General features: G+C 39.0%; 3 protein-coding genes and 2 pseudogenes across 5 annotated transcripts in view; 2 read left to right on the top strand and 3 right to left on the bottom strand.

Annotated features, from left to right (window-relative positions):
- HGD (homogentisate 1,2-dioxygenase) overlaps positions 1-7,005 on the bottom strand; it is a 92,477-nt gene extending 85,472 nt beyond the window's left edge. The window contains exon 1 of the mRNA XM_036744591.1: positions 6,815-7,005. Coding sequence (XP_036600486.1) covers positions 6,815-6,832 — 18 coding nt within the window. The 5' untranslated portion in view covers positions 6,833-7,005. The remainder of the gene's footprint in view (positions 1-6,814) is intronic.
- A 12,716-nt stretch (positions 7,006-19,721) lies between these two features.
- Positions 19,722-77,724, bottom strand: RABL3 (RAB, member of RAS oncogene family like 3). Its single transcript, XM_036745108.1, has 8 exons — positions 77,343-77,724; positions 62,248-62,339; positions 50,980-51,109; positions 45,314-45,428; positions 33,890-34,040; positions 26,118-26,189; positions 22,201-22,239; positions 19,722-21,549 (listed from the first exon to the last, which is right to left on the bottom strand). Exons 1-8 carry the CDS (start codon positions 77,386-77,388, stop codon positions 21,484-21,486), a joined length of 711 nt encoding a protein of 236 aa, XP_036601003.1. The 5' UTR covers positions 77,389-77,724; the 3' UTR covers positions 19,722-21,483.
- GTF2E1 (general transcription factor IIE subunit 1) lies at positions 77,675-105,114 on the top strand. Of its 3 annotated transcripts, none has more exons than XM_036745107.1 (5): positions 77,675-77,820; positions 81,698-82,177; positions 96,343-96,544; positions 101,205-101,446; positions 103,956-105,114. In XM_036745107.1, the coding sequence occupies exons 2-5, from the start codon at positions 81,703-81,705 to the stop codon at positions 104,378-104,380; spliced, it is 1,344 nt and encodes a 447-aa protein (XP_036601002.1). In that variant the 5' UTR covers positions 77,675-77,820; positions 81,698-81,702; the 3' UTR covers positions 104,381-105,114. The 3 variants fall into 3 exon arrangements, with proteins under 3 accessions (XP_036601002.1, XP_036601001.1, XP_036601000.1); XM_036745106.1 differs by lacking the exon at positions 77,675-77,820 and adding an exon at positions 77,842-77,889; XM_036745105.1 differs by lacking the exon at positions 77,675-77,820 and adding an exon at positions 79,315-79,363.
- LOC118837947 lies at positions 95,559-95,785 on the top strand (annotated as a pseudogene).
- A 16,724-nt stretch (positions 105,115-121,838) lies between the features above and the next one.
- On the bottom strand, positions 121,839-122,352 carry LOC118837133 (annotated as a pseudogene).
- Positions 122,353-139,009: the final 16,657 nt, after the last annotated feature.

Raw genomic sequence — 139,009 nt, 5'->3', positions numbered from 1 at the left:
GGAAGAAATGGATTTTGTTTTTCATCGAGTGAGGGCCAACAACCTCAAAGAAGTAAAGTTATTTGAGGGCTGTGTCCCCAACCCAAATCTCCAAAAAGGACTTTTAAATTTGGAGTAGGGAATGTTTTTAAAAAATGGGGGGGGGGAGTTTAAAAAAAGGAATTGAGAAAAGAAGAGAACATTAGTAGAATAAGGGAAGAGAAGCAAGAGAATATAAGGAGAGAGAAATAGAAGAGAGTAATAAATATAATTAGACTTATTGATTTTAAAAGGGGTATGGGAGAATCAAAATAAGACCTACTGGTAGACAGAGACTTGCATTTATAAAATTTGACAGACTTTTGTTAAAATGAAGACAAAAGCCAGGAATGGTCTGCATGCTTGAGATTCCCCACCCCTGAAGTAGGGGGGGAAAAAAGGACAATTTAAAAGATAGATAAATGGTAGAAATAATATGATAAGAAAAAAAGAAATATGTGATAGATAAATGATTGAAATATATGAACAATTTTCAGAAAATTGTAAACTCTTAACAGCCATCAGACACACACACATATATACATATACATATATGCATATGTATGTGTGTATATATTCCAAATTACTAAAAAAGAAATGCAAATTGAAACAACTTTGAGATTTCAACACATACCCAGCAAACTGGCTTTTGATACAGATACTTTTTGATATCAAAATATTCAATATTTCAATATTGATATTGAAATAGTCGCTGGGAAGATGGCAGAGTAGGTCAGAAAATTTCAAACTCTCCAGATTCCCCCCCACCCCAAGCAAGACAAAATAACTCCTCAGAGCAAAAGTTGAGCAGCAAAAATAAACAAGAGTTGGGGACAGAATAGTAGTCCTACCAAAAAGAAAATCCCAGGACTGAGGTTTTGTCCTTGTGAAGTATAAACACCTCCAGGCTAATTCCATAGGAACAGCAAGCAGTGAGTCTGTTGGGTTGGGGGGTAGCCTTGGCCTCTGGCACAGGATTCTCACCTCCCAGACAGTGTGGGGAGTTGGGTGTCTGAGGAGCGGAAGATTGAGGGAACCTCTGCTGATAAGGGATGCCAGGCCCAGCTGTGCTGCTAATACATAATCCGGAGGTGGGGGGAGGGCACACGGTATGGGAGAGACTGGTGGCTGTGGACACTTACAACAGGGTGAAGTTCTTGGTTCTGGTTCCAGGCCACAGGGAATAACTGAAGAAGAACCTGAGGCCAGAGGCACCATCCCCCATGCCGCAGGACTAGAGGTGATTAGAACAAATTGCTATAAATATTTTTTAAAATGTGCAGGCAAAGGAGAAAGAATCCATCCATAGAAAGTTACTGTGGGAATAGAGAAGACCAGGGTTTGTCTTCAGAGGAGGATACTGAAGCAAAAAAAGCCTTTCCTACCCCAGAGTCATGTCAAATGGTCACTTGCCCAAAAAGAATTCATAGAAGAACTTAAAAACTTAAAAATGAAATGAGAGAGATTGAGGAATTTCTTTTAAAAGAACAATCCAAGAAAAACAAGAAGGTTGTAAAAAGAAAGTTAACCAACTAGAAAAGGAGATCCAGAATCTTAAGGAAGTAAATGACCACTTGAAGATGAAAATTGGGCATGGAGAAGCCAGCAAAGTTATAAGAGACCAAGAAATGATAAAATATAAAGAAGGAAAAAATAGAAGAGAATGTGAAACATCTCATAAGAAAAACAACTGATCTGGAGAATAGATCAAGGAGAAAAAAGCATAGAAATAATTGGTCTACCTGAAAGCTACAATCAAAAAAAGAATGTTGATACAATAACACAAGAAATAATTAAAGAAAATTGTCCTGTGTTAGAAGTGTTAGAATAAGAGGAGAAAGTTAAAATAGAAAAAAAAAATGCACCAATCACCACTTGAAAGAGATCCTACAAGGAAAACCTACAGGAATATCATAGTCAAATTCCCAAACCCCAACTCAAGGAGAAAATATGAGAAACAAGGAGAAAACAATTCAAATATGGTGGATCCACTATTAGAATCACACAAGACCTAGCAGCAGCAACGTTAAAAGACCTCAGGTCTTGGAACACTATATATTTAAGAGCAAAAGAACTGGGGTTATGGCCAAAAATATCATAGCCAGCAAAGTTAAACATAATCCTGAACCCCCCCCAAAATGGATATTCGATGAATTGCCAGACTTTCAGGATTTTATTGCAAAAATGACCTGAACTTAATAGAAAATTGGACACACAAGATCCAAGAGAAATATAAGGTAAACATCAAAGGCTAATTACAAGGGATTCAATAAGGACAGACTGTTTATTTTTACACGAGGAAATGTAAACCGTATCTCTGAGACTGTAATTAGTCATTGGGTAGTTTGAAAGAAACACTGGGGTAGAACTGAGTAGGATGTGATTCTAAAAAGTAATACCATCTAGGAAAAAGTTAAAAGAGTAATTATCTTATACAAATGAGGTGTGAGAGGAAGAACTGACACAGAGGAATTAGATGGGGAAGAGGGTTGGTAATTCTGGAACTCTGCTGTCATCAGGAATGGGTTAAAGAGGAAACAATGCATATATATCTAGAAGGGTATAAAAAATCTAAATTCAGAAAGAAATAAAAGGCTAGGGTGATAGGGATGGGGGAGGGATTTTTAGAGGGAACTCTACTCACATCAGATCTGGGTTAAAGAGACAACAATATACACATTTAGAAAGGAATAAAAGTCTTCTAAATTTGTAAAGAAATAAGAGGGTGAGGAAAGAGGATAAGAGGGGCATTAGAAGGGGGTCGGGAATAGGATAAAGAGGGAACAACATATATACATATATATGCATATACATATATATATATATGTATTTGGAAGGCTATAAAAGTCTTCTAGATAGAAACAAGAAGGCAAGGGAAAAGGGTGGGGGTGGGGGGACAGGATAAGGGAGGGATCCTTGGAGAGGCGTTAGGCTAAGTAGTGGGAGGGCAAGGTAGCACGTAGAAATAGAGAAGTCAGGAAGGATAGGAAATAAGAGATAAACACAAACATAAAATAAAGATCATGAGTAGAATTTATTAGGGAAAAAAAGCAGGGGTAGTAATCATGATCTCAGACAAAGTTAAGCTAAAATAGATTTAATCAAAAGAGAAAAATAGGGAAACTACATGTCAACCATATTAATCAATATTGTTTTAGACTAATTAAAATAACTGTACAGTATAAGGTTGGAATATTGCTGTGGTGTAGGAAATGATGAGTTAGTAGATTTAGAAAAATATGAGAAAAAATATGAGAAAGACTTGGACTTATGAAGGAAGATGTTATCCACCTTCGGAGAAACAGAGCACAAACAAGTATAGGATGGTCTTACATAGATGCATAGGCACATATATATATATATATATGTGTATGATTACAGATATCTATGTATATGTATGCATAGTAAGTATATGTATGTATACGTGCGTATATATGAATGCGTGTATATACATACATTCATATATACACATAATATATATTATTTATATATGTATATGTGTGCATGTATGTATATATATATATCCATATTTAATTATATTTGGGGGAGGGAGGAAGGAAAGGGAGAAAAAAGAACAAAGTAAAAAGTGCATAGCAGAAAACAAAATAAAACCTACAAGAAAGTAAAGAAAAGATGGACAGCTCTAAACGCAATGTCTGGTATTTATTACATAGGTTTTCTTGAAATGGAAATTTATTGCTTTATATTTTGAATCCTCTCTTAATGTCCTGCTGTGCACATGGCAATGTTTTTTTCTTTTCTTATTTTGTATTTAAGTGTTAGTATGCATTTGTTTCTTCTTTCTTTTCCTATTTTGTATTTAAGTTTAAAAATTAAAAAAAGAACTGTGAATTGGCCCATTTTTTTCTAGAAAACAATTTGGAACTATTTGAGAAGTCATTAAAATTTGCGTTTGTTCCCCCGATCCATCTACTGGGCACATATCTCTAGAAAAGTAAGTTCACATTTGCCACAATATTCATAGTGATACTTTTGAACAGCCAAAAATTAGAAACAAATTTGCGGATGATTGGAAAAATTATTCCATTTGAATCTAACAATGCTATTGTGGCATGTTATTGTTGTTCAGTTACGCAGGACTCTTTGTGACCCTGTGGACCATAGCATACCAATACTGTCCATGGGGTTTTCTTGGCAAAGATACTGGAGTAGCTTGCTATATCTTTCTCCAGCTCATTTTACAGATGAGAAAACTGAGGCAAACAGTATGAAGTGACTTGACCAGGGTCACCCAGCTAGTTGCAGTCAAGTCTCCCTGACTCCAGGACCAGCACTCCATCCACTGACCCACCTACCTTCTTCCTATTGTACCATAAGAAATCATAAATAGAAGTAATTCAGAGAAACATAGTATACTTGTAGGAACCGATGCAAAGGGAAGTAAGCAGAAACAAGAGAACAATATAAAATAATGTAAATGAAAAATCTCTAAATGGTATCCAAAGTCTAATTAACTGAAACGACCAAGCTAGCTCTTAAAGAAGAGGAAATGAAATACATTTAGGGTCGGGGCCTATGGGTGCAGAATACTATATTTGCCATCAGGTTCATCTCACCTTTCTCCTTCCTTTGACTTGTGCTCCAGTATGCTAAAAACTTAATTTCATCCTTCTACTGCACCATCATCTATTGCTACTGTACCTAGATCTGAGGAGAGTGTTTTGTAAAATAGATATGTAGTCAAGGGATAGTTTTGGTACTATTCCTGATCAGGTGGGTACATCCAGGAAAGCCTTTTACATCTGTTTTCCCATATCTAAAATAAATATAAAGAAATGGGTTAAAGCAGTAGAAAGAGCACTGGAATTGGGAGCCAAGAGACCTGGGTTCAAGTTCCAACTGACTAGCAATTATTAATGATAAGACTTATTAGGTGTATTAACTTGGACAAATAATTTTGTCTCTTCTAATCTTTGTAAAATGGGAATGGGAGGCATCAGATTAGGTGTCACAAAGAATGAATTGATTTATTTTTTCTTTGAAAGAAGTTTTACTGACGACTTTGGCCTCTGATGACTTTGTCCCTATACCAAGGGCAGCTATGTGGTGCAGTGGATAGAGCAGTGGGCTGGAACCAAGAAGACTCATTTTCCTGAGGTCAAATCTAGTCTCAGACACTTACTAGCCTAGTGACCCTGGGCAAATCACTTAACCCTGTTTGCCTCAGTTTCCTCATCTGTACGATAAGTTGGAGAAGGAAGTGGCAAACTATTCTAATATCTTTTCCAAGAAAATTCCAAATGGGGTTATGAAGAGTCAGACATGACTGAAAATGACTGAACAAACTGTCCCTATACCACAGTCATCTCCAAAATGTCCACCCCCATCCCCCACCCCTACAAATCTAACGGCCTTGAAACTAAGGAAAACAGGAAAGAAAAACCAACTGACAAAATGACCTTGGCTGATAGCTTATGCAATACTTTGTACCTGTAGTCCTCACTCCCTATGAAGGGGATCCTATGTCATCCTTTGATACTGGAGAGGATCAAGATTGGTCACTGCAATTAATCTGAATTCATTTCCATATATTTGAAAAGTAGTCACTATCTTATCATGATAGGATAATGATGTCCAGTCATCCTATCTTATTATCCAGGAGAGATCATACAGTCTGTCATTCTGAGGTCTAATGGCAGGCATTAAAATAACATTATTTTCTTTTTCCCCTGTAAGTATACACCTTCTCCTTTAAGTACACAGAAAACATTATCCCTTAGGGGAAAGGCTGGAGTCCTTGTTAGCCACAATTTCATTTTGAGTTTAATAATAATCTGGACAGCATAAACAGCTCAATCTGATTGGAGGATTGGGGAACATCCCCTACCACTCCCCTCTCCTCCCCAGTCAGCTCCAGCAGCAGGAGAAGGGGTGTGAAGTCTGGAGAGGGAAGCTGTGAGCAATGTCAGCCAGTGTCAGCAGAGTAGTGGTCTTACTGCTGCAAGACAGTGCAGGAGGCAGCAGCAAACAAATCTGTCACCTAGAAGGGAAACCTTTCAGTATGGTTGACAGTCACAGAGTCCCTGGTTGGCAGGTGTGGTGTATAAGTGAGGGGGGAAGGGGGGCAGAGGGGGGAGCAGGAAAGGGGCGGGTTATAGGATGAGGTCCGGAGGGGATGGGGGTGGGGAGGAGGTGGATGGGAAGTGGGAGAGGTACGACTGACATTTCAAGGTTTCTAAACCCCAAGGCCTCTATGAGATAGTGGGAGGCACAGTGTTCTGGGAGGGAGGAAATACATGTTCTTGTCCCATCTCTGCCACTGTGTGACTTCAGGTAAGTCACTTCTCCTCTTGGTGTCCTGTTTCCTCATCTGTAAAATGAAACATATGGTCCTAAATGATCTCTGAAGACCCTTCTAGTTCTAACATTCTGAGGTTCTGTGTCTTTATATAGCGTCAGAAATAATTCCTAAAAAGCAGACAGCCAGAATTCCTTGCTATATTAGTGGCATCCGACTCTTCATGATCCCATTTGGAGTCTTCTTGGCAAAGATACTGGAGTTTTTTGCCATTTCCTTCTCCAGCTCATTTTACAGATGAGGAAACTAAGGCAAACACGTTTAAGTAACTTGCCCAGGGTCACACAGCTAGTAAGTGTCTGAGGCCAGATTTGAACTGCAGGAAATAAGTAAGTCTTCCTGACTCCAGGCCTGGAACTCTATCCACTATGCCGCCTAGCTGTCCCCTTGCTATATAACCTGTTAAATAATTTCTATGAAGTTCTATAGAAATCTATGCAGCTTCTAGCTACAGAAACCTTCCAGATCATGTCTTACCTTCAAGTCTGCCAGCATTCTCCTCTCGCAGCCTTTGGGGTCTTCACCAAACCCAAACACAAAGAAAGTATTTGGCTGAAGTGCTGCTCTTTATAGGCAATAGTTCTTAATCCAGTCTCTCTCTCTTTCTGTCTTCTTACCTATCTGCTATTTATTAGTCAACTGCTAAGAGGAATTTCTAAACTGCTTGGTGTGCAAGTGATAAAGTCCAACGTACCTGCCGGAGGTTATTGACATTACTTTGTAAGGTTTGTTTGTAGTGTGTTTAAAATCAGATCCAGAACTCTTTCTGACTGGTTGCAGGAAGGATTTCTCTTCCTTTTGCATTATTGACTGAGGGGAAAGGAGATAGACTAAAGAACAGTCCAATGAAGTGAAGATTTTAAAAAGGGGTGGTAAAGTGACCTTTAGATGGAGAGGATTAGCAAGAGATAGAAAGAGAAATTCCATTTAAAATTACTGTGGACGTTATAAAGTATTTGGGACTCTACCTGCCAAAACAAACCCAGGAACTATATAAACACAATTACGAAACGCTTTTCACACAAATAAAGTCAGATCTAAATAATTGGAAAAACATCAGTTGCTTGTGGTTGGGCCGAGCTAATATAATAAAAATGACAATTATGTCTAAATTAATTTACTTGTTTAGTGCCATGCCAATTGAACTACCAAAAAATTATAGAGCTATAAAAATACCAACCAAAATCATCTGGGAGAACAATAGGTCCAAAATATCAAGAAAATTAATGAAAAGAAATGCAAGGGAAGGTGTCCTAGCCATACCAGATCTTAAACTGTATTATAAAGTAGCAGCCATTAAAACTACTTGGTACTGGCTAAGAAATAGAGTGGTGGATCAGTGGAATAGGTTAGGTACACAAGACACAGAAGTCAATGACTATAGTAGTCTACTGTTTGATAAACCCAAAGACTCCAGCTTCTGGGATAAAAACTCACTATTTAACAAAAACTGCTGGGAAAACTGGAAAACAGTATGGCAGAAACTGGGCACAGACCAATATCTCACACCATATACCAAAATAAAGTCAAAATGGTTCACAATGTAGATATAAAGGCTGATACTATAAGCAATCTGGAGGAGCAAGGAATAATTTACCTGTCAGATTTATGGAGAAGGGAAGAATTTATGACCAAACAAGAGCTAGAGAGTGTTATGAAATGCAAAATGGCTAATTTTGATTACATTAAATTGAAAAGTTTTTGTACAAACAAAGCCAATGCAACCAAGATTAGGTGGGAAACAGAAAATTGGGAAAGAATTTTTACAACCAGTGTCTCTGATAAAGGCCTCATTTCTAAAAGATACAGAAAACTGAGTCAAATTTATAAGAATATAAGTCATTCCCTAAATGATAAATGGTCAAAGGATGTGAACAGTCAGTTTTCAGAGGAAGAAATTAAAGATATCTATAGTCAAATGAAAAAATGCTCTAAATCAATATTGATTAGAGAAATGCAAATCAAAACAACTCTTAGGCACTACATCTCACCTTTCAGATTGGCTAACATGACAGAACAGGAAAATGATAAATGCTGAAGAGGATGTGGGAAAATTGGAACATGAATGCATTGTTGGTGGAGTTGTGAACTGATCCAACCTTTCTGGAGAGCAATTTGGAACTTTTCTCAAAGGGCTATAAAAATGTGCATACCCTTTGGCCCAGCAATACCACTTCTAGGGCAGTATCCCAAAGAAATCATGCAAGGGGGAGAAGGACCTGTATGTGCAAAAATACTTATAGCAGCTCTTTTTGGGGTGGCAAAGAACTGGAAATCAAGGGGATACCCATCAATTGGGAAATGGTCTAAACAAGCTGTGGTATATGAACGTAATGGAATACTGTTGCGTTATGAGAAATGAGGAGTAGCTGGACTTCACAATAACCTGGAAAGACTTACATGATCTGATGCTGAGTGAGGGGAGCAGAACCAGAAGAACATTATACACGATTACAGACACATGGTATCTCTGATGACTAATTTTGATAGACTTGGCTCTTCTCAGCAATGCAAGGTTCTAAGACAACTCCAAAAGATTCATGATGGAAAAAGCAATTCACATCCAGAGAAAGAATTACAGAGTCTGAATACAGATTGAAGCAAACTATTTGCCGTCTTTTTTTTTGTTTGTTTTTGTTTCTGTTTTGCTTCTTCTTTCTTATGGTTCATTCCATTGGTTATAGTTCTTCTTTACAATTTGACTATCGTGAAAGTATGTTTAGTGTGAAGGTATACGTAGAACTTATATCAGATTGCATGCCGTCTTGGCTGGGGCGGGGAGAGGGGGAAGGGGAGAAAATTTGAAACTCAAAAACTTGAGGAACTGAATGTTGTAAACTGAAACTAAAAATAAATTAATTAATAAAAAACGTAAAAACAAAAAAATTGGAGAGGATTTTCAGGGCATTTGAATAAAGCAATTTCTCTTGCCAGGCTTATTTTTAATTTTTTTTTCAATGAACCAAAAAACATTTTCTTTTCCCTTTCCCACCTCTTCCCCACTCCACATGAAGGGAAAAAGGAAAAGAAAACCCTTGTAACAAATATGCATAGCCAAATAAGACAAATTTCTATATGGCCATGTTTTATAAAAATGTTTCATTCTATACTCTGAGTCCATTGCTTTTCTGTTAGAAGATGGGTAGCATGATTCATTATTTGTCCCCAAGAATTGTGACTGGTTACTGCATTGATCAGAATATTTCAAAGTTGTTTGTCTTTCCAATGTTGTTGTTATTGTATAAATTCTTCTCCAGTTCTATTCACTTCACTTTGCATCAGTTCACACGAATATTTCCAGGTTTCTCTGAAACCATTCCTTTCATCATTTCTCATAGCATAACACTATTCTATTACATTCAAATGCCATAATGTGTTCAGCTGTTCTCCACCTGTTTAGGTTTCAATTCTTTGCCACTACAAAGAGAGCCAACACAAACATATGAGTCCTTTTTCCTTCTTTGATCTCTTTGGGAGCAAAGGCCTAATAGTGGTGAAAGGGCATGCAGTTTACCTTTTGAAGCATAGTACCAAGTTGCTTTCCAGAGTGTCTGGACCAAGTCACAGTTTTACCAACAGTGCATTAAAGTGTCTGTTTTTTTCCATGCTGCTCCAACCTTTGTCATTTTCCCTTTCTGCTAACTTTACTAATCTGGTGTGTGTGAAGTGGAACCTCAGAGTTCTTTTGACTTGTGTTTCTCTAATTATTAATGATTTGAAGCATTTTTTTCGTATGGCTATTGATGGCTCTTCCTTAGAAAACTGCCTGTTCATATCATTTGACCATTGATCAGCTGGGGCATGGCTTTTATAAATTTGAATCATTTCCTTACATATCTTGGAAATGAAGGGGAAGGTAGGTGGCATGATGGACAGAGTACTGGGAATCAGGAGAACTGTAACCAGAATGGCCTTTGTTTTCTTTGAGTGACTCAAATTTATCTCAGTGAGCTTTACTAGGTGCTAAGCCCCAGGCCCAAACCCCATTCCATTAGGTGTTAACGTAATCCATGTGGGTGTGAACCTCCCAGGGTCCTAAGCGGGGAGGGGCAACTCAAGAACCAATCACCAGAGCCTGAGCTCTGGTGATTCAGATGATGTTTGATGTCTGAAGCTCTATAAGAAGGGAGGACAGAGCCATTTGTGGGGGGCTCTGGAGATGGTGTTGATGAGGAGACTCTGGGCAGCTGTAGCTAAGGAGCCCTCCAGCTTGTAAACCTGGATGCTGAGACTTTGTTGAACTCTGGTAACTATGTGTTGGGATTTGAATCAGACAAAGTCTGTCTGTTGATGTTGGTAATTTGTTTGCATTTTGTTTTGAAGTTCAGGGTGCTGGATTTTTCCCCTGAACTAACAGTAAGATTTGGCAACAGATTGAATAAGTGAGTGGACAAAGGATTTGAGGGTGATGCTGAGGTTTCAAGTCTGAGTGACTGGGAGGATGGTGGTACCCTTATGAGAGGGGAGGGGTTTGTTTTTGGGGGGTATAGAGATAATGAGTTCTGTTTTGTACATTTTGCATTTGAGCTCATCCTCATACATTCTAAACACTTATTCAACAGTTGCCTAAATTCCAGTATAGGTTTTATAATTGGGAAGGCGGTTATTATCATCCCAACTCCTATTCCCACTCATAGGTTGGTTCCCCCAAAGCAAGGCTACATCTCCCCTTGGTTGGGGAGGGGGGAACCTGAGGTGTTGGTATGTCTTTCTCTAATGCTATCAGGGCTGGAGCTCTGATTCTAGTGTTTTCCTCAATATTAATCTCATTATAGTTGATTGCTCCCTGTATCATCAATACCCTCCAGTGGATTAATGCCCTAGTACCATTTAACTAATCAGTATTGTATAAATTAATTAATTTTAAACAAAAATTTGTAAAATATTTGTAAACTTCCTGAGAAGAGAGCAAGAATAGGCACCACAAAACACTTCCCTCCCAGTACCGTGGGGCACACCTTCCCCTGTACCACCTCAGTCCTTAGAGAGATTAAGCTCATATTGAAAGCAGTTTCTGCATAGAATTTGCTCTACCAAGTTCACTTCTAAATGCATAGCTAGATAGAGGAGCTGTTTACACCCAGTTTTGGCTGCCTTCTATCCACTTAGTCACTTGAGACCTAAATCCTCATTAGGCTTGGCTGTCTGCAAAACCTGGCATGGATTCAAACTCCTAGACTTCTAAGGGCTCACTTTCCTGACCTGAATTTCGCAAGGTCACAGCCTTCATCTAAGAGCAGGAAAAAACAAAACAAAACAAAACAACAAACCAACCCATAAAGAGGTAAAGAACAGTAATGTACTCGTACCTTCCAGCTGACTGTACTAGTAATACTAAGTCAAGATGCTGAATTCTACTTAAATCATCCTGCTAATGTATGGATGGTTCCCGTGTTTCCCAGCATTCTATGTAGTAATAAATGGCCTGTCCTATTCCTGATTCATATTGTGCATTGGGCTCCTTCTTTACTTCTTTCTTTCTCTTTCTTTCTCTTTCTTTCTCTTTCTTTCTCTTTCTTTCTCTTTCTTTCTCTTTCCTTCCTTCCTTCCTTCCTTCCTTCCTTCCTTCCTTCCTTCCTTCCTTCCTTCCTTCCTTCCTTCCTTCCTTCCTTCCTTCCTCTTTCTGTCTCTCTCTCTTTCTCTCTTTTTGCGAAAAACACTGCATTAGAGGCAAAAAGTAAATGTCCTTGAGTAGCCTGAGCAAGGGTGATGAGCCAATGAATGTGAGAATGGGGAGCCTACTTCCCCTAGTCAGGTGTTAGGCTTCCCTAAGAGATGAATCCAGGCAAACCACAATGGGTAGGGAAAGGCTAGAAACTGCTGCTGCTGCTCAACAGCTCCCTGTGGCCTTAGTTAAGCATTATCTTTGGCCTCTATGCTGGAATTTATACACACACACATACACTTTAAGATTTATGAAGCCTCTAATACATTTTTATCCAAGTCTCAAAATTGTTATGTGTGGACTATAGGGTATAGGATCATAGAATCATATTTTTATCTCCTTCCAATGGGGAGGTTGAAGGGAATAAGCATTTCTACAGCACCTACTATGTGCTAGGCACTGTGCTAAATGTTTTACAAATTTGATGTTTACAACAATCCTCTCAGATTACATGCTATTATTAACCCTCATTTTACAATTGAGGAAACTGAAGCAAACAGAGGTTAAATGATTGCCCAGAGTCATACAGCTGAAGCTTCTGACGCCAGATTTGAACTCAAGCCTACCACTCTATCAGCTGTGGCACCTAGATAAAACTGCTGTTGTTGAGTCATTTCAGTCATCTCTGACTCTTTGTGACCCCATTTGGGGTTTTCTTGGCAAAGATACTGGAGTGGTTTGCCATTTCCTTCTCCAGCCCATTTGACAGATGAAACTGAGGCAAACAGGGTTAAGTGACTAGCCCAGGGTCACACAGCTAGTAAGTGTCTTGAGGCCAGATTTGAACTCAGGAAGATGAGTCTTCCTGACTCCAGGCCTGGCACACTACCTACTGCACCACCTAGCTGTCCTCAGATAAAATTGAGGCTCTAATAAAATAAGTGACTAGGAAGCTACAGAATTAGAACCCAGCTCTTCCTGACTTTCAGTACTTTATCCATTATTCCATGCTATTCCATTTAATATTAAATTAAATATCATTATGGCATGCAGTTCTAGAATAATAAGCCTATTTCCTCCCTCTTTTGGTCAACAGTCCATAGAAGTGTGATTTTGCTAATATGAACACAATGTTCTGTTTGAATAAGACTTGAGGCAAGTATTTTAATGAATCCCTTTCAATTGAGCAGCTAGTTTGTTTGGCAATGATCAGAAGCCATACGAGGACACTCTCAAGGTCTCCCTCAAGAACTTTGGAATTGATTGTGTGCCACGGAAGACACTGGCACAGGACTGTTCAGCATGACGTTCCCACATCAGAGAAGGTGCTGTGCTCTATGAGCAAAGCAGAGCTGAGACAGCTCAAAGGAAATGCAGGATGCACAAATTTAGAATATCCACCCCAAATGTTCACACGGACTATTTGTGCCCAACCTGTGATCTGACTGGTCCGATCAGCCACAGTTAGACACATTGAAACTTGACTCTAGCATGTCACTTTGGTCTTCTTTGAGAACAAAGGACAACAACCAATCAACTTTGGGAACAAGACTGTGTATCAGCAAGGCAATAATCACAATATAGATGATAATTGTCAAAATGCCTATGTGGTTCTGTATCACAAAATATACGAGACTCTCCACATAGAAGGTAGAAGAAGTAAACCATTTATTCAGACACCAAAGAACCAGATCCTATAACCAATAAGTCCACAACATCCCAGCAGAGAACCACTCCATCCCACAGCCTTCCGCACCCTGCTGGGTCCTTGTCAAAAACTCACAGTCACCACACGTCTGCTCTCTCCCTCAATTCTATTGGTAGTAACTGCTTTCTCAGCATTTCCTGTGACACAATTTCCTTTTCCTCTCGGCAACCTCCTCCCACCACATGTGACTTAGGCTTCCTGTGCCATAAGCAGGTCACATGGCCTATTAATGGGGTGGGGGGAAGATCTTCAAATCTAAATTGCTATTACATCCCCCCTCCCCGCCCCAAGATCTTTCTTAGCCATTACATAGGGCAATGGGAGTTTTGGGATAATTGGTGTCAACAGGACTTTACACAACAATATAACGGGGATATCACAAGATAAGCATATAAAACAATGTCATCGTGGCCTCCTCAAATGAATGGGGCTCAAAATCTTGGGGTAAGGGGTTAAGGTCTCATCCTCCATAGCTTCTTCCTGCTGAAATTGGACATAGAGCTGTCCTTGCCCCAAGAGGTCAAAAGTCCCATTTGAGAGGTCAGTTCTTTAGCTGGCATATGAAGCTTGGTCCAGGGATGACATATCACAGTTGTGGACAGGTCCAGGGATGACATCCAGCTTAAGAAATCAAGCATCTGCAGCCGGATGGTACTAAGCCTGCAGGAAGGAAATCTCACAAACAAATTTAACAGAAAAAAGCCAAAAAGAAACAAGAAAACAATCATAGCCTCATTCATGATAGACTGCATGAGTCAAGGACACAGTTTCATAATAATTTTCTCCTGTGTAAACAATAGTTACAGTATTGTCTTTCCCATATGCTATAATTTCTGCACCCTTTGGAACATCTTCTGACTTCTGCTTTACCCATACTTTAGCTCCCAATTTTATTCTATCAGTAGAACCAAACCCTTCCTTTCCTCTGCTAGTTATTTTGGAAAGCGGGTCAGTTTTCACAAGGGGTATTGTTTCACAAACAATAATAATCAATTGAACTTCTACCATTTTTACAAAACTGTATGCATTCTTCACCCAAATTCTGGAATGTTACAATAGTTTCTCCTTGATAACTAGAATCTATCATTCCAGCCAATAAGTGTATTCCCTGAGCTGTTAATCCTAATTTAGGTAATATCTGTCCAAAATGATTCTTAGGGATTCTCATACATATCCCAGTAGAGATTTTTCTTATCTCTTTTCTATCCAACCAAAAGTCCTCCAGTTATGGTATTTGATCCATTTTTCCAATATATAGTCAGATTAATATGGGGTCTATAATCTTGTCTGCATGTTTCTTTAATCTGAGCTGGGCTTGGCCTATTTCCTAGTCTCCCTGAAGGTGTGACTCACTTGGATATAAGGGTTCAGGATGTGCAGGATTTGTAGGGGCAGTTCTTACTTCTCTATTCTGTCTGCTATTAAGCCCCTTATCTTAGTACATTTTGTATAGCTCATTCATTGGAATACCATCTATTCTGCTAAAATCCACCCCTGCTCTCAAAAGAGTAGTAAACATTTCTTTTCTTGTGATGTTGAATCCGCTGGCTATTCACTCTTCTCTCTCAAGGAAATTTATCTTTTCCCCAGTCTTCTAAGTCACTTAACTGTGAAGTCTTACCTAGAACCTCCAAAAAGGGTTCTCTACTTCTGCAATTAGCAGAGTCAGAATTAGGTGTTTATAAGTGGGGGGTTGGGGAGCATTTTAACTATCATATCCCTATGAGAGACTCCCAAGGGAGTATCATAATAAACTTTGGCATTCCCCAACATAATAGCAGTCTTCACTACCTCCTCCTTTAACTTTCTCATACAGTCTCTAAGTGAATACTAGGGTCTATCTGTAGTAGGTCACTTAGAATCAGCTGGATATTCTCTATGACAACCTGTTGCAGCTAAAGCTAACAGACTGGTTGTTTGGTTTCCTCCTTGCAAATGATAATCCCCCAAAACTTGCTGTGCAAAAGGATTCTGATACTTATGAATCTCATACAATCCATGGTATCTATAGATACCCCTGCAGCTCCTTCATCACCAATTCTCATCATCCAAGATATTAATGATTCTCCCATTTTCTGGGCGAACCTACTCAAAATATCCGTGATTTCCTGCTGTGTAAAATCCTCCAACATCTCTCTGAACACTGTATTATCATTTTGGGTTTCTTGCCTCCTTCGCTATATGGGGTGCACTGCTGTTTGAGGATCCTGGTCTGATACTATATCATTCTCTGGCTCCATAGCATCATACCACAAAGTAACATTTCATGCTTCAGCTTCTGATATTACATCATCCTCTCTAGACTCTCTCCCCCTGTCACCATGGCAACCAGACTGGCTGCTAGACTCGATCTGGGCTGAACTGAAATGCACTCTTGACCCCTTGGCTCTCTGTCTTCTTGCCAAATTAACAGCAAAATCAATAGATTCCTGAACAGTAATCTGTTCTTCTGCCACCTGAGATTCCCCATCTTGCTGTGGTATAGAAATATCCTCATTCAGGCAAACTGTTTTGGTAACTGTCTGAGTTTGATTTCTTTCTTGTAACAGTCTGTCCCTGCTTTCATATAAAATATGATATGCTGTGAGTAAAATCCAGCCTAGTCTAGAGATTGCTGTTAGCAATTCTCTACCTGGTTTAACTGTAATTTCTTGCAAACATCTTTCCAAATCTCTAGGTTCTCCCCTTGTAGCTTCTGTTTCCAGTCCTCACAGAAACCAGTGCCCTTAGACCATTCCCTTGCTAGGGAGGAATAAGTTACATCATGCCATCCTGGGATAACCATTTCTTCTTCTAAAGCCCTTCTACCTCCAAATAGAGATCTTATACCCTGCAATCCCATCTTAGTCGTCACCAAATATATCAGCAAGGCAACAATCACAATACAGATGATAATTGTTAAAATGCCTATCTGGTTCTGTATCGCAAAATACATGAGACTCTCCACACAGAAGGTAGAAGTAAACCATTTATTCAGACACCAAATAACCCAGTCAAGAACATCACAGCAGAGAACCACTCCACCCCACAACCTTCCGCCCCCTGCTGGGGCCTTGCCACCAACAAGAAAAACTTAGAGCTATTACACATCTGCTCTCTTTCCCTCAGCTCTAACTATAGTAACTGCTCTCTCAGCATTTCCTGTGATGCAACTTCCTTTTCCCCTCAGGAAACTCCTCCCACCACATGTGACTCAGGCTTCCTGTGACATAAGCAGGTCACACGGCCTATTAATGGATGGGAAAGATCTTCAGATCTGAATTGCTATTACAGACTGAGATACAGTAACTATAGTTGAACAAGGTAGCTAGGTGGCATAGTGGCTAGAGTGCTAGGCCTGGAGAAAGAAAGACTCATTTTCTTAAATTCAAATCTGGCCTCACACAACTTACTGCGTGACCCTGGGCAAATCATTCAACCCTGTTGTCACTGTTTTCTCATCTGTAAAATGAGCTGGACAAGGAAATGACGAACCACTCCAGTATTTTCGTCAAGAAAACCCCATGGACACTATTGGTGTGCTATGGACCACAGGGTTGCAGAGTCTGACATGACTGAACAACTGGTTTTTTTAAGCCAATCAACAGGCACCCATTTCTAATTTTTTGCTACTATGAAAAGCACATACAATATTTTATAGGATCCTGCCTTTGACCTCCCTAGTATTTACGCCCACTTAACCAGCAACTCAAAGGATACAAATGGTTTGGGTCATTTTTTTCTCATCTAATTCCAAACTGTTTCCCAGAAGTGATAGGCTAAACTTACAGCTCTCCCAGATGTCCTGGGAGGTAGGGGGGCATATCTTCCTACTCTCTCCATTCCCAATATGGTCCCTGTGTTGTATCACCTTGGCCATTGTGAGGCCACTCCTCTACTGTTATTTGCTACTATTCTGATGTGGAAGGCAAATGCTCTATCTCTGGACCCTATCCACTTTGGGTTCATAAGGTCTACGTTCTTTTATCCCCTTCATACAATCCATAGCTTCAGACATGAAAAGGCCCTTAGAGATCATACAGTTCAACACCTTTATTTTACAAATGAGGAATTTAAAGTCCACAAAGATTAAATGACTTGTCCAAGTTCACAACAGGAGGAAGTAGTAAAGTCAGGATTCAAGCTCAGGGTGTCTAGCTCCAAATTCAGCCAGTTTTGCATCTGTTTTCTACAGCCCCGGCCTCAAAGAGCTGGGGAACTATCAAAACCACCCAAGAACAACACAACTGACAAACCAAAAAAAAAAAATGGTCACACGAAAGGCAATGCATTGAATCTGCTTTCAACTTTGCCTCCAGAACACTTTTCTAAGCGCCTGGTGCACTCATGACTTCATCTCTCTCCCTAATATGAGACACTTAAAGACTTATTTTTATCTATTATATTAGATGCTTCTAGTTTAGTTTTTTTTTAATCTGTAAAAGGAGACTGGACTAGATGACTTTCAAGGTCCCTTCTGGTACCTCCCTTTTCAATAATGTTTATAAGATTGATGCTAGTGTTTGCAGTGTCTAAGTATAAAGACTCTACTACAGGGAAAGGGCTCACGTGTACAAAAATAATATAGCAGCTTTTTGTGGTGGCAAAGAATTGGAAATTGAAGGGATGCCCATCAATTGGGGAATGGCTGAATAAGTTGGGGTATATGAATGTAATGGAATACTATTGTGCTATAAGAAATGATGAGCAAATTTCTGAAAAACCTGTAAAGTCTAACATGAATTGACATTGAGTGAAGTGAGCAGAGCCAGGAGAATGTTGTGCACAGCAACAGCAACATTGTGCAATGATCATCTATGATGGACTTACCTCTTCTTAGCAATACAATGAACCAAGACAATTCCAAGAGACTCATGATAGAAAACGCTATCCACATCTAGAGAAAGAACTATGGAGTCTGAATGCAGATCAAAGCATGCTATTTTCACTTTCTTTTTTTTTTTTGGCGGTAGTGTTTTTTTCTTTTCTGTTTCTTCATTCACAACATGACTAATGTGGAAATATGTTTAACATGATTGCAGATGTATAATCTATATCAGACTGCTTACTGTCTTGGAGCGGGGGAAGGAAGGGAGGGAGAAAAATTTGGAACTCAAAATCTTACAAAAATGAATGCTAAAAATTATCTTTACATGTAATTGGAAAAAAATGAAATACTATTTACCAAAAAAGGAGAGGCTCTACTGCTTAATAGAGCTATCAAGTGAAAGAGGCAATTCTAAAAAAATACAGTGAATCAAGGACCAGGTTAAACAGGTGAGCTGTGGAGGTGTTAGCGAAATTTCAGAAGTAGCGTGCCAAATCTTGTCCCCTACTGAGAGGCAGTGGTAGTTGTTCTCCTCAAGCTAGGTGTGAAGATGGGAGCAGTGGTGGTGGGGAAGGTACTTGCTGCCAGCAGGTTACCCACTTAAATGCTGGAAACACGTCCTTGCAGTGTGAGGCACAATCTTAGCTGGAGACACAACAGGAGAATCCTCTGACAAGGATAGGGAACCTGACAATGGAGTAAATGGATAGAAAGAGGCATGCTTAGCTCTATGATCCCAGGCCTAGGGCTGACCTTTAACAACTAAGTAGAACAGGCAACTTCTGCCTAGAAATATCACCTTGCCATTTAACTGTTATAGCTTAATTCTTTTGGGTCCTGAAGGGTTTCTTGTTTTCAAAAGTCCCCAATGAACTCACCCCTTAGCAGGAATCAGCTGACAAGTGGCCAAAAGCGAGAATGGACATAGGATAGGTGCCTAGGGAAGCTTATGGGAGTTGGATGAAGCAGGAAGGAGGAAAAATGACATTGACAGGGGAGTTGGAAGGGATCCAAAGCCAAACTACCTTCTTCAATTATGTCTCAAGCCATTTGAAATCATCTAACATAAGCTCTCCTCTTGCAGGAAGCCTCCTACTGCCACTGCTTACACTTGACACACATTTCTTGGTGTAAAGGGAACAGAATATTTTGGGGTTTTTTTAGGTGGGGGGAACAGAATATTTTGAAAAAATGTAGTTGGAGTGGTGAGAAAGAATTATGTTCATTCATTTTATAAGAGAAAGATGATCAGCTCTGCCTCTGGGAAGGTATTTTTGTTTGTTTTATTGTGTTTTTTAGGGGGAATAAATGGGAATAGGCTTTCATTTAAAATGAAGAGACACAATGGTTAAAATCAATGACCAAGAGGAAGGAAAGAGAGACAAGGATGGTACTGAATTATTTTTTAACATGGGAAATGAGAGCCACAGCTGGAGAATTTTGCCCGGGTGTTGTTGAATCTATGGCAAACAATGCACAGTCCCAGGCACAACATTAACATGTGCCAAGATCCACATGTGGCATGGGTGTTAACGCAGTAGTGTCACCCCCTGCCTCCCACCACCAACCCCTATTCCAATGTGGCCACAACTATGCGAGAAAGTGGTGGTGACAAGTGGTCCCCAAACCCTCCAAAACCTTTCTCGTAAAACCTTGTTGTAAACTCTTCTCTTCTGATTCTGGACTGGCTAAATGTTGAAATGTAATTAAAATGGGAGAAAAAGATAGAGGAGAAACTGGAGTGTGAATGCCTTATTTTTACAATGAGGAAAAGAAGCTGTGAGGTGGGAACTTAATTAAAAAATCATGGAGAGAGATGGGGTGGGGGGAGGGAGGAGATAATTGAAGCTGAGATGAACACTGGAGGTGGGGAGCAGACAGAGGGTCAGTCAAGGAGATTCTGAGGAAGGCATCAAAAGCAGGATTCACTGTAACAAGTGAAAATGATGGGCAAAAATCAAAAAAGGAAGGCTGTGCAAAAAACTGACACAATCCTAAACCAATTATTGGGCCATCAAGAAAGCCAAGAATCCTGTTCCATAATTCATATCTCCTTCTAGTGAATGTGTGGCTGCAAAGCCTATTTTTACTCCTCTCACAGTGAATCCTCCATTGCTGGCACCAAGAATAACATTCCAAATTCACTGAGTACATGTGAGCGAACTAAGATTTACTCTTCCAGAGTTGAATTTTACTTCAAATAAATAAGTGAAGGGGCTGCAAGTCACTTGCTGCTGTTTTTTTTTTTTTTTTTTTTTTGCCGGCCTACAAATGTTCCTTGCTTATTCCCAAATAGGTTTCAGTGAGGACTGCAGTCAGGTAGAGCTCAATGATTTCAGGATTCAGGAAGCTGCCAACTTCTGACCAATTTGTCTATTTTTCTGCTACTGTTGCTGCTCATGTATTATTAATTTGTATTTATATTTAACTGCACCTCTTAATCTGCCTCTTCTAGTCACTGAGCCATCTGTGAAGAAGAGGAGGGGCAGCAGACAAGACTACTATCGTGAAGGGTATGTGACTGGGATAGAGACATAATGAATTCTGCTTTTCCTCTTTGAAAATGACAAAAAAATGAAAGCTAGCTACTAAAAACAATTTAAGGACTGGCTAATATAACCTCTCCTCCTGAGAGTCTAAAACAATAGGCACCCATTTTAAAATATACTTAAGTTTAGATGAGACACAAAAAAAACCTTTCTTTACTGGGCAAGAGTAAATTTTCACTGTCTTGCCAAGTCACTGGTGCTTGGTGCTTAAACCTAAAAGTATCCTTTATTTCCACATGGCTATACAATCCACAGAAGCTAGGGACAGAGAAGGAAGAAAGGCCTCCATACTCACAAATAACCCCTATTATAATTTCCCTTTATTTTTCCATTAGTGAGGGAGTATGAAGAAAAGATTTTTTTCAGACAGATGCATGAAAGGCTGGACATTCTAACAGCCAATACATTGCCCCTGGAGCCCATCAGGAAGAGAAAATCTGTTCCTTCCTGTTTATTCTTTAAAAATATGAGTATATTTCAGTCATAATGCAGGTTCTTCAGAAATCCTCCACCAAATCTTTTTCGGTCAGGAAAGCCAGGCATCTGTAGGCAGGAAGATAAAATGTTATGTCTAAAGCGGATGTAACACACTCATCTCCCTACAACATGTCTATCTTTCTCTCTTATTTCTCATTTTCTATAGTGAGATGACCCAGTGATATCATTCACACATTTCTATTTTGAAACTAGTTTATAGGAGAGGTTTTACTAAGAAATTCAAACTGTAAGAATAAGGTAAGGTAAAAACCCTGCCAAAGTGTAGGTACCAAACAGGTATAGGTAAGCTCCTTTAATAACAGTGTAACCTAAATTAAGAAAGGAGAAACTCCAGGTAAAGATTGAATATTATTTAATTAATGTACTAAAATTTAAAATGAATTGTTACCATTACAACAGCCTGTTCTTTAATGCCAGGAATAGAAGAAAACAGGACATATTTGGCCTTGTGGGCCAAGAAGAATCCCTGTCACTTTGTGTTTTTATAATTTCTCTAAAGAGCTTTGGAAATCAAACTATTTCAAATCTAAGGGTAAGGTTTAATGATACAGGTCTTTTGAGAATCATTATGGCCATTACCATTTAATACCTAAGATCTGGGAAAACATTTCTGGAGCCAATGTACATCATAAAAGATAAAACTTGGCACTTTAGCTACAGGCCTCACTTTACTGAAAGAAAAAGATGGTCACTGACCTGGTTACCATCTCGAATAAAATACCTCTTCTCTATGACCTGTTGGAAATGGAGAGATGATTTAGCAAATGTAGAATACACGTATCTGGAAAATGTGGTTAACTGTGATGGCTACTCAGGGGAGTAAAAGGCTTATCCACAATTAAGAGACCTTAATTAATCTATAATTAAGAGGCTTCCTACAATTTAAAGCGAAGTCTGTTGCCAGTTAGCTTAGAGCGCAGAGTTAATCAGGCCAAGGTTGTGAGTTTGATCTCCATTTATACAGTCAGTTATGCTCTTTTTCATGACCACAGATTGAACCCTTAATTAGGATGTTTCATTAACAGCTGTGTGTCCTTATCCTTAGTCACAAAGAAGGCCAGGTAAAGGAATGTGGATGGATCTGTGTAAAGCAATTATTAGTGAAAAAACTGAAAATAAGACATCCTATTATAATGTTAGTATTATTTTAATATGTGATGGAGAACATGTGAAAAATAATTAACATTGATCTTTGCTGTTGCAGTGGCTGGAGCCAGGATAAATTCCACTGTAACAAGGGCACTCAAGTAAGGGACAAATGTGTCTCCAGGGGAATGACAACATAAGTAATCATGGCACAAAAATCCTTCTGGGAAAAAAATCAAAAATTTCAAAATCTAAGGGCAGAAATTCTATACTATTCCTTAAATGGAACTGTATGGGTACTGCCTACATGGTGGTAAAGATCATACCCCATTCTATCCCTTTTGATTACATGTGATACTTGTCTGTGTTTCCCCATAACTCCTACTTGTTCTTTTAGTAACTCAAGGTTACCAATGTTACGACCTGGACCCACCCTTGGGTTATTTCTCACTCTTTCTATATGACCAGCCCACCTTCTTTTCTAGTGATACACTCTATGCAACTTCTCCTGCATGAGCCATTACTGGTAATATACTACAGTTTGTTTGCCCGTCATGCATCTTTTCATTTCCATCTGTCCTTTTAATTCTTCTGAGATAATTCATCAGTGAACACCATCACTCTGAGAATAATGGTGTTAACTGGTTTCATCTATTCAATTGTAATTCAATAGCATTTCAGTGGTGATCAATTTGAGACCACTGTGCAATTTCCCAAATACAATCCAGCCTGATAGCCCCCTCCAACTCAATTCTCAGCCCAGATCATTGACAGCACTTATCCAAACATATTTACGGGCTAAGTCAATAGGCTACCTGTCCAGCTAGATGTGTTTTTCATCCATTTTTGTCTTCCTAGAGAGGAAGATGAGACAGATTAATTGTGCATTGTTATGGATTTCTCTGAGGCAGTTTTGTAGTGCTCTATCACTGCAAAAATTGATATGTAGAAATTTCACTCGTTAGAGTAAAACTTTCTTCCATTTGGACTTTATATAGGACATTTTCCAAGACACCAGATGACATCTCTGTTGAACATCTATCAATCAGCCTGTTTTAATACCTTTTTTTGATGTAAGTAGTCAGTAGACTGCTGAACAAAGCTACCTCTGCGGTCACATCAGTCACGGATTTTTTGCATGATTCTGAGGTATATGTGAGAGGAACCTTGCCTGAGAAGAACTGTCAAAGCTATTCAAAGTCAAATGCTTTCTTTCTTAAAATTAGGAAACAAAACAAGAACTTACACATCCTCTATAACTTTCAGGCAGTTGTAGAGCTATAGCGATGTGATAATCTATAGAAAACCACCTTCGCAATCCTTGTTCCTTTCTCATGCATTCATCAAGGATATCCTTCATATGGGCATAGTTTGCTTTCAAAGATTTTATGAAGATGACAACATGGATCCATAATTACAATCGTCTTCTTAATTGCCTTTTTGTGTAAAACCACTATTTGTGGTTCTCATTCTCTTGCAATCTTCTCTTTTTTTGCGGTATCTTGAGAATTGGTGAAATACCTTTAAAATTCTTTTAATATCTTTAGGGTTAAAGTGTACCCTAGAATATAAATTTCTTCTGGGTATACTTGGTCAAGTCTAGCCTTCCTTTCCTGTATCTTCTGAAGTACCTTTACCAGTTTTCACCTGGCATCCTGGGTAATGTGCACTATATCTGTGGCACCATGTTGGTAGTTCCACTATGGGTGTCAATGAAAATAAAGAGAAATTCTAGCAGATCTGTTCGACTTTGTACCTGTCTGTTTTCCTCCTTCTGGTTTTGTTTCTAAATGCTCTGGGAACAATCATGTCATTTCTTCCTGAATTTCTTTTTGCTGTGACAAATATTGCTCATGATGTATCTAGCAATTTTCTTGTTTTGCTAATGAGTACTAGGTGAGATCAATTGAAAATCTAATCCATAGGACAATTCTTAAGTTCAATGAACAAAAATGTTTGCTAATATAATACTAAACCCTAAATTTTCTGGCGCTGAAAAAGCCTGGAAGCTCAGGCTCCTCCAATCTTTTTTCCTATATGCCAGAGAGCACATAGGCTGGAACTGCATCAAAGTCAGGTCCTAGGGAGTACTTTCTGATCACATGGGGAATGAGAAAGCAGTGGAATATTCCTACTCTGGAAATCTCTCTGCAGAGAAAATTGTGTGTGTTTGCCTCACCCACATATGTGATTACAGCAATTTCCAAACCAAACCAATCTAATCCTAATCTAATCCAATCCAATAGCTATTTGTTAAATGTCTGCTCTGTGCAAGACATAGAAGGTACTGGAGACACAAAGGCAAAGGGGTATCCTAAGAGAAGAAACTTTTAGGGAAGGAGAGATTCCTGTTCCTGACTCTCATAGCCACTGTTCTACCTCTTCTCCCACCCCAATCCCAGAACTGTTATTGACAACTCTTACTACAAAATAAAAGACAACAGTGATTCCTAACCCAGGCTCTGCTGGGCCTGCCTCCCTGAGCATGTGGGGAAGAAGGTACTATGGTGAGAAAGGGTAAAAACTAATTCAAGGAACAATGAAACATAAAACAAATTCAAGGAACACTAAGTACGTACTAAGAGCTGGGTGCTGGTGATACGAATATGAAAAAATGACAGTCCTTGCACTCTAGGAGCTTACAATCTAATAGGGAGATAAGACATGTACACAAATAAGTATGAGACCAGGGGCAAAGGAAAGATCCAGATAAACTGTCCCAATAAAGCTTGAGGAAGGAGAACCTCTTTTGCTGGTGAGGACAAGAGAAGTCCTGGTAAAAGAAATGTACCGAGGCTGAATTTTGAAAGAGGATGCCAATTCTGGAAAGTAAAGATGAAGAAAGAGTTCATTCTGCTCTCCGGTTTTTCTTAATGTGCAACATGAACACTGTGCACAAAGCACTCACTCGAGCAGCACTGCAGATATGTGACTTTGCCAAGGCAAAGACAAACGGTGTCCTAATTTATGAGCATGCTGAGTCATCTTCCATTTTTTATTCCATTTCAACACTCCAAGAATAGAGTAGTAACTGGAATTCAAAAGTCTTTGAAAGGGAATTATCAGGAGGTCAACTTCATATGTAGCAACTTTAGAAATTACATGTGTCTGGGATTAATAAGTACTTAGAATCAGCCTAGCAAATCAAACAATTCTTGGGATTTGTATTAGCATCAGGTGAGTACCCCCCCACACTGCCCCTTTTTTAAAAGGAAATATGTATACAAAGCTGGAAAATAAACCCTATTTAAAGCCAGAAGTGGGATCAGTTGCCCACTGATAAATAATAAAAATGAAAAATTTAAACTCTGGTAGTCTTTAGTTATTCTTTGTGGACAAAGTGATGCTGCTGATGGTACAAATACTTCAGAAGGCACTGAGCAATTATATTAACAGATAAGAAACAGCAAATGTTTCCTAGGTTGCTAAGTTCAGCCTGAAGGAATAAAGGGACAATACAAACTAGGTCCTTAACTCTCAAAATAGATAGGTTCCTAGTTATATTAGAAAAGAAAGTGAGAATTTACCTTATCAAAAAATCTACTCAGCTTGACAGCGTTAGAAGATCCTGCGGCAAGGTATCGGGGATTTGTGCAGTCCTAGAAAAGGGAACACAAAATCTATGATGAGCAGTAGTTTATATTTTTCAACAAAAGCTCTTTATTAGTTGTAATGATTATTGTTAGGTCCTTCTAGAGAGAAACAAAGTGCATTATACTTTTACAAATAGTTTCTATAGATGGTTTTTAAATTACAATTAATAACCTAGAAAGCAATGAATTAGGAGAGGTGTTACAGAAAGACAGAGTTGCCTATTTTTTGATGACCAATCAATCAATCAATTAGTTCTATGGTCCTCCTTGAGGTAGGTTTATAATGTTAGCATTTTTTGAATGAAGAATAAATCAGCCAACAAGTATTTATTAAAACCTACCACGTGCCAGGACTCTGTGCTGAAGGCACTAAGCACCTAATTAATTTAAGGCCACACTGGGAATTAGAAATAGAATCCTACCTAGATAAGAATTCTTCAGTTCCAGTCCTCTGCACTAATCCTCACAGAATATTTACTCATAACCAACTGTGACATGAAAGAAATCATTTGAAGTTCTCAGGTCAAATGCAACACCAGACACAAGCATAATTACTTCCTCCAAAGACTACAGATGCAATGCTTAGGTCTGATGGTACAAATGGCACAGGGACCCAGAGAACAGGTGTGTTGAAAGAAAAAAGAAAAGACTGAAGGCAGCAGGTTAAGAAATTACCTTGGGGCAGCTATGTCGCACAGTGAATAGGGCACTGGCCCTGGAGTCAGGAGGACCTGAATTCAAATATGACCTTAGACACTTGACACTTACTAGCTGTGTGACTTTGGGTAAGTCACTTAATCCCAAATGCCTTGCCTTCCCCCCTCAAAAAAAAAAAAAGAACTTACCTCTTGGTGTGTTAAATATTTAGTAGTCTATCTACTAAGATACACACAGAAACTCTATAAATATAACTATAGAATGCTGTTTGTAGAAATCAAGATGGATCTAAATAGAGAAATATTAATTGCTCATAAGTAGGCTGATCCAAAATGATGATAATGTCAATACTAGGCCTTACTATTTGATGAAATACACTGGAGAAACAAGACATTAGTCAGACAGAATTTAGGCCTATGCTCCAAAGAGATCAAAGAAAGAAGTTCCTAAATGTACAAAAACATTCATAGTAGTTCTTTAGGAGCGGCAATGAATTAGAAACTAAGGGGATACCCTTTAATTGGGAAATGGCTGAACAAATTAAGGCATGTGAATGTGATGGAATATTATTGTGCTGTAAGAAATTATGGAGATGGTTTCATGGAAACTTGGGAAGACCTGTTGCAAAGTAAAGTGAATAGAACCAAAAGCCCAATTTATTCAACAACAGCACTGCAAAGATGAACAAACTTAGAAAGACTTTGATTCCACCGATCCACAGAGGACTGGTGATGAAGCATGTTACCAACCTCTTGACAGAGAGGGCCTGCTTGACTATGCATATTTCTTATAAGAGCTTTAAAATTAAAAAAAAAATTTTTTTCGACTTCTGAATTCTCTCCTTCCCTTTGATGCCTTCCCCACCCACTGAGAAGGCAAGAAATGTGATATCAATAACACATGTGAAATCATGCAAAAATATTTCCATATTAGCTATATTACAAAAAAGAAAGTGAAAAATTATTCTTTAATGTGCATTAAGACTTCATCAGTTCTTTTTCTGGAGGCAGCATTTTTTCCAGAATTGTCTTTCTGAATTGTCCTAGATCACTGTATTGATCAGAGTAGCTAAGTCATTCACTAAGTTGATCAATGTAAGATACTGTAGTCACTGTGTACAATGTTCTCCTGGTTCTGCTCACTTCACTTTGTATCAGTTCATATAAGTCTTCCCAGATTTTCTAAAACCATCCTACTCAAAATTTCTTATAGCAATTTCTAACAGCCTTCCATAATAATCAGGTACCACAACTTAGTCAGGCATTCCCCAACTGACATGAGCAGCCTCTCAATTTTCAATTCTTTACCACCACAAAAAGACCCACTATAAATATTTTTGTATGTACAAGTCCTTTTCCTTTTATCTCTTTGGGACATAGACCTAGTAGTGGTATTGCTGGGCCAAAGGATATGCACACTTTTATAGCCCTTTCGACATAGTTCCAAATAGCTCTAAAGAATGGTTGGATAAGTTCATACCTATATCAACAGTGTATTATTGTCTTAGTTTTCCCACATCCCCTCCAACATTTGTCACTTTCCTTTTCCACTGTATTAGGCAATCTGATAGTTGTGAGGTAGTATCTCAGAGTTGTTTTAATTTGCATTTCTCTAATCAACAGTGAATCAGAGCATTTTTTCACATGACTATAGATAGTTTTGATTTCTTTGAAAACTCCCTATTCATATCCTTTGACCACTTATCAATTGGGGAATGACTCATAGTCTTAAAAATTAGACTCAGTTCTCTATATATTTGAGAAATGAGGCCTTTATCAGAGAAACTTGCTGTAAAATTTTTCCCCCAGTTTCCTACTTTCTAACCTTGGCTGCACTGGTTTTGTTTATGCAAAATTTTTAAAATTTAATGTAATCAAAATTATCCATCTCATTTCCTGTGATCCTCTCTCGTTAAGTCATAAATTCTTCCCTTGCCCATAGGTCTCACAGGTAAAATTTTCCATGCTGTCTTAATATAGTTATGATATCACCCTTTATGTCTAAATGATGTACCAATTTTGACCTTGTTCTGGTATACAGTGTGAGATGTTAGTTTATACCTAGTTCCTGTTGAACTGTTTTCCAGTTTTCTAAGCAATTTTTGTTAAATAGTGAGTTGTTGTGCTCTTTGGGTTTGTCAAACACTAGATTACTACGGTTATTTACAACTGCATATTGTATACCTAATCTATTCCACTGATCTACCACTCTATGTCTTAGCCAGTATCAGACTGCTTTGATGATTATTGCTTTGTAATACAGTTTGAGATCTGGTACTGTAAGGCCGGCCATCTTCTTTCACGTTTTTTTTTCATTGACTCCTTTGATATTCATGACCTTCTGTTCTTTCAGATGAATTGTTATTTTTTCCCAACTCTATAAAGTGGTAGTCTGATTGGTATGGCACTGAATAAGTAAGTTAATTTACACAGAATTGTCATTTTTATTATATTGGCTCAGCCTACCCATGAGCAAATAATGTTTCTCCAATCGGTAAGATTTGTTTGTACCTGTGTGAAGTGTTTTGTAATTGTGTTCATATAATTCCTGGGTTTGTCCTGGCAGGTAGACCCCAAGCATTTTATATTTTCTGTATTTATTGTAAATGGAATTTTTCTTTCTATCACTTCCTGCTGGACTTGGCTGGTAATATATAGAAATGCTGATGACTTATGTGGGTTTATTTTATATCCTGCAACTATGCTAAAGTGGTTAATTACTTCAAAAAGTTTTTTAGTTTATTCTCTAGGGTTCTCTAAATATACCATCTGCAAAGTGATAGTTTTGTTTCCTCATGGCCTATTCTAATTTCTTTTACTTGTTTTGTTGCTATAGCTAGCATGTCTAGGGCAATATTGAGTAACAATGGCAATAAAGAGCATCTTGCTTCACCCCTGATCTTATTGGGAAGGATTCTAGTTTATCACCATTACAGATAATGCTTGCCAATGGTTTTAGACAGATACTACTTACCATTTTAGGAAAGCTCCATTTATTCCTATGCTTTTTAGTGTTGTTAGGAATGAGTGTTATATTTAGTCAAAAGTATTTCTGCATCTATTTAGATAATAATGTTTTTTTATTGTTTTTGTTGCAATATGGTCAATTATGCTGATAGTTTTCCTAATATTGAACCAGCCCTGCATTCCTGGTCTAAATCCCACCTAGTGTATGATCTATGTTGTAATCTCCTTGCTAATATTTTGTTCAAAATTTTTGCATCAACATCCATTAGGGCAATTGGTCTGTAGTTTCCATTTCTGTTTTGTTTCTTCCTGGTTTAGGTATCAGCACTATATTTGTGTCATGAAAGGAATTTGGAAAAACTCTTCTTTACCTATTTGTTCCAAATAGTTTATTTAGTATTGGAATTAACTGTTCTTTAAATGTTTGGTTGAATCTACTTGGGAATCCATCTGGTCCTGGGAATTTTTCCTTAGGGAGCTCACTGATAGCTTGTTCAATTTTTTTTCCTAAAAAAGGGTAATTTAAGTACTCTATGCACAAAGTATCCAAAAATGAACTTTAAAATACTCATTTTAAAATATATGCAAGTCAGAATCATAACCCTAAGAATCTTCTAGAATAGTTCTGAATATATGTGTGTGTGTGTGTGTGTGTATGTACATACATATATGTACATATATATATATATGCATGCTTTCTAGTCAAGAATCTGTGATACAGCAGGATTTTGCAAACAGCTCGTAACACTCTTTTTTACATTTGAGAAAGGTAAGATTAGCTAGGTAAGTTGTCCAAACCAGATCCTGTTTGATAAGAGTATAAAATCTTATTTTGATGCCTCATTGTGGTACTCTTGAGAGTTATGCCAGGAGCATGTAAGCTCTGGCAGATACTTCAGCTGAGTGAGGCTTGGAGGTTGGACCTTAAAATATGCTATGTTTGTTGCCCCAAGAACAGGCCAGATCAGTGGATAACATTAGCTATATCTGTTGTCTGTGATCAACCTGGCTAAGTTTGAGAAAGTTCATCACAGGAGGTCTGTTAGCATGTAATGAATTTTTTGGCCATAGTAATTCACTAATCTATGGGGGCAGGTAGGGATTGAGTGCTCACAAATCTTTGATTACTGAAGGAAGTATTTTCAAGCTCTTTTATTAAAGACTACGTATAACTGCACTCTGATGTCTTTCATTGCTTACAATATAAACATAAGTTTTAAATAATATCTTCTGTTTAAACTACATAATTGCACTGTCAGGCTCTTTTTTTATTGCCAGGTTTAAGAATACTTGTCATTTAATAGATTTTTGATCAACAAAATTATAATGATATTCAAATGGTTAAGACTTTCCTCTTTTTGGTGACTCTGAACTTGCTTATGCACCTACATTTCTGTGACTTTTCTTTCTAATTGTGTTATTTTCTTGGTGTTAACTTCCCTCATTTTCATTTCCCTGGTGCTCAATGCTCTTTGATATTTACTGTTAAGAGTTAGCTTCAGAGGCTGGCCACTGTCAAAAGTCCAAAGTTCTTTATCAACTGAGTGAACTCTTTGGATGCACTCAAACTCTCTGAGAAGAGTATGTTTTCCGGATCCTAAAAACATGTAAAAGTGGCCCAGTCCTTGTTAGAGAATGATGAATGACATATTCTTTTTTTTTTTTTAAATTTTTATATCTTTAATAAATGTTTATTAACTGACATCCTTCATTTGCCTCCATTTCTTTTTTTTTTTTTTAAAGGTGTTTTATTTATTTTTAGTTTACCACACACGGTTCTACATAGTTTTGAGTTCCAGTTTTTCTCCCCTCCCTCCCCCCTCCCTCCCCAAGACGGCATGAAGTCTCATATAACTGTCATGTATAACTTCGCATTGAATTAATTTATGCTCTAGTCAAGTCGTGGAGAAGAATTTTGACCAATGGAATGAATCATGAGAAAGAATGATGAATGACATATTCTAGACTAATCAGGGAGACCTACAGGCACTATTAACACAAAAACATTTTGATTGAAATCAAAAGGAACCACAGGAATAAAATGAATTTGGATTGCAATTTAGTCCATTTTTCTTCTGTGCACTGTTTAAAATTGAGTAATCTCAGAACTGCTAGTACCAGGACCTGATATACTCTACGCAGAAGCTGCCCTCTAATATTTCAAAGTCCAGCGCTGATTCTTCAGGCATTTATAACAAATCCTCCACGGTGACAAATGAAGGAGATAGGAAGGCTAAGAGTCAGCTTTTGCTTGAGGCACTGCTATTCCTAAAGTCAAGAGCCCACACTCCACTGCAAAACAGAATATAAACAATTCAAAAGAATGGGCTGGGGGAAGGTGATGTAGTTGCAGACACTTGATAAAGGGTAGAAACTACTCATTCACCTATAGTGGGACATGAACTGGAGGTGAATGATTTGCAAAGAGCCGCCATTACCATTTCTGTCTAGCCTGCTAAAAAAGCATCTGCAACAGAAATGCTGGCCAAGGTTAAGGAGCAGCCTATGTGCATTCTTCCCCATTTGACAGTGCTTGGCTTACAAGGGAACAGTATCATGCAATATTGTTAGCAGTAAGCCCTAACTGTGCTAACTGGCTCAGAATGGGGCTCAGCAATCCACAGTATATTACCGCACGGGAAAAATTAATAACTTTCAGCTTGTCTAGTAATCCCACTGTGTGATATTCGGTCCTCAAAGCTTATGTAAGCATTCCAATGTTTATAGAGGAGTTTAAATGATTAGGATAGATTCATTTCCTTGATATGCCTGGCTGTCCTTCACTGTAGATTTTAAAGCTAAGGTAACTAATTGCCTCACTCAAGGCAAGAGCAACCGAGGCACAGAATTAGTGCTACTGTCCGTATCATTCAGTGGCATGAATCTCATCACCCCCTACTCTAAGCACCTAAACATTTTTACTTTGCTTTTCTCTTCATTATAGTAAGCCCATCATTTTCATCATGCACAAGTGAATTATCACAGCGGATACTGTTGGAATCTTTGCTATAGGTCACTTTACATCAGGTTAATTTGATAGAACCAATGCTTAAGTGCCTATTACACACAATGTACCTTGCTAGGTGCCAGAAAACAGGGTTAACTGTCTGATAAATTGGCACAAAGAGAATGAACTTACTCAGGTAAATGGCCATAGACCTGTAAGTGATCAAAGCGTCAAAACATATTGATGAAAGAAAAAGAGCCAGGAAGTTACTGACTAAACCTAAGGTACAGTCAGGTCTCCACGAATAACTCAGGTATGTGACACTGGGCACGTTACTTCCCTTTTTAGGGCCTCAGTTTCCTCATCTGTAAATTGAGGGAGGTGGATTAGACAATAATTTAAGGTTCAAGGAGTATTGTCTGCATCATACAGATGAGAAAGTTAGGAACCAATAAGAAACTTCAAAGGGTAGAAGATGCTATTAGGAAAGCGTATGACAAGAAAAAATGGACCGGCCATGAATCAAAGGTAAGGGAAGACAGGTGGACAGCCAGAGCACTCCACTAGTATCCATCCAATGTTAGAGAACTCAAGGAAGTCCTCCAGTATATTAGGGGGACCCTCTGTGACAAACTTAGGAGAGGACATAACTAAGAGTTGGACAGAGTGATCAGGCAGGGACACATTGTAATCTGTATCAATGAAGAGAGAATCCAAACTGACATTATCACTGATCCATCTGAGGACTTTTAAATATCCATTACATTAAATGACCTATAATATCTCAATGTCCCTTAACCTACCAAAGATAGGCTTTTCTGATAACACCAACATCTGCTGGTGAAATACCAGGGCAGATTGGTGCTGCAGTGGATAGAAGGCTGGGCCTGATGTCAGAAAACATCAGTTTAAATCAAAACCCAGACACTCACTAACTGTGTGGCTGGGCAATTCACTTAAACACTGTTGACCTCATCTTTCTAATCTGTAAAATGGATATAATAACAGCATCTACGTCCCAGGGGTGTTGTGAGGATCACATAAAATAATAACAACTGTAAAACTCTTAGCACAGTGCCTGGCACACAGCAAGCACTATATAAATGTTAGCTATTATTATTATTATTATCACTTACCAAATTAATCTCTTCTGCATTGAAATCTTCAGCTAAGAAAGCAATTCTAGTTAGAACTTCATTGCGCTTAGCTTCATGAATCTGGTCCAGTTTGGTTCCTATTACCAACAGGGGGATTTGGTTATCAGCAAATTGTTCTCGGTCATAATCCCTGTTACAAATAACAATGAAAAAGTGAAAATTACAGATTTTTAATAGAAAAATTCTGTGTTTATTTTACTGATAACACACACCCCATGATCATTTACCTACCAATCAACTCTTGCCACCATTCCATCTACCATATCATTTAAAAACATACTTTCGACTTCCATCAATAAATACAAATATTCAAATGCATAAAAAATAAAAATGAAGACCAACAAAATAAATCATATACATGTTGTAAATGTAACCACAAACTTTTATTTGTAGAATATAAGTAAAAAACAAGACTGTATATTAATTTTAATGAGGCAGTTACGAAGTCATCATCTTTCTGTGACCGTTTTTTTTTCCTTTTGGGTGTATTTGGCCAGGTTTTGATGGCATTATGCTGTCTGTTTCTACATATCCACCGATGTTTTCCACTACTTACCAAGTCTCATTTCTTTACCCATTAATTTTTTGAGCCACAACTACAAGTTTCTGGAGCTATTTCAATAACTGAGGGCCTAATAGAGATATTAAGTATCTTTATGTACAAATTAATAACTACTTCAGCGATTTTCAAAAATCTCTTTAGAGGAAGGACTCTTCACTTCAAATAAAACAGGGAGAGCTGTCCCAACAAAATATTTTAAAAATATATTTTAAACCCTACTACTAATAATACCAAATAACATAGGGATGAGTAAAACATACATTTTCAGGTAAGTTTAATTCTCAATCTGAACAAAACTAATAATATCACAACATAACTCAATTCAATGCAATTTAACTCAACAAGCACTTTTTAAGCACCTACTCTATGCCAGGCACTGGATTATAAAGACCAAGACTCAAACAGGCTGATCGACAGGCATCTTACTGTTTACTTATCATTAGGCAGCTAGGTGATGCAGTAGATAGAGTGCCCTGGGCCTGGAATCAGGAAGACCTGAGTTCAAATCCAGCCTCGATACGACCTATATGGCAAACTACTTAATCTCTATTGGCCTCCATTTCCTCATCTGTGAAATGGGGATGATAATAGCACCTACTTTCCAGGGCGGTTGTGAGGATCAAATGAGGCAATATTTTCAAAGTGCTTACACAGTGCCTGGCACATGCTTAGTACTATGCAACTGTTTATTGTTATTATTAGTATTACTCCTGGATGCTGACTCAGAAGATTTCATCCAGGAATTATGCCCAGAATTTTGGCTATGGAGTATTTTCACAGCTACTCGGAGACATCCTAGTATTTCAAAGTGTAAGCTAAGGGGTTTTGCAGTGTAGCATCAAGATGGGAAATTCACATTATGCTTCTGAGAATATCCAAGAATCTACTATGGCTACTCCACTTCTGTGCCACAGGGGAAAATGACAGGCTACCAGGTATTCATTTGGGAATGTACTATAGACAGATCACGGAGAGAGGATGTGTCTGCACATCACTGCGTATGTGCACCTACTGAAAATGGAAATTATACTAAGAAAACATCTAGAGAGAGATGACAAAGAATAGAAAATCAAATGTAAATGACCTGTGTCTGATCTTACAGTTGGGCAGGGAGAAAGAAATAGATTTAGCAAATGAGGAGGAAAAAGGGGGTGCAATGGAACTGGACTGGACTCAAAGTGCCAGCATTCAAGTTCTAGTTCTGCCACTTACTTGTTTGGTAGCTCTTGAAAAACTACTAAGCATCTTTGGGCCTCAGTCTCAGTTTCATTCATTTATAAAATGGAGGGAGATAGACTAGATTAAAAGGGGGTAATTTGTAACTAGAAAGCAAACCTGTATTGACATCCAAGCCTCAAGAAAATTATCAGAAAACATTAGTGTCCTTGAGGTCTGCAAAGGGATTATTTACTAAATTCATCCAAAGGCAAAGGCACGATATAAATGTTGTTTCATTTTGCTGGAAAGGAAGATGGAGCACCACATTATCTAAGTTCTTCCTATGTATGAAAGATAAGCCAGGTGTGGATTTTAAAAAATATGTTACAAGAAAAAACTAAGTCAGCAGAAATGGAGTTTCAAGACAACTCCGGCTGGCTTGTGTCAGTAAATCAATAAACCAGTCAATATAGCCGAATTGAGTACAGTTTCCCCTTTTCTTCAGTTCTTTCTTCCTTTCTTTCTCTCTCTTTTTTTCCTTTCTTTATCTCTCTCTCTCTTTCTTTCTTTCTTTTTCTTTCTTCTCTCTTCCTTCCTTTCTTCCTGTTTAAAAATATCTGAATGAGGGATAGCCAAACTTACTGAAACATTATACCAAACAGTAATTTTCACAAATTGAAAGCCTCATGACTGGCAAGCCTTCACACATGAATGAGTTCTACTGTTTGTAATCTACCTTCTAAAAACATTAACATCCTTCTTATCACATCATAACTAATTCCTGCTAGAGACCTTTGACTCTTACTTCCAACATAAGCACTGATTTGAGAGAAAAGGTGTGAAACTGTGATTTGCCTTATTCATCACTGAAATGCTGTGTTTGTCCTCAATTTCTCCCCTTTCCCTTTTTAGTCCATAACACATATTCCCCCCATATCACATATGCGTTCTCCTTATTTACTCCCTAACAAAAATTCCATCCATGACAAATCATCTCAGATAAGCCCATCTCCCTGTTATACTTTCACTGAAGTCTCCCAGACACTGACAACTAAGTAGGAATGCACTCACAGTGACTCAGCTACATTCCTTGACACCTGAAAAATTCCTACTAATCCTTTTGACAAAAATATTATCTCCTTCAAGAAGTCTTTCAAGTAATGCCCTCCCCTGCCTCCCTTCTCCTACCTCATGTCTCACTTTTTCAAAATACATTTTATTGATGTAATCTGTCACCCCATCAGCCACCTCTAGGAAAAAGACACCCCCCAAAAAACCCTTTCCCCAACTAGACTGAACCCCACTTTCTGACAAAGAAAAATATTTTATGCAGTGACTACATTTGACCACATATACAACGTTCTATCTCAACTGCCAACTTCTCTCAGCTGAGGAGGTATTTTTCACTATCTATTTTCCGGATCTTTGTCACTTATTTCAATTGTTCAGAGTTCAACTTCTTTTTAGTGATTTTTTTTCATTTATAATGTTACAATGTTATAATCAATGTGTATATGTAAGTATATCTTTCAGTTCTACTTATTTCTCCTCCCAGACAATTCTCTCACACAACTCCCCATTTCTCTGAATCCTTCATATTTATCATTGCTTTTAACTGCAGAAGAATATTCCATTACATTTATATAACAGATTTTTATCCATTCCCCAATCAATGAGAACCCACTTTGTTTCCACTTCTTTGTTACCACAAAGAATCTGGCTATGCATATATTAGATCTTTGTGTCTTTGACTTCCTTGGTGCATAAGCCCAATAGTGAGATTCGATCCCTTGGTTAAAAGGTATGAAGACCATTCAGTAACTTTACTTGCCTAATTCCAAATTTATGTGCAGAATGGCTGGAACAATTCACAGCTCCTCCAGCAATGTATTAGTGTGTCTGCTTTTCCATAACTCTTTCCAAAACAACAACTTCCACCCCCACACCCCCTACTTTTGGTCATCTTGTGCCAAGCTGCATGGTGCAAAGCAGTTGTTTTAATGTACATTTCTCACTATTATGCATTTGCAGTGTGTTTTTATATAGTCATTTCTAATTTGCAATTCTTTTGAAAACTGTTCATATGCATTGACCACTAATCATTAAGGAAATCTCACATACTTTGCTTGCAGATCTCATATGTACTTAAGACATACTGGAGGGTCCTATTCTCATGTCAGACTGTAGTTTCACAAAGACAGGAAGTCTATTTTATGTGAACTTATTAGAACTTAGCACAGTGAACCAGGTCACATTCTCTCTTCTTCTGCTGCTTTTTTTTTTCTGCCTCAATATTTCCCTAACATTCCATCTTACTCATTCTAATCTTTACCCCCTTTTCAAATCTCTCTAGCCCTCCTGATCATATCCTGACCCCACTTCCCTTTGGCTCTCACTTTCTGGCTTGGCCACACAGTCTGCATTAACAACATGCTAATAATGGCTGTTCCTATCTTCCCAGGTAAGGAAAAAGGAGGTGTGAAGGGGTTAGGAGCCATAGCCTATGTGACAATGGGTTGATACCAAACATATGCACTACAGAATCTCTTTTCTGAAGTCTGAGCCCCAACAATAGACAACAGTGAGGGGGGCTTTGTAAATTACACTTTCCTATAATAATTACTTTTGTCTTAAGAGCTATAACTTTAATATTCATGACCTAAATGAATCTTCATAGGGTTGTTTATGAGGATTAAATGAAATAATATCTGTAAAGTACTTAGCATGGTATGTCATAAAGTAAGCGATCCATAAATGCTTGTTCCCTTACCCCTAAATAAATCCTGGTGATAATAATCACAACAGTTGCTCACTGTTATAACAGTCCTTTATGGTTACATGGCACTTTTATATATTTATCTCACTAATAAAATTATTTCACTAATTCCTCATAATAACTCTGATTCAGGCAGTGTAGCTATTGTTACCCCCATTTTACAGATAAATAAACTAAGGCTCATTTAAATGACTATCCAAGATCATAATGCTAGTGTTGTATTCAACTAAGAGCTCCTTCCACATGCTAATATGACCACACAGTACATTTTGGTTGTTTAAAATAAGTTTTAGTGGATGTCTTTCTTAAAAATATGAACATAATTTTCCCAAGTACTTCTCTCTACCAGAGAATCAACCTGTATAAAAAATTGTATTTTTTAAAGAAAAAAAAATAAGAGCAGGAAAATCTGAAAATACATGCAATGTTGAGACCCTCCCAGCTGGGTAAAAGCATGGAGTGGGCTATCTTTTTAGATCTCTTCTCTCAAACTATGCTTGTGCTCCATGATTCTGCAATATTCACTTTCGGTTTTTTTGTGGTTGTTCCTTCTATTTAACGGTTATGATCACTGTTTTCATGGGTCTGCTTACTTCACTTAGTATCATTTCATACAGATCTACGCATACTCCTCTGTATTTATCCCATCTGTCATTTCTTGTAGAACAGCAATATCCCATTACATTCACGTACTACAATTTGCTTAGCCATTGCCCAATTGAAGGGGAATTTTTCCAATTTTTTGCTATCTTACAAATTGCAGCTTAAATATTTTGTTGTCTGTGAGGTCTTCTTACTGATGGCTTCCTTGGGGGTATAAGCCTATAATGGAATCTTTAAGTTAAAGGGTATGGACATTCTAGTCATGATATTTGCAAAATTCTGAGCTGCTTTCCAAAATCGTTGTATTAATTCATAGCTCCGCCAACAATGTGCCAGTGTGTCTGTCTTCCTACACCCCTGCAACATTGTCTGTTTCCACCATTTGTCACCCCTGCCACTTTTCAGAGTGTGAGGGGAAACCCCAGTACTGTTTGATACACATTTCTCTTATTGGTGATTTCAAGTATTCTTTCTTGTTAACAGTTCGCAATTCTTTTTTTTTCCCCTGAGAACTGTTTACATTTAACCACTTATTTATTTAGGAATGGCTTTTGGTCACATACACATGCATGTACATATGACTATTAGATATAATTTGTATATAACTTGGATACCAAACTTTTACCAGAGAAATTTGATAAGGATTTTTCCTTATTTCACTACTTCCCTTCTTGCCCTAGGTACATTAATTTTGTTTGTGCAGAAGCTTTCCAATTTCAAGTAATCAAAGTATTGAAGTTATTTGTTTCATCTTCTATGGCTGTTTCCATCCCTTGTTTGGTTATGAATACATCTCCTGCCAATAGTTGTGAGAAGTAAACATACTGCCTTTCTTTTAATTTTTTTATGGTACAATCTTTAATATTAAAGTCATGTATCCACTTAGAATGTATTATGGAATATGGTGTACACTCTTGGTCTAAGCCTAGTTTTCCCAGCAGTTCTTATCTGCTGGGAAGTTCTTTCCTAAATAAATTATGTTTTCTGGTTTATCAAACACTGAGTTATTGAATTCCTTTGTTACTGACTCTCCCTTGTATAATCTGGTTCACTGATCTACCTCTCTAGTTTTAAAACTAGAGATAGTTTTCATGATTGCTGCTTTATGACACAGTTTGAGATCTCCCATATCTCTTTCTTTCCTTCATTATCCTTGATATTCTAGATCTTTTATTTTTCCAAATGAATTTTGCTTTTAAAGTATCCCTTCTGTAATTTGAGTGGTAAAATGCTAAGACTAAATTTACTCTAGTAGTATGGTCATTTTTATTATTTTGGCACAGTCCTGCTAGAAGTACTGAATATTCCTTCAGCTGCTTAAATTGTTAATTATTTCTTTGCGGAGCACTTTGTAACTGAATCTATATATGTATTGTCTGCTCTGTTAAAATGATCCCTAGATACTTTATACATTTTGTAGCTATTTGGAATGGAATTTCCTTTTCTATTATTGCCTCTTAGGTTCTGTTATTATATAAAAATGCTGTTGATTTTTAAGGGTTTATTTTGTAGTCTGCAATGCTAACAAAATTTTTAACTGGCTCAGTATCTTTGCTGATTCCCTAGGATTTTTCAAGTAAACCATCATATCATCAACAAATCAAAATAGTTCTATCTCCTCTTTTATCTAGACTTTGTAGAGTTTTTAGCATAAAGGAGCATTGTACTTTGTCATTCTATTGAGATAATCGTATGGTTTTGGATTTTTGTTTTAATATGATTATAGATTATTTTCCCAGTGTTGAGTCTTCCCTGATATAAATCCAACTCAGTCATCATGAATGGTTTCTTAGATGATTCATTGTAAATTGTATGACCAGATTCTATTTAATTTTTTTGAATCAATATTAATTAGTGGCATTTATCTATAATTCTCTTGTGTATTGTTCTTCTCAGGTTTAGATATAGGACTATATTTTTCTCATAAAAGGAATTTCATATGGTGCTTTCTTTCTCTGTTTTTGAGAATAACTTGTGTAGTATTGGTACTAATTGCTCGTTAAAAGTTTGATAGAATTCTGCTGTGACTCTACCGGGACCAGGATTTTTTCCCTTTGCAGTTCCTTTACAGCCAGTTCTTACTTCCTTTCCTCAAAGGGGATTTTTATTTCTCTTTTTGGTTTTCTGTTAGGTTATGTATTTTACATTTTGAAAAATTCCACAATTTGTGTCAGTTTTATTACCATATAACTGTGCATAATAGATTTTGATTATGCTTTTCACTTTTTCGGGTTTTGTTGTGGTTTCACCTTGCTTATTTGCTACTTTGTTGATTTAATTTTCTGATCTCTATTTAATCAACTTGGCTTAAGTTTTATCAATTTTATTAGGGTTTTCAAAGAACTAGCTGTCAGTCTTATCATTTCCATGGGTAGTTTTTTTTTTTTTTGTTTCCAGTTCTTCAATTTCTCTTCTAATTTTAAAAATATCCTCTTATTATGCTTATTTTAAATTTATTTGTTGGCTTTATAATTTTTAAATGCACATGCAATTCATTAATCTTTTTCTATTTTGTTAATGTATTTTTAAAGGGATATGATTTTTTCCCCGAGGACTGTTTAAGCTGTGTCTCAGAAATTTTGGTATGTTGTTTCATCATTATAATTAATTATCGTTTCTAAGATTCGTTCTTTGATACACTTGTTTAGGATTTCAATGTTAAGTCTCCATTTGGGTGTCTGTCTTTTGTTTGTGGTCTGTAAAGGATGTTTACTATTTCTGCCTTTTCCCATTTTATTTGTATTATCTCTGTGCCCTAACACATGCTCAATTTTTGTTTAAACTCCAGGTGGTGCTGAAGATATGTATATTCCTTAGCAGACCCACTTAAAAGATGTCATTGGTCTTTTAGCTCTTATTTCTCCAGAAAATTTGTTCAATTTTGTATTTTCTCTTTATTCTTTTTTAGACGCATCCAAAACTGAGAACAGGACACTGAAGCCTCCAGTCACTACTGTATCACCATCCATGTCTTCTTGTAGTTCAGGTAATTTCGTTTTGTGAATTTAGTTAACTGGAGCATATTTAAGTTTAGTATTTGTTGACTATAGTTCCTTCCAGTATAATGTAGTTTATTTATCCCTTTTAAAGTTTTGAATACTTGTTTTTGCCTTGTCTGATAGAATGAGTACAACTTATGCTTTTTTGGATTCATCTTATGCATAGTAAATTTGTTTTTTATCCTTTCATTTTTATTCTGTGTCTTTGTTTTTAAGATGTGTTTCTTGTAAGAAAGCAACAGATTGTGGGATTTTATTTTCTTATATAAACTGTCACTTTCATTTTATTGGATTTTTAAAATCTATCATTTAAGGTTTTGAGATTTAGGTTGATATTTCCCTTCATTTGTGTTTTTTCCCCCCAAATTAGGATTTTTTCCTTCTCTTCCTCTGTAAATAAAATAGGTATTTCGGATTAATCTCCTTTAAGGCAATTCTATTCCACCTTTACCCTTCCTGCTCCCCTTTGTTACCTTTCCCCCATTTTTTGAATTTTGCCTGACTTATTGGTTCTATTTTTCTATCTCCCCTTTATCGAGTTATTTAATTCTTTTTTCCTCCTCTCAGGTAAGTTGCCAAGTAAAATTCCCTTTCCTTTCCTTCCCATCAGCTTGTTTTGCTATTTAGTTTTTAAAATTTCATTTTCTGAGCCTCTTTCTAAAAAAAAAAAGCATTTCTTTCCCTTGTTCTCTTCTTTATTAATCTTCCTTTTCTGTCTCTTCCAGACTTTTATTCTTTGATTCATGGGCCTTACACTTATTTAGTCATTCTTTAATCTCTGTACCCTCATGGAGTTGAAGTTTCTAAAGTACATATTTTTGATTCTCTCTTTTAAAGACTTTCCATGTTAAGACCTTCTAGACTTTCCCCCCAGTATACTTGTAGAAAAATACAATTCCTACAGGCAACAGAAAGGCTATTGCCCAATGATAGGAATATTCCTATGTTCCAGAGTATGCAGTTAATTATTAACCTTTGCTCTCCATGGCAATCACTATCACTATCCCTGCCCCCCAACCCAATTTGCCCTCCCACTCCTGTGAGTGTTGCCTCCAGAAACTCTGGTTCCCCTTGTCCTGAGCCAGGCTGAGTGGTCTTTCTCTAAGCACCAAATCCCTGGATATTATACCCATGTGCCCAGATTATATCCAAAGGTCCCCAGCTCCCTTTATAGAATATCTTTCTTCCTTTATGGGAGTATTCCTCAGTGAGATGCTCTTTTACCACTGAAACAAAAATTTCCCTTTTTAATCCCGCCTTTTGCTTCCTCACTCATTCTCCTCTAGGATGTCTTCTTCCTGATAGATGACAGGAGTTGTTTTCTTTTAACTATTAACCTTTACGTAGATTAAGCTTCATCATATTTCCTTTTTTCTCCTTCCATCCTTCTCCCCTTTTATGCACCCTCTCATTCTGTAATTCAGTCCCACACAAAAAAAAAAAAACCACTGATGGGTAGGCAGGGTGGTGATTAACCCATGACATTTCAGGTCTGTGGCTCTGTCATCAGTTCTGTTTGTCTCTTCAGTTGTGGTTAATTTCTAGGAAGGCTCTGGATGCTTCCTTTTTATTGTAAGCCCAAATCTTTTGGTTAGGCTTAGATTTGCAGGGTACATCATGTCGGGTTGCATCTTGGGCTCTTTTCCTCTTTGGAACAAATTTCATTGCTTCCTGCAGTTTGCGGTGTGTGAAAAATAGTCTTGTTATTCAAATTTCCTTTCTTTTATGTTTGAACGCATTTCTCCTGGTTGCTTACAGAATTTGTTATTGGAATTGTTAAATTTCAATACTACTTGTCTTGGAGTTTGCAGCATAAGGTTGTTTTGGTTATCTGTTGATTCTTTTGATTAGTACTCTCCCTCCCTCCCCCGTTTAGAAGTTCTAGGCACTTGTCTTTAAAAGTTTCTTGCATTACAGTGTTCGAATTTTTTGACTTGTCACGTTTATCTGTAATCCTTAAGATGTATACATTCCTATTTTGTTGGTATGGAGACTGTGTTTTCTTTTAACATTATTGCTTTTTGCTTTTCCTCTGTTAGGTTGTCCTTCGTTTCTATGGATTTGTATTCCCATTCGGTTATTCTCTCTTTTGTTTCTTTGATGAGACTTGCCACCTTGGACTCAAATTTTTCTATCCTGCTAATTATTTTTGCTGTGAAAGTCATAAATTCTGCCTTTACAATTCTTATTTCTCTTTTACACCATCCAGGAACCTGCTGCTACAGTTCCATACTCTCTTGGGAATCCACAAGTTCTTCTGTATCATCAGGAATTGATTAATTTTCCTTTGCCTTACAATATTTAGTCACAGATTTCTAGACTTGTTTAGCTGATCTGGAGATCATGTTTCCTTGTGCTATCAGCACCTCTCCTGTTGGTTTACCTGTTTATGCTCAAGGTCTTTGGCCAAGTGTTTTTTCTCCTGAAATTTCTGGTAATTCCAGTCTTTTTTCCCTTTATTTTCCCCTATTGCTCATTTTCTGACTACTTCCCCTTTGACAGTCTCTGTGGGTTGGACCTCAAAGCATCTCAGCCTCCACCCACACCGGAAAATTCACGTTTCACCAGCCTCAATGTCTGCCCCAAATGACTTCTGCAGTGACAGAACTGACCTCAGCTAGATGTTGGGTTTTCCCCCTGAAGTTTACTAGAGTGACACACAGTCACACGTGTGCTACTCTAATTCCCTCTATTCCTCAGTTTTCTGGCAAGGTGTAATTGCAGCACAGTGAGCTGTTGCACTGTTGTTCCAGGCAGAACAAGCTTCTGCCTTTTGGTTTTCTGTGGCACTGAGAGGAGAGAGGAGAGGACAGAAGTGAGTTCTGCTGCAAGTCTGTGGGTTAGCTTCTGTAACCCTGCCGGAGGGTGGTGGGCAATGGGGCAGAAGGTGACAGGTAAGCATGTTAGTTCTGTGCTATTAATTCACTGGATTATTACCTCATTAGGGTCCTTGATGTCCTAGACCACAGAGACAGCTGAAATTGCTTTATTATCTCTTGCACCTAATTCCTATTTTAGTAATGTTTTGAAGATCCAGTTCTCCATCTTGTTGGTGACATGACCAACCAATATGTCTATCCTCCATCTTGTTGGTCATGTAACATCTTTTATTTTCACATTAAACTTAGATGTTGATATATAAAAAAGCAAGGCCTTAAAAAATTAGCCTTGATCTTCAAATAACAAATGTATAAATATTTTTGCAGAGCACATACTTGAAGTTACCTGAACAACTGAATTCAATAGGTAAAGAAGATAACAATCTGAAATTTGAGTAATTTCTTGTCTAAAAAATACATACTTACCCATTGGTAACTAAGACTCCACTTGGGACCAAATCCCTGTTGACAGCTTCCAATGACCAACGATACAAATTCTGAGATGACTTCTTATTCGTTAAGTCATGGACTAAAATAATACCTAAATGCAATAGGAAAAAACACACCAGTAATGTCATGGCTCCTTTAGTTCTTAAACTTCACTAATTCCAATATGAAATTGCCTCATGAGTTGAGAATCCTAGTATCCGATTCGACATACTAAACCAGGGGTGTGGAACCTGCGGCCTTGAGGCCACATGTGGCCTTCTAGGTCCTTGGAGGCAGCCTTCTGACTCAGTGCAAGTTTTACAGAACAAATTCTTTCATTAAGGAGATTTGTTCTGTGAAATCTGGATTTAGTCAAAGGACTGCACTTGAGGACCTAGAAGGCCACATGTGGCCTCAAGGCTGCAGGTACCATACCCTGTGCTAAACTAAGAAAAGGTTCCTTCATAAAAGAATGTTTTAAACTCATTTAAAACCTCTTCCTTAAGTAATTAGATCAAGTCATTTTTATAGCTTCACTGATCTGAGAGGGCCGAGGCAATGACATTTAATAGGTGCAGCAGCTGCAGCCACCTCCTCATCATGAAAGAGAACCAGAAAAGGTTGAAACCCAGAATTTATACCCAAAGGGCACTTACTGAGTACCTACTAGGTATTTAAAGCACAATGCTATACATAGGTACTACTAATACTACAATAATTTTTTAAAAAATTATATTGTAAAGCAAAATCTTTTAAATCTGATATTGGTTTATAAGAAAAATAACCATCCACATTTATATGGTTTGCTGGGCATGTTCCTCACAACAATCTTGTTTAGGAGTCAGGAGAAGTATTATTATGCTCATCTGACAAATAGGGAAACTGAAGCTTAGGAGTTCAAGTGATATAGCCGTGGTCAGTTAGTAAAGCAGTGGGGATGAGAGTAGGGCCAACGTCTTCTGACACTAAAACTAGTTCTCTGCAAGCTGCCAAGGGAAGAAGGGGCTAGAAGGGATAGAAATGGAGAAGAGACTGTTATTCTTTAGTTAATAAGATACAGTACATTTAACTTAGATCAAATTAGTTCAAAAAGTCCATTTTTAAATTTCTTACATTTAGAACTGACGTTTTCTATAGTAACACTATATTTCAGAATTGAATTTAAAACAGCAAAAGGTATTTAAAAGGGTAAAGAAAAAACCTAAGAAGTATAAATATTAATGGATTTGTGAGAAAAATCTGAAAAATTCAGAATGTAGGATTAATGAAGCTAAGAAATATGCAAAAGGAGAATTGGTCAAAATGTAGAATCTGTCAAGGTCCTTAAAAAAACTGGCAGAGTTTCCATTTCCTTTTCCCAGTAAGACAGGAAAAGAAAAAAAGATCACTGGTAACTAGCAGCTATAGGTGAGATGATAATTCATAGGAAAGAGCTATTATTGTTTATTATAAATATTGAATTAGGCCATTGAGGCCTAATTTCTGGCCTAATTTTTTTGAGGGGTTGAAAAATCATATTGAAGATATGAGAGAATACAGCAAGTTGGTAGGCTGCCAATAGGTTATATTTCAACTCGCAGCTTTACTCACTTTTATCCATAATCCAGAAGGGGGCAAAAAACTGAAAAATCTCATACCCCCTGGACACAGTGGTACCATCAATTTCAAATGGGCAAAGCATGGAGGGCAGAATTTTCTGCCCCTTTCTGATCTTCAAAATCATTTGTTTATATGTTGTTTGCCTAGGGCAGGCTTGTAGATTAATGCTGAATCTCATTACAGCAGACTCAAGATATGTGTTATTGCTTTTATGAATCTGGAGCTAAAAAACAGATCTGAATGAGAAGAACAAGTATATGCATTTGGAGAAATATGCCAAAAACACAATGAAAGAATAAGAAAAAAGGTATTAAGGGACTTTTCTGATGACTAAGATTAAAGATTTAAAATGAAAAGAAATAACTCAATTTAATGAACTTTAAGTGCCTCCTAGATACAAAGCATGATCAAAGACAAGAAAAAAATCAACTCATCCTTGAACTTAGGGAACTTGCTTTTTACCAAGGGGATAAAAGGCATGCAAAAATAATAAATAAAAACAAATCCAGAAACTACACTGACTTTCATCTGCAAAAATACAGGAGAAAAATAGACAGATTTGCATGTCCAGATCAGTTTGCTTTTTTGAAACCAGGACCATATGCTTTGCTAATGAGAATTTTGTAAAGTTTCTTAGTATTTGAATGTGGGTCTCAGCATTGAATTTAATTCAAATCCAAGAAGTATAAATATTAATGGATTTGTGAGAAAAATCTGAAAAATTTAGACTGTAAAATCAGTGAAGCTAAGAAATATGCAAAAGGAGAATTGGTCAAAAAGTATAATCTGTCAAGGTCCTTAAAGAAACTGGCAAAGGTTTTTTTTTTCCTTTTCCCAGTAATACTCCTACTATGAGTAAGGAAAGGCAGCAAGGAGTAGTGCATAGTGAATAGTCAGAAAGACCTGAGTTTGAATCTTCCCTTTGACACATACTACTGTGTGACCCTCCCACCTGTGCGCTACAAAGAAGGTGCTAGCCTGTACCACTGGAGGAAGTTATTCACATGGAGTTCCCATAATGGATGTATAACAAATGGCTGATGACTAGACAGAAAGTCAAGTGTCCCTATTAACAGGTCAGACTAATGTTACATTAATGACTCATTACAGTTAACCATTGCACATTGTGACTTTCCCCATAGTGGTTTCAATATATTGCAAGTCAGGATAAGAAATTTGGGAATCTTTTGGGAGCTTTGTGGAAGCTGTAGACAACAAGCGAAGGCTAGAAGACAACAAAGAAGTAGTTTAGAAACTCAGAAATGCATAAAGTATATGTATAGTATTGTATACTATCAACCCGTAAAAGCTCATAAAAGAAAAAGAAAAAATTCAGACTTCTTCTCTGGTACGAAGGGAGGGCCACAAAGGTTGACACAGATTTTCCAGATTGCAGGAGCATCATGCCCCTAATACCTACATGTGAAGGGATAACTGTATAACAGTTTGACAAAATCCAAGCTCATCACTCACTCCCTGTGCAGCACAGGGTAAGACTCACCTCTTCTAAGTTTATCCTTTGGTTATATTTTTATTTTATCTTTTCTCAATAGAGAATCTTTTCCCAACATGTTTCCATACCACAATCATTCATTGCTTATACGCTGCCTTACTGTTTTACAGTAGATCTATATAAGTTTAATGCCCCAACTGACTGTGCCACTTGTTGAAGGCTGGGATTGGTGGGTCATGGGGTACCTAATGTGGTAATTCCTATACATACAGGGACTGTCCTTTACCTGAATGTGGGTATGGCACAATTTATAAAGAGCTATATATTCTAATGAAGAACTAGGAAACCAGAGACACTCAGGTAACTATAGGTCAGTGAAGGACTCTGTGGTCAGTGAACCTGTGCCAATAACTGCAATTTCGTTTCAGGGTACCTTTGGCTCCCATGAAATTCAATAAACAACAAAGTGTCTAATAATGTGGTCCTGGGAATGGAACCAATTTTAGGTCCTACCCTTAAAGAATTGACAATATATGTAAGAAGACATATATAACTAACTATATTACAAAATAGATAGTAAAGGTAAGTGAGGTACATAGGACTATGTAAAACTTGAGGAGGAAGAGATCATCATTGGCTAGATGAATCAGGGAAAGATACATGAAGAATGGAGCATTTTAGTGGGACTTTCACACAAAAGCAGGACTTAGTTGTTTAGAGAAGAAGAAAAGATCTTCCAGGCATTGGGAACAGCATTAACCAAGGTATGAAAGTGTGAGACATGTACAGGTAACAGCCAATAGTGCAGTGTGCTTATGGATGAAGTATATAAAGGGGAACATGAAGTTGGAAAGGGAGAGTAGGCCTCATTGTATAAAGTCTTGCATGCCAGGTTTAAACTGAACTCTATTCAGAAGACAAGAGGGACCCACTGAAGGGTTTTAAGAAAGGAATGAATGCCATGATCCATACATAAGGAAAATTAATGAGGCAGTGGTATTAGGGATGAAATGGAGGATGAATTCTGAGAATGGAAGCAAGATCACAACAATGGGAATGGAGAAGAGAGGAGAGATTCGAGGGATTCTGTAGAGTTGGAATCAATAGGACTTTCTAACTAAATATAGCATGTGAAGGGCAGGGAAGAGTCAAGGATAATAAGGTTTCAAACACAAGAGGTTGGGTGAATGACAATCTACTCACAAAAAAATAAAATCAGGAGAGCAGTTTTTTGAGGAAAGAACAGAAGCTCAAATGCTGGGTTTGAGGCGCTGCTGGGAAAGACATATCTAGGTAGAAATATTCTATATGTAGCTGGGAGTATGGGTTTGGGGCTCAGTTATCTGCCAAGAGGAGATAAGGAGACCACCAGAAGGTAAGAATGCCAAGAACACAAAAGGATGAGGACAGAATCTTGGAGAAGAGCCATACTGAAGAGTATGAATGGGAAAGGGTGAGGAGGTAGTGAAGGGGAGAACCACTAAATTAGGGTCTTTCTGAAGCCCTGGAGGGAAAAAAATTCAGAAGGAAGGTCAACAGTGCCAAATGCTGCAGAAAAGTCAAGGAAAAATAAAGCCCTTGGGGAAAGAAGAGCCTTCATATTTGGCAATCAGGAATTCATCACTGACTTTTGAGAGTACTATGGGATTGTGAGAGTGGTGGGGATAGAAACCAGATTGAAACAGGAGAGAAACTGAAGTGAGTGGCGAGGATTTAGAGTCATCAGATGTGGAAAACAAACAAAATTTTTCAATAAGTTTGGCAGTAAAAGGGAAGAATGATATGAGATGGAGCCTAGAAGGGTCACAGGAAAGTTTATGACTTTTTTTTTTAAAAAGAATTAAACTTCATGGTACCTCCACCTCACTTCCCTGTAGAGATGAGATGGTAGGTGTGGTACACTGCATATTTTTAGGCTTTTTCAACATATTAATTATTTTTGCTGATTTTTTCCCCTCTTTTTGCTTTTGCTTAAAAAAAATTACCTGTTGGCATAGGTCTCTTAGAAGGGGTGGAATGCCAGGAGAAATTTTGGTGGTGTAAAAAAGTTATCAATAAAAAATTATTAAAAAAAGAATTAAATCTCATTTTAATCTCAAGCTATAGTAATGAGAATGATACATATGGAAGTAATGGCAGCTAGGTGGCACAGTGGATAGAATACTGGCCTGGAATCAGGAAGACCTGACCTCAGACGCTTACTAATTGTGTGACCTTGTACAAGTCACTTAACCCTGTTTGCCTCAGTTTCCTCATCTGTAAAACGATCTGGAGAAGGAAATGGCAAACCAACCCAGTATCTTTGCCAGGAAAACCCCAAATGGAGGTCTGACTGAGTCAGACACGATTGAAACAGCTGAACAACAATGAAAGATGGAAGTACTAAGGCAAAGTAAATGGTTTGACATGTAGAGAAATTCAGGATCCACAAAACTGTGCTGGTCTTTTGAGTTTCAAGTACAGGCGATATCTGGTGAACAAACATTCTTTACTGAATGGATATGACCCTCTAAGGTCACCTGGAGTTCCAAGTCAGATGATCTCTACTCCCAGTGCACACTGGGTATGCGTCTCATTCATACTTGGGGAGGGGGGAAACCAAATACTTTACCATTTACAGAGTTGAAGAACACTGCTCGTGTGCTTTTCACGCTGCTGGCACCGCCCACTGACCCTCCAACATCCCATAGTTCAATATAGAAGGTCTTTTCTTCTGGTGTTCCTTCCTTATAGTCATGAACCTGACAAATCAAATAAGTAATTACAGTAACTTAATAATACTAAATAATGACTTACATGTATATAGTACCTTATGGTTACAAAGCATTTTCAACATATACCATCTCATTTGATGTCATAACAATTCTATGAGGTAGGCGGGGCATGCATCAGTATCTCCCTTTTACAAATTAGGAAAACTGTATAAAGACAAGATTAAGTGACTTGACCAAGATCTTACCACTAATAAATGGTGGAACCAAGACTGTAACGCAGATCTTATCACTCTGCTGTACCCTGCTGCCTCTCTACATAGTCCTCTGATTTATGCTTCCTCCTAGTGTACCCTATAGAATCACTATTGCATTGTGGGTACATTTCCTTATTACAAAAAAAAAAAAACAAAACCCAAACATCCAGGTTTCAAACATAGATAATAGGATCTGGAATTCAGTTCTCCCACCACGTACCTCAGGGCTAGAGATAAAGGATCATAGAAGTGAATAAAATTGCTGAAAGAATTTATAGGAAGAAGGATGAAGAGAGAACCTTGGAGAACACCCATGTTTAAAAGTCTGGGAGACAGAAAGGAGTGATTTGGTGGTGTCAGTGACAAAAGATACAAGTCAGAAGGGCAGCAGATGTTGGGAGAAAGGTAGTAAATTTATTTATGGGTAGGTTAAGTTCAAAACACTTAAAGTTCATACTATATTCCATCCTTTAGTATTTGATGAGATGGTCAATTTCATCTTTCCAGAACTCAGCTACCTGGTAACTTCTCCTACATGTACCTCTACCTGGCAACCTAACCTCTCTGGGAAACGTACAACATCAGACCTTAAAAGGGCCTCAGAGTTCACTTAGTCAAAGTCCTGAGCAGGAATCTCCCGTACAACATCCCTGATAAAATGGACACACAGCCTCCACTTTTAGACCTCCAGTGACTGGGAGCCCACTGCCTCTTGAGGCAGACCATACCACCTTTGGATGGCCTTTCTGCAGGTCTCAATACTGTCTCCAGTTCTACACATTGAGGCCAAGCAGGACAGGTATAACCCCTCTCCTACAAGACAGTTCTTCAAATACTTGAAGACTGCTATCAATTATATACATATAGACCCTATCAGTATCCAGAGAAAGAACTGATAAATAGAAGTATGCATAGGACGATTTTGCGCACACACACACTGTACATACATACGTATATATTTATGTCTAATGGTAGTCATCTCTAGGGTGGGGGGGAGGGAAGGGAAAGAGGAAAAATAAGAAATTTACATGATAACTTTATTATCTATTTAAAAGGAACAGTAAGTTGCACATGATAGATTTGCAGTTTCATGTGCAGTCATCTTTTTCTTTTATTACACTATGTTTCAGAAATACTTGTTTTATTCCATAAATTAAAATAAATAAAAATTTAAAAAATAACATACAGTCCCAGTAAGTCTTATTGAAAATAATCCTTAGTTGGGGTTTGGGACAAGGGGATGAGCAATTAGAGTATCTGTTGAGAACAATGTGGATAAGAATTGGTTCACCCAATCCCTGGAGATGGGGAAGTGTGGAGAATATAGTTGATGTAGGAGTGATATAGGGCCTGGGGGAAAATGTAGGGTGAATGGATCAGAAGTCATGGTAAAAGACACACTTATTCTGCTTGATGCTGAAACAGAGCTGTAACTGATGGGAAGAAGTCACGGGAAAATGGAATCTGGCTCAATATAAAGGAAGAGGACAAGGAGAGTTGTTGAAAATTAAAATTGTTAGTACTTTGTGAATCAAAGTCCTGCACTTGGAGTTATAAAGATTCCCATCTCAAAATACTTTTCTATATGTTTTTAAAGTATTTTTTTAAGTCCCACCTCAGACATATAGAAGCTGTGTGACCTCTGACAAGTCCTTTACCTTCTCTAATCCTCAGTTTCCTCACCTGTAAAATAGGGATAATAACAGCACCAACCTCACAGAGCTGTGAGAATCAAATGAATTAAAATTTTATAAAGTACTCTGCAAATTTTAAATCACTATATAAATGTTAGCTATATTATTAGTTCTAGTTTTGGGGCTGAAGGCATTCAAATATAGTTTCTATGACTGGAGTGAAGTGGATGACCTCCAAATCTAAAAGCCCATGATTCTGTGAAATTAAATAACACATACAAATGAAAGTGCTTTATAAATTTATCAACTGCTATGCAAATATAATGTATTACTATTATTGCATTACGGTATAACAAGTGATGCTTATTGGGATAACTCTGGGCTATCCATGAAAGGTTAAAGTAGATTTATTATCCTCCATTTGTGAAGACAGGAAAATATACATGACTCAAGTTTACATCTTAAATGGTTACAACTTTGTAGAAGTATTGGCACTTGTTTTCTCTTGGTTATCTAGACTATTTGACCATTCAGAACATCTCCTTGACTGTGAATTCTAGATAACTAAGATTTTATGATATTCAAGTTAGTACTTTATTCAATAGCACCTTATATAATTCTCAAATTGCTTCTTGTACACCCCCTCTCCAACCCTTCAACTACATGCAATGTGGTATAGGTATAGGTCCTTTGAAGACAGGACCATGTCATATGCTTCCGCTGAAACTTCCACAGCATATTCTAGGCATACAGTAGTTAGCTGCTCCGTAAATACTTCCTGTCTTGAACAGACTTTAAATGACATGACTAAATAGTGTCTTGCAGTGCACTGAGCTGTGAGATTACATCTGATTTCACAAGTCTGGGTAATTCCTAAGAGAAAGCCTGTTGTTGACACAGTAAGTGGCACCTTCTTCAAAGTCATTACTATCCTAAAAACATAATGTGGGAAGAAGCAATGTAAAACTAAAAGACATCTTTTTATGGAAGACAGGTCTCAGAGGACTTGAAATTTATGGTCATTAAAGATCCCACAGAAATTTTTGGAACCATGCAGTACACAGATGGGCTGTTCATCAAGTGAGAAGATGTGCCTCAGCATCTTCAGTCTAAAGTTCTGCTGTTATTAAGGACCTTGCCACTTGCTAAGGCCCTCAGATTTTTATTAAACACCAGATTAGTAGTAAATAGGTGGGATCTTTGTACCACTTTTTACAATTTAATTTTTTTCGGTTACACTTTAAGTTCCAAACTGTCTCCCTCCTTTCCTCTCCACCCCACGGTAGAGAAGGCCACCATTTGACACAGTTCTTTCTCTGGGTGACAGCATCTTCCTTCCTAGATCCTGGGTAGCTGATTTGAATATTTATAATACTCAGGATAACTTATTCTTTGAACAATATCACTGCTACTGTATACAATGCTCTTTTGATTTGGCTCATTTCACTCTGCATTATTTCATGCAAGTCTTTCCATGTTTTTCAAAATCAACCTGCTCACCATTTCTTGCGGTACAGCAGTATCCCAATTTAGCCATTCCACTGTTGATGGGCATCCCCTAAATTTCTAGGTCTTTACCACCACAAAGAGAGCTGCTATAAATATTTTAGAACATATGGGTTCTTTTGCTTTGAGAAAGAGACCTAATAGTGGTGAGTCAAGGGGTATACAATTTGTTTTTTGTTTTTTTTTTTTTTGCAAAGTTGACTTTATTGCTTAAGAACAGTGCATAGTAACTTTGTTCATGGTTTCTAGTAGCAAATTTAAAATAATTAGCATTTTACCTCTTAATTCAGTTACGTAAATTGGAAGGCTATTATGATTTTTTAAAAACAATCAATGGAAAAGCCCCTGTACACTAGGAGCTTCCCTCCCAGGCTCCAGACACCAAGTCACCTCAGTGTCAGAAGAGGCAGGGAGAGCAGCATTTTGTTGGGGCAGCAGGGGCTGCCCTCTGGTGGGCGCTTGGACAGGGTATACAGTTTTATAACTCTCTGGGCATAATTCTAAATTGTTCTCCAAAATGGTTTAATCAGTTCACAGTTCCACCAACAGTATATTAGTGTCCCAATTTTTCCACATCCTCTCCAACATTTGTCATTTTCCCTTTCAATCATTTTAGCCAATCTAACAGATGATATATCAAAGCTGTTTTAATTTTATATTTCTCTAATCAAGAATGATTTAGAGCATTTTTTCATATGACTATAGATAGCTTTGATTTCTTCATCAAAAAACTGCCTATTCATATCCTTCTGACCATTTATCAATTGGGGAGTGATTCATATTCTTATAAATTCAGCAAAATTGAAATACATATTTGAGATATGAGATCTTTATCCAAGAAGCTGTCTATAAATTTTTTTCCTCAATTTTCTTCTTTCCTTCTTATCTTGGATACATTAGTTTTATTTGTACAACACCTTTTTAATTTAATGTAATCAACATTATCCATTTGACATCTCACAATGCTCTCTCTAGCTTGTTTATTCATAAATTCTTCTCCTAACCATAAGTCTGATAGGTAATATGTTCCATGTTCTTCAAATTTTCTTGTAATCTCTCTCTTTATAGCTAGATCATGTATCCATTTTAACCTCATCTTGGTAAACAGTGTATGATATTGGTCTATATCCAATTTCTGCCAAACTGTTATCCAGTTTTCTCAACAATTTTTACTCATGAATTTTTATCCCCAAAGCTTAAATCTTTACAACTGTCAAACACATGGTTACTATAATCATTTACTACTGTTTAATGGATTTCTACTCTGTTCCACTGATCCACTTTTCTATTTCTTAGACAGTACCAGATAATTTTGATAATTGCTATCTTATAATATAGTTTAACATCTGGTACTTTCAAACCTCCTTCCTTTACATTTTTAAAATTAATTCCTTTGATATTATTTTCTTCTTCCAAATGAATTTTGTTACTTTTTTCTAGCTCAATAAAATAATTTTTTGGTAATTTAATTGGGACAGCATTGAATAAGTAAATTAATTTAGGCAGAATTGTCATTTTTATTATATTGGCCCTGACCCATGAACAATTAATATTTCTCCAATTATTCAATCTGACTTTATTTGTATAAAAGTGTTTTATAATTATGTTCATGTAGTTCCTGTAGTCTTGGCAGGTATACTTACAGTATTTTATGCTGTCTACAATTCTTTTAAACAGGTTATCTCTTCTTGCAGGGTTTTGTTGGTGATATGATTTATATGGGTTTATTTTATATACTGCTACTGTGCTAAAATTAATTATTTCAACTAGCTTTTTAGTTCAATCTCTAGGATTTTCCAAGTATATGATCATATCATCTGCAAAGAGGTACTACCTCATTGTATATTTTGATTCCTTCAATTTTTCTTCTCTTATTGATAGCATTTCTAATACAATATTGAATAATATTAGTGATAACGGGTATAAGTAAGGTGGATTTCAGTGTGTCTAAGGTGGATTTTTGTTATTCTTTCTTAGAGTTCAGTTTCCCAGGATCCATAGCCACAACAACCTCTTGTTCCTAGGTATTAGATGTAAGCTCCCACAATTATGGTTCAAAACATCTCCACCACTTGCACAGTGTTATATAAGGATAAATAATACAAACATTTGTGCTTAAATTGTAAATATCCATTGCGACTGTGCAGTGAGATATAGGGATGAGGCGAGGCTTGTGAGGCTATTGCTGGCAATATGCCTTCTTTGTCTGGTGCCCTATAAAGCAGGTGGGCACTGGTTACTGAGTGGGGAACCCTTAGAGTTGAATGCAGAAGCTGGAAAGCTGGGTGTGCCTTGATTGGCCCCCATCAAGGCTTGGAGGGAATCTCTGTTTGCCTCAGTTGGCCCTCATTGAAGCTTGAGGGGATTTAGGGGAATGTATAAGCTGTGCATGTCTCCATTGACCCCATCAAGACATAGGGTAGTTGCCCTCACCAACCCCTGCAAGAATGGTGATTAGGGAATGCTGTAGGAGTTGGTGCTCCTATTATCAGCAACCTTTGTGAGAAGACTAGACTAGGATAAAGTAAGATTATTAACCCCTTTGAAGCTGTCTTCCTGTCTGACCAGATCAACAGTGAATCTGTGCTAGCAGCCCTGTTGTGTGCTAGTGTTACCCTGTTTTACAACAGGCATCCTTGTTTCACTCCTGATGTTATTGAAAAGGTTTCTAGCTTATGCCCATTACAGATAATACTTGCTGATGGTTTTAGGTAGATGCTTCTTATCCATTTACACCTATGCTTTCAAGTGTTTTTAATAAGAATGAGTGTTGTATTTTGTCAAAAGCATTTTCTGCATCTATTGATATAATCGTGTAATTTCTCTGTCCTATTTTAAGTCATGTGTTTTTTGTAATCTTGGAAAAAAACCTAATTTATTAAATGAAATTAGATACTTTAATAAAGAACACAGGATGTTGCAAGTATTTTCCAAGTCTGCTGAATCACACTTCATGTGCCCTTTTCAGGGACCAGGAAAGAGAGAAACCTTTTGTGGGAGACATAGTGCAAAGAAAGCCCTGTATCAGTGGTGGGATAGTAGAAGTGGATGGCTGCCATCACTACCGACAAATGCTTCCATCTTTCTCTACTACTTTCCTTACCCTGCTATTTGTTATGCTTCCCTGACAGTATTTCAACGCCTACTGGGGTGGGAAATTCTTCTCAATTTACTCCTGCCTATTAACCCTCAGCTGGATACACTTGGCTTTTTGCCCAGATTGTTTTCCCTTCTCCTTTCCACCTCAAAATCTGTCCCTGAAGCCTTAGGGGAAGAGTTGGCCCTTCTCTTTCCAAAGCTAACCTCTTCAAGGATGTTATTAAATAACCCATCTTTATAATTATTCTTTCAAACTCTCCTCCACTGACTCTTCTTTACCTTGAACCACTGACACAATTACCCTCATGAGGGGAGAAAAAAAAAACTTACACCTTCAATTAATCAGTTGTCCCTCTAACCCAAGATTTCTTAATAACCTCTCCTGTGCGGGGCAGCTAGGTGGCGCAGTCAGTAGAGCACCGGCCCTGGAGTCAGGAGGACCTGAGTTCAAATCCGGCCTCAGACACTTGACACATGTACTAGCTGTGTGACCTTGGGCAAGTCACTTAACCCCAACTGCCCTGCCAAAAAGCAAAAAAAAAAAAAAAAAAAATAACCTCTCCTGTGTCATGGACCCTTTTGGCAAACTGGTGGAGCCACTGGATTCTTTTCAGCATAATGTTTTTAAATGCATAAAATAAAATACATAGATTTGCAAAGGAAACCAATGGTAGTGAAATAAACATACACTTTTTTCCCATCCAAGTTCACAGACCCCTTGGAATTTAAGAACCCATGGCTCTAGAAACTACCCCACATTATTGTAGTCATTGTGTTTATTGTTTTCTTGCTCTCTTTGCTTACATCAATCAGTTCATACAAAACTTTTTTTACTTTTATTTTCATTTTCTCAGTTAAGAGGCACAAAGAAAAAAGAAAGGAAGGAAGGAAAGAAGGATGGAAGGAAGGAAGGAGGGAAAATTTGGCAAAACAAATTCCCCACATTAGCCATGTCCATTTCAATACTTCTTGTGGCACAATAATACTGCATTACGTTCATATGCCATAACTTGTTTAGCCATTCTCCAACATTCTCTCAGTTTCCAGTTTTTGGTCACCAAGAACAGAGCTGCTCTACATATTTTTGTACATATAGATATTGCTTCTCTTTCTTTGAGGCTTAATGGTGGTTTAAGCAGCTGGGTCAAAGGATAAGTACAGAGTTTAGTAATTTTCTGGGGTGACTTTCCAGAATGACAAGACCAATTCACAGCTTCGTTAAAATGGCACTACTGTACTTGTCTCCCCAAAGCCCCTCCAACATTTGTCATTTTCCTTTTTTGCCATCAGGGCCAGTCTTACAGGTATGAGGTAGAACTTCTGAAGTTTTCTTTAATTACTAGTTATTTATAGCATTTTCCCCCATTATTGTTGATAGCTTGTTTTTCCTCCTTTGAAAACTCCCTAATTATATTCTTTGACCATTTATTTATTGGGGAATAGTTCTTAGTCATATATTTGAATCAGTTCCTTATATATCTTAGAAATGAGAGCTTTATAAGAGAAATTTGTTACAAAGATTTTCCCCCTTTCTGAGCTTCTCTGGTATCTTTGCTCTGGTAATTAAATTATATTGGTTAAATTTTTACATTAAATTATTACAGTCAGGCTTAATGTCATTTCTCTTGTCTGGAATTGAATGAATAAAGTAGGGTTTCAAATTTCCTGTAAAGCAAATTTAAATTATATGCCACGTCTGTTCCCAGATTATAAATTCAGACATAACAAAATTTTGTGTGTCTGGTTATCATATAATTAAAGAGGTTACACTCATATCGCTTCCAAAATGAAAAAGTTCTGCAAAAGAAAATTCATTTCCCCCTTTCTGATAAGTTGAATCAACCTTGTAGTCAATATTAACCCAAAGATTTCAGTAATTTTACCTTAAGAATGTATATTCAACTCATTAATCATAACTCTTTGAAATGAAAACCTACCACTTGATCATGTTGTTCACTTCTATATTTACTTGGCATCTCAGTAGAACAGAAATAAGCTAAATGTGATATAACTATTTCCAAGGGAGCTTTGAAAAGGTGCATTTTAATGGATGCATCTACAATCTAGACGGCCCCACTCACAGCCTCTAATAAAACATAAGCAGTAATGGTAATATAAAACTACTCCAAAAAACAATCATTTCAAGGTACTTAGGCAGAAGTATTGTAAAGTCAAATTCTTTCAGAAGGAAATAAAAGTGTTTATTTTGTTATAACAAGTCATAATTACTTAAATTCCTATAAAATTTTTTTCCTCTGAAGAGTCCCGAAACAAAATAGCTGATCATCACATAATGTTGCTGTTACTGTGTACAATGTTTTCTCGGTTGGCACTATTTTTCACTATACCAAATAATCCAACAGACTGTAGGTATGACCTGATTTTTCAAAAAAGAACTGGTAAGTACCAAACAGGCCAAAATAATCAGCCAAATGGGTTGTGGGTACCATGACTTTTCTTCCTAGTGCTTATGTATATGCTTGGGGTCTATAATGATGAGAACATCTAGCTCTATGTACCTTGATTCCTACTTTGGGAAGTCTATAGGGGATTCTAGTCCTATTTTCTCAATGCAGTATGCTTTTTTGAACAATGGGGGGGCAATTACAAAATCTAACATCCCTGGTATAACTCTGAGAAGTCTAATTTCTTCCTTCCATATAACATGGATTCTTAAAAGCTAAGAATTAATGAATAGGCAATTTGCAGAAGAAATCAAAGCTATAGTCATACAAAAATGCTCTAAATCATTATTGATTAGAGAAATACTAACTTTGAGGTACCACCTCATACCTGTCAGATTGATAACAGAAATGGAAAATGACAAATGTTGGAGGGGATGTAGAAAAATAGGCAAACTAAAACACTGTTGGTAGAGTTGTGAACTGATCCAACCATCCTGGAGAGCAATTTAGAACTATGCCCAAAGGGCTATAAAACTATGCATACTGTTTGATCCAGCACTACCGCTACTAGGTCTATAATCCCAGAGATCAAAGAAAAAGGACTTTTTTATACAAAAATATTTATGGTGGTGGCAAAGAACTGGAAATTGAGGGGATGTCCGTCAACCTGGGAATGGCTGAACAAGTTGTAGAATATGATTATAATGGAATACTATTGTACAAATGAAATGACAAGCAAGATGATTTTAGAAAAACCTAGGAAGACTTATATGAACTGATGCAAAGTAAAGTAAGCAGAATCAGTATAATATTGTACACAGTAATGGCAATACTGTACAACGATCAACTGTGAATGACTTAGCTATGTGCAGCAATACAATAATCCAAGACCGTTCTAAAAATTTATGATGAAAAACGCTATCCACCTCTAGAGAAAGAACTGATGGAGTCTGAATGCAGATTGAAGCATACTTTTTTTTTAAACTTTATTATTCTTGGGTTTTTTTAGGTCTTTTGCAATATGGCTAATATGGAAATGTTCTGCATGACTGCACATATATAATCTATATCAAACTGCTTGCCTTCTCAAGGGGAGGGAAAGAATCTGGAACTCAAAATTTTAAAAAATCAATGTTGAAAAATTTTGTTGCACATAATTAAGAAAAAAATTAAATTAACAGTAAAAAGAAGTTAATAATTATGAGAGCTAATTCCTTGTAATTTAATCTGTCTTCTTCGGGCCCTTAACCAGAGGGGTTATACTCCACCTATAGAATGCAAAGCTTTACCAGTTAGATCTCCAACTCGATTTGAATATGGCATATCTCACCTACCACCCCCCGCCTTCAAAAAAATTAAATTAAGGCCAGTAGTGTCACCTCCCTCATAAGGCTCACTGTCACCTCAGCAGGCTTCTAATTAACTTCAGGATTATTTTAATCTACTAACTTTCCCCCCTTTCCCCTTGCTGATCTCAAGCATGTCCTCAGGACTTAAAAAGAAAGGCTAGAACTTATTTTAAAGATTATGCTCTATGAGGCTGGTTGCATGTTTACCCGGTGAGCCTAAAGGAAACATCAGGGCCTTCTTCACCATTCCATGGTTTTGGAGTGACCTGGAATCAGTCACATAGTTCTGCTCTGTTCCCCCTGGAAACCAAGTTTCAGGAACAGGCATCTGTATTCCATATTCCCTCTAATTTGTTCAAGTTTTCAGTATTGTAAGCACAAGAAACTTAAAACAAAATTAATCTCAGGTATGTTTGCTAATACATATAATTGTTTTTGTACTACTCCATAATTAAGACAAAAATAGCAAGATATTAAAACAATATTCCCTATAGTCCCCATTCCCCTCTTCCAAATCCATTATCTTCACTCAAGGCAGGAAAGGGTCAAATCAAAAGAAGCAAACCAACCATAAGGTGACACCTTTGCTGAGGTGATCCCAGAACTACTTGTGTGGAACAAAGCAAAGGTGTGCTCTATCATATGAGCAGCTGCACATGCCTCAGCCTTATCAGAAACGTCAAGTGTGGACAAGATGGGCAGGAACTAAGGCTACAACCTGGCAGGTCCGGTAATATACTGAGACAGACGTGCATTGGATAGTGCTTTGAGCCAAACCCTTATCAAAAAAGTTCTCAGACTTAACCTATTTAACAGTTTAATTTGACCCTATAATTTAAAGGCGTAGAATGAAAGAATTCATTTCCTTCACTTATATAAACATAGTTTTGGAAAAACTAAAATCTAAAGACTACATACTCGGACATCCACTGAGCAGCCCACGGTCCAGGATGGATTTCCCAACACCTGATTTTGACACAAAAGATGAACAAGTGAAGATTTCCCAACACCTGAAAAAGATACAAATACTTCAATTTGTGTACATATTGGAATCCATCTTCATACCTCTCATCACAAAACCTTGCCTCTTACTTTATAGATTTTAAACGCATCCATCTTTAACTCTCCTCCCCTAATCGACACCTCAAAATCTCTCTATAAGTGATCCATCCACTTCTATCCCTTTTCCCTGCCATGGCCAACTTCTCAACTTGTGCCCTTTATCCCAACACTACACAACTTCTTTAAGAACTTACTCCAGTAAGCAATCCCTCCACCTTCAACTTCCCTCAGCTCCATTTTCCCTCCTTCTCTCTGTCTCTCTCTTCTTCAATTTCTCCCTATTTAATGGTTTCTTCCATGCTGCCTAAAAACAAAACACAACGGTCTATCTTTAAAAAAGGTAAAACAAAATATCTGCCTTGGCCTTACTGCTGCCTCAAGCTATCTCCCTGTATCTTTCTTCCCCTTGTCTGTTTAACCTCTAGAATGAGTAGTGTCAAAGTAGTACCTCCACCTGCTACACACTCATTCCTTAATATCTTATCATCTTATTTCCAAACTTATCATATCACTGAAACTTGTATTAAGGTCTCCGATGATGTCTTAATTGCTTAATCCAAATGCTCATTTTTTTCCCTCACTCCTCAGTCTTCTTGACCTGTTTACATTCTTCAACACTGCTGACCACTGTTCCTCTTGCATTCCTTGTCACCTCCTGGCTTCTATGACACTGATCTCTCCTAGTTGTTCTCGTACTTATAAGATGGTACTTTTAAAATCTCCTTTGATGGCCCATCACCTTCCTGCCCCTCTAAGAGTGAGAGTTTCTAGGTTCTGTCTCAAGCCCTCTTTTCTTCTTTTTATACTCTCTGCTGTGGTGATTGCATCTAATCGTTTGGGTTCAATTATCACCAATATGAAAAAAAACTCCAGAAATTTATATGCCCAGTGTTAATCTCTCCCCACTGAAGTCCGGTGCTATATTACTGGTTGCCCACCGGACAACATGTGAGCACATGCACACATGCGCGCGCGCGCACACACACACCCCTCTCACACACAGTTTTTAAACCTGGGTCACCACGGCCAAAAATCTCATTACCTATTAGAAAACCTACTGGTGATGAATCTCTCTGTTCTTAGCTAAACTGGTCCTAAGACAGCAGACAATCTCTCATATTCCAAGGCTTTCCAGCTTTATAAAACCTGACTTGTACTCCTTTGGGAAACCAAGGCCACCTCCCAGCCATGAAGCTCCAGAATAAGACTGTTGTGGTGGAAAAGAAGAGGGCTATCAAGCCAGAGGGGTGAGGGATAAAACATTGACAGGCTGAGAATTCCACTGGCATACATGAAAAGCCTTCATTCAGTAGGGTTGGGTGGATTCTCTAACAGGATGGTACGGCAGAAAGGACACTGAATTTGAAGTCATAAGACTGAGTTCTGAACCCAGCTCTGCAACATCCTACTTGTGTGACCTACAGCAAGACATTTCACCTTTCTGACCCTCAGTCTCTTCATCCAATGATCTCTAAGGCCCCTTCCAGTTGTAAATTCTGTGAGACTATGGATGAATGAATGAAAGTGGAGGTAAGTTATGACTTAGCTGACAGACTCAAAACAAGAAGCACATATGATGAGAAGCGGTAGAGGCAGCAATTTGCATGGGTGGAAAGAGTTTTCACTCACGCCAAAGGAACTGTGGATCCACTAACGTGTTTAAGAGCACTTAACCCGCAAACTTTGTCCAATTATCAAATCGGCCATATTACTAAAGGAGCTGAACTTCATCCATGTAAACATTCCTGTTTTAAATGAAATCAGAAGACATGAAATTGTACCAAAATAGAGGAGGATGATTTGCTCCGTCCTAAAGGCAATAAGAAGCATCATTTCACGGTCACCTTGACTTCAAATAAGCCAATGGATGGCCATCTGTTAGCAGGAGATGAAGTGGAGAAATTCTACAAAAACCTTGATAAGATCATCTCGATTCAGGGAGCTTATACCCTAGCACCTGGTGACTTCAATGTGAAAGGGAGAAGCCCAGCGGCAAAAGCAGTCATCGGTAGGTCGGATTTGGGGCTGAGAAATCATCCATCCCAATCCTTTTGTTTCACAGATGAGGAAACATAAGTGGTTTGCTCAAGGTCACTTATATAAGGAGTACCATGAATACTAAAAGACAGGTGCAAAGTGTGGGCAAGCACTAAATGAAATCATAAAAAATGAAGCTGCATTTTGACAGGAAATGTCTGGTGATCAGTCATTTCATAATCAACAATCTGTGTGCAGTCAAATCATTGCCTGTTTAGAGCAAAAGGGATAAGCATTTACTAAGACTTACAGCAATAAGCTGTAAAATCTGACAAATAGAAAACGGATAAAAGATAATTCAATTCAAGAGGCATTTATTAAGTGGCTATTATGTACAAGATACCCACTGTGTGCTAGATGCTGTGGAATATAAAGATAAAAATGAAATGGTCCCTGCCCTAAAGTTGCTTCCAGTATACTGGGGGGAAACATGATGTACACAGATGAATATATATAAAATATACACATGAAAATATAGAGTAACCTTGGTGGGAGCACTAACACAACCCCTCTCCCTCAAGGCTTCAGAGAAGACCTCTGAGACAATGTGGCCCATGAATACACCATAGGGATATGAGGACAAAGGAGGTCATGTTATGCTGGGGGGTTGGAGGGATGGGGGACAGCCTTTGCGAACATACAGATGATGCTGAGAGAGGTTAAATGATGATGATGATGATGATGATGATAAAAATAATAGCTGACAGTTATATAGCCCTTACTATGTGCCAGACACTATGCGAAATGCTTTACAATTACCATCTCATTTGACCCTCACAATAACCCACAGAGGTAGGTGCCATTAGTATCCCCATTTTGCAGATGAGGAAACTGAGGCAAAGAGAAGTTAAGTGCTTTGACCAGGGTCATACAGCTAGTAAGGGGTTGAGGCAGTATTTGAACTCAGAACATTCTGATTCCAACTCTAGTACTCTGTGCACTGTACTAACTAGCTATACCTTGTTCTTCTGAAACCTAATTTTGCTCACCATGACCTTCAAACTCTACACTGCCTCACCCAGGACATTATTCCTGCTCTGGCTACATTCTCCTTCCTTCCCAGTCTCAACCCTTTCATTGGAACCAGTGCAACTTGCCACCATCCTGTAGTCTTCAATCTGTTGATCCCTTGTCACAAGCTTATACCCTGTAAAACCACAACCCTGGTTTCCTCCCCTCATCCATCCCCTTTGCTCTTCATCATATGCTCCTGGAGGGAGCTAGAGGAATTCATCACCCCTTCCCCACCACTACAAAATTATATTACCTAATCTCAATTGGGCCCTTATTACAATGTGATGATTCTTTTACACCTCCCTAATTGATTCTCTCACTCATTCCCCCACAAGAGCCGTTCTAAATCTTCTCTCCTTAAGCCTCTCACAGTACCTCTTCCCTCCACCCAGCCAGATGAGGTCCTTGCCCACACTTTACAAATAAAACAAAGTAAAAGAAATTGAGGCGATTCACCTCTTCCCCCTCCTCATCACACAATCCCTTAACACCATTCCTGAACATTTTATCCTTAATTAATGAAAAGATGGCTCTTCCCATCAAAGGTGACTCCTCTACATGTACTCCTGTTATCAACCCCTTGCATCTTTTTCAAAAATTGGCCCCATTTTCACCCCTCTCTCTCTTCTAATCTTCAATCTTTGGTTCCTTCCCTGTTGTCTATGAATACTCCCAAATCTCTCCCATCCTTAAAAAACTCCAAGGTCTCACCATCCCTGCTAACTATCATACTGCATCTTTCCTCTCTATCTCAGACAAATTAATATGAAGAGTCGTCTACACATGGTGCCTTCACTTCCTCTCCTCTAAACCTTCTGCAATCCAGCTTCCAGCCTCATTGTTCAATTGAAATTGCTCTCTCCAAAGTAACAAATGATGTCTTAATTGTCAAATCTATCACCATTTTTCAGTCCTCATTCTTCTGGATCTCTGCAATATCTGACACTGCTGACTACTCTCTCCTTCTGGATGAGCTCTGGGTTTTCAAAACAGTTTTTTTTCTTGGTTCTGCTCCTACATTTCTGATTTATTTCTGTCTCTTTTGATAATTCATCACCCCTCCTACTGTTCTAGGATTTCTTATCTTTTCTCATTACACTCTCACTTGATGACTTCATGTTCCCATAGGTTCTATTACCATTTCTATGCTGATGATTACCAGACCCTATCTGTCCTAAGCTCCAATCCTGCCTCACCAACTGCTTACTGGACATTTCAAATTGAATGTCCCAGAGATACCTTGAGCTTAACATGTCCAAAACAGAATTCATTATCTTTCCCCAAAACCCACCCCCTCTTCCAAACTTCCCTATGGCTGTCAAGACCACCACCATCCTTCCCATCACCCTGGTTCACAACCTCAGTGTCATCCTTGACTTCATTCTCACCCCACATATCCAATCAGTTCCCAGATCTTGGCATTAATATCTCCACAACATCTCTTGCCTAGGTCCCTCATTCTCAACTCAAACCACGCCCCCCGCCAAGTTCAGGCCTTCACTCCCTCTCACCTGGACAATGGCCTCCCCATCTCAAGCCTCTCTCTATTCTATAGACACTAAAGTGATTTTCCAAAAGTCAGTTCTGATAATGTTACTCATACCTCCTTTGACCACTCAAGAAATTCTAATGGCTACTTATCACTTTTCAGATTAAAAACAACTCTTCTGCTTTGTATTTAAAGGTTTTTACAACTTGGCTTCTTCTTACACCTAAATCCCTTCTTTGTTCCCTGAGATCCAGACATACTAGCCTGGTCTATTCTTATTCCATACAAATCTCTCCATTTCTGTGCTTTTCTGTGAGCCATCCCAGATTCCTGCGAAAAGCACCCCTCCCCCCAACTTCTTCTTGGAATCTTTGGTTTTCATCAAGACTCAGCTCAGGTGCCACCTTCTACATGAAGCCTTTCCTGATGACCTCAGCTGCTAATACATTCCCTCCCAAAATGACACAGACATACACAGATACATAGATAGATACACACACACACACACACAGAGCAGCTAGGTGGTACAGTAGAGAGAGCACCAGGACCGGAGTCAGGAAGATGTGAGTTCAAATCTGGCCTCAGACACTTAAGAGTTGTCTCCCTTATTACAATGTAAGCACCTTTGAAGCAGGTACTGGTTCACTTGTGTCAGTTTCTTCCTCAGCCCTTAGCACAATGCCTAATAGACAGTAAGTGCTTAATAAACACTTTTGATAGATGTGCTGAAAAGTCAAAGATAACTATAAGATTCCAAACCTGGGCAAATGGGAAGATGGTAATGCCATCCAAACAAATAGGGAAGTTAGAAAAAGAAGTGGGTTGGGTGGACAGAGAGAGCATGAGTTCTCTTTTAAACACGTTAGGCATTCAGGAGATATCCAGCAGGCAGTTGGTAATGGATGATTAGATCAGGCGAGGGACAAGGGCTACATTTAGAAGTCATCGGCTGAGAGAGAGCTGACTTAATGTGAGCAAAAGAGATCACTAAGTGTAGAAGGGAGAAAACTTTAAGATAGCTAGCATTTATTTAGCCCTTTAAGACTTGTGAAGCACTTAACATATTTTATTCCTTTTGAGCCTGACACCAACTCTGTGGATTAGGTTTTGTTTGGGAGGCAACTGGGGTTCAGTGACTTGCCCAGGGCAACACAGCTAGTAAGTGTCTGACAGCAGACTTGAACTCAGGTCCTCCTGACTCCAAGGCTGGTGCTCTATCCACTTTGCCACCTAGCTGCCCCCTGGGGCTTAGATTTTATAGATGAGGAATCTGAAGCTAAGAGGGGTTAAGTGACTTGCCTCAGGTTACACAACTTTTGTTCCTAATTTGTCCTTCCTTCTCCAAGAGGACCAATGATGTCAGGGAGAGTGATGTCTTCACTTGCAAGTGAATTGCATTTAAGTGAGGCAAGGCTGTGCAATGTCTTCAGACCCATCTTCTTCTCCAGGGACACCTGGGTCCAGTGGCAAGATAAAGATCAGAATGATTGCAGATGGCCCCAGATGCAACGGGAAACCTTGGCTTTTTTAAGCTCAAGTCTTTCCCAGGTCTCAGTTTGTCTAAGGCAGTGCCCATTCAGTGATAAAGGCTAGGTAAGAAATGAGGCAAAAATGTCCTCTTTTACCTACTCAAAAAAAAAAAAAATCAATCTGGAAGGGGAACACCCTCAGAGTTTCTGGCCAGAACAGAAACAATTACTATTTACACTCATTCTAAGCCAACAAAACACAACTATTAAGAAGTACAGAATTATCATCCTGCGTAGCAAACGTTATACCTATGTAAAAATAGTAGCCAAAACAAGTCGGCAGAATCTAGTGACTGCCTCAGCCAGGAAACAATTTTGCCAACCACGGAAATTATGACAGCCAAGGGCAACACTGGTTTAGATAGAGAACAAGATCATTTCCAAAATATTATAGAGGAAAAAAAGATGTTTATTGATGTTGTTTAAAAAAATTGATTCCTAATAACATTCAGTCTTGAGGGTTCTTGGCAAAATAACAGGCAACAATAATGGGGATACTTTTTTTCAACCTTTTGCTTGATGTGAACATTAAATATAACAAGGTAATGTCACAGATGTACAATTTCTAAACTGAAAAGATTCTGAATTGATGGGGAGGCTGTCCAAATGTTGCCACAGGGCAAAGTCCTAAATGCACAGAGCCTCAGAACCCCACAAAGTCTCTTCAGTAAAGTCCATAACAAATCTACACAGGAAAGCCAAAGTGGATAAAAAGACACGTTGCTCAATGACATGTAGCTGGCCAGGCAGACTGTATCTACTGACAGACATATATTAGAACATATATGTTCTAGGAAATTGGGCTGGATTACATTTGGGAAACTACACAGAGGTTTTAATGACTTCAGAGTACTGATTGTCACAAAAGTCCATTAACAGGAAGGCAGGCACTATGCTACCTGTCAAAATACTAAGCACCACCCAGAACCATGCAAATTCAAACCCTGCCTGCCTTGTGATATCATTGCTCCAGCCTCTCTATGCAACCCACACATCACTGACCCTACTCATTCACCTATGATGTCACTGGCCCCATGTATACATACCGTAGGTGGACAATTAACCAATTAATATCCTCTACTATTAAGATCAACCTTGAGACTTATTCTCTTCACACTTTGAAACCAATACTCCTACCAGTTATCCTGTATACCCTTACAATAGGAAGGAACACTAAGTAGCACCCTGCTCTGGCTTTCTCCCCATACCCGTGAGGATTTTACAGCTTTCCACCCTAGCCCAGCATGGAGTCAACTTACCTAGCAGTTAACAAAAGCAACTTTCCAACTTTCCACTTGTTTTAGTAACCTATTTCTTTTACCAAATACAACAGGGTAACTTTGGGAGTTCACAGAAAATAACTCAAAAGGAGAACTGATCTAATTTTCTTATTCATGTTATTTTCTATACCTAGAAGCAAATGTGTTCTAAAGAAATTATTTTGTGATAAACCAATTGCCACATGCAGGGAAGAAAGAAAAGGATCACAAGCATAGAGCTTATAAATCTTGAGGGAGTTTATTGAAATATATTCTTTGTAGCCATCAGAAGTCTTAGGAGGGCTAGAGATGAGGAGACATTGCTCAGGCACCTTGATCTGAGACAGCAGCGGTCCTAAATCTCAGACTGGCCAGCAAAGGAAAATGGAGCAAAGTAGGGAAAGGTAGAAACTCCCCAAATGGCTCACAGGTTATAGCCTGTCTCAGGAGGGCTACAGCACCAGAGATAGTTTTCTACCATGTAGGCAGTGAAGATGCTTGGGGGGGTTGAAGAGAGTAAGGGAAGAGGTTACTAGTACCTGTGTTTAGTACCCCTGCTTTCCTTTTTTAAAACTGAAAAAAAAAATTCTCCTCTCTAATGGACATTGAGGATGTCTCACTTTTCTAGTTCCCAATGGTTCCAGGGCAGCAACTGTCTGCATAACACAGCAAAAGTGTGAATGGCAGGTTCACCTTCTGTATTTCTGCTTCAACCGCAGCAATCTCTTATCCATAAGACTAGGGTGCTACAAAGAAAACAGCTTCACTTGAGCTGAGAATTCTGGAAAGATGGTAAACTCAACAGTTTAGGGATGTAAGAAAAAAACAGTGAAATTGTAATAAGGAGAATAATTAAGGTAGCTGTAATGACAATTTAGATTATAAGATCTTTCCTACCCATTAATAGGCCATGTGACCTGCTTAAATTACAGGAAGCCTAAGTCACATGTGGTTTGAGGAGCTTGCTGAGAAGAAAAGGAAAGTGTGTTACAGGAAATGCTGAGAGAGAAGTTAGCACTGAGGGAAAGAGCAGACGTGTGCTGTGCTGTGAGTGTGTTTGTCGGGGGGGGTGGTGCAGAAGGTTATGGGATGGCAAGGCTCCATGCTGTGATATTGTGTTTTAAGTTCCTTGCTGTTATGATAAAGTGGGCTTACTGGTTTTGGGAGTTGGTTGCTGCTTGGATGGGTTGGACTTACTAGTTATGGGATTTGGTCTTCTGTTGTCTGAATAAATGTTTTACTTCTATATGGAGGGTCTCTCACATTTTGCGATACAGAACTACACAGGCATCTTCACAATTATTATCAATGTTGTATTTATTGCCTTGCTAATACAGTAGCCTCAGAAGTTTTCTTTCTCTAGCATTTCCATTGTCAGTGGGAAGAGTGCTGAGGCTTGTTAACCTTAACGGGAAAACAATGGAGCCTTGGCTTAGAAGGGTTTATAATCTGGAGGCAGGGTGGGAGAGACTGGTTCTCCCAATCTTGCTTCAAGTACAGCAACCACTTGCTTCACTCTTCCTTAGAATTGCAGTTCTGAACACAAGGATGTATCAACCTCAGCTGTCTCCCTGGTAGCAAGGATTATAAGCACATGCCACCATTTCTGACCTACCACTTTCCATTGATCAGTTCTTACTTGTGAATCAAACCTAACTAAGGAGGTCAAGGAGGGAGCCGAGTTGGGGTTCTCAAAGATTCTAATGTTGAAGGCAAAAGTGCTTCCAATTACCAACATGTCTATTTATACATTATAGATTCTCTGGTCCAGGAAAGCAGGGCCTCCCAGTCACCAGCCAGGCTGCAGCAGTCATCATCAAAGGATGTGTACCTTGTGGGAAAGAAGCCCATCAATCCCACCATCACCAACACTGTCACTGATGAGCTAGTTAGCTAAGAAGCCCAGGAAGGGCAGTGCTCCTCAGCTCCACCCTCCAGACCACCAGCCCTGCTTCTAGCCTGGCTCACAAAGTCAGCATGCAGAGAATCAACCGTGGTGGAGATGCACCCTCACAACTGTCTCTTCAGGTGCAGCAGCCCTCACCTTAGCACCAGCAGCTACCGGAAACCCCAGAAAACAAAGTTCTAATCAGAGAAGTCCTTGGCACCCTCAAATGGTTTCGCATCAGATACATAGATGGTTTTATCAAGGGAAATAGTATTTAAAAAGTTCCATTACCATCTGCTTTGCTGTTGTACCCTAAAGACCACTGGGCCTTTTTGTGTGACTTTATTGACATTTGTATCTGAAACCCCATCTATGTGTATGCATGTGAATATACATATATGCATATGTACATATTATTTCCTTCTATTAGGATGGGAGCTCCTTGAGAACAAAGACTCTCTTTTCTACCTGTATCCCTAGAGCTTAGCATAGTGCTCCGCCCATAGTTAGCACTTGATGAATGCTTATTCACTCATTCATCATACCAAACAGTATCAATTCACTTACATTTACTCTTGTAGTTACGAAAATCCAAAAGAGCAAATACGTGCTTATATATCTTATGAACAGGGTATCGAACCACAGAAACCAGGAATCACAGACCAAACAGGAGTTCTGTTGACCCTGACACAACCACCCTTTCACCATTACACCCTCTGGCTAGAAGGAAAGTTTTGCGTCCACATCCTGGGCCAGCTTTTAGGTCAGCTTTCTCGTTTTTCCCCAACACCAAATCAAGTTTCAAAAGGGTTGCCTTTAATCAAGTTTCTCCTCCTCTTCCTCCTCCTCCCCCTCCTTTTACTCTCTCCAACATCAGCCCCAGTCTGAAGGAATTTTGGAGAATCCAGAAGAGATTGTAAGCCTACCACACTACAGACGCTTCTTCTCAAACCAATTCCAACCTCCTCTTTCTGTGAGGGAACCTGCAATCCATCTGACTATTCCAACCCCTCCTGATAACCTTTATGGGTATTTTTAACCTTTGAAAAATCCACCCTCTTCCCTGACCAACATCAAGTCTCTTTCTTCCCCCTTCTCTTCCATTCTCTCAAAAGAGGAGAGAATTGAGAAGTCAGAACTTGGCCAATTAAAGCTGACATGATAAATTGTGGTGAACTTAAGGGACAGAATAAACCTGCAAATAAAATTTACTTGACTGAAGCTGTTGAGCCTGTAAAATCCACTTTGCACAGACTTGACTGAAGCTGAGGAATGAGCAGTCCAAATACAGGTGTGGAGAAATGCCCCTGAGAGGCTGTATTTGCAACAGCAGATAACAGTCAATGAGCTACATATAAGGCTTTCAAACTATAAGTGACTTAGAGGTCTAGGGGAAAGGGAAGAAATCATGAACCAACAAGAGATAGAGAGCATTACAAAATGCAAAATGGATAATTTTGACTATGTTAAATTGAAGTTTTTGTATAAACAAAGCCAATGCAACAAAGATTAGGAGGGAAGTAGAAAATTGGGAAAAAATATTTACAACCAGTGTCTCTGATAAAGGCCTCATATTTAAAATATACAGGGAACTGAACCAAATTTATAGGAATACAAGTAATTCCCCAATTGAGAAATGGTCAAAGGATATGAACAGACAGTTTTCAGTGGAAGAAATTAAAGATATCTATAGGCATATGACTCCTGTCAGATTGGCTAACATGACAAAACATGAAAATGATAAATGTTGGAAAGGATGTGAGAAAATTGGAACATTGTTACATTGTTGGTGGAGCTGTGAACTTATCCAGCCATTCTGGAGAGTAATTTGGAACTATGCCCAAAGGGCTATAAAAATGTGCATACCCTTTGACCCAGCAATACCACTTCTAGGGCTATATTCCAAAGATATCATACAAGTGGGAAACGGACCCGTATGTACAAAAATATTTACAGCAGCTCTTTTTGTGGTGGCAAAGAACTGGAATCAAAGGGATGCCGATCAATTGGAGAATGGCTAAACAAACTGTGGTATATGAATGTAATGGAATACTATTGTGCAATAAGAAAGGAGGAACACATGGACTTCATTATAACCTGGAAAGACTTACATGAACTGATGCTGAGTGAGGGCAGCAGAACCAGGAGATCATTATACACGATTACAGACACACAGTATCTGTAAGGACTAACTTTGATAGACTTGATTCTTCTCATCAACACAAGGTTCAAAGACAGCTCCAAAAGACTCATGATGGAAAAAGCTGTGCACATCCAGAGAAAGAATTACGGAGTCTGAATGCAGACTGAGGCAAACTATTTGCTCTCTTTTTTTTCCTTCTTTTTTGGTTTTGTTTCTCCTTTCTCATGATTCATTCCATTGGTTATAATTTTTTACAACTGGACTATTATGTAAATAAGTTAAATGTGAAGGTATATGTAGAACCACGCCGTCTTGGGGGGAGGAGGGAGGAGAAGGAGAGAGAGAAAATTTGGAACCCAAAAACTCGTGGAACTGAATGTTATAAACTAAAAATAAAAAATAAATTTATTAAAAAAATCTGTAAGTGACTTAGCATAGACAATGAACTTGCCCACTGAGTGCAGACTGTTTCTATACCTTTTCTCCATCTGCTCATTTACATGGGCAAAAGGGAGAAAGACTTTAAAAAACCGGGGACCTCCAAAGCTCAAAGTGATCTGACAATTATTGGGCAAAGATATCCTATTAAGGGAACTTCCTGTGCTAGAGCTATAATTCTGTGATCCTATGATTTTTATATGGTTTATAGCCTAGCCGGCAAAGATGAACACAGGGAAGCGTATATGACAATCACCATAAGCTAGGGTGAGGTCCCTTAGAATACCCAGCCCTCTACCAGGAGAGGGCTGGGGACGGTTAAAGAGAAGGAAAAGGTCTAAAACTATCTGCTATCTGGGATGATGATGTTCACTATTCTAGAGCTTAGCACCTGGGGCTGAGAATCTCTTGCTTGAGAGAAAATAAGCCTCAGGTTTGAGAAGTAGGATGAGTGAGGCTTTCTGCTGGAAGTTTTCTAATATACTGGTTTCTGCTCTTTCTTCAAAAAGCACAGCAGTATCCAAGGACTGTGCCAGGAGCTGGAGGTGATGAAGACTAAAGTCAAATAGCATCTGATGGAGTCCAGCAGGGATGCTGCATCCAGGAAGGAGTAGGGGCAGTAAGCCCAGTGAACCAACACCGACTCAGTCAGATGCACTGAAGGACACGACCAGAATTCATCAGGAGCCCAGCAGTGTTAGAAGTGTAAGTTGCCTCCCAATATGTATTCCCCAAGTGTGGGAATCAAACACAATCTCTATATTTACTTGCTCTCTCCACTGGTAATATGTATTTGTGTGTCAGAGTATATGCCTTGGCTTATTGGGGAATGGGGGAGTGTGGGGGAAATGATTTATTGTCAATTTCCTTATTATGCTATTTTATTAAGTGCTTTTCCTTCAAAATAATTGTGTCCTCAGGCTAACTAGAGAAAAAATAGACACATAGGTAGAGGCTTGGGAGTTTTTGTTTAGAGTAGATACAAATCCAGAGTCTCTTGAACCTGGAGGAGCTGTTCTGTAAGAATAACAGGAGGGAGTGAGAGAGGTAATTAGTTTGGGGTTTTTTGTTTTTGTTTTTTAGTAGAAAGCTTTTTGTTAGTAAAAAATAAAATTTTTAATAACACCAGATGGATCACAGATTTAGAGCTGGAAAGGCAGTTGGGAGTCATCAGATCACAGCCATAGGACTCGCAGACACTTCAGCAGCCACCTAGTCCAACCTTGTGAGTGGAATGCTGAAACAGTGAAGCCCCCTCAGCATGGGATAAGACCTTACCTCTCCTACCATCCACTCCCACCCTGCACCCCTTCTATATTTTTAGAAACTGCTCTGCTGAGGAAGTAGAGATAAGAAATCACATCAGAGGACAGACACCTGCAAGGTCCCGTTTATCTAGCCTCTACTCCCTTTTTGCTGAATACCAGTCCCTGGTCTCACACCTACCTTTCTGTTCTTTGTTCTCTGTTGCTGCATTTAGAATGTGAGCTCCAAACCCAGTCAATGGGAAGAGAAGCCAGTAGAGGGTGGGGGAACTCTGCCTTAGGATCTTTATAACTTGCTTTGAGCTGTGTGCAACACACACACTTGCTGGGGTGTGTCCTTTCTCATGAGAAAGTAATAAACTCCTTTTTGCCTTTTCTCATGAACGGTCTCTATATATTTTTAATGTGAGTAGTGATCTCTGACCCACACATTTGTCATTTTACAGATAAGAAAACTGAGTCTAGGAAAGTTGAGAGACTTGCTCAAAGCTGCACAGGTAGTAAGCTTCTGAAGTGGGATTTGAAAGCAGGTCCTCCTTACTGCAAAGCCAATGTGTTCTTTCCACTGCACTATACTGACTCCTTTCATTTACATTTCACATTTGACTCATTTTACAGATGAAAGAACTGAGGCCAAGAGTCTTGTCCAAGGTCAAAATGAGGATTTGAATCCAGGCCTAATCAATCTAGTGCCCTTTTCCATGCTAGTTTGGGACTGTGTTGTCAGGTAGCTAATGGAATAGAGAATCAAGTGTCTGGTTTGGGCAGGTACACGACTTAAAAATAAAACTGTAGAGGATATACGAATTGAAGTAGTGTTAAAACAGTCTTGCTGGATCAATAGGACAGATGGAAGAAGCAGCAGGGCAATGTAAAGTGTAAATTTTAGTGGTGTTTTTGGTGATTGATAAACTTCATGCAAAATTCAATTTGCAATTCAAAGCTCCCTTTCCCAACACTAGGGTCAGCAAACTACAACTCATAGGCTAGATCCAGCTGGCCAGGCCCTGGGCAGCAAGCTTAGAAAGGTTTCTGAATTTTTAATTACGGTTTTCTTTTTTGTTTGTTTGCTTTGCGGACCCTACAAATAAGTGTATCAGACCTGTATAAGGTGGTATCAAGTATAAGGTGATAAGTTCTCTCCTTCACCCCAACTACCTACCTCCCTGGCTTCCTTTAAATACCTATTAAAATCCTACCTCTACACAAGATGCCTTCCCCCACCGTTTTTTAATTCCAGTGCCTTTACCCTCTTTTAATTATTTACTATCCTGTATATATCTTGCTTTGTATATATTTGTTTGCATGTTGTTTCTCTCATTAGATTGTAAGCTCCTTGAAGGCAGGGGATGTCTTTTGCTTCTTTTTGTATCCCCAGTGCTTCGCACAGTGCCGGGCACACAGTAGGCGGTTAATAAATGCTGACTGATTAAGCACAGTTTTAAGGTTATCTGTGGGTGCAGACTTTCCTTTTTGATAATTTTAGGCTGTCAATCGTATGGCTACTATCTCCAACAAAGAAGACCCTTCTCTCCCAACAACACCCACACAGGCGTTCAGCTTTCACTCAGTTTTAGAAGAAAAGAAACAGCCTGCCTGGAGAAGCAAGGCACAACTAAGGGTCGGCCAAAAGCACAGGAGCTTGGGAAGAGGGAACCCCGCCCACACAAGCCCTCTCTCCCTCTCCCTCTCTCTCTCTCTCTCTCTCTCTCTCTCTCTCTCTCTCTCTCTCTCACTAGGCCCGCTGGGAAATGTAGTTTTTCCGATCCTACGGAACCTCTCACTCCAGCCGAAAAGCTTAAAGGCGGGAAGAGAAGCCACGAGGAATGAAGCGAGTTTCGGTAACCACGGCGTGGTTGAGAGCAGAGAACAAGGCCAGGGCCACTCACCTGAGTCCCCCAACACCAGCACTTTCACTCGATCCAGCGACGCCATCTTACCGCCACTGGTTAATAACAAGCCCTTCCCGGTCTAGGTCCGGTTGATAGAGAATCTGCTAATCACAGAGCTTGTTTGAAGATGGCACCGCCCCATACGCTCCTTCTCCGCTGTTTCATTGGCTAATGGGAATAGGACCTTTTATTTTTGCAGTATTCATTGGTTAGATGAATCCTTACGCCAGTCTTTCCTGGGAGGAGGAGGAGGAGACTGCCGGTCCGAGGGAGAGGGCAGGCGGGGCTGGAGCGTGGGGGCCGAGCTAGATCCTGGGGGAGGGGCTGGAGCCGGAGGGGCCGGGCTAGAAGCGGAAGCAGGGCTGCGCGGCGGGCCCTCGGCGGCGCCGGCGTCGCGCTGGTGATGTATTTTGTTGTGGACGGCCCCTGGTTCGCCTGCTGAGCGTGGGGCTCCGGCTTCTGCCGTCTGTCTCTGGTGAGTGGGGCTTCCCGAGCCCCGGTTTCTCTGCCGCACCAGGCTTTCCCTTCCTCCCAACACCCTCTGGTGCGTCTTACGTCTTGATCCTTACTTGTCCCCGGATTTCTTCCCTGGGCCCCTTGTTCCCCTCTCGGGTCCCGCTCTCTCCCCGGGTTCACCCGCAGCGTGCCCCGGGGGCCGCAGAGCCCGAGCGAACCGGGAGAGCTGGAGGGAACCTTAAGGCTCGTCTGGGCTCGTCCAGGAGCACGGTATCGAGGGCCTGCCAGGGGCCAGGCACTGTGCGAAGCGCTGCTCAGTTAACAAATGAGGAAACTGAGGCTCACAGAGAAGGGCGCCTTGCCCAGGGGTCTCATTGAGTTCTGGGGGCTTTGAGTTTCGGCCGGGCGGCGAGGCCTTGCTGGAGGGGACGCTATTATGGCGTGGAAAGAGAGGAGGGTAAGGAAGCCCACCCGAGGCTGGGGTCTTGGGTTAGGCCCCAGTAGTTCGAAAAAGTTGGACCAGGTAAAGTTTGAGTGGTTTCCACGCCACAAAGCGTTCCATCAAATTGTTATCTCAAGAGCAGGGGCTGTTTTTTGGCCTTTCTTAGCATTCCTAGCCCTTAGCACAGGGCCTGGCACGTTGTGGGGGCCTAATTAAATACTCGTTAAACTGACAAATTATTAGAAGGAACAGGTCGATATTTTATTTATTAAACACTGGTTATGTTCCAGGCACTATGCTAAGTCCCGAGGGGGAATACAGAGAAAGGTAAGAGAAGGTCCCTGCCCTCAAGGAGTTCACCATCTGTTGGAGGGCAACATGCAAACGGCTATGTACAAAAAAGATTATAGACAAGATAAAGTGGGAATGATCTCAGGAAAAGAACCACCATTAAGGAGACCTGGGAGAGGCTTCTTTCTTGCAGAGTGTGGGACTTGAGCTGAGACCTGAAGAAGGCAAGGGAATCTAGAAGTCAGACACGAGGAGGGGCACACAGTGAAACACTCCAAGGAGGGAGATGGAGTTTCCCCATGAGAGGAACAGCCAGGAGGTCAGGGTCCCTCGATGGCATAGAGTAAGTTTAAGCGAACACCAGTGTTCAGTTAATGCTTTACTGCCTGCAATGCTAGGTTCTGGATGCGTAATCAAAATACTGCTTTAAAAGGAAGATCCTTAGTGAGAAAGAAAAAGACTTTAGATAAAGCTTTTTTAATTAAAAAAAAAAATTTCGAGGCTATCAGGGTTAAGTGACTTGCCCATGGTCACACAGCTAGTAAGTGTCCGAGCCACATTTGAACTCAGGTTCTCCGAAACAGGTGCTCTATCCACTGCACCATCTAGCTGCCTCTGAGGATATCTAGTCCCTTATTTTGCAGATGAAAAAACTAAAGTACAAAGAAGTTAAATGACTTGTCCAGGGATACACAGCTATGTGAGTATCTGAGGGGGGATTTGAACCAACTTCTTCTGGACTCCAAGTCTGGCTTGTGACCTACTATCTACTATTTCATAGGAGTGCACTGTTTCCCCCTGTATTGTTACAGAGACTAATGGGAATAAGGTAAACTTTTAATAACCCGTTGGCATGAAAATAATATGCTTGAGAATCAGTTGGCTTTTTAAAAAAATCTATTTTACCTTATGCGTCTGTGTTACCACTAGTCTCTCGGGGATTGGGGGGAGGAAATGGACAGGAGAAGCTTTCACTTGAGCTGGGCCTCAAAGAGTTGGTCTAGATTTAGACAGAGGTAAATAGACATTCTCGATCAAGAGAACTTATGAGCCAATGTGGTGAATATGGTGAAAAAGCATGGTGCGCTTAGAGGATAGTGAGGAGTCTTAACTTGTTCATGTATTGGAAAGTGCTGTTTCAACTGAGATAAGCAACACTGTGTAGCCCTTGACTCCCTCTCACACTGATGAGCCAGGTTCTCAGAAAGGAATTGACTTTGTACTTCTTCCCTCAGGATTTCATTTTCTAATCCCTTACAGGTGTATTCTCCAATAACATGCAAGGCTTAGTTCAGGTTGTAGCTCTTCTATAATGCCTTCCTTGATTGTTCTTCGACTCAATAGCCCCTTTCCTTTAAACTTCCAAACTGCTAATAGTTTATGCCACATAATTTATCTCTTAATTATCTTATATTGTCTTGTTTTATTTTGCTATTTTGCTCATGGGTCTTTACCTTCGTGTGAAGTGTTGGAATGAGCAGTAGCTTTGATTATGTTGAAAGCATAAACTTATTCAAACTTTATGAGTGGAAGGTATCATTTGTTTGCTATGCAGAAAGAAAAAGTATTCCTTGCTGCATGTGTAGATTATGCTCTCATAATTTTGTAGATGTGGAAAAGTAGATCTCAGTTGTTATTTTCCTAATTGCCTTTTATAAAAATAATAAGTTTCAATTTTTTTCCCCAAGTCTTTGGTTTTCCCCCCTCTTTCTGTGCTTCAAAAATTCCTCAGTGACCTCAAAATTGTGTTGCCTCCAGCCACAAACTCCTTTGGGTGTCCTTGGTCTAGACTAGCTGTTTGTCTCATCTGTTTTCTTAAGTGCCATTTCTAGTTCTTCATTCAGCACTTCAGAGACTATCATGTTAAGAGTCCAAATTTGTGGTGAAAAGCGTTTGTTATGAGAATTTTTAATGTCTGTTTTCTGTTTTTCCTCAGTCTGGTTTCATCCTTAAATATCTAAGTAATTTTGTTTATTTGGGTCTCTTACCAAGCTTTCTATAAACTTTTATGTTTCTGTATACTATGTCTCACCTTTTAAAAGTGAGCTAGCATCTCTTTCCACTTGGCAAGAAATAAAATATTTGATTAGTGAGGCAATTAATAGACTCTTTTGGTTTCTGTAGTCACAGCATTACATGATAGTTTACATCAGTTAGATTTGTGTCAAAAATGGTGATAATCTGGGTTGATGCTTTATTGTATTTTTCACTTTTCAGTGTCAATAGCGTCTTTAAATAGGTCGGGTTAGAGTTGTGTTAATTGAACACTATCTCTTTATTTTAGTTTGGGTATTGATTTTGATCTCTAGGCTTTAACAAGTTAGTAGTCTGAATGTATTAACAGTAATAGCTATATTCTATGTAGTGCTTTAAGTTTGCAATATGCTTTACATATATTATCTTATTTGATCCTCAAGTAACCCAGTGAGGTAGGTACTGTTATCCCCATTTTACAGATTAGGAACCTTAGGCCTGGGGAAATTAAGTGATTTACCCGGGATCACACAGCTAGTACATTGTCTGAAACAAGATTTGAACTCAGGTCTTTCAGACTACAAGTCCAGTGCTCTATTCATTATGCTGCTAGACAGCAGATTCAGAAATAACCCAAAATTAATGGCAAATCATTTTCTATCAAAATATAATCTAATTCCATTTGGGGGGAGGGGAATGAAACTCCCTTTCAGCTATCTTCTGTATAATTTCAAAACCTTTGGTTTCTCTCATTTCTTTGTCCTTATCTTCTACTACACGCAGATTTGCATTGAAGTTACCAGATTTAAAATGTAATACTTAGTTTAATATTGAATGTAAAAGTGTATATGTATATATGTGTATATATATATATATATATATATATATATGTATATTTTATTTATAGGCTTTAGTCAAGGCCTTCATGGGATTTCTCTATTTTTTTCTTTGCAGCAGATGTTAATGCATGAACCACAATTATTTTAATGGTTGTCTTTTCACAGATTTTATTTATGAGCAGAGTAATTTGAAATGATTAAAAGATATTTTTTATTAAATGCCTTTGGACACATGTTTAATTGCCACCTTCCTTTCTTTTATATGCCAATAGATCAACAATTGATTATTCCTGAATTAAACCAATTAAATTCTCCTTATGCCTGGATTAATTTTTTTCATCTTAATACAGGATATATGAAAAGTGCTGGTATTCTGCATAAAATGACTGACCCAGACGTCCTCACAGAGGTTCCAGCATCTTTGAAAAGACTTGCTAAATACGTGGTACGGGGTTTTTATGGGATTGAACATGCTCTGGCCTTGGACATCTTGATCCGAAACCCCTGTGTGAAGGAAGAGGACATGTTGGAGCTGCTGAAGTTTGATCGGAAACAACTGCGATCAGTTCTGAACAACTTGAAGGGTGACAAGTTCATCAAATGCAGAATGAGAGTAGAGACTGCTGCAGATGGCAAGACTACTCGCCATAATTACTACTTTATAAATTATCGTCTTTTGGTTAACGTGGTGAAATATAAGCTAGACCACATGAGGAGGAGGATTGAAACTGATGAAAGAGATTCCACTAATCGGGCGTCTTTCAAATGTCCCACTTGCTATAGTACTTTTACAGATTTGGAAGCCAATCAACTCTTTGATCTTGGCACAGGTAAGGGTATACCTGTTACATAAATTTTCTTTTCAAGTATTCGTGTTTTACAATGGGAAATGCTGTCATTTTTGGAAAAAAAATATACACCACATTTTCTATTAATAGAGAACCAAGTTTCTTTCCCTTCCCTTTGTCTTCCTACCCTTACCCCCTCCCTCCTTCCCATCCTGTCCACTCCCAAATATACACTTACACATGCATTTTAATTGCTGTCTCTTACCATAACGGAGTTTGAGCCTTTTTGTACATGTGCTCGAAAATATAAATGTTAGGGTGTGTAATTGTGTGTGATGTTGGTATAGTTTAACTTCATTTATTCACTCACTTTTTGGTCTACCATTTTTTGGAGCCAGAGGGTATAGTTCAGCTGAAAGCTACAGAAGCTTGGCCTTCCTGTTTCTGGATCCATCTGCCTTCTGTGCTTTTCTGGAACACCAACTATGCAGATAAAGGGTTTAGCTGGATTGATCTGTGCCCCCTCTTGCCCTAACACTGGCAACTGAAGCGTTATTTTTAGGGTCGAATAAATTTCTTAAATCCAGGTGCTTAATTGGGGGGGCGGTACTACTATGATATAGCCTTTAGATACAAACCTTTGCTTAACAGTGTTAGAGGGGAAGAGTCAACAGAAATGTCATAGGTACAGATCACTCCCAGAAGTGAGCTTTTCGCTGTTCGCCTGATCACAAGAAAGGGAAATACCCCATGAAATTGGATATTATTTTTCTCTCATTCTAAGATAGCTGGGGAGTCACAGTTCTTTTTTCATGTAGAGGGTGGAGGAAATGCCAAAATTCAGTAGGAATGGCTTCATCTTCATACTTTTTATATTATCTATAATTATGGCAAATGAAGCTTTTGATCTTGTTTTCTCAATAAAGATATTATTCATAAATTTCTAAGTATCTGTCAGCTACTAAAATTAGCTAAAAAGATGTAAGAATTGGAAAATTAGGGAAGATAAAAAAATTCTTTAAAACCATTTGAATTTCAGGAACATTGTCATTTAATACAACACTTCTGCAGGTCATTACTGTGATCTCTCAGGTCCTTGTCTTCGGTCCTTTTTCAATTTTTGTATCTTTAGTATAGAGCATTCCCAGTGCAGAAATTCCTTCCACTTGTCTGAAACATATAATCTTAGAAAATAGTCTGAAAAATTCAGTGGTTTACTCACTCCCACCCAGCTAATAAGTCAGAGGCAGGACTTTAAGCAAGGTCTTTCTAACTTCAAGGCTCCCCTCACCTTCCTCTACTTAGTGTGCTGCCTCTTCTCAGGTTCTTGGGAAAGGTAGATTGAACAAGTTTTAATTTTTAGGATCTGAAAATGCCACTTCTGCCCTAGAATATATAAAAAGGGCTTTTCAGAGAGAATCTATCTTTCCACAGTGAACATGTGCAAAAGTCTGAATCTAAACAAATAAGGTAACCAGGATTATTTGTTTCCTTTTGGACTCCCATAATACATTTAAAATTGATTTATTTAAAACTTACTTAGTATAACACCCATTGCATAAATTGTGATGTACCTGTACACTCTTTTCAGCATTGTTGTAACATAGTTACATCCAGTTTTAGTCTCACTCCGTACTCTAAAAATGTATGAATTGGAAAAACCGAAAAAGCAGTAAAAATGACAATATGTCAAATGGGTCTTTTGGATAAAGAATGAAGGGAGTTGGAGTTTCTTAAACCAAATAAGGCTAAGAGATGACTTAGTTGCTGTCTTCAGTTTAATATATGCGTGCATATGTGTGTGTATATGTGTATATACACGCACAGGAAGGGCATTGAGAATATTGATCAGTGTTTGTAGAGGACCAAGTAAAAGGAAATAGAATAGTAGACTGGTGGATTTGATTTAAATTGTAGTCAGATGTGATTTCAGTCATTATTAATCAGTAATTATTTAATCATTTTCTCTTGTTTGACATAACATGACTGTGTTTAAGAATAGAGATGTAGGTTTCAATTTTAAAAATTAAATCATTTCAAAACATTGGTGGGAGGGTTCCCCCTTTCAGATGAATTTTGCTTCTATGCTTGAAAACAGTTATTAGTTGAATCAGATAACTATTAAATCATTTAGATGTGAGCAGTGCCCACATTAATGAGTAAGTCAGGGATATTTGGGATCTAAACTTTTAGACAAAATTAGAGTCCATGAGACTAAGGACTGTATCTTTTCTAAACTTTGTAACTACCTCAGGATCTAGTACAGTGATCTTTGTACACAGTAGAAGCATAAAAAATATATATCCTTGCTCTTTTTCTTTTAATAAGACACATGATTTAATAATGTTATACTCTTAAACTTTTAACTGTTTTTATCATAAATGTGAATTTTTGTTGCTTTTTAAAAATTAACAAGACTTTCAGCCAGGTCTACATGAGATTGACTGGCAGGATATGCAACACTTTGTTAATAGACAGGAAAAGAAAGACAGGTGCTGTCTTGTTTCACCAATTCCTAAATTCTTAGTCCAAATTTAGAAAAATTTTGTCCAAAGGAAGAGAAGAAAAACCATTTCTATATATGAGGACTCTGCCACTGTTAAAAGCTGAATTGCCTCTTTGTTGGAATCAGAATCCCATTTATTTAAATGCCTTTTAGTTATTGGTATGTATGTCAAGTCAGCAAGCATTTAAAATGCCTTCTATGTGCCGGACACTGTGCTGAGCACTAGAAATACAAAGAAAGGCAAAAAAGTTCCTATTCTCAAATAGCTCACAGTCTAATTGAGGAGATAACAGTCATCCTACTCTGTACAAACAACACATACACAGGGTAAATTAGAAGTAATCTCAGAGGGAAGGCCCTAAGATTGAGGACAAGGAAACACTTTTTGTAGAAAGTGGGACCTTAGTTGATACTTGGAGTAAGCCAGGGAGTAGAGATGAGGACAGAGAACGTTCCAGGCATGGGGGACAGCTGGTGAGAATACCTGGAATCCAGAGATGGGAGTTGGATCACTGGGTCCGTGGGTGGGTATAAGACATAAGAAGGCTGGACAGGTGGGAAGGGGCCGGGTGTGAAGAGGCATTTATATTTAATCCTGAAGTCAGTGGGGAGTTACTGAAGTTGATTGAATTGGAGGTGCAGGGCAGGGGTGGAATTGGTCAGACTTTAGGTACGGAAGATCATTTTGACATCTGAATGAGAGATGTACTGGAGAGGGGGAAGACTTGAGGTAGGGAGATCAACAGCAGGCTGGGCAATGGCCTGGGCTTGAGAACCTACACCAGGGTGGTGGCAATATCATATGTGTTTATAAAACCATGTAATTGTCCTTAGAATTGTGAGGAGGGCTTGAGATAGGTTAGCAAACTGAGGTTGGGTGGGTGCTTCCCAATATTGCCCTGAGTCTTTTCAGGCTTTTTTGGGGGAAGGGGAGGGTTTAGGGGGAAGTGCAGAGATGAGGTGTAAGCAAAAAAAAAGTGCTGAGTACTTGGGAACAGCTAGTACAGTGGATAGAGTGCTGGGCCTGGAGTCAGAGAGACTCATCTTCCTGAGTTCAAATCCAACTTCAGACACAAGCTGTGTGACCCTGGGCAAGTCATTTAACCCTGTTTGCCTCAGTTTTCTCATCTATAAAATGAGCTGGAGAAGGAAATGGCAAACCACTCCATTGTCTTTTCCAAGAAAACCCCAAATAGAGTCACAAAGAGTTGGACACAATTGAAATGACTCAACAATAATTCTTTGTTAAAGCTTTCATTCTTTCCAAGGTCACAGGAAATAATCAGTTTCTGGTATATAAGTTCAAATCTCAGATCAATCAGTCAACCAGCAAACGTTTCTCAAGTATCTATCATGTGCCAGGCAATGTGCTAAGTCCTGGTGATACAAAGACAAAAACGTTCCTACCCTCAAAGAACTTATAGTCTCTCCATAGGTACTAAAATCAACAAATTTGACAAGTATTTATTAAGTGCATACACTGTGGGAATGAATATATAGAGAGTGTGTATACACACACAAAATCTGCTCAAGTCTTTGAGGGGGAGGGTTAGGAATACTTCACATACTTTTCTTTTATGTACTGTCCATCTTGTTTCATTAATGATTAGGCTCAGATTTGCAAGGGTTACATCTTAAGCTCCTTTGTTCTTTGGAACACATTCCATTCCCCTGTGTGATTTCTGATGGGAACAGAAACATCTTGTACTATTTGAAGATCTTTCATTTTGTTACTTGTAGACTGTATTGTTTGTCATCAAAATTGTTAAATTTGACTGCTACGTATGTTGAAGTTTGTAGCATAGGTTTTGTCACTTTAATCTTTTTTCCCCTTGCTTAATTTTTCCAGGTATTCTTGTAGTCCTTGTAAAAAAAATCCGTTTGTTTTTTTTTTTCATTTTAGTTTCTGCTTGCAATTGTAGAGTTATAACCCTTCTTTTGGGAGTCTCTCTCTAGGTACATCATAATTTTCGATAACTAGTCTTTGGTATACTTCTACAATTTTGGCTCTGAATTGGAGTTTGTCGTTAGAGTCAGGCTCTGCCCTCTGCTGTGCTTTTGTTGGAGTAGTTAGTTACTCATAGTCACCTGGTTTCCTTTGCAGATCACTACCTTCCAGGGTTCCCCCCCTGGGTATTGGAGCTTAAAATCACTGAATCTTCAATGCCTTTTATGGCATCTCAGCATAAATGCCAGGGACTTTAGAGTCCCTGGGCTTGGGGCTTTCCTATTCTGGGTGCTGCCACACAGCATTAGTTACTGTCTTCCTTCCCCCCCACCCCTCAGGCTTTTAAGGTACCTGCAGTGGGGATTTCTTACCACCCTGGGCATCAGCCTTTTCTATGACCCACCTCTGGTTACACCAGTGGGCTTGCAGGTGTGAGCTTTCCTGAGATCCCTCTTTCCTGTTGTTTATGTTCTGTCTCATTTTTTATGCAATTCTGGGGTGGAAGAAATCACTTTTGTAATTTCTTACTGGACTTCTTGATACTTCTTTGGTCTTGTGCCAATTTCAGACTTTTGCTAGAATAGGTATGTAGGAGCTAGATGGTCCTCTGCTACGTAGCAATCTTGGCTAGAAGTCTCTTTTTACAAAATGTAAATTTAAGAACAGATTTGCACTCTATTAATTGTATACAATATCTTTTGATTTTTATTCCAATTTTTGCTGATTTTGCTCTTTAACAAATCAGGTGTATACAGTTATACACATGATTTAGAAGTGATTCTAACATTAATAACTAGTTAGTTCTTGTTTAAGGTATTGTTATTTTCTTTTTGAAAGGATATTTAGTGCTCATTACACCTGACAACTTCTAACTATTCTTAAAGAAAGTAGTCATGATATAAGTATCATTTCATGAATTAGTTCATGGCATACTAGCTGTGACCATGAGGCTCCCACGTGATATGTAAACTGAAGTTTCAGCAATTTAATTTCTTGATCCTGAGCCATATCTTCCAGTGTATTTTTAACCATCCTTACCAATGTCCACCACCATTATTGATGTGTGTGTTGATTTAATTTAGAGGGTCTTATCAAGTTTTTCATAGAATTACCACCTTGACCTCTCCAGCAGATGTTAGCTTATGAGCCACAATTATCCTATTTATCTTATGTTCATCATGAGAGCTGTAACACGAGATAGCCAGGTGCCCCATTAATGATTGTTGTTACCATGCGACACGGGATAAAAATGAACCTTACTTGCACCTTTGCCTCTCTGAGGAGAATGTACAAAGCCATCCTTTGATTTCTCTGTATCTTCTTTATGTCTTGGATGTTACTTAGAGTGAGGAAGCCAACTTTTAACATGATTCATTTACACTAGTATTATGTTGTCTTGTGGATCCTTGAACAAAGAATTTACATACCAAGTACCAAACACACTGCTTATCTTTAGCCATAGTTGCCACCATTCTTTCCTTATGGTTTGAGAAGGAAAGGGAAGCCATATGGAACTGAGAATGATTTTTATTTCGTTGTTATGGTTATCTCAGGGATTGCCATAGACAAAGTTATCTGGCCTCCTGACAATAAGCTTCTTTATACTTAGCTAGACTATCTTCAGAAAGTAGATTTGGAAAATAAAATTTAAAAGAAAGGAAGAAAGTAGATTTGATCTGTTGCCAACCTAGAAATCTTTTTTTTTAGCATGATTAAACCTGTCACTTTATGTTCTAGTATTATAGTGTTTGAGAATTTGGTCAACTCCACTTCATGATGAGGCATTAGAATAGGACTTTTGTGGAAGAATGGGGAAGATTATAATCAATATTGCCTCATGAAACAGTGAGAGGCATTGAAGGGAAAATCAGGTTTATAGAAAACTTAATTGGCTTTCACAACCAGCTAGTTCACCCTAAGGGCATTTAAGAATGAGACCTAAGGAATTAAAGGAAGACAACAAACAGATTTTTAAAATGAAAAAAAAATATATCAGCTTTTCTTACAACAAACTATTTTCTCCATCGGTGATAGTACATCTATCCCATATCAGTAATCTTCAGGTGATGCCGCATGTCTGTGAGTCATGGGGAACCAAAAATCTCTTAAGGGATCAGAATTGTAGGTTCCCCAAAGGGCAATGGAGAGACGCGTGTTTGAGTGTAATTAGGCTCTAGCAAGTTATTTGCAAAACATTGTAGATGGGACAGTATCATCAAAAAGATATTTGACTGTAAAAGGAAGTAGGCTGGTCATGTCACAAGAATGAATTGTGACATAAACAGAAGCCCATTTGTTTTTATGATACATTGAAATCATTGAGACCACAAATACATGAAAAAACATTAACACTAAAGTTCATAGTTCTGTTATGTGTGCAGTTTTATGCCTTTTGCATTTTTAATATAGATTTTTTAAAAAATCATGTGCTAAGGCCAAAATTTTTTTTTGTGGTGCTATAGCTAACGTTTTACTTTTAGACTTAACAGTAGATGTACACATGCATGTACACATTTTTTCCCAGAATATGTAGCCGTAAAAATTTTAAAAATAGGGTATTTCAGTGTATTGGTTTAAAATTAAGCTCTATTCTTGAAGGTTACACATGATCTCTTAATTACTAAATCCAATGGCTTTTTCTGTGTCTTCATCCATTATTTTTTTCAGCATTTGACTGAGGATCTATTCCTTTTGGATAATCTCTTCTCCCTGTTTCCATATCACTGCTTCTTCCTATGACAACCTCTCAGGCTTCTTTGTTGATTCTGTCCCTTAAACTTTAGGGCCTGAAGCATTGTCCTCACTTTTCTGTCTATATATTCTCTTCCTTAGCAATCTCATCCTTTTCTGTGACTTCAGCATTTCCTCTGCGTAGATGACTCCAGCTCTTCCTAACCTCTCCTCAAACTCTACTTCTGTATCTTCAACTGCCTATCAGATCCATCAGAACTTCAAACTATAAACTTGTTCAGAATTGAACTGAACTCCCAACCTCCCCAAAACTTAAATCAACTTTTTACTTCTCTTAATAGTACCATCATTTTCCTGTTCACCAAGTCTTGGAGTCATTTTTAACGGATTACCACTTATTGGGAGTGTTGAATAAAGGATTCAGGCACCCATCGGGTTGTGACTATTTGAGGCTTCTTCCGTCTCTGGAATTCTGCAAGATTTTGAAAGGGGGAATTATAGGGAGAGGTGATCAGAGAACCTTGAAGCTTGTTTAGACTCATATTTAGAGAAAAAGACGGGACAGCGAAGGTCGGAGTTAGAAGGATGGGATAGTGTCACAATTCCAGACAGCTTCAAGAAGGATCATAGCACTTAGTGCTGAAACAGGTGTTCAGCTATAATCTCATTCAACCACTTCATTTTATAGATGAAGAAACTGAGACACCACGGTTAAATGATCTAGAGATTCGGGATTTAAACACAAATCATTGAATCACTACTAAAAATCTCTTAGATTTGGTAATTATGAGGTCATTTTAGTAGTTCAGCATTTGGAACTGGAAGGGTTGGGGAAGGGAAAAGGTCTGAAACCAAAAAATGATCTTCTGTATTAAAGCATAAAAATTCAGTATCCATTAAATGTTTATAAATCCATTTATATATCCATTAAATGATTGTAAATGAAAATCAATATATTGAGTTCCTTCTGGAGTGGTAATATCAGAGATGAATTAGTAGTTATGGGCCCCTATAATGAATACTATAGAAATTTAGTCATCCTTCTAAAGTTGCTAAATATATTCTATGCCAGCTGAGAACACTAACATGTTAATGGAGAATTTTAATTCTAAATATTAGAGGTCAGAAGATTAGTCATGTGGAACAGATTTATTTTTGCCATTTTTATCATGCTCTTTATCTTTCATTCATATTAGAAAACTACTTTTAACTCTTTCTTGGTAGAGTTTAATCCTTGCATGAGAAAAGTAGTTCAGGGTGGGAAAGAGTAGATAACCGGCTTGGACTGGATAATCATCTTCTGGGTAAAGTTGGGACTGGGTCTGAATTTGGGCCCAAGCAAGTATAGGCCAAAGACCTAACCTACCTGGGCGACTGGATTTCTCAAGGCCACCAAAAAACAAGAGGTTGAGGGTAGAGCAAGGCTAGGTGCAGGGGCAGCTCAAATTTTGGCCTTTTGTAGGGTACATTCCTAGACTTAAGTAGACTGTTGCAGATCCTTCTAACTGAGCTGCATTGATAAGGCCCTGGACTTGGACACCACCAAAAAGAGAATAAAGCTAATGGTAACTGCTCTGTCTACCATAATGCAGTAGTAGGGTCTGATTTTAAAATAAAATTTTAAAAGATTGGACAAATTACTGTCTGTTGAGTAGTGACCCAAAATGCCAAAGGCTCACAATTCATTAGAAAATATTGTGCAAGAAAATTGTAGAATCATTGACTAAATGATAGAAGCATCTTTAATATCATATAGTCATTTCTGTTAATTGGGGATTTTAAATAGATTAGATGAATGAATTCCACAGATAAGCTTGAAGTGAGTTGTTTTTGGCACAGTATCTACAGAGGCTTGTTTTCTTTGCCTTTAATTTACTCTGTTCATTTGCTGAAGGAATTTCTAAATGCCCAGTCACTCCTTGGGATTTTCACAAATGGGTAATCAGACAAACAGGTTTGAGGAATTAGTGATTCTCTAGCTTAGGGGTTGGCAAAGAGTCTTGTGGGCCAGATCTAGTCCACCACCTGTTTTTATACAACTTGAAGGCTGTACAAAAACAGGCAGAGGATCAGATTTGGCCCATGGGACATAGTTTGTTGGTCTCTGCTCTAGAGGCAAGATGAAGAAATTCTGTTGAGAACAGCCAAGATGATGGGATGGGGGCAGAGGTTTGAGGCAGCCCAGCCCCTCTCAAAGAAGCGGGCATGCTTGCTTGTGCTTTTTCTCACTCTCTCTCAGTTCTAGACTGAGTAATGATCAAAAAGAGAGAGAGACCTCAGGGGCTTATTTTCTCTGCAAAGGATCACAAATTTGACCTATGAACAAGTAACAAATTCAGGAACTGTAGAACAGGAGTGGGCCAGGATACCTTCCCTCCCTTTCTCCTCCCCCCACATCCCGCAGCAGAACAGGGCCATAGCACTGTTTCTCTTACCCTCAGCAGCAGCAGAAGATCATACAAGGCCCTTACATTTCCTCCAGAAGCATACAGAGCTTAGCCCTATCACAGTTCCAATCCTGGAAGATAATGAAACAAACAAACTGTGATGTCAGGGATACTCAGATGCCAATCCAGAAGGGAATAACTCCAAAACACCTACAGGCAACACTCAATTGAAAACACCTCTTGTCCAAAAGAGTAGTTATGGCGTTATAATGAAATACCAGGCCTAGAGGAAAGAGTCGGGGGTGGGGGGGGGGGGGCGGGGATTGTGGTGTAAATGAGAGCAATGGAGGAAAACTTGGGAAGAGAAGTAACACTTAGCAGAAAAAGTATAAAACAATGCCCAAAAACAGACTCCCTGAAAATTAGAATGGACCAAACAGAAATTTATGACTTAATGAGACAATATGAAATATTAAAACAAAGTCAAACATTTGGAAAAAAAGAAGAAAATATCAAATATCTCATATAAAAAAGAACTGACCTGGAGAAAAAGAGCGATAATTTAAGAATCGTTAGACTACCTATTAACTGTGACCAAAAAAAAAAGAGTCATGGTATTATTTTTCAGTAAATCATGAAAGAAAACTGTCCAGACATATGTAGAACCAGAAGACAAATGAAAGTAAAAGGAACCTACTGATCACCATCAGAAGCAAACCTCAAACTGAAAATTTCCAGAAGCATAATAACCAAAATACAGAGATTCCAGGTCAAAGAGAAAAATACTGCAATCATTCAGAAGAGTTCCAGTACCAATGAACCATAGTCGTGATAATACAAGATTTAATAGTTCCCTCTCCAGGGGAGTAGAAAGTATAGAATATATTCCAAAAGACAAAAGATATATAGGCTTATAACCAAGAATAAGTTTCATTTTAACACCCATCAGATCAACATAGTTGACAAAAAAAGGAAAATGACAAATGTTGGGGAGGTCGCCAAAAACTAGTTGCATTGATACGATATATCAGTGGTTTGCTGTGTATTGGTACAGCCTGTTCTGGAGATCGATTGGAAACTAGACCCTAAAAGTACCTGTACCCCTTGATCCACACTGCTATTACTAGAACTACACCCCAAAGAAATGAAAGAAAAAGGAAAAGGGTCTACATGTGTTTAAAAAATATTTTCGTATCATAGGAAATGATTTTTCAGAAAAGTGTGAATATAGACTTGTTTGAATTGATGCAGAGTAAAGTGAGCAGAACCAAGAGAATGATTTATTGAATAATAAGACTATTAATAGTATTCATAAAGTGCTTTAAGACTTACAATACTTCATTTAGCCTTACGACAGCCTTGGGTTGCTAATATTATCCCCATCTTACAGTTGAAGAAACTGAGACAGACTGAGATTGTGGCTTGCCCAGGGTTTCGTAGACAGTAAGTATCTGAGGCCAGATTTTAATTCACATCTTCCTGGCCTTACGTCTAGCCCTATCTGTTGTGCCACCTAAGTGCCCAGCATGCTGCAGATGCCATCAGCATTGTGCAAAAATTTTGGAAAGCCTAAGAAAACTGGTCAAAGCAGAATTAGCCAGTATTAAGAGGACCAGTGATAAATGCCACCCACCTCCTGATAGAGAGGTGATAGTGCGATATGCAGAATGAAACACATTTTTGAACATGGACAGCATGGGCAATATGTACTTGATTTGTTATAAAGGTGTTCTGTTTTCCATTTTCCAGCGGAGGCAGGGATGGGAGGGAAGAATACTTAACCCCGCCCCCCCAAATAAAAAAAGCAGTTTTATTTATTAAGAGGCTCTTTTGGTCAGTAGATAGATATACAAATATTTTGCCTTTTGAAGCAGACAAGGTGAAATGATAATATCTTCATTTTGTAAATGAGAAAATAAAGTTCAGGGGAATTCCATAATATATCCAGGGTCACAGAGTTAGATTAGAAGTTGACTCTCTCAAATTCTTAATCCACAGTGTCATTTACTACTCAGTTGAATATTGTGACATGTGCAAATATATCATGCAGGAGATGAAGGCTCAGAGTGATAAAGAAAGTCAAATTATTGAAGGTGTTAATTGGGGAGCTTGTTTTTGAAGTGAGCCTTCAGAGGATGGATTTGAATAGGAAGAGAAAAGGCAGGGGGTCCTTTCTGGAGGGGAAACAATATGAACAAAGACTTGGAGGTGGGAATGAGCAAGAGACAATGAGGCAGCCATCCTGGATGGAGAGAATGGCAATTACAGCCACTAGTTTTTAGCTAGATAGAGTGGACCATGTTATGGAGATCCTTGAATGCTACAGTGAAGAGTTTGGATTTCAGCTTTAATCTTAATTATTTACGAGCTACCAAGTGAGCTCTTGAGTAGAGGAGTGATAGTTGAAAGCAATACTTTAGCAGAATTAATCTTATGACTGTGTGTAGGAAGGATGGGAGTGAGAAGAGGGTGGAGTTAGGCCGGAATTAGACAACGGATGATGTGGGCCAGGACAAGTGATGGCTGTAGTAATAGAAAGTGGCTAGGGATAACTGCATTTGATGACAGATTGTGTAGAAGGGATGAGGAATTGGGATGACCAGAAGAGGGAGACTGGGTGTGAATAAATGTTGTTTGAGATGGGTTTTATACGGTCTTAACGTTTTCCTCAAATTATGGAGAATAATTTAGCCATTTTTTGCTATAAAAAGTCCATCAAATTGATATTTATCATTTTATATTTAGTAGAGTATGTCTCCTACTAGAGTCTGTTGTCTTAGTTCTTTTTACTTATTCATATCAGTAGCAAGGATCAAATAGATTTCACTGAAAAGCTTGGAGTAAAACTTGACAACTTCTACTGCATATCTCTCCAACCTGCATGTAAATGGCGGTTTTTATGTTGTTAAAAGGGAAAGGTAGATTGTAGGGCTAATTTATTCCATTCTCTTGTCATTTAAAGTACCGGCTCCCCAAAGTAGCTTGTCTGCATTTATAGTGAATAGAATTGTTGAGCTGGGAGAAATCAAGATCTAGTCTAATCCCCTCATTTTACACATGAAGATACTGAGGGCCAGAGATTTGAAGTGAGTTGCCCTTGGTCATACAAAATTTAGGGTTAGAGCCCAGACTTAATCCTGGGTTCTTGTCACCTGATTCCCAGTCTGGCCCTCCTTTCATTGTACCACAACTCTCCTCATTTAAAAACAGCCTGCTTCAGAACCTAAACCTAGGACAGGGATTAAGCACTATATCTGAGGCATTCGGGCAATGATCCCTGGTGAGGCTGGGTTAATGATTTTTTTTACTACTTGTTTCATGTGTGGTCACCACCAGCCTCCAAGCACTCTCAAACTGTGGTAGCTTATGACCTTCTGGTTTCCTCTGCAAACAATACAAATGTGTGGTGGTGGTGTTCCTTTGAAAGAGCCAGATGTTTGACACATTTAGATAAAATTTAGTGAATTAATTCATTGGAACTTCCTTATTGTTAAAGTGAGCAGAATAATGTAGCATTGGCCTCTTACTAAACCACACAAATAGGAGGGGTGTGTGTGTGTGTGTGTGTGTGTGTGTTCATAGAATTTTATTTTTTAATTAGGGCTAGGGAATTAGGTTTGAAGAATTTATTGGAATAAGGTAGTCTCTAAGACTTGGGGTGTTTAAATAAAATACTGCAATAGACAGAAAGACATAACAAATGAAGAGTATTGGTTTCAGACTTCTGAGAGTATAAGGAAACAGTTGTATGCTTAACTTTGCTCCTATACTGAGAGCCAGCAGAATTCTTCTTAAAAAGCAGCTGCTAGCTTTTTCGTCTTCCTCCGCCACTTGGCAGTTGCGTGACCTCTCAGGCCACATGCTGCCCCTCGTCCCACCGCAGCTGCCGCCATGCCCCGAAAAATCGAGGAAGTAAAAGACTTCCTGCTCACAGCCAGGAGAAAAGATGCCAAATCTGTCAAGATCAGGAAAAACAAGGACAATGTGAAGTTTAAAAGTTCAATGCAGCAGATACCTGTACACATTGGTCATCACAGACAAAGAGAAGGCAGAGAAACTTAAACAGTCCCTGCCTCCTGGTTTGGCTGTGAAAGAGCTGAAGTGAAGGAATCATTCAATGTCCCACCTGTATTAAAATGTAGGGGGAAAAAAGAAAAAAAAAAGCAACTGCCATACTCTGACTAGCTTTTTGATTTCTGGTTCCCTGCATGTGTGCTGTCTATCTATTCAGTTGGAAGTCCAAGAGGGTACAGTCTTGATCTGATTCATCTTTGTATCACATCCAGAACCTCCCTAGCACAATACTGTGCACATGGTTAATACTGATGAAGTTAACTTGTCAAGAACCTTGTGTTGACACCTATATTAAAAAATGGCCAACATAAGTGGAAAGGACTTGAAGATAAGAAATAAAAATCTAGTAGCATCCTAGAAAGTATTTTCCCCATTCAAGTGAGACCTGTGTCTAATAACATAACTGATGTTTCTTTGTGTAGTTAAATACTACCTGTGGAATGAATGTCTGAGAAGGAAGGCACACTGTGGGGTGGAATTTGGTTTTTTGAGTTTGAAATGAACCCAAATATTTTCTTTTTTTTTTTTTGAAAACGTTACCACAGAGAGACTGATTGGGTATCTCTGGTTCACTAATCACAAGCTTTTGTTGTCTGTGTAGGAATTTTCCGTTGTACCTTTTGTGAAGCAGAAGTGGAGGAGGATGAGTCAGCAATGCCCAAAAAAGATGCCCGAACAGTTGTGGCGAGGTTTAACGAACAGATCGAGCCCATTTATGCACTGCTACGAGAGACTGAGGATGTTAACTTGGCATATGAAATCCTTGAGCCAGAACCCACGGAAATCCCAGCCCTAAAACAAAGGTGGGTTATGAGGATTTTATGCCCTTACCAGAGGTGTTTCATGTTGAGTCTGTCTTCGTGTTTGGACTTCTGCACCTCTAGGAGACTATCCATTAGGGGTTAGCAGTGTATTGCTAACTGATTTCCCTAACTCAGAGAGTTGTGGCTTTGATTAGATGTCTGGCAGAGTCTCCAAGTGCTAATTTTCCTAAGTTCACCACAGAAAGAAATGTACTGTAATCTTGTGGCTCTGTGAATCTTCTCGAAGTAGGCAAAGTCATCTGAAGCCTAGCAGGAGAAGTAGAGACAAGAATTAAATAATCAGTGACCATAGAGTTAATGATGGGTAGGAAGTCACGGCAGAGAGCTAGTCTGACTTGGAGACTAAGAAGATAGTATGGAACCAGATCACTAGTGATCTCCTAATTGCCAAATTCAAGGATTTTTCTTCAGCTTTCATCCTCCAACTTCTCTGCAGCATTTGGCATTCTTGGTCTTCTTTGTTGACAGTATGTTGAAAAGACAGCCTTTATTGTAGTTAGAAGTGGAGATATAGCAGGTTATGGTCTTAGAGCAGAGATTCCTTTTTTTTGGAGGTACTGCTAATCCCAGTGATGCCAAAGTCCAAGTTGTGGCTGTGTTTGTGGGTGGTTGAACTCCAGAAGTGTATGAAAGGCATTACAGTTGGGGAGTTTGAAGAACGAGGATCATTGTGGATGATAACCATGAAGAAGGATCGTAATGAGATAGGTGGACTGGGATCCAGGTGCTGAGCATCATCAGGGGATCCAAGTGATCTCCATGGGAAGAGTATATTATAATCAGGTGTTGTAAACTTCAGAGGAGGAGAGGTGGTTAAGCAGTGTTATCGGAATACTGGTCTAGGAGCTGCAGCAGGGGAGTTATGGTTTACCTACTGATCTCTTTTCCTGGCCCTTGGGATCATGGGGAGTTGGAATAAGCAATTTCCATTGAAGAAAGCTTCAAAAGAAGTAATATCAATTTAATTACAGAAGAGGGGGAGGGAGCCTTTGTTGAAGAGATCATGATGTTGGGGGAGAGGGTGAGAGAGGAGGTGGGAAGAGGGGAAATTGTTCATTGCAGATTGGAATTACAGAAGATAGAGTGAAGAAGCTAGTAGTAGAGACGTCACTATCACAGACTCTAATTCTTCCACCTTTTCATTACCCATGTTCTAATTTCACTTTCTTCCCATCTCAATCTTGGCCCTGTAGTTAAACGGTTTCCTCCACACTGTCCTGCACTCATGAAGCTTTACCCCTCTTTGTCAGCTGGCCATTTCTTCCCTTGCCAAACCCCAGGCCTGGATTATTCCTACCATCTACTACCTTTGCTTGTACTTATGTGCTATTGAATAGTGTTGGAGGAGGTCACACAACCATGCTGGTGGGGTAGTTATAAATTTGTTACCCGTTTTCAACTGGTTCTTCACTACAGCAAGGAAATCTTTTTATTCCTCCCCACTTTATGCCCTGTCTGTCTCCTTATGGAAGCTATTCCAAATCTTCTCTTCTTTCCCTCCCACACTACTTCTTCTGCTCCTTTAGCTGAAGACTTCACATCTTCATTTACTGAGAAGATTGAAGCCTTTTTGCTATGAGTCTATCTTCTCCACTTTTCTTTACCTTATTACTCACTCTCCTTTTCCTCAGCTTCAAATGATGGGGTGGCTCTTCTTGTCAAGGTCAGTCCCTTTACATATGCCAAAGATCCCATCTCTTCCAGCAGATTTGTTCCTCAGTCACTCTGTCTGTTCCTCTAACTTTCAGCGTCTTCCTCCCTACTGCCTTCAGGTGTGCTCAAGGACAATTCCAATCCTTGAGAAGCTTACATTCTAACAGTAGAGACAACATTTACAGATGGAAGGCAGCCTTAGAGGAGACAACACTAGCAGCTGGTAGGAGAAGCCCCCTGAGGAAGGGGTGGCACTTAGACTGAGTCTTGAAAGAAGGCAGGGATTCTAGGAGTTGGAGGTGAAGAAAGAGAACATTCCAGGTATGGGAGACAATGAGGGTAAAGGGAATGAAGGCAGCAGACAAAGCCTTGTGTGAAGAACAACAAGTTAGCCTGTATGACTAGACTGTCCAGTATATGGAGAGAAATAATACCTAAGAAGATAGGAAGGGCCAGGTTATAAAGAGCTTTAAATGCCAAAGGACTTTACATTTAATTCTGAAGGTGGTTAGATGGACTGGCAAAGACAGGACTTGAGGCAGGGAGCCCAGTTAGGATGCTTTTACAACAGTGTAGGAAAGAGCTGATGGTGACTTTGTGAATGGAGAAAAGAGAACATGTAGGAGAGATGTCTTCAAGGTATAAATGACAAGATTTGGCAATGGATTGGACATGGGGGTAGAGAGGAGAGAGTTGAGGAAGACACTAAGGATACAAACCTGGGTGACTGTAAGGATGGCAATGCCCTCAACAGTAATACCTAAGTTAGGTAGAGGGGCTGATGTTGGGGGCAGGGGAGGGAGAAGGTAATGAGTTATGTTTTGGACATGTTGAGTTAGAGATGTGTTTGGGACATCCAGTTTGAAATATCCATTAAGCAGTTGTTGATGTTTGACTACGGTTCAGTAGAAAGACTAGGGTTGGAAATACAGATCTAGGAATCATCTGTATAGAGACGATTATTGAACCAATAGGAGCTGATGAACTCACCAAATGAGGGACTGACTATAGAGCAAAAGAGGAAGAGCCAGGATAGATCTTTTCAGGGGCACTCATGGTTCTTGGGTGTGATATGAGAAAAGAGGCCGAGAAGGAGAAGCTGTCAGACAAATAGAGGAGAGCCCAAAGAAAAGAGTGGGGGTGGATGGGTGAGGGGAAAGAGCAGACAACAGTTGTGCTGCAGAGAGGCCACCAAGGATGAGAACTGAGACAAGACCATGGATTTGGCAGTTTCTGTTGAATGATGAGATAGGAAGCCAGATTGCAGAGGATTTAAAAGAGAAAAAAACAAAGGCACTAAATGTAGACAGTTTTTCTAGGATTTTAGTTCAGAAAAAGAGGAGAGGTAGGATAAAGGCTAGTGATTGATCTAATCTCGGTGTAACAAAGACATCAGCTACCCAACCCCTCTCTTCTCACATACATACGGAATTCAAGGATAATATATGTATGTCTGTCCCTGGTGCTTTAAGGGTTACAGAGTGCTTTACAAGGTCACCCATACCAGAAGACCTTCCTCGCCTCTAGTCTATCCTTCCAGATCCCTTGAGTGTCTGTTTAATCTGTTGCTGCTCTTTATTTACCTTAGCAACGTTCAATTCAGTAAGCATTTATTGAGTAGCCACTGCTTTAAGGGACTGCTGCAGTAGATGCTCAAGGAGCCTAAACAAATAAAGGGAAAAACAAGCATACAGATAAACTGTACATGAGACAGTGAATACATGCAAAAGTGAGGTCCAAGCAAAGTGCTACAGGAATATGAGGAAAGACTCTGTTCACAGGATATTGGGGATATGTGTTAAGGAGCACTTCATGAAAGAAGTACCATCCGAGTTTGGCCTCAAAGACGGGAAAGGTCTTAGAGATAGAGAAGAAGAGGGCCCACTCATCACATGGCAGACTGAGCAAGGAAGGGTATGGGGATGAGAGCAGAATGAAGACTGGACAGTAGAAATTAATCTTCTTTAATTGGAATGTAGAATACATTGGAGAAATTTATACTACAACAACATTGTAAAGATAAAATAACATTTCATTTAAAAATCGCTTGGAGGGCACCAGTATGAGATGAGCCCAGGTAGGTAGGTTGGAGCTACTTTGTGGAAGACTTTCAATTCTGGAATCAGGAGATTATATCTTATTTCTGAGGCACTGGAAACTTGTAAGTTTTTAAAGAGAGAGATGACATGCTCTTGGCGCTGAATTAGCAATATTACTCAGCAGTCTGGAGAATGGATTAAACAGGGTGTAGATAGGTTGGAGGCATGAAAACCATTTAAGCCATTCCAGTAGTCTAACCAAGAAAAAATAAGGTCCTGAGCTAGTATGGTAGTAGTGAGGATAGATAGGAGGGACTGCATTAGAGAGAGATTGCAGAAGTAGAGACATGAGGACTTGGGAGCTGATTAGATATGTGGCATGAGAGGGGAAAGACTGAAAGATAATGCCAAGATAATGAGCCAGGACATAGAGTTAGAATCTCTTTGGGCAGTCATGGTAGCTCATGAGGCATTCTGGTCAGCTTTCATGCCTTGTTGAATGAGCAAAGACTTTCTGGTTCCCTCATGAGTATGGCCATCAACAAGACTGAATTAAAACTGTTTTTACCTCTTCAGCCATTTTTTTTTTTGGCATTGGCATTGCAAATCTCAGGGACAGTATTCACTGGACTTCTAACAATTGTCTTTTTGGGTGCTCAAAGCAATGGAAAATCAGTGGGGTGTATCTATCCCAGAATCCAGTAAAGACCAACTCTGAATAGAGCCTCTGAATCCTGACTGACCCACTTACAGGTGTGATCCAGTAGAAGGACACTTCAGGGTTCTCTTCGACTTAGTAGATTGCATCAAAGTGCTATAGCTGCTGACCTCCCACCTTACAGTAGTTACCTAGCATTCTCCTTCCTGTCCCTCATCCACCTTCCTATCAGTGTTTATGCAGTGAATTTTTTTTTAAACTTCTTTTTATCCTCTTTGGTTTTTCATAGCAAGGAACGTGCTGCTGCTACTGCTGGAGCTGCTGGCCTTGCAGGTGGACATCACCGGGAAGCTTGGACTACCAAGGGTCCATCCTATGAGGACTTGTACACTCAGAATGTCGTCATCAGCATGGAGGACCAAGATGATCTTCATCGAGCAGCAGCTGAAGGGAAACCCAGCAAAGAGAGACCTATTTGGTTGAGAGAGAGCACAGTCCAGGGAGCCTATGATTCTGAAGAGATGAAGGAAGGTAAGAGGCCAGCATAATGTCCCTCTCTCTCTTACGTGCAGCTGAGGATGTTCTGCCAGTACGCTTACATGGCCTCATCATTGCTGTCTCTTGTCATATACTTTCAACCCGCTTTGTAACAGGAAGTTAGAAATGCAGCAAGAGAACAGCACGTTTCAGAAAATTTATAGGACTCCCCAGAAGCAAGTTGATATAATAGGAAGTACGGTTATTTACTTCTCTTGTTAAAATATCGTTTCCAGTTTTAGGGAGGACACCCGACAGCCCTGCGTTTGATTGGAGTTTTTTTTCTTTTAGTTGTGGGTAACACTTAGTACCGGAAACATTTCTTCCTTGTCCTGAGTCTGCTGAAATTATTTTACCACCCATCTGCTTCTTCCAGAATCATTTACTAATTTATTTTCATAACAAAGTAGTGCTTTAAAGTTGCCAAAGTACTTTACATATATTGTCTTGTTTGAGCCTCACAACTTCCCCAGGAGGTAGGTGCTGTTATTATCTCTCTTTTAGAGATGAAGAGATTGAGACAGACAGAAGTGAAGTGACTTGCCCAGTGTCACACAGCTAGTCTGTGTTTCAGGTTGGATTTGAATTCAGGTCTTTCTGTCTTCAGGTCCAGCGCTATATCCGCTACACCACCAGGTGCCTCGTGATCCATATTATATGTGCAGGACAGTACAAAGCACAGTTAAAAAGAGACAGCGTGGGAATGGAGGTCAATGATAGGTCACAGTTGCTTCCTTCTTTGGGGAATTTCACATAGTAATTTCCAGACAAGTTATATGCTTCGTGGCAGCTAGGTGGCATAGTGGAGAGAGTTCTGGACTTAGACTTACAAAGTCCTGAGTTCAAATCCTGCCTAACTGTGTGACCTTGGGTAAATCCCTTAACCTGTCTTAGTTCTCTCGCTTATAAAAGGAGGGGGATAATAGTACTTACCTCACAGTATTATGGTGAGATTCAAACATAATTTGAATATGGTGAGATTCATAACATAAAAGAGCTGTGCAAACCTTAAATTGCCAAGTAAATGCTAACTATTATTGTTGGCTATGCTTACCATAGTGTGAGCTATATAACACAACTCCAGTGGCACATACTCTTTATGTAACTGAATCCAGAGTTACTTTTGCTCTTTAGATTTGAGGGGTTGGTGTGCCCCTTAGTATGGGAATGAGACTAACACACGTCTGTAAGTGTCCCAGAAAAATGGTGCTGGGACTAGATCTTTCTGTACCCCTGGCAGGGTTTCACTTGATTCCTGGGCTGAATTACCACTATTAGTATACCACTTGGTCTTCTTTTAATGAAAATCTTATAAGCAGCTAAGAATCACCTCCCTCTTCATTTTTCTGACCCTCTTCCCATTATGATCTATTCTTCCTTTATAATATAGACAAGGACAGAGGGGATGTGCCTGGGCAGCAAGTAATGGTTTTCCACAATATGACTCTCCACAGTGTTCTCATTTCAGTCAGAAAAAGGGTTCCCTTGACAACCACCATTCTACTTCACTCCAGCTAACTCTGTCATTCCTCCTGATCAGGTCAGCCTTAACACTAAGGAGGCTGGTAAACAGGACCATATTTTAAATAGGTGAAGTCTGCTGTGCCACACCCCTTTGGGGGATCCCCACAATCTAGCACCTACTGAGACTCCTTTGCAGAATGTCTGGGTGACTAGTTAATCTGATAAATGAATCTGTGCTGATGGGATAATGAGAGAAGGCAGCCCTTTTTCCAAGGCCCTCCTGAGTACTAAGTGTTTTTTTACATGGGCTTGTCTCTGTTGGCCAATCCAAAGAAGACAATTTTGCACCAAGCAGATGAGGGCTGTGCCCTGTAGGGCTTTATAGCACCCTTCAAATCATACTGTATAGATGGATGCCTATTTCTAGCAACATGTACAGCTGGCCCTGCTGGGGAGTGTTCAAAACTGATGCATCTGAGCAGTGACCACATTTTGAAAGGAAAGTCATTACGTGTGAGTCACTAGTCACTAGTTGTGTTAGAAGAGTGACCTACTTTTAAGGCTGTGAAAGATAAATCAAGTCCTCTTGATATACATTTCAAATTTTTGCCTGGACAACCATTTATGAGCTTCCTTGGTACCAGCTTTCTCATTAAGTAATTAGATATTTATCAGCAATATCAAAGTTATATAATTTAAGCATCTTTCTACTCAAACGTCACTTAATTGTAAGAAAAATTTTCATTTTTAATGAAGCAAAATATTTGTACAGGAAAATTCACAAAGTGATAGGATGGTGAGGAAAGCTGCGCTGTTGATGCTATAGCATCTGGAAGCACCTTCTGTTGCAAGGAAAGCTCTGAGTGCTTTGCTAACGGTCATTGTTTAGTCCCAGACCAATGTGGAGCCTCCTCTCCATTTATAGAAGATCTGCTGCCTCCTCTTGGAAGGCAGTTTACAAGTTCTAGATTCATCCCACAGGGAGTGGGCAGGCCAGAGACTTCTGAAGGTCCTTACTTCTTATATTTTCTTTTTCAAGGTGGATTAGACATAGATGCTTTTCAGGAACGGGAAGAAGGCAGGATGGCACTGGACGACAATGAGGAGGTCATGCGGGCCCTCCTCATTCATGAGAAGAAGACGCCTTCAGCAGCAGTTGGCTCAGTTGGGGCAGCTGCTCCTATAACTACTGCAAATGGCAGTGACTCAGAGAGTGAGACAAGTGAATCAGACGAAGACTCTCCACCTCGTCCATCTGCAGCTGTCTCAATGTACCAAGAGGACGACGAAGAAGAGGAGGAGTTTGAGGAGGTGGCAGATGATCCAGTTGTCATGGTAGCTGGACGTTCATTCTCTTACAGTGAAGTGAGCCAGAGACCTGAGTTAGTGGCACAGATGACTCCAGAAGAGAAAGACGTCTATATTACAATGGGACAGCGTATGTTTGAGGACCTATTTGCATGAAACTTCTCCTGTGTCTTCCATGGTGGCCAGATTAGAGAATGTATTTTTCAAACTATTTCCCCGTATTTAGTCTAAAGAAAATAGTCATCTCTCACAAATCAGGACAAGGGTAGGAATTTGACTTTAGTGTGCCAAAACAGAAAAGAGGAGGAAGGAAAGGAAGAGGATAGAGTGAATTTTATACAAATTGGGAAAATTCATTCATCCCTTTGTCTGTCACCACAGTATCAGTATTTCTACTCTTTTTTTTTTTTGCATAATTTCTTGATTTGCTCACTCTTTTAAGTGAGAGATATCTCTGGTACCAGTATGGATTTTGGTTTTGAAACCTGTTTGTCAAAAAGATATTATGCAGCAGTTAGTTCTGATATGTAGCATGGCATTGTTTCTTAATGCAGAGTTTTAAACATATAAAAATATGTAAAATATACATACGCATATGTATAAATAAATATAAACTTTCCTCTAGGTGCCTATAAGAGTAGTAACTTTTGTAACACTTTCTCTTACAGTTTTTTTAAAATATCATCTTACAGGCCTTTGTGGACAGTAAAGATTGTGTTTCAGAATTTGACCCTATTAAAAATGATGTTTCATTTACATAGATGAATGTTGGAATTGAAAAACTATTTTCAAACTATTTTATACCAATTAAAATTTGTTATTGCTAGTCACGTAACACCCAGGGGCAAGGGTTGAAACTGATATTTTATCTCCTTTAAAAATAAAGTTTTCTTTAAAAAAAAGTTTTCTTCAGGGTTGACGTCTCTGTTTTCCGTTACATAAACTTAATATCTGCATATGCACAGGTGCCCTTTTCATTTTACATGTTAAGTGCTTTTCTGTTCTGGGGTGTTCCTGCGGCGAAATTGCTGTTATAGAAATAACTTTCCTTTATGCCATAACACACATGGAATACCTTAGCCTTTCAACCTTGTTGCTCATCAAAATTTTCATTTTAGTAATACTGTTAAACCATTGATAGGGCCTGAAACTTCCTCAAACTTTCTGGTTACCTGGAAAAGTGTAACTCACTTCTATTGAAGTTCACCTCAACCCTTTCACCTCCTTGAATTATTATCCCATGTTGACCCCTCCTTTTATTGCCAGACTTGTCGGAACAACAGTACAGAGCATTTCCAAAGTCTTAATGCAGTGTTAAGTTTTAACAGCTTAAAATAAGGACATTTACATATTCTGTTTAAGCTATAAAAACTTAAAACTGTACTAAGAGTTTTGAAACATTCTGTATATATGTCTAGACTTTCATTGCCACAGTCATACACTTAAATGTTAACTGCCCTCCACACCCGTTCTAATCCATCCTACATGTTACTATTAGGCTAATGTTACTAAAACATTACTTTTAATGATGAATCTTGGTCCCAGAGAACAGATAGTGAAACTATTTTCCTCTTTGAAAAGAGATGGGGATACTGGGAAGGGGAGAGGTGTATAAGCTAAAAGTTCAATTGGGGGAAGAGGATGTATTGGGAGAATACTGGTGTAAACGACACCAATAAATGTTCAAAGCAGAAAGAAGTGTTTGCTCAAAACACTTGAATGGTTTCCTATCATCTGTAAAGGTGGAGAAGCTTTTTGGTACAGTGGAAAGAATGCTGCATTTGGAACTGAAGACCCATGAGTTCAAATCGGGGTTCTTCCGCTTACCATCTGTGAAACCTTAGGAAAGCCACTTTAATGCTCTGGGATTCAGTTTCCTTCTAAAATGAAGGGATTGAAGAAACAGATTAAAACAGAAAAAAAAATGACGTAAGTGAAAAAGATATACTACAATCTGTATTCAGAGTCCATCAGTTCTTTATCTGTATACGGATAGCATTTTCCTTCGTGAATCCTTTGTACTTGTCTTGGATCATTGTATGGCTGAGAAGAGCTAAGTCATTCACAGCTGATCATCACACAATGTTACTGATACTGACTATGATGTTTTTCTGGTTCTCATTTCACTTTGCTTCAGTTTGTACAAGTCTTTCTAGATTTTTCTGAAACATGCCTGTTCATCATTTCTTATTGCATAATAGTATTCCATTACACTCAGATACCACAGCTTGTTCAGCCATTCCCCAATTGATGGGGATCTCCTCAATTTTGCCACCACAGAAAGGGCTGCTATCAATATTTTTGCACATGTAGGTCCTTTTCCCTTTTTTATGATCTCTGGGATACAGACCTAATAGACCATTATTGCTGGATCAAAGGGTATGCAGTTTGGTTGCCCTTTGGGCACGGTTCCAAATTGCTCTCCAGAATGGTTGGATCAGTTCACAACTCCATCTACAATGCATCAATGTCCCAATTTTCCCACTTCCTCTCCCAACATTATCGTTTTCCCTTTTTGTCATATTAACCAATTTGATAGGTATGAGGTGGTATCTCAGAATTGTTTTAATTTGCATTTCTCTGATCAAAAGTGATTTAGAGCACTTTTTCATATGCCTGTAGATAGCTTTTATTTCTTCATCTGAATACTGCCTGTTCATATCCTTTGACCATTTATCAGTTGGGAAGTGGCTGTATTCTTATAAATTTGGCTCAGTTCTCTGTGTATTTGAGAAATGAGGCCTTTATCAGAGACACTCGCTGTAAAGATTGTTTCCCAACTTCTAACTGATTGCATTGGTTTTGTTTGTACAAAAGCTTTTAAATTTAACATAATCCAAATTATCTGTTTTACATTTTGTAGTGCTCTCTATCCCTTGTTTGGTCATGAATTCTTCCCTTTCCCGTAGGTCTGACAGGTAAACAATTTCTTGCTCTTCTAACTTGCTTATAGTGTCACCTTTTATTTCTAAATCATGAACCCATTTTGACCTTATCTTGGTACACAGTGTGAGATGTTGGTCCATATCTAGTTTGTGTCCTATTGTTTTCCAGTTTTTCCAGCAGTTTTTGTGAAGTAGTGAGTTCTTATTCCAAAAACTGGGGTCTTTGGGTTTACCAAACACTAGGTTACTATGGTCATTGACTACTGTGTCTCATGTACCTACGCTTTCCCACTGATCCACAACTCTATTTCTTAGCCAGTATCAGACAGTTTTGATGATGACTGCTTTAATGTGTAGTTTGAGATCCAGTATTGCCAGGGTGCCTTTGTATTTTTTTTTCCATTAATTCCCTTGATATTTTGACCTTTTGTTCTTCCAGATGAATTTTGTTGTTATTTTTTTCAGCTCCATAAAATAATTTTTCAGTAGTTTGATTGGTATGGCACTGAACTGGTAAATTATTTTAGGCAGAATTGCCATTTTTATTATATTGGCTCAGCCTACCCATGAGCAATTGATATTTTTCCAATTATTTAGATCTGACCTCATATGTGTGAAAAGTGTTTTGCGAAAGTGTTTTGTAATTGTGTTCATGTAGTTCCTGGGTTTGTCTTGGCAGGCAGACTCCTCTAAGTATTTTATATCATTTACAGCTTTTTAAAAGGAATTTCTCCTTCTATCTCTTGCTGTGGGGCTTTATTGGTCATGTAAAGAAATGCTGATGATTTATGTGGGTTTATCTTATAAACTGCAACTTTGTTAAAGTTGTTAATTTCAAGTAATTTTTTAGTTGGGGTTCTAGACTAGTCTATGGTTCTCTAAGTATACCATGATATCATCTGCAAGACTGATAGTTTTGTTTCTTCGTTGCCTATTCTAATTCCTTCAATTTCTTTTTCTTCTGTTATTGCTATAGTTAACATTTCTAGTACTATATTGAGTAGTAGTGTAAATGGACATCCTTGCTTCACCCTGATCTTATTGGGAAGGCTTCTAGCTTATCCCTATTACAGATAATGCTTGTTGTGATGGTTTTAGAGAGATACTGCTCATTTTAAGGAGTGCCCCCTTTATTCCTATGCTCTCTACTATTTGTAATAGGAATGGATGCTGTATTTTGTCAAAAGCTTTTTTATCTGTTGAGATAATCATATGATTTCTGTTGGTTTTGTTATTGATATGGTCAGTTCTGTTGATAGCTTTCCTAACATTGAACCAACCCTGCATTCCTGGTATAAATCCCACCTGATCATAGTGTATAATCCTTGTGATATATTACTGTAATCACCTTGCTAGTATTTTGTTCAAAAATTTTGCATCTATATTCATTAGAGAAATTGGTCTATAATTTTCTTTTTCTATTTTGGCTCTTCCTGGTTTAGGGATCAGCACCATATTTGTGTCATAAAAGGAGTTCAGTAGGACTCTTTCACCTATTTTTGCAAATAGTTTATATAGTATTGGAATTAATTGTTCTTTAAATGTTTGGTAGAATTCACTTGTGAACCCATCTAGCCCTGGGGATTTTTTCTTAGGTAGTTCATTAATGGCTTGTTCAATTTCTATTTCTAAGATGGTGTTATTTAGACAGTCTATTTCCTGATCTGTTAATCTAGGTAATTTATATTTTCTTAAATATTCATCTATTTTACTCCGATTACCAGATTTATTATAATATAAATGGGCAAAATATTTTGTAATGATTGCTTTTGCAACTTTGATTAATGAATATTTTTATATGATAACACATGTATAAACTATATCAGACTGCCTACCATTTTCATAAGAGGGGAGGGGAGAGAGGCAGCTAGGTGGTGCAGTGAGTAGAGCACCGGCCCTGGAGTCAGGAGGACCTGAGTTCAAATTCAGCCCCAGACACTTGACACAGTTATTAGCTGTGTGGCCTTGGGCAAGTCACTTAACCCCAATTGCTCTCCTTCCCCCCTCCAAAAGAAAAGGGGAGGGGAGAGAGGGAGAAAAATTTGGAACTCAGAATCTTATGAGAGTGACTGTTCAAATTTTCCTTGACATGTAACTGGAGAAAAAAATAAAATACTATTAAACTTTAAAAAATAAAAATCAAATGAGGGGATTGGGTAGGAAACCTCTGAGTTGTCTTATAGTTTTGAAGCCCAAGATTCTTAAGGCTAACATTCAAGACAAGCCATTACTTGGTCCCTATCTATCTCTCCTTATTTGAAGCCTCTGCTCCCTATCCAACTGGTCTGCCTCCATATCTTTCAGACCCAATATATACCTATGTATTTCCCTAACTCCAAAATACACTCCCCTATCTAAATCCTTTAAGGGAAAGCTCACATCTCCTGTGAAGTCTTTTCTAACTTGTTCAACTCAAGAGTAATTCTTTACCTCCTGAATTCCTATGGCATTAATTGTCTAGATCAGTGATCTGCAAGTTTAATTAAAGATTTTGAGCGTACAGCTACGCTATAGGATTATATATTTCATAGACATACTACTACACTAATATTGTATACTATGAGAAATACACCAAAGTAGTATTACTAAAGGATTAGATAAAGATAAAATCAATTACTTAAAGAAAAAAGTTTTTAAGCCTTGTTGCTATCACTAAAAATTTAACATTTTTAATTAAGACAAGTGTGCTTGAGTATTGTTAAGGGGTCCTCTGAATTTATCCTTTCGAGTTGCCATATTTTGCAGAAACACTGGACTGAGAGTGTTCAAGAGGCACCAAACATATCAAGGACGAAGCCCTCCGTCCCCATTCTGCCTAGCTGACGTAATTAGTTGTTTACACTCAAAGATGGACTCCTTGTGTGTCCTTGGGAGTTGAGACAGATGCCAGTCAGTCTGCATTAGACTGGGAAACTGCTTATGCAGCTGGTACCCTTGTAGATAAGCAGACCCTCCCATCTTTGTGGTCTAGCAGTTCTGCTTTTGCTATCTCAATCATTCATTATCTCTCTTCCTCTGCCACTCCTATTTAGGTGGAGATTTCTGTTTCTCCACCTCTCTGTCACAATTTCATAAATATTCAAATGCTTACAGTTTAACATGCACGTTCATTTCTCTTGTAATAAACTTAGTTTTTTCACCCAAGTTTCATGAAGCTGTGGTGGCCTGTTGACAGTATGCCTCATTTTAAAAAAAAATTTTAACCCTTGTGTATGTCCTGAAGCATGGTCAGTCAACAAGCATTTACGAGCTGGGAGACAAAGAAAAAGACTCAGAGGCTTACGTTCTAATGAAGGAGACAACATGCAAACACCTATTAATATAAGGTACGTATAGTGCAAGTGAGAGGTGTTCTCAGAAGGATGGCTCTTTAGGTGGGGGGTGGAGAGAATAAAGAAATTCCTCTTGCAGGAGTAGTATTTGAGCAGAGCCTTGAGTGCAGCCAGGAGATGGAGGTGAGGAGGGAGAACAATCCAAGAATAGGGGACAGCTAGGGAAAAGACACAGATGGAGAAGGGACATAGCATGTCGTGTGCCAAGAAAACCAGGAAGGCCAGAATCTTTGCATTCTTAGTACACTGAGGGGAATCAAGGGTACGAATACTGGAAATGTAGGAATGGGCCAGGTTGTGAAAGGCTTTAAATTGACAGATAGCATTTTATATTTGATCCTGAAAGTAACAGGGAGTCACTGGAATTTATTGAATGGAGGATAGAGGAGGGGAAGGGTGACATGGTCTGACAGATCTGAGACAGGGAGACCAACCAATAGGCTATTTCAGTGTTCCAGACGAGGTGATAAAGCTGCATTAGAGTCTCCATTTTGTTAATGGAAAAAGGGGGACGTATAAGGGAGGTATGTTAAAGGTAGAAATGATAAAACTTGGCACCTGATTAGATAGGTGGGATTAGTGAGAATGAAGAGTTGATGGCACTGAAGTTGTGAACCTGGGTAACTGGAAAGATGGTGCAGAAAGAGTGAAGTAGGGAAGAGAGAAAGCATTTTGGGGAAAGGTAGTGTTTTGGACATGTAGAGTTTGAGATGTCTATGGCACATTGTGTGAGATGTCAACAGGCAGTTGGTGATGTGAGATTAGATATTAGGAGAGCAGTTAGGCCTAGATAAGTAGATCTGAGAATCAATTCCAACCCAATGATGATCGACCCCAGGGGAACTAATGAGATTACCAAACAAAATAGTATAAAGGGAGAGGTGGGCTCAGGACTGAGCTTTGGGAGATGTCCACAGTTCATGGGTGGGATATGGATGAAGGTCTAACAAAGAAGACCAAGGAGCTGAGCAAGAGAGAGCAGCAAAACCTAGAAAGTAGAGGATATCCAGGAGAAGAGGGTAACCAGGGTGATCAACAGTGTCAAAGGCTACAAGACCATCAGGGGGTAAAGACGCATGAGGATTGAGAAAGCCATTACGTTTAGCAATTAAGAGATCATTGGTAACTTTGGAAAGATTGTCATTTGTTTTTCATTCTCAAAGAGGACCATAACATCAGGAAGATGATGCCATGACTTGCAAGTGATTTGGATTTGAGGGAGAGAGGGCTGTGCAATGTAACATGCCTCACTTTCTCCTGCAGTCATCTGGGTCCAGTGGCCAGATACAGATCAGGACAACTGGCACTTTGAAAAGAACCATTTAATTGAATGTGGGTAGAAGTCATACTATAGAGGGTTTAGAATCCAGTGAGAGGAAGTGGAGTGTTTCTCAAGGAGTTTAGCCATGAGGGAGGAGAGAAAGGACAGTAGCTACCAGGGTCAGTCAGATCAAGGGAAGGTTTTTTAAGGATGGAGAGACAGTGTTTGTAGGCAGCAGGGAAGTTGCCAGTAGAGAGGGTGAGAGTAAAGGTTAGTGAGAGTATGTATAAAAGGAGAAATCTGCTGGGGAAGTCAGGATAAAATTGGATGAAGGGCTCTGGTAGAAAAGTTTTTCTTATCAGGAAGGGCCACCTCTTTATGCAAGGTACATGGGCATAACAGGGGAGGATGTGTGAGTAATATGAGATGAGGACAAGGGGAGAAGAGAGAGCTCTCTTGGAATGACATCAGTTTTTCCACTGAAGCATAAGGCAGAGTTGGGGAAGATGTATAGGAGTATGGGGAGGCTTCATGGATGAAAACATCTGAAAAAGCCACTGTGGTGAATGAGCTGGTGAATTAATTAAGGAGGTATAAAGGGATTGCCTTGCTTTGGTGAGGACTCTGTTGAAAGTATATAATATATGTGAAAATATGTTTAATGGGAATGTATATGTAGAGCCTGTATCAGATTGCGTGCTGTCTAGGGTAAGGGGAGGAGATGGAGGGGGAGAAAATTGAAAACTTAAGGAAGCAAATGTTGAAAACTAAAACTAAATAAACTTAAAAATATTTTAACATAAAAAGAAAGCATGTAATATAAATTTGTGGGGAACCCAGTTAACTCAGTTTTGTGACTTTTTTCATCTCTGTTCAGGCAGAGGGTGATAAGAGTAATCCAAGGTCAGGACTTGGCGAGGTATAGGGTAGTGAGCAGATAAGGAACGATGGACAGTGCCCGGCCAGGAGTCAGGAAGACTCATCTTCCTGAGTCCAGATCTGGCCTCAGACACTTAACAGCTGTGCGACCCTGAGCAAGTCACTTAACCCTGTTTGCCTCAGTTTCCTCATCTGTAATATGAGCTAGAGAAGGAAATGGCAAACACTTCAGCATTTTTGCCAAGAAAACCCCAAACAGGGTCATGAAAAGAAAGACAGTACTGAACAACGACCTAATAACATAGTTGAACTGGATCACCAAGACACTGAGATAGAGAAAGGAGAATGTAGCTAGTAATGGTCTGGAAAAGAACTGAGAAATGGAGAGATTATAGATTATGGCAAAGAATGAAGAAAAGGGTTAGATATTATGGGTTAGATAGTATCATATGAAATAGGGTTAGATAATATGATCAGATAAAGGAATTTTCCAGTTTATGAAAATAGAAGTAGAACGTTTGTGGGCCGTGGCAAAATCAAAGGGGTGACCACCTCTCTGTGTAGCTGAGATGAAGTGGAAGAATATACTGGTCATAGGAATTGAGTAATTAAGAAAGTGAAAAGTTAGGGTATTTGAGGGAGTATCCATACATAAGCTGAAATGGAGTAGCAGTTGAGGTGCAATGACTGAGACAGTCGCTGAACTAACTGTGTTTGGTCTTATAAATAATAACTGTTAATAATTACTTTCCTTTTTTTGGAGGGGGGAAGGCAGGACAATTGGGCTTAAGTGACTCGCCCAAGGTCACACGGCTAGTAAGTGTGTCAAGTGTCTGAGGTCACATTTGAACTCAGGTCCTCCTGGTACTCTGCTGGTACTCTGCTCACAGCGCCACCTAGCTGCCCCAATAATTAACTTTTTAAATTAATTTGATCAGCATAGCTATCTAAGCAGATGAATTTCTATCCTGAAAAAAATCCCTCCTTCCCACCAAATGTACAATCTAGATAGGTGGAGTCAGCAAGATGTCCCTGCTATCTATCTCAGCTCAGGGTGTCCCTCTCTGGGGGTTCCCAATGACATATGTGCCTATGTTCTGTGTGCCTGGGTCTAGGACCTAGACTCTAGGTCGTTGCTTGATCTGACACCTCGTGGAGATAGTAGAACAATTAGGACTGCTTTCTCAGCAGTCCCGTGTAATGATTAGGGTTGAGGGAAGCAGAGGTAGGAAGAATGTTGGATAATAATGGACGAAAGGCACAGTAGGGTGGTATATAAGACATGCCCAGTGATTGGTTATCTTGGGATAAGGGGGCTGCCTCCCTACTTCCAGTTAGTCCCCACTCCCTTATGCAGCCCACTTGGTAGCCTGGTCTATACCATTCACTTGTCACTTAATATTTGTTGCCTTTTATTGATGTGTGTTTGGTTTTTCTATAGGTCCTGACTTCCCAATCAGAATGTAAGTCTTTTGCAGTCAGAGACCGTGTCTTACATATTTTTGTGTCCCTCAACCACCTAGCAGAGTAGTTTGTGCATACTAAGTGTTCAATAAATATTTGATGAGGAAGAGAAATAAAGAAGTCAGGGTAGAGGACATTAACAGTTTGCCTGAAGTTTCAGCAGGGAAAAAAGAACTGGAATTATTTATACATAGACAACTAGATGGGGCTGTGAGGAAGAGGACTGGATCTGGAGTCAAGAGGATCTGAGTTCAAATCCAGCCTCGGACACTTAGTAACTATGTGACCCTGGGCAAATCTTGGGCTCTCTCAGCCAGTTTCCTTAAATGTAAAATGGGGTTAATATTAACACCTGCTTTATATGATTGTTGTGGGGATCCAATGAGATGACCTATGTAGAGCACTTTGGAAACCTTAAAGTCCTATATAAATGCTAGCTACTATTGTTACTATGCTCCAGAAATCCTCTTTTTAGCTTGTTTCACCATCCCTAGAGTTTAATTCCTATTAGCTTTGAAGAAGCAACGGACTGCAATGCACTTTAGGACCCAGCCAACAGAGCATCATGTAGCCTTACCTTAGACTTCCATGCATTTAGGAAATATGTTTTCAGCTCTCTTCCTGGCTGACCCATAGGGAGGTCACCACTTTGATGGGGAGACAAGACATAAATAAACACCAGGAGAAGTTAACAATGCAAGGCATGAGGAGGTAATAGCAGCCCCAGAGTCAGTAAGTGCTGGAGGACATTAAAGAAAGACTGGAGGAGTGAGTGAAAACTGCCTAGGGGAAGGCGGCTTTCAGGGGACAAATTACAGACTATTTGAACCATATGGACAGACTTCAGGAGATGGAGGATAGAAGGGCCTGGCGTGCTGCGTAGTCCATGGAGTCACATAGAGTCAGACACGACCACATGAGTGAAGTATAGCTCCAGATCTCTCATATTGATAAATGGAAATTGAAGCTGCCCAAAGGTTCCCTTCTGCACCCAGCACATGGGAAAAGAGCAAAGAGTGGAGGTGTTCTGTGCTGGAGGGTCCAAGGACAGGTATACTTATGCACTGTTGGTGAAACTTCGAGTTGGTCCGGTTGTTCTGGAAAACAGTCTGGAATTGCATGGGAAAAGCCTTTGGGCTATTCATTTATTTATATAAGCATCTACTGTGTGCCAGGCATTTTTTATAAATATTATCTGATTTGAACCTCACAATAATCCTTCAAGGTAGGTGCTGTTATTAACCCCGTTTACAGTTGAGGAAACTGAGGCAAATAGTAGTTAAATGTCTTACCCAGAGACACATAGCTAATAAATGTTTGAGGCTGAATTCAAACTCAGGACTTCCTGACTGCATGCCCAGCTTTCTAGCCACTGTAGGGTAGAGTGATTGAGGTGGAAAGAGGGGTTCTATATTTGCCAGCATGTTCATGGGGACACTTTTTATAGTGGCAGGATGGAAGTCCATTGATTGGGGTGTGGCTGAACAAGTTTTAGCATCTGAAAAGTAAAGGAGAATTGCTGTGCCATAAGAAACAATGACTGAAAATTGGAGAGGCATGGGAAGACCTCTATGAATGGATGTAGAGGAAGATAAGCAGAAGCAGGAGAGCAAGGTACATAATATCTATAATATTATAAAATGAAAGAACACTAAAATGAAACCCTAACGTTGTGTAATTGAAACGAATAATTTTGGTTATGAAAAAGAAATCAGGAAATGTACTTCCCTTCTTTCCTTAGAGAAATGGGGAGCTATGGGAATATCATATGTATGCGTGTATGTACACATACATACATACATATAAAATTAAACTCTTCGAAATGACTCTGGTTACTAGGTTGTTTGATTATGTTTAATTTTTTCTTGTTCATGAGAGAAGGCTCAAAAAGTTGATTGGGGTGAAGGTGTTATACCAGAAGCGAGTGAGACACTCCACAGAGTATAAGTTTTAAATGGAGAATTTATTAGCTGGCGGCCGTTCGGGGAATTCATCCCAAATCAAAATGGCCTCGTTTTGAAATGCAAGTATAGTTTTTATAGAGAATACAGGGTACAGTGGTTAATTATCTCTTGAAGTTTACATATGTTATTTTGCAGACTCGGCAAGCCTGTGTTATTTCACTTTTAATGACCATGATACAATAGAGGAACCTCCTGAATAGATTGTAAATACAACATATCAGATAGCTGACAAAGTGTCAACTGAAATTACAACCCAGGATCCCTGTGTCCATCTTGCCATAACTCCCACAACAAGGAAGGCTCAAGATAAGGCAGAAGTCATATAATTCAAGATAATGTCTAGGGCCGAGGCTTTCATCCTTAATGGCCACGGACAGACTAAGGGATATTTCAGCTCAGTGTGTTGACATAAGATAGAGACATCTCTGAGCCCACTCAGTTAGACAAAGGAAGATCGTTAGGCATTAGGCTTTTCCCAGTAATTAGCTTACATTCCTTGGAAAAGTCTTAGGGGCCCAGGACACTCACCAAACAGCAGGAACTCAGTCTGTTTTTTTCTTATGCAGACTGGGGTTTGCAGTTAGGGGCTGGGGGCAGGGTTTTTCTAGCAATAGCTGGCTACTCAGGTATCAGAAAGGGAAGGGGAATGGTACCTAAACATTAATTCTGTTTTTAAAAATACCTGCAAAAATGCCTGCAAGAATAATACTTTATGCCTTTTCAGATGGATGGAGTTTGGATAGTTGGAAAAGGGCATTGCAGAAAGATGAAATAGTATAAGCAAATGACAGAGACTGGAATGAGGAGTATTTGGGAAGTGAGTGGACAGTAAGTAAACCAACCCTGTAATAGTGGAAGGCTGGAATTTAGGCTTAGTGGGAAATAAGATGAAAAGTTAGTTGGGGGTCAATATTACTTCACCCTAAGAAACACTGAAGGTGAAAAATTCAGAGAAACTTGCAAAGACTTGAATGAATTGATCAAGTGGAATGAATAGAACCAGAAAAATTATTTGTATGATGACCACAATAATATAAAGAGAAACAGCTTTGAAAGACTTCAGTAGAGTGATCACTAGTCATGACTTCAGAAGACTGATAAGGCAACATGCTTAGTTTCTCTTGGCATAGAGGTGATGGACTAGAGGTACAGAATGAGGCATACACCTCCGGACGTAGCATTTTCAGAGTTCATTTAGCAAAACGAATGAACTCCAAAAATACTACGTCTGAAGATGTATTGATTGCTATATGTGTATATCTATATATATCTATATCTATATATATATATATGTCTGTGTGTATACATATATATGTTCATATATACATACATACACACACGTGTATTTCTTACAAGGAAGGATTTCAGTGCTTACCATGCTGCCTGGCACATAGTAGGAGCTTAATAATTGCTGTTGACTTGACTAGACAATGGGTGGGGGGAGTGGCAATGAGTAAGTAAGAAGTGATAGAGATGGGGGAAAAAGAAAGAAAAGACCATCACTAAAACAAAAAAAGATACACAGATGGAAAGTAGTTCAGAAGGGGACATCAACAAATGACAATCTTGTCATTAGTTCATTAAATTCAGTGTATAGTTCTTTAAAATTACTTAACCAGTTCACAGGTTCATATTCAATCCCTTTTTTGTTGTTTATATATTGGAATGTTTGTGTTGCTTATTAAGTTCATAATTTAAAAGATAATTCAATTTTAAAAAGATTAATTTTGTGGCTTAATGTAGGAAAGAATGGAGATGGGAGTGCTGGCCCTTCTTCCCTTCGGTCTCAATACTTTCTGCCTTGGTGACCTCATCAGCTCCCATGAATTCAATTATCATCTCTATGCAGATGATTCCTTTATCTATTTCAGCAGCCCTGCTCTCTCCTGAGCACCAGTCCCACATCACTAATTTCCTAGTGCTCATTTCCAATAGGATATCCTGTAGACCTTCCAACTCAGTCTGTCTGGGACAGAACTCATCTCTTTCCCCACAAACCCACACCTCTTCATAATTTTCCTATTTTTTGTCAAGGGTACCACTATCCCACTTACTCTGGTATATATTCTTCATCTGAACTCATCCTCCCTGATCCTCATATACAATTAGTTGCAAAGTGTTAATTAATCTCTTCATTGCACTCCATTAACACAGCCACCACCCTAGTCATCACCACTGGTCTGGACCATCAATCAACAATCATATATTTACAGTACTAAGTATTGTGCTAAGCACTGGGGTACAAAACCCAAAATAAAACAATTCCTGCCCTTGAGGACTTTAAATTCTTTGGGGGGAAACAGCAACTAGGTTGGACAGTGGATAGAGCACTGGACCTGAAGTCTTCCTGTGTTCAAATATAGCCTCAGACACTTCCTAGCTATGTGACCCTGGACAAGTCACTTAACCCTGTTTGCCTCATTTTCCTCATCTGTAAAATGATCTGGAGAAGGAAATGGCAAACCACTTGAGTACCTTTACCAAGAATACCCCAAATGGGGTCACAAAGAGTCAGACATGACTGAAAATGACTGAACAGAACACAATACAAAAAACATACACATATGTAGGCATACACAGGATAAATATATGTAGCATATATGAAAAATAAATAAGGGTAGTTAGTGGAAGAGAGCACCAGGATGGGGGAAGAAATCAGGAAAGGAATTGTGTAGATGCAGTGGTGTTAAATTCTATATATTAGGATCCCTGCAGGCCGCATATTAACTTAATTTTAAAATGTAATATTATGTCTGTTTTATTGTATTTTTATTTGTTTTGTTAAATATTTCTCAATTACATTTTAATTTAATTAAATTTGAGCTGCCCTGGAAGGAACTGTGTATTTGACACCTGGTGTTGAAGGTGGTGCTTGAGCTGTATCTTGAAGAAAGTTGGGGATTTTGTGAGGCATGGGTGACAGGGCATTCTCGACATGGGCGATGGATGGCCAGAGCAAAGGCCCTGAAACGAGAGAGTGTGGTGTGGGAGAAACAGAGCTTCGAGAGGTTAGGCCCGAATTATTGAGGGCTTTGCAGCCAAGATTTAAAGCCTGGCTCTTACTGACTGTGGGACCACTTGCCCTAGGCTCCTATATAACAGCAATGGGGTGGACTGACCCTTCCAGCTCATGATTCCATGATGTGGATTTAACGTTACATTTCAACCAATATTTTCTTAAATACTTGTATGCAGAGCAAAGTGGGAGAGATACAGCAGTTAGATAAGACACAATTTTATCTAGATGACAGATAGAAGCTATGTGCATAACATTCCTTTTGTTGTATAATTAAAATGACCAAGGTGAGAAAATGCACCTCCCTTCCTTCATTACAAAGATTGGAAACTATGTGAGTAGAACCTTTCATATCCTGTCAGACTAATGATGTGCTGGTTAATTTTTCTGAACTGCTTCTGCTTCCCTCCTCCCTTCCCCCTTTCCTGGTAGTTCTTTGTTACAAGAGATTCATCTCTGGATTGGAAGTGTTAGGGGGAGCATGTGTGTATGTGTGTGTGTGTGTGTGTGTGTGTATTATATATATGTATATGTGTATATATATATATATACACACACATACACACACACATATATATATATATACACATATACATATATGTATGGGAAACATGCATTTATTAAGCACCCACCATGTGCCAGGCACTGTGCTTAACCCTTTACAAATATCTCATTTGCTTCTTATAACAACCCTGTGAGATAGGTGCTATTATTAACCCTATTTTGCACTTGAGGGAATTGTAAAGGTGATATAAAAACAAAAGGAATCAAATTTTGATGAGAGAGAGAATAACTTTCCCATTATTTGTACTTTGAAGAAGAAATGTGATTTCCCATTGGATCTCTTAGCAGGTCCATTATCTCTCATGGGGATACAATGATGTATATGTGCATATACATATACACACAAAGATATATTCATGTATGTATACATATACACAAATACATACTTGTGTGTGTGTATATATATGTATATATACACATATATATGCATACACACATTCTTTGTGGGCCTACAAAGAAGAAACAAAAGGAGATTAGTGGGTTGTTTCAGGAATAGTGAAAAATGGAATTGGAGACCATCAAAACTGGAGTACCAGGCTAGACCACAAAGACATCCCCCCAAAGTAGCACAAGACTGATGACGAGAAATCAGTAAAGGGAACTCAATCTCACTGCTTTAGAAAATTGATTCAGTTTGATCTAAATTCTTTGTGACTGAAAATCATTACCAGCAGTGTCCTGGGGTTTGAACTGGTAATACAAAAACCTGCTGGGAGCCTATTCACTTAGCAGGTTTGTGCATTTAATCAATTAAGAGCAGTGATTTGGCTGTATTTATCTGTATGCCTCATATCTATCTATCTGTCCATCCATCTATCTACCTATCTATTTATGTATTTTTTTTTTTTGCGGAAGCCCAAATAGAATTTCAAAGCTACCTCAGAAATAGATTGAGTTTTAGAGTTCACCTACGATGCTTATTTTTAGTAATTATATAGCTTCTTGACTCAGCTCATTTAATTCCTAATATTTTAAAGGGTGGGCAGTTAGGTGGTATAGCAGATAGAGTGTGGAGCCTGGAGTCAGGAAGACCTGAGTTCAGATCCAGTCTCAGACACTTACTAGCTGTATGACCCTTGGCAAGTCACTTAACCCTGCTTGCCTCAGTTTCCCCATCTGTCAAATGAGCTGGAGAAGGAAATGGCAAACTGCTCTACTATTCTTGCCAAGAAAGTCCTGAATGGGATCCCAAAGAGTTGGACACGTCTGTAACAACTGAACACACACACACGTGTGTGTGCAGACACACACATACACGTATCTACTTTGTGTTTGAGAAATAACAGTATTGGCAGCTAGGCGGCACAGTAGAGAGATTGCTGCATTTGGAGTCAGGATCTTGCTTCTGACACTGGCTGTGTGACCCTGGGCAAGCCACTTAACCTCATTTGCCTCAGTTTCCTTATCTGCAAAATGAAGATAATAATAGCACCTACCTCTGAGGGTTGTTGTGGAGATCAAAGGACATATTTGTAAAGCCCTTTACAAATCCTAAGGCACTATATAAATGTTATCTGTAATTTTTCTTATTAGATCAGCTGATGAATTCTGTCTAGAAAAGCATCTCAATATGAACCCTCCAAGCAGAAAGTTCTGCTGAATACACAGGACAACTGCAGAACCAAAATGATTCTTTATTCATGTGACTGCACCATTTAGAGCTGCCAGTGAAATGGGAATGGGAGAAGGGATATTGCATACAATTTTATTTACCTTTTTCCAATCAAAGGGAAAAAGTTTCACCATGAAGTACAGAGTACAATGCTGAAATAGTGAAATACTTCTGAAATGCAAACCAATATATTCAGTCAAAATCTCTGCTATTGGAGGTAATTTCCCTTCTTCTGAAAATATGAAATGCACATTCCATTCAATTTTGAGACAGAAACTTTACAAAAGAACAAAAGTCCCCTATTATGAGTACCCATGCAAACATAGTCATTATTAGACACATGAATAGATAGGATTATTGACATGCATATGCATGCTTTTTAAAGTCAAGTCAAGAAATATTTGGAAAATGTATCTATTCCTAGCAAAACAGATTTCTTCAAATTCTTGCTATAATGGAGGTTGGGGGGAAGGAACCATCTTTCTACAAAACACAGTCCCAAAAGTCCAGTGTTGATTTTTTTTGTTAGTTTTTCAAGTGAGGGAAAAAAACTAAATTATGCTCCCTTGAGATACTTAATTCCAAAAGAATGAGGATAGTTTCTCAACGCAACAGAATTTATTTTACTTCTTTATCTTCAAGATAGCTGATCATTTTTACTGTTTTGCTTCAAGAATTTCTTTCCAAGATAAGTTGTAGTCATAATGGCACTTTGTACCTGACGTAACTTTAAAGGTTGGCACCTTGTAGTACCATACCTGTGGTGACCACTGTCAACCACTTCAGTTTAGGGGAGACGAGACCACTAAAGGCAAATCACCTACAGGAAATTAATCCTAACTGAAATGTTAATAACAGTCTTTAATGAAATTCTTTACTCTTTATTCAATTCTCTTAGAGCCTCAAATACTCAGGGACACTGTCATCATTGGCATAGTTCCACCAGCACAATCCAAACATTATTCTGCCTACTATATTCTTCATTGTTGAAAAGTCACACAATAAGAAAAAGACAATTGTCACAATATAGGCAATAAACTACTGCTTAGCAACTCACAGAAATGATAGATGATTATTGTACCAATTCAGAAGAATGAATGGAAAGATTTATTGATTTTTTTCAACCAAAAATTGAGTATTTGACACAACATGGCAGCTTTGGGCTGACCAAAATGACTTCGTGTGTGCTTTTAAAGTAGCATAAATTCAGGATCCTAGATTTGGAGTTATAAGGGCTCTTAGAGGCATCATCCAGTGACTTCATTTTGTAGATGTAGAACTGAATCCAAGTGACTTTCTCAGTTTCATAGAGGAAGTAAGTAGCACAACTAAGATTGGAACCCCAGTCTTTTGACTCCAAATCCAGCATGCTGCCCTCATGCAGATTTTTTTTTTGGTCATGGAAGCTCATGAAGAATATTCATCTAAGGCCAAGAGGGGTTAAGACCTACTCTGGATCTTTTGAGGTACGCGTCAACTTCATGTGGACTGATTGCCCCTTTTGTTGTTACTGTTCTTCAGTTGTTTTCAGTTGTGCCTAATTCTTCATGACCCCAATTGGGGTTTTCATGGCAAAGATACTGCAGTGGTTTGCCATTTCCTTCTCCAGCTTATTTTACAGATGAGGGAACTGAGGCAGACAAGGTTAAGTGCCTCGCTCAGGGTCACACAGCTGGTGTCTGAGGCTGTATTTGAGCTCAGGTCTTCCCGACTCCAGGCTCAGCACTCTACCCATTATACCACCTAGCTGCCCCCTTGTCCATTTAACCAACATATAACCAGTGAGTAGAAGTGACTTTATGAAGCATCTAGCTCAACCTGTCCTTTTTACAGATGATGAAACTGAGATGCAGATGAGGTTGAGTGGTTAGTTCCAAGTTGTGAAGCTAGTTAATTGTAAAACTGAGGCCAGAGTCCACCTCTCACGGGATCGTAGATTGATAGCTAGAAAGGAATTTAGAAGTCATCTAGCCCATCCTGCAGATTGGGAACCTGAGACCCAGGAGGGTCAAAGTGAGCAATTATTAAAGGTAACACTGGTGGTAAGCAGTATGGTCTGGATTTTAACCTAGGACCTCTAACTTCAAATCCAGCACTCTTTTTACCTGCCTCAGTTTCCTCACTGTCAGCTCTTTCTCTGTTGTGCCAGGCCAATGCCTTCTCCTACAGGAACTGGGAGAACCAAATGCAAAAAAACCAGCCCAGTGACAAAGGCAGAATGGGCCTTGCAGTGAATGCTAGGGTTCTTAAATGATTCCTATTTCATCTTGGTGCCAATTCTTTTTCCTTGGGCACACATCCTTGACATTGCAATAGAAGTCAGTAAGGAAATGTTTTGATATGTAAATTTGGATTTCATATTAATGTATTAAAAGCCTTCCTGAAACACCCAGTGAGGTCAAACTATGCTGAGTTTTAGAGGACGAGTATTTGCCTCTACAGACACTAACTCAGTGAGCAAGCCAATCACCACCAAGGCCCAATGCAAAGTAAAAAACCAGAACTCTGGCAAGTGTAGGCCTCAGAAGGCACAAAGAGAAGGCATCTTATGCACTCATCTTGACACCAACGACACATCTCCTTTAATACAGTGTACTACTACTAGCTGCAGTTTGAGGGACCTTAATCCCTGTCCTGATATGGACACAAGAAGAAAGAGTCCCAACACCGGATCAGTACTTAGCCCCAAATATGATAGAAAATTAACTTCCCAAACCCTATTTATTCTGAATTAGCCTCCTGGAATTTTAAAATCATTTTATTCAGCTTACAAACCTCATTTCTGAATAGAAACCAATTTTTTTAGGTACCTTCAACAAAGTGAATTTTGAAAAACCAGGAAAACATATGCTACTCTCAGCTTCTATGGGAGAAGGTTTTGGAAATGGGAATGGGAAAAGAAAGAAGAGCTAGAGCTGAAGAATAAGGAAAAGGAAATTGTGAAGGTGATTTGGAGGGGTTCAAACTTAGGAAGAAGGCAAGAGATTGAATCTGGGGGAAAGAAACTTGTAGAAATTTGGAAGAAATTGAAAAAGAAATGGAGAAGAATTTCTAGGTCCAGATTCTACTTCCAGTTTCTATAAGACAAGGTTGAAGGGGAAGTCTCAGGATTAAGGAAGATCAAGGAGAGGTAAGGAATAAAGACATGAAGAGAGTGTCTCAAAGAAAAGATAGTTGGCAAGGCAGGGAAAAGCAAGAAAAGATAAGTAAACAATCAGTAAGGTAAACAAATTAGTAAAGTCAGTTAATCAGTTAACAAGCATTTATTGATCCTACAAAGCAGAGAATTGAAGTAGCTCAAAAGAAACACGAGATGCTCAGATTTAGAGAATCCACCCCAAATGTTCATGCGTACTATCTGTGCCCGAACTGTGGTAGGCCATTCTAAGCTCATACTGCTCTGATCAGCCACAGTCGGACACACTGTAACTTGACTCTAGGATAGTGATGTCATTTTGGTCCTCTTCAAGAACAGCTCCCACCAACCACCTAGTGTTTCCTCTATGCCAGACACTTGGCTAGGCACTGGGCGTACAACAAAAGGCAAAAACATGATCCCTGCCCTCAAGGAGCTCAAAACACATGGGGGAGACAACATGTAAGTAACTAAGTGCATAAAAGATATATACACTGGAAATGGGATATAATCTCAGAGGGAAGGGACTAGCAGCTGGGGGGAGGGCAGGGGGAGGCTAGAAAGACCTCCTGCCCAGGTTCAGGGCTCATCTGAGTCCTGGAGGCATCCAGAGAAGCCAGGAGGTGGACATGAGCAGGCAGAGTATTTCAAGCTTAGGAGACAATTAGTGAAAAGGCCCAAAGTCAAGAGAGTGTCTTGTTTGAGGAACAGCATATGTGTGGTTAGATCATAGAGTTGGGGGCTGGGGATCTGAAGTAAAGGTAGCAAAGGCCCAGGTTGTGAAGGGTTTTGAATGCCACACAAAGGATTGCAATATTTTATCTGTACATTATAGGGAACCAGTGCAGTTTATTGAGGGGAGGGAAGGAGAGGATCAGCCTTCTCTTGGTCAGACCTGCTCTTTAGGAAAATTACCTTGATTAGTAAAATAATAGATAAAACAAATAAGGTCATCTAAAAAGGAAAAGAAATGAGATGTGCTTGTCAAGAGGTTAAAGTTGTTAGTGCATAGTAATAATAAATATTATTAAATATTAAATAAACAATAAATGAAGTTGATAATAGCTAATATTTTTATACTACATACTATGTGCCAGGTATTATTAGCTCAGCTGAGCCTCATAACAACTCTGGGAGGTAGTTGCTACTGTTTTCTCTATTTTATAGGTAATAAAACTGAGGGAAAGAGATGTGATTTGACTATAAAGCTGTGAAGGTCGTAAAGAGTCACTCTCTAGCTAAGTGGTACAAATTTATCTGGGATATGAACTGCACACTGAGAAGGCAACATCTGAGAATGAAATTTGAAATTTTGGACTGACTTAAAATATAAGAATGTCAGACTCCTGGCCAGGGATGGAGGGCATCTAACAGAATTGTTTCAGAATGTTATTTGCCAGGTGTCTCAGAAAACTAATCAAACGAACTTTAAAAAGGATGGAACTAGGTATGGATATGAAATACATGTGATACCACAGAGTATTAGCAATGAAGAAGACTAGCTGTTGAGACACCCAGAAGTTCACAGAAGACAAAATCCAAGAAAAAGGCCAGCCTCAAAATCAGTGGCTGCGGGGATCTATAGGCATCTATTGCATAGAGTTTAATCTACAAGCAAAATGAATAAGAGATCCTAATTCTAGGAGGAAAGTTTCACCTCATTGGTATTATGAAGACTTGGTGGGTTGAAATCAACTCAATCAACAAGCTTTTATTAAGCACTTATTGTATATAACAGGGCTGTCCAACCTTGGATTGAAACAATAGACAATATATTTTGATTTGCCATTTTAGTGACGGAGCTCTGCGGTAGCTCGGCTTCGATTACTAAAGCATTTATGTAAATTTCTATGCTTGTAGGTGGGCGGCATAAATTGCACTGCGGCCCTTAGGCCACATTTTGGATAGCCCTGGTATATAACATTGTGCCTTTAAGCTCTGGGGCGACAAATATGAAGAATGAAATAGTCCTATTTTTGAGGGGTTTTCATTCTATCCAGGGAGTCAATGTGTGCATATGTAAATGTACACAGAATAAGTAAATGCAGAATAAATCAAAATAAATATATGGTAGATAGGGAGGGGAAGCGCTAGCATTTGGGAGGAATCACAAAAGGCTCTGCGTAGGATGTGCTATATGAGCTAAGTCCTGAATGCAGTTGAGAGGAGGAGAGAGTTTATACCAGGCATGGGGCATGGAGACAGGAGATGAAAGGTCGTGTGTGAGAAGACTAGTTTTCATGGACCCAAAAATGTGGGGAAAGGGTAATATAGAATGAGACTGAAATGAAAGGTATGGGTCAGGTTGTGAAGAGCTTTAAAAGTCAAATAGAAGAGTTTATATTTTGTCCTAGAGGCAGTAGTGAACCACTGAGTGGTAAATCTGTCCTTAAGGAAAATCACTTAAGTATCTATTTGGAGGATGATTGCAACGGAAAAATACTTAAGGGCTGGGAGGGAAATTAGGAGACTACTGTAATAGTATGGATAAGAAAGAAGGGATCAGGCATAAGAGACACTGTAAAAGCACAAATGGCAAATTTTCACAATTGATTGGAAATGTGGCGTGATAGAGTATTACAGATTCCCATCATTACTATATCACATTTGGAGATGAGGATGTTAAGAATGACACTGAGGTCACCAACCGGGGAACTTGGAATAATGGTGTGATCCTTGACAAAAATAGAAAAGTTGGGGAGGGGGTTGTGTTAGGAGAAAGGTAATGATTTCTAATTTAGACATGGTGAGCTTGAGTTGTTAGGAACATTCAATTTAAAATGTCCAATAGGTATTAAGCTCAGTACTAAAACTCAGATGAGAGTCTGGGTTTTGATGTAAAAGCATGAAAGTCATTTGCATAGTAATGACCTTCAAACCCACAGGAACTCATGAGAGGGGAGGGGGGGAGGGAGAGAGAGGAGAGAGAGAGAGAGAGAGAGAGAGAGAGAGAGAGAGAGAGAGAGAGAAAGAAAAGAGGAGAGAGGAGAGAAGAAGAAGGAGAAAAAGAAGAAGGAGGAGGAGGAGGAGAAAGAGAGAAGAGAACAGGAGACTAAGAAAGAAAGAGCCTTAGAATCATCCCAGGATTAGGGGGCATGATTGGGCTTTGACTAGATGAGTGAACCTTATTCAGAAGAATCAGAATAAGTGAATGGAGAGGAATAGGTAGCATTGTATATTAGGATTTATTCATGTTAGTAGTTAGGAGACAAGGAGGTGGAGAAGCATGATAGAGAACATTTGCATAAAGATCACTGGAGGGAGAAATGAATTTTGTTGTTAGGATTAAAAACAACCTTGACAGAAAGAAGAAATAGATAAAGAGTTTGGAAAAGAGTTAATTAAATTACTCAAAAAAAGCCCCACCATTTGTTAAGCACTTACTATGTGTGAGTCACTGTGCTAAGACTTAGGGGTACAAATACTGAAAAAGAAGAGAGTCTAGGCCCTCAAGGAATTTACATTAAATGGAAGACAACACATATAGAAGAGTTGTTCTGGACTGGGCCCTACGAAGGACATTCCCCTTGTAGTATAGGTCAGGTATTGGAACAAAATAAGATTCTTGTGGGTCATTCAACAGTTAACAAAATGAGATTTACTTAGCCGTAGCAGGAAAAAGATATTCAACAAGAATAGGCATTGAGCACTCCTCAAGTTGATTCTGCCAAATGATGCTCCCTTGAATGCTCGTCTGATCTGCCAGCCAAACATCAGAGAACACTCACATTTCTTTGTGGCTGCTTTGTGCTCAGACAACCAGAAAGTGATGTTAATAGCCTGAATCTTCAGTCCCAAGAGTCAACCAAGACTTAAGCATGATTCCAATATCTTTAAAGGAAAATTAGCCTAACATGCATGGGAGGAGGGTTTAGAATATTGTTCCTTCACCAGGAAGAGTAAACAGGGAGAGGTGGGGTTTTTTGTTTTGTTTTGTTTTTCTGAGGATATTCAGAGCAGGATTGTGGGCAGGCAGATGATATGACCTGGGTAGATTACTGAATGACTGGATGGGATATGAAGTTGGAGCACGTCTGTTGTCTAGGGTCTATTTAGACCTAGCCATTATAATCAGTAGGGCAGCTAGATGGCCCAGGGGATAAAACACTGGGCCTGGAGTCAGGAAGACATGAGTTCAAATGTGGCCTCAGACATTTATTATCTGTGTGACCCCAGACAAGTCACTTAACCTTGTTTGCCTCAGTTTTCTCATATGTAAAATGAACTGGAGAAGGAAATGACAAACCACTCCAGTATCTTTGCCAAGAAAACCCCAAATGGAGTCATGAAGGGTCAGACACAACTGAAGTGACTGAACAACATAGTGGCCTAAGTGAACTAGTCTACACACACTGAGTCACTAATTAACTGGGTTCGACTATAGGACAGAAGTTCCAAAGATGAGCTGATTAATTTCTCATGGGCTTGTGCTGGGTAATGGAAGAGTTGAGTGCATACTACAAGGTCTCAGGTCCTGTGTGGAGGGTCCTGGTCCAGGTGCAGAAGATCAAGTCAGCGTTGGCAGGCAGATGGTGAGATGGCCTCGTGTTTGGGGAGATGAAATGAAGCCTAGCACGGAAATATGATATAGTAATGACTGGGAACTTCAATTATCCGTACATCTCCCGCAGTTTTGTCCCTGACAAAAGCAGAACCTCTAATAACTTTTTTGCTTTTCTTAATGATGACTTCATCCTTTAAAATGGAGGATGAAGGGGGGAAATTCAGTGCTATATTTGAACTTCACTAATTGAGAAAAATTGGTTCCTCAGTGGTGGAAATGATGAAAGTATCAAGGGAAGTGACCACTCAGTAAGTTAATAAGTGTTTATTAAGTGCCTACTATGTGGCACTGTACTAAAGCTGAGGATATAAAGACAGGTGAAAAATAGTTCCTGCCCTCAAGGAGACAGTATATAAACTGGAGATAATCAACAGAGAAAAGGTGCTAGCATTAGTGGGGATCAGGAAAAGCTTCTTTTAGAAAGTAAGATGTTAGCTGGGCTTTGAAGGAAGTCAGGCAGGCCAGGAGGTGGAGAGGAGGAGGAAGAATATTCCAGGTATGGGGGACAGCTGGTGAAAATGCCCAGGGTTGGGAGACAGTGTGTGTTGTGAGAGGAACCAGTGTTACTGCATCACAGAGAATGTAGAGAGGGATTGTGAGATTTAAGAAGACTGGAAAGGGGGTGGGGCAAAGCAGGGAGTGGGGACCAGGTGATGAAGGGCTTTAAATACCAAATAAAGGATGTTATAATTTATTCTGGATTTGGTAGTTTGTTGAATAAAGGAATAATGTGGTCACACCTGCATTTTAGGAAGATTAATTAGACAATAGACTAGAGAGGAAAGAGACTTGAGAGAGAGACTAACCAGAAGGCTGTTGCCAAAGACCAGGTGTGAGGTGATAAGGACTCGCACCTGGGCAGTAGCCCTGTCTGAGGAGATGGCAGGGGACATTTAAGAGAGAGATGTTCCAAAGGTACAATTGACAGATTGGATACAAGCTAGTAAGGTAGAGTTAGGAGTTCAGAATGACACCTAGGTTGTTAGCCTGGGGAAACTGGGAAGATGGTGGTACCCTTAAAGGTAACAGGAAAATTAGGAAGAGGGTAGGGCCTGGAGGAATAGATAATGAGTTCAGTTTTGGACATGTTGAGTTTAAGATGTCTACGAGACATCCAATTCAAGATGTCCAATAGGAAATTGGAGATCAGGAGAGAGGTTAGAGCTAGACAAATAGATCTGGCAGTGATCTACCTAGAGATAATAATTGAAACCATGGGAGCAGATATGAGATCACCAAGTGAAATAGAATAGAAAGGGAAGAGAAAAGGACCCAGGACAGAGCCCTGGAAGATACCCATTGTTAGTGGCTAAGACCTGGGTAAATGTCCAGCAAAGCAACCTGAGAAGGATCAGTCAGACAGGTGGGAGGAGAACCAGGAGAGAGCAGGGTCATGATAACCTAGAGATAAAAGGGTATGAAGGAGACATCTCAAAGGCTGAAGAGAGATCAAGAGAATGAGGACTGGTAAAAGGACATTAGGTTTGGCAGTTAGATCATTGGTAACTTTGGAGGGAGCAGTTCCAGTTTAATGATGAGGTCAGAAACCAAACTGCAGAGAGTTAGGACCTTAGAGAGTGAGAAAAGAGGAAGTGGAAGCAGTGATTATAGATGATTTTCTCAAGAAGTACAGCTACAAAAGGGAGAGGAGAGAGGAGACAACAGCTAGTAGGACTAGATGGATTTTTGACGTGGGTATTTTTTTTCTTTTTTCTTTTTTTTGTTTGTTTATTTAATTTATTTAATATTTTAGTTTTCAGCATTGATTTTCACAAGAGTTTGAATTACAAATTTTCTCCCTATTTCTTCCCTCCCCCCCACTCTAAGATGCATATATTCTGGTTGCCCCGTTCCCCAGTCAGCGCTCCCGTCTGTCACCCCACTCCCCCGCTCATCCCCTTTTCCCTTACTTACTTGTAGGGTAAGATAAATTTCTATGCCCCATTGCCTGTATATCTTATTTCCTAGTTGCATGAAAAAAACTTTTTTTTTGAACATCTGTTTTTAAAACTCTGAGTTTCAAATTCTCTCCCCTCTTCCCTCCCCACCCACCCTCCCTAAAAAAGCAAGCAATTCGACATAGGCCACATGCTTATCATCATGTAAAACCCTTCCATAATACTCATGTTGTGAAAGACTATATATTGCTCCTTCCTATCCTATCCCCCTTTATTGAATTTTGTCCCTTGACCCTGTCCCTTTTTGAAAGTGTTTGTTTTTGATTACCTCCTCCCTCTGTCTGCCCTCACTTCTATAATCCCCCCTTTTTATCTCCTTCCTCCGTCTTTCCTGTGGGGTAAGATACCCAATTGAGTGTGTATGTTATTCCCTCCTCAGGTCAAATCCAATGAGAGCAAGAATCACTCATTCCCCCTCACCTGCCCCCTCTTCACTTCCTACAGAACTGCTTTTTCTTGCTACTTTTATGTGAGATAATTTTTTTCCACATTTTTTTATTTATTTAACATATTTAGTTTTCAGCATTGATTTTCACAAGACTTTGAATTACAAATTTTCTTCCCATTACTACCCTCCCCCCACTCCAAGATGGCGTATATTCTGGTTGCCCTGTTCCCCAGTCAGCCCTTCCCTCTGTCACCCCACTCCCCTCCCATCCCCTTTTCCCTTCCTTTCTTGTAGGGCAAGATAAATTTCTACGCCCCATTGCCTGTGTATCTTATTTTCTAGTTGCATGTAAAAACATTTTTTTTTTGTTTTTGAACATCTATTTTTAAAACTTTGAGTTCCAAATTCTCTCCCCTCTTCCCTTCCCACCCACCCTCCCTAAGAAGTCAAGCAATTCAACATAGGCCACGTGTGTATCATTATGTATAACCCTTCCATCATACTCATGTTGTGAAAGACTTACTATATTTTGCTCCTTCCCAACCCATCCCCCTTTATTAAATTTTCTCCCTTGACCCTGTCCCCTTTCAAAAGTGTTTGTTTTTTACTACCTCCACCCCCATCAGCTCTCCCCTCCTTCATCCCCCCCATTTTTTTATCTTCTTCCCTCTTCTTTCCTATGGGGTAAGATTCCTAATTGGGTATGTATGGTATTCCCTCCTTAGGCCAAATCTGATGACAGCAATGTTCACTCATTCCCCCCCACCTGCCCTCTCCCCTCCTCCCACAGAACTGCTTCCTCTTACCACCTTTATGCGAGATAATCCACCCCATTCTATCTCTCCTTATCTCCCTCTCTAAGCATGTTCCTCTCTCATCCTTTAATTTGATTTTATTTCTTTTAGATATCTTCCCTTCATCTTCAACTCACCCTGTGTCCTCTCTCTCTCTCTCTCTCTCTCTCTCTCTCTCTCTCTCTCTCTCTCCATATATATATATATACACACAGACATATACATACATACACATTCACCCATATATATACATAAACATATATGTATGCATATTCCCTTCAGCTACCCTAATACTGAGGTCTCATGAATCATACTTGTCATCTTTCCATGTAGGAGTGTCAACAAAACAGTTCACCTTTAGTAAGTCCCTTGCAATTTCTTTTTCTTGTTCTTTTTCTTGATTACCTTTTCATGCTTCTCTTGATTTTTGTGTTTGAAAGTCAAATTTTCTATTCAGTTCTGGTCTTTTCACTGAGAAAGCTTGAAGGTCCTCTATTTTATTGAAAATCCATATTTTGCCTTGGAGCATGATACTCAGTTTTGCTGGGTAGGTGATTCTAGGTTTTAATCCTAGCTCCATTGACCTCCGGAATATCATATTCCAAGCCCTCCGATCTCTTAATGTAGAGGCTGCCAGATCTTGGGTTATCCTGATTGGGTTTCCACAATACTCAAATTGTTTCTTTCTGGCTGCTTGCAGTATTTTCTCCTTGATCTGGGAGCTCTGGAATTTGACAACAATATTCCTGGGAGATTTCTTTTTGGGATCTATTTGAGGAGGTGATCGATGGATTCTTTCAATTTCTATTTTGCCCTGTGGCTCTAGAATATCAGGGCAGTTCTCCCTGATAATTTCTTGAAAGATGATATCTAGGCTCTTTTTTTGATCATGGCTTTCAGGTAGTCCAATAATTTTTAAATTCTCTCTCCTGGATCTATTTTCCAGGTCAGTGGTTTTTCCAATGAGATATTTCACATTGTCTTCCATTTTTTTATTCCTTTGGTTCTGTTTTATAATATCTTGATTTCTCATAAAATCACTAGCTTCCACTTGGTCCAATCTAATTTTTAAGGTAGTATTTTCTTCAGTGTTCTTTTGGACCTCCTTTTCCATTTGGCTAATTCTGCCTTTCAAGGTATTCTTCTCCTCATTGGCTTTTTGGAGCTCTTTTGCCATTTGAGTTAGTCTATTTTTTAAGGTGTTATTTTCTTCAGTATTTTTTGGGGGTCTCCTTTAACCAGTCCTTGACTTGTTTTTCATGGTTTTCTCACATCCTTCTCATTTCTCTTCCCAATTTTTCCTCTACTTCTCTAACTTGCTTTTCCAAATCCTTTTTGAGCTCTTCCATGGTCTGAGACCAGTTCATGTTTTTCTTAGAGGCTTTTGATGTAGGCTCTTTGACTTTGTTGACTTCTTCTGGCTGTATGTTTTGGTCTTCTTTGTCACCAAAGAAAGATTCCAAAGTCTGGGTCTGAATCTGAGTCTGTTTTCTCTGCCTGGCCATGTTCCTAGCCAACTTACTTGACCCTTGAGTTTTTTGTCAGGATATGACTGCTTGTAGAGTATAGAGTACTTTGTCCCAAGCTTGAGGGGCTGTGCTGTTGTTTTCAGAGCTATTTCTACACAGCAAGCTCTGCAACATCAGCCCTACTCCTCCCCCAAGAACTGCCAACCCAGACCGGACTCAGATCTAAGCTGGCTCTGCACTCCTGCTCAGATCCGCTACTTAATTCCTCCCACCAGGTGGGCCTGGGGCTGGAAGCAACTGCAGCTCTGGAAGCAGCCTCAGAGGTGCACTACCTCTGCAGCACTCCCCGCCCTGGGGCGGTGGCTGAACTGAGAACTCCTTTCACTCTGTCCCAGCGGCTTTTCTCACTAACCTTCTCTGTTGTCTTTGGTGTTTGTGGGTTGAGAAGTCTGTTAACTGCCACAGCTCAGTGATTCAGGGCACTAGGGCCTGTTCGGCCCAACTCCCAGTCTGGTTGGTCCAGGCACAGCTCATGCTGGGCTCTGCTCTGCTCCACTCCCAGTTCCTTGCGATAGACCCTTCCTAGCAACCATCCAGGCTGTCCTGGGCTGGAGCCCTGCTTCCCTCTGCTATTTCATGGGTTCTGCAGTTCTAGAATTTGTTCAGAGCCATTTTTTTATAGGTGTTTGGAGGGACCTGGGGGGGAGCTCACACAAGTCCCTGCTTTCCAGCTGCCGTCTTGGTTCCGCCCCCTGACATAGGGTTTTTTTGAGGATGGAGAAGACATGAACATGTTTGTAGGCAGGGATGTAAACACTAGACAGGGAGAGGGTGAAGAATAAAGAAAGCAGTGATGATAGAGAGGGTAATCTATCAGAGAAGACAGAACAGAATAGGATCACTTGTGTATGTAAAAGGATTCCAGGGGTGGGTAACCTATGGCCTCAAGGCCACATGTGGCTCTCTAGGTCCTCAAGTGCAGCTCTTTGACTGAATCCAAGTTCTGTGAAGTTTGGATTTAGTCAAAGGGCTGCACTTGAGGACCCTAGAGGCCATATGTGATCTCCAGGCCACAGGTTCCCTATCCCTGATCCATTACACTATGATGCTTAAGACTCTCTTATTCCTTCAGCTGTCCACGTTTACCACATTCCTAACTAGATAAAAAAACCCCTACAAAATGTTAATCTTCGAAGTTCAGGAATTGAGATAATTCAGAACCTGTTTACGTTTGTATCAAAGGAATAACCCATTTCCCCCCACCACTTTGAGGTTACAGCATGCTTTTCTCCTCATAGTCCTGCAAGAAAAAGCACTTACCACTTTTTTTCCTCTAAAGCTCTTGCACACATTAAATACGATTAAAGTTTGACTCTGTCCTTGGAGCCTAAAATCCCAGAGGGAGAAACAAGAAAGATTTTCAGAAAAGGCTCACTCTCAAGTAATCTTATAACCCTGTTCTATTGGGGCCCCAGTGTCATAGAGAACCACGATAAAATGGTAGATGAGGTAGGAGCTGATAATGGAATAAAGTGCATATTGAGCCAAAATGGAAAGGGAAGAAGAGATGCATTAAGCTATCTGTTGTAATCTTGAAGATCTGTAAGAACCAACTCCTTCACGCCAAGGTACAAATGTGAGCTTCTTGTTTCTGTGAGAGCTTTGTTCCAACCTCATAACAACTTTCCTTCATTTCTCACTTGCAAAGCACAAGAGAGACATCAACCTTCCCAATCCATGAATTAGTTCCAAACATCAGTGATAATAATGATAACGGATGGTAATATAATCCTTCAGAGTTTGCAGATTGTTGTGCATATGTTCTTATGTGATCCTCATCACAACCCTGTGGGATAGATACAATACAGGTAGTATTACCCTCATTGTATTAGTGAGGGTACAAACTTTGAGAGATGACTCAAGAGATGGCCATATAACTAGGATGTGTCAGAGGTGGGATTTAAACTCAAGTCTTTCCAAATCTAAGTCTTACCCTACTCAGTCTACTACTCTATGCTGCCTCTCTGAGGAAAGTTACATGTCCTGTAATGCAAACTAATAATAATAATAGCTAGCATTTGTAATATATATATATATGTATATGTATATATATACATATATATGTATATAAAAACTGTACATCATATAATTATATACTATCATATTATGTATAATAATATATATTACCTCCCAAGGTTGTCACAAAGATAAAGTAAGATAATACTTTGTAAACCTTGAAATTATATATAGTATATATGTACAGAAATGCTATTTATTATCACCTTTTTATAGTTGGGGAAACTGAGATAAGGATAGATAAAATGACTTAAAATTATATAGAGTTGTTTATGTATAATTACATATAGATGTTTTATATATAATCATATATAATTATATATTTTAGAGAGATATATAATTTTGTATAGAGAAAGAGGGGTTAAGTGACTGTAAATTATATATAAAATTGTTATGGTAATTAGGATGGGACTTTTTTTACTGTTTTCTCCTTTGGAATGCTGAGGTAATCAAGTACCTTTGATGAGTTTTGCTTTTCAAATGTAATGGCAAGCAAAGTGGACTTTGTATTGTCTTTGTTTTGGAGTGCTTCTCAGCACTAAGGAATCTTTGATTGAAATCAGGAGTCTTTGATGACCTGCTTACATCAAGGGAAAGCCTAGTTCACATGGGTTTGAGTCCCATCATTGTGACTCCCTTTGACCCTGAAGAGGTGTATATAAACTCAGAGGTTAGCGTTTTGACTTTGGGGGCACACTCATTGGAAGAGTGTTGGTGTGGAGAATCTGGGTAGCCATTAAGAAGCCCCCCTACCCTGGCTTTGAAAACCCAGATGTTGGTGCTTCTCTCTCTGGTAACTATGTATGTATTGCTATGGACAGACAGTTAGAAGCCCTGCCTGCTGATTTGTGTTATTTGCTCTGTTTATATAATTTCTGCTTGTAATTTCTGTTTGTGTTTGCTCTGAAGTTCAGGGTGCTGACTTTTCCCCCCCTGAACTAAGTGAATGATATATGTATGCTTAATTAAAGTAAGATTGTTAACCCCTTAAAGTTCCTTTCCTTAGAAAAGCAGATCAAAAAGAACCTGTGCTAGCAGCCCTCATGTGTGCTGGTGTTATTGGCCTTTCACAGCAAGCAACATTGTTGTTACAAAAATATATAATTTATTATATATAATATAATATATAAAATTATATATTGTATATAATTTTAAGGTTTACAAAGTACTTAAAATTATGCATATATATGCATAATTTTAAAGTTTACAAATTGCTTTACAAATATCTTATTATATCCTTGAAACAACCTTGGGAGGTAGATGCTAGTTATTATCCCCATTTTATCGATGGGGAAACTGAGATAGGGCAAGGTTAAGTGACTTGCCTGAGGTCACACATCTAGTAAGTATCTGAGGCCCCTCCTGACTCCGGGTCAGGAAATAACTCTGTCCACTATTATTTATTCTTGTTGCAGGAGGTGGAGGGCGTCTCTGGGAAATGGTCGTAATGTTTTTAAAAAAAGAATAAAAAAAGAAAATCAATAAATAATTTTTTTAAAGGAAGAATTGTAAAGTTGATTTATGCTACCAATTGACAAAAGCTTCACAGAATCTAACACAGAGGATGGGAGGGGGGTATATAGGAGCTCATCTAGTACAACCTTGTCATGTGATTGGTGGGGATGAGGCTCAAACAGATGAAATGACTTGTCCAAGGTCACATGTCAACTAATGGTGATGTGGATACAAAGGTGCCTTAAAGGTTGAGTTGCCTTTTTCCTAGTTTATCCTCTAACCTAGAAACACCCTAAAGTTTCTTGGTACAAAAGTGTCCTAAGGGATGAGTTGCTCTCTCCCTGGTGCCCTAAAGTCTCCTCCCCTTATCTTGAAATACCACTAAACTTCCCCTTACCCTGGACCATAGAATTCCTTGTCTCCCCCCTCCCTGGGTCATAAAATTTCCCCTTATCTCCCTTATCCTGTCCTTATAAAAACAAACCTCTGTCCCTCTGTAAGTTGCTGGTCCTGGCTAGTCCCTCTTCCAGGGCTAGCCTGCTGCTTTTGCATCAATAGACAGAGAAGGTCTAAGTGAATTCTTTCACATTTGATGAACTAGTGTCTCCTAACTCTGACCTCGTCAGTGGCAGAACTGAGACCAGGACCAGGTCTCCTGACTTGCAATGCTCTTTCCTTTAGATAACCCCATCACCTTATTTGTTTCCCTCCTTTCTCCTCACTTTCATTGAACATGAAGGTTCCCAGGATCGCAGGATTCTGACCTAGAAGAGACCTTACAGACATCTCATCCAACCCCATCCACTCTAGCTTCCTCTAAAACTGCATCATCACAGATGTGAAAGCTATTTCTTGGATGGCGATCCTCACTGGGTGTCTCCAGTGGACATTCCTATAACTTTCTGAGAGTTAGAGCCTTTGGCTATTCCACTAGTCAATAGTGTGCTATCACCATCTAGTGCCAATCCTATTGATCCTCTCCTCAGAAGAAGAAGTCATTGGAAGTTTCATTGGTGCTTTTGCACGTAGACAAGAGAAACAACCACATAAATTCAGAGTGAGAGATATGCAAATGTGCTCCCCTGAGCCTCTTAGGCTGGGTGCCAGAGGTTTATCCCTCTTGGGAAAGAATTTGCCTGCTCTCTGATAGCCCAGGGACTATGACATTTGCAAGCAAACAAGCAAAGCCACCTGCCAGTTTCCAATCTCATCCTGTTGCTTAAGCCCTAGCCCCGCTACCCCTTTAAAGAAAACAAAGAGCCACCATTTCACCAGCTGCTACTTCCTGAGTCACCCATGTGCTTCTTCACCAGGAGACTTGGAGGGCTTTTCCTTTTGTGGCTTCCTCTACCCCCACTGCCAAGGGTCTGGGAGCTGAAACAATAGGGATGCAAATTCACTTTCCTCTTTGCTTTTTGCTACCACTTCTCCCCCCATCCTCTATAGTTGGACAAGGGGGTCTGTCAGTCTTAAAGACCAAACCTTCATCAATAGTAAATATAGAGGGGAGTATGAAGGTAAATGTTTAATAACTATCTTTCTGGGGATAAAAAGAAGATTCTTTTTAAAAATTATTTAAAACTTTTTTTTATTCATTTTGAACTTAAATACATTTCCATGTACACAGCACAGGATAAAGAGAGGATCCAACATAAAATCATGGATTTCCATTTCAGACTGTTTACTTTTTTAAAAACTATATCATAAATACTACACATTGTTTTCAAAGCTACCCTACTTTTCTGTGATTTCTTCTAAGTTTTTTTTGTTCTCTGCTGTGTACTTTTTTTTCTCTTTCCCTCCCCACCCTGACCTAGAGAAGGCTACAGTGTGTGTGTGTGTGTGTGTGTGTGTGTGTGTGTGTGTGTGTGTGTGTAAAACCATACTATACATGCTTCTATTTATCAGTTCTTTCTTTGGAGGTGGATAGCATCTTTCTTTCTTCATAGGTGGTTGCAGTAGTTCATA

This window comes from Trichosurus vulpecula, chromosome 2 (genome assembly GCF_011100635.1).
Source record: "Trichosurus vulpecula isolate mTriVul1 chromosome 2, mTriVul1.pri, whole genome shotgun sequence".
NCBI classification, from domain to species: domain Eukaryota; kingdom Metazoa; phylum Chordata; class Mammalia; order Diprotodontia; family Phalangeridae; genus Trichosurus; species Trichosurus vulpecula.
The sequence above is the reverse complement of the archived record's forward strand: the minus strand, read 5'-3'. Positions and strand labels throughout refer to the sequence as shown.

What these genes read in the sequence shown, in the direction of transcription:
- RABL3 (XM_036745108.1), bottom strand. Translation starts at nt 77,388, where the DNA reads ATGGCGTCGCTGGATCGAGTGAAAGTGCTGGTGTTGGGGGACTCAG. An exon ending in GCTGCTCAGTGGATGTCCGA is followed by an intron (nt 51,110 to 62,247) that starts GTATGTAGTCTT and finishes TTGATTTGTCAG; the next exon opens with GTTCATGACTATAAGGAAGG. An exon ending in GTTCTTCAACTCTGTAAATG is followed by an intron (nt 45,429 to 50,979) that starts GTAAAGTATTTG and finishes TATTGCATTTAG; the next exon opens with GTATTATTTTAGTCCATGAC.
- GTF2E1 (XM_036745107.1), top strand. Translation starts at nt 81,703, where the DNA reads ATGAAAAGTGCTGGTATTCTGCATAAAATGACTGACCCAGACGTCCTC. An exon ending in ACTCTTTGATCTTGGCACAG is followed by an intron (nt 82,178 to 96,342) that starts GTAAGGGTATAC and finishes TTGTCTGTGTAG; the next exon opens with GAATTTTCCGTTGTACCTTT. An exon ending in TTCTGAAGAGATGAAGGAAG is followed by an intron (nt 101,447 to 103,955) that starts GTAAGAGGCCAG and finishes TTCTTTTTCAAG; the next exon opens with GTGGATTAGACATAGATGCT.